Here is a 144,179-nt window from a genome sequence, read left to right as displayed (position 1 = left end):
GACTTGAATGCAGGCTCGTCTTGCATCTCCCAAGATGAAAGGATGTCTGAATCCCCTGTGGAGACCACAGAGAAAGACCTAGTTCCCCACCTCATCGCGACCGGAGGCCTCACATCCTTTGAAAACTCCAGAGGTACGCGGAGATCAGTGCCTCCAAAGGAGACGATGCCTGACTCCTCGTGAAACTTGATAGGAGTCCCAGGATTCCTGTGGAACGTGGAAAGGGACCCTTGGTCTCCCGCCTCAGCTGGAGAGGCGTCCCAATTGCCCTACCAAGCCTCGAGGAGAATCCCGAGCTGTCCCTCGCAACTAGGCAGGAGTCCTGACGTCGCTGAACAAACACGTGTGTGGAAGGGCCATCCCCGTCGTAACTCGAGAATATACCCCAGGTTCCCGCCGCAACTCGAGAAAAACCATGAGACTACCCCCTCGCCGCGAGATGAGGCCCGATTCCCCTGCACTGTGGGCAGAGGAATTCCGTGTTGCACATCACACATGAAAGGAGACTTGATTTCCTTAATGGCACTCCAGAGAAACCCCAAGAACACTGTTTCAAGGCTAGAGGGATCCTGAGGTCATTCTAGCAACAGGAAAGAGCTCCGTGGACCAAAAATCTACTCGAGATGAGAGGTTAGTCCCTGGCTTCGACTCCAGAGGAATACCACCTCACCACAAGCACCTCAAGAGCAGGCTTATCTCAGCTCTAGGTATGTGAGAGGGACCCTGAGTTTGCGGCCTCAAGTGGAATGAAGACCGCGATGCCCTGACTCGAAATAAGGCCTAATGTCCCTGCAGTAACTTGAATGCAGGCTCGTCTTGCATCTCTCAAGACGAAAGGATGTCTGAATCCTCTGTGGAGACCACAAGGAAACCTACTTCCACACCTCATCGCGACCGGAGTCCTCACATCCTTTGAAAACTCCAGAGGTACGCGGAGATCAGTGCCTCCAAAGGAGACGATGCCTGACTCCTCGTGAAACTTGATAGGAGTCCCAGGATTCCTGTGGCACATGGAAAGGGACCCTTGGTCTACCGCCTCAGCTGGAGAGGCGTCCCAATTGCCCTGCCAAGCCTCGAGGAGAATCCCGAGTTGTCCCTCGCAACTAGGCAGGAGTCCTGCCATCGCTGAACTAACATGTGGGTGGAAGGGCCATCCCCGTCGTAACTCGAGAATATAACCCAGGTTCCCACCGCAACTCGAGAAAAACCATGAGACTTCCCCCTCGCCGCCAGATGAGGCCCGATTCCCCTGCACTGCGTGCAGAGCAATTCCGTGTTGCACATCACACATGAAAGGAGCCTTGATTTCCTTGATGGCACTCCAGAGAAACCCCAAGAACACTGTTTCAAGGCTAGAGGGATCCTGAGGTCACTGTAGCAACACGAAAGAGCTCCGTGGACCAAAAATCAACTCGAGATGAGAGGTTAGTCCCTGGCTTCGACTCCAGAGGAATACCACCTTACCACAAGCACCTCAAGAGGAGGCTTCTCTCAGCTCTAGCTATGTGAGAGGGACCCTGAGTTTGCGGCCTCAACTGGAATGGACACCGCGATGCCCTGACTCGAAATAAGGCCGGATATCCCTGCAGTGACTTGAATGCAGGCTCGTCTTGCATCTCCCAAAATGAAAGGATGTCTGAATCCCCTGTGGAGACCACAGAGAAAGACGTAGTTCCCCACATCATCGCGACCGGAGGCCTCACATCCTTTGAAAACTCCAGAGGTACGCGGAGATCAGTGCTTCCAAAGGAGACGATGCCTGACTCCTCGTGAAACTTGATAGGAGTCCCAGGATTCCTGTGGCACGTGGAAAGGGACGCTTGGTCTCCCGCCTCAGCTGGAGAGGCGTCCCAATTGCCCTACCAAGCCTCGAGGAGAATCCCGAGTTGTCCCTCGCAACTAGGCAGGAGTCCTGACGTCGCTGAAGAAACACGTGTGTGGAAGGGCCATCCCCGTCGTAACTCGAGAATATACCCCAGGTTCCCGCCGCAACTCGAGAAAAACCATGAGACTTCCCCCTCGCCGCGAGATGAGGCCCGATTCCCCTGCACTGCGTGCAGAGCAATTCCGTGTTGCACATCACACATGAAAGGAGCCTTGATTTCCTTGATGGCACTCCAGAGAATCCCCTAGAACACTGTTTCAAGGTTAGAGGGATCCTGAGGTCACTGTAGCAACACGAAAGAGCTCCGTGGACCAAAAATCAACTCGAGATGAGAGGTTAGTCCCTGGCTTCGACTCCAGAGGAATACCACCTTACCACAAGCACCTCAAGAGGAGGCTTCTCTCAGCTCTAGCTATGTGAGAGGGACCCTGAGTTTGCGGCCTCAAGTGGAATGGACACTGCGATGCCCTGACTCGAAATAAGGCCGGATATCCCTGCAGTGACTTGAATGCAGGCTCGTCTTGCATCTCCCAAGACGAAAGGATGTCTGAATCCCCTGTGGAGACCACAGAGAATGACCTACTTCCCCACCTCATCGTGACCGGAGGCCTCACATCCTTTGAAAATTCCAGAGGTACGCGGAGATCAGTGCCTCCAAAGGAGACGATGCCTGACTCCTCGTGAAACTTGATAGGAGTCCCAGGATTCCTGTGGCACGTGGAAAGGGACCCTTGGTCTCCCGCCTCAGCTGGAGAGGCGACCCAATTGCCCTGCCAAGCCTCGAGGAGAATCCCGAGTTGTCCCTCGCAACTAGGCAGGAGTCCTGACGTCGCTTAAGAAACACGTGGGTGGAAGTGCCATCCCCGTCGTAACTCGAGAATACACCACAGATTCCCGCCGAAACTCGAGAAAAACCATGAGACTTCCCCCTCGCCGCGAGATGAGGCCCGATTCCCCTGCACTGCGTGCAGAGCATTTCCGTGTTGCACATCACACATGAAAGGAGCCTTGATTTCCTTGATGGCACTCCAGAGAAACCCCAAGAATACTGTTTCAAGGCTAGAGGGATCCCGAGGTCACTGTAGCAACACGAAAGAGCTCCGTGGACCAAAAATCAACTCGAGATGAGAGGTTAGTCCCTGGCTTCGACTCCAGAGGAATACCACCTTACCACAAGCACCTCAAGAGGAGGCTTCTCTCAGCTCTAGCTATGTGAGAGGGACCCTGAGTTTGCGGCCTCAACTGGAATGGACACCGCGATGCCCTGACTCGAAATAAGGCCGGATATCCCTGCAGTGACTTGAATGCAGGCTCGTCTTGCATCTCCCAAGATGAAAGGATGTCTGAATCCCCTGTGGAGACCACAGAGAAAGACCTAGTTCCCCACCTCATCGCGACCGGAGGCCTCACATCCTTTGAAAACTCCAGAGGTACGCGGAGATCAGTGCCTCCAAAGGAGACGATGCCTGACTCCTCGTGAAACTTGATAGGAGTCCCAGGATTCCTGTGGCACGTGGAAAGGGACCCTTGGTCTCCCGCCTCAGCTGGAGAGGCGTCCCAATTGCCCTACCAAGCCTCGAGGAGAATCCCGAGCTGTCCCTCGCAACTAGGCAGGAGTCCTGACGTCGCTGAACAAACACGTGTGTGGAAGGGCCATCCCCGTCGTAACTCGAGAATATACCCCAGGTTCCCGCCGCAACTCGAGAAAAACCATGAGACTTCCCCCTCGCCGCGAGATGCTGTCCGATTCCCCTGCACTGCGTGCAGAGCAATTCCGTGTTGCACATCAAACATGAAAGGAGCCTTGATTTCCTTAATGGCACTCCAGAGAAACCCCAAGAACACTGTTTCAAGGCTAGAGGGATCCTGAGGTCATTCTAGCAACAGGAAAGAGCTCCGTGGACCAAAAATCTACTCGAGATGAGAGGTTAGTCCCTGGCTTCGACTCCAGAGGAATACCACCTCACCACAAGCACCTCAAGAGCAGGCTTATCTCAGCTCTAGGTATGTGAGAGGGACCCTGAGTTTGCGGCCTCAAGTGGAATGAAGACCGCGATGCCCTGACTCGAAATAAGGCCTAATGTCCCTGCAGTAACTTGAATGCAGGCTCGTCTTGCATCTCCCAAGACGAAAGGATGTCTGAATCCTCTGTGGAGACCACAAGGAAACCTACTTCCCCACCTCATCGCGACCGGAGTCCTCACATCCTTTGAAAACTCCAGAGGTACGCGGAGATCAGTGCCTCCAAAGGAGACGATGCCTGACTCCTCGTGAAACTTGATAGGAGTCCCAGGATTCCTGTGGCACATGGAAAGGGACCCTTGGTCTACCGCCTCAGCTGGAGAGGCGTCCCAATTGCCCTGCCAAGCCTCGAGGAGAATCCCGAGTTGTCCCTCGCAACTAGGCAGGAGTCCTGACGTCGCTGAACAAACACGTGGGTGGAAGGGCCATCCCCGTCGTAACTCGAGAATACACCCCAGGTTCCCGCCGCAACTCGAGAAAAACCATGAGACTACCCCCTCGCCGCGAGATGAGGCCCGATTCCCCTGCACTGTGGGCAGAGGAATTCCGTGTTGCACATCACACATGAAAGGAGACTTGATTTCCTTGATGGCACTCCAGAGAAACCCCAAGAACACTGTTTCAAGGCTAGAGGGATCCCGAGGTCACTGTAGCAACACGAAAGAGCTCCGTGGACCAAAAATCAACTCGAGATGAGAGGTTAGTCCCTGGCTTCGACTCCAGAGGAATACCACCTTACCACAAGCACCTCAAGAGGAGGCTTCTCTCAGCTCTAGGTATGTGAGAGGGACCCTGATCTTGCGGCCTCAAGTGGAATGGACACCGCGATGCCCTGACTCGATATAAGGCCGGATATCCCTGCAGTGACTTGAATGCAGGCTCGTCTTGCATCTCCCAAGATGAAAGGATGACTGAATCCCCTGTGGAGACCACAGAGAAAGACCTAGTTCCCCACCTCATCGGGACCGGAGGCCTCACATCCTTTGAAAACTACAGAGGTACACGGAGATCAGTGCCTCCAAAGGAGACGATGCCTGACTCCTCGTGAAACTTGATAGGAGTCCCAGGATTCCTGTGGCACGTGGAAAGGGACACTTGGTCTCCCGCCTCAGATTGAGAGGAGTCCCAATTGCCCTGCCAAGCCTCGAGGAGAATCCCGAGTTGTCCCTCACAACTAGGCAGGAGTCCTGACGTGGCTGAACAAACACGTGGGTGGAAGGGCCATCCCCGTCGTAACTCGATAATATACCCCTGGTTCCCCCCGCAACTCGAGAAAAACCATGAGACTTCCCCTTCGCCGCGAGATGAGGCCCGATTTCCCTGCACTGCGTGCAGAGCAATTCCGTCTTGCACATCACACATCAAAGGAGCCTTGATTTCCTTGATGGCACTCCAGAGAAACCCCAAGAACACTGTTTCAAGGTAGAGGGATCCTGAGGTCACTGTAGCCACACAAAAGAGCTCCGTGGACCAAAAATCAACTCGAGATGAGAGGTTAGCCCCTGGCTTCGACTCCAGAGGAATACCACCTTACCACAAGCACCTCACGAGGAGGCTTCTCTCAGCTCTAGGTATGTGAGAGGGACCCTGAGTTTGCGGCCTCAAGTGGAATGGACACCGCGATGCCCTGACTCGAAATAAGGCCGAATATCCCTGCAGTGACTTGAATGCAGGCTCGTCTTGCATCTCCCAAGACGAAAGGATGTCTGAATCCCCTATGGAGACCACAGAGAAAGACATAGTTCCCCACCCCATCGCGACAGGGCCTCACATCCTTTGAAAACTCCAGAGGTACGCATAGATCAGTGCCTCCAAAGGAGACGATGCCTGACTCCTTGTGAAACTTGATAGGAGTCCCAGGATTCCTGTGGCACGTGGAAAGGGACCCTTGGTCTCCCGCCTCAGCTGGAGAGGCGTCCCAATTGCCCTGCCAAGCCTCGAGGAGAACCCCGAATTGTCCCTCGCAACATGCAGGAGTCCTGACGTCGCTGAACAAACACGTAGGTGTAAGCGCCATCCCCGTCGTAACTCGAGAATATACCCCAGGTTCCCGCCGCAACTCGAGAAAAACCATGAGACTTCCCCCTCGCCGCGAGATGAGGCCCGATTCCCCTACACTGGATGCAGAGCAATTCCGTGTTGCACATCACACATGAAAGGAACCTTGATTTCCTTGATGGCACTCCAGAGAAACCCCAAGAACACTGTTTCAAGGCTAGAGGGATCCTGAGGTCACTGTAGCAACAAGAAAGAGCTCCGTGGTCCAAAAATCAACTCGAGATGAGAGGTTAGTCCCTGGCTTCGACTCCAGAGGAATACCACCTTACCACAAGCACCTCAAGAGGAGGCTTCTCTCAGCTCTAGGTATGTGAGAGGGACCCTGAGTTTGCGGCCTCAAGTGGAATGGACACCGCGATGCCCTGACTCGAAAAAGGCCCGATATCCCTGCAGTGACTTAAATGCAGGCTCGCTTTGCATCTCCCAAGACGAAAGGATGTCTGAATCCCTGTGGAGACCACAGAGAAAGACCTAGTTCCCCACCTCATCGCGACCGGAGGCCTCACATAATTTGAAAACTCCAGAGGTACGCGGAGATCAGTGCCTCCAAAGGAGACGATGCCTGACTCCTCGTTAAACTTGATAGGAGTCCCAGGATTCCTGTGGCACGTGGAAAGGGAACCTTGGTCTCCCGCCTCAGCTGGAGAGGCGTCCCAATTGCCCTGCCAAGCCTCGAGGAGAATCCCGAGTTGTCCCTCGCAACTAGGCAGGAGTCCTGACGTCGCTGAACAAACACGTGGGTGGAAGGGCCATCCCCGTCGTAACTCGAGAATATACCCCAGGTTCACACAGCAACTCGAGAAAAACCATGAGACTTACCCCTCGCCGAATAATGAGGCCCGATACCGTGCACTTCGTGCAGAGCAATTCCCTGTTGCACATCACACATGAAAGGAGCCTTGATTTCCTTGATGGCACTCCAGAGAAACCCCAAGAACACTGTTTCAAGGCTAGAGGGAAACTGAGGTCACTGTAGCAACACAAAAGAGCTCCGTGGACCAAGAATCAACTCGAGATGAGAGGTTAGTCCCTGGCTTCGACTCCAGAGGAATACCACCTTACCACAAGCACCTCAAGAGGAGGCTTCTCTCAGCTCTAGGTATGTGAGAGGGACCATGATTTTGCGGCCTCAAGTGGAATGGACACCGCGATGCCCTGACTCGATATAAGGCCGGATATCCCTGCAGTGACTTGAATGCAGGCTCGTCTTGCATCTCCCAAGATGAAAGGATGACTGAATCCCCTGTGGAGACCACAGAGAAAGACCTAGTTCCCCACCTCATCGCGACCGGAGGCCTCACATCCTTTGAAAACTACAGAGGTACACGGAGATCAGTGCCTCCAAAGGAGACGATGCCTGACTCCTCGTGAAACTTGATAGGAGTCCCAGGATTCCTGTGGCACGTGGAAAGGGACCCTTGGTCTCCCGCCTCAGATTGAGAGGAGTCCCAATTGCCTTGCCAAGCCTCGAGGAGAATCCCGAGTTGTCTCTCACAACTAGGCAGGAGTCCTGACATGGCTGAACAAACACGTGGGTGGAAGGGCCATCCCCGTCGTAACTCGATATTATACCCCAGGTTCCCCCCGCAACTCGAGAAAAACCATGGGACTTCCCCCTCGCCGCGAGATGAGGCCCGATTCCCCTGCACTGCATGCAGAGCAATTCCGTCTTGCACATCACACAGCAAAGGAGCCTTGATTTCCTTGATGGCACTCCAGAGAAACCCCAAGAACACTGTTTCAAGGTAGAGGGATCCTGAGGTCACTGTAGCCACACAAAAGAGCTCCGTGGACCAAAAATCAACTCGAGTTGAGAGGTTAGTCCCTGGCTTCGACTCCAGAGGAATACCACCTTACCAAAAGCACCTCAAGAGGAGGCTTCTCTCATCTCTAGATATGTGAGAGGGACCCTGAGTTTCCGGCCTCAAGTGGAATGGACACCGTGATGCCCTGACTCGAAATAAGGCCGAATATCCCTGCAGTGAGTTGAATGCAGGCTCGTCTTGCATCTCCCAAGACGAAAGGATGTCTGAATCCCCTGTGGAGACCACAGAGAAAACCTACTTCCCCACCTCGTCGCGACCGGTGGCGTCACATCCTTTGAAAACTCCAGAGGTACGCGGAGATCAGTGCCTCCAAAGGAGACGATGCCTGACTCCTCGTTAAACTTGATAGGAGTCCCAGGATTCCTGAGGCACGTGGAAAGGGACCCTTGGTCTCCCGCCTCAGCTGGAGAGGCATCCCAATTGCCCTGCCAAGCCTCGAGGAGAATCCCGAGTTGTCCCTCGCAACTAGGCAGGAGTCCTGACGTCGCTGAACAAACACGTGGGTGGAAGGGCCATCCCCGTCGTAACTCGAGAATATACCCTCGGTTCACACAGCAACTCGAGAAAAACCATGAGACTTCCCCCTCGCCGAAAAATGAGGCCCGATACCGTGCACTTCGTGCAGAGCAATTCCCTGTTGCACATCACACATGAAAGGAGCCTTGATTTCCTTGATGGCACTCCAGAGAAACCCCAAGAACACTGTTTCAAGGCTAGAGGGAAACTGAGGTCACTGTAGCAACACGAAAGAGCTCCGTGGTCCAAGAATCAACTCGAGGTGAGAGGTTAGTCCCTGGCTTCGACTCCAGAGGAATACCACCTTACCACAAGCACCTCAAGAGGAGGCTTCTCTCAGCTCTAGGTATGTGAGAGGGACCCTGATTCTGCGGCCTCAAGTGGAATGGACACCACGATGCCCTGATTCGATATAAGGCCGGATATCCCTGCAGTGACTTGAATGCAGGCTCGTCTTGCATCTCCCAAGACGAAAGGATGTCTGAATCCCATGTGGAGACCACAGAGAAAGACCTAGTTCCCCACATCATCACGACCGGAGGCCTCACAAATTTGAAAACTCCAGAGGTATGCGGAGATCAGTGCCTCCAAAGGAGACGATGCCTGACTCCTCGTGAAACTTGATAGGAGTCCCAGGATTCCTGTGGCACGTGGAAAGGGACCCTTGGTCTCCCGCCTCAGCTGGAGAGGCGTCCTAAATGCCCTGCCAAGCCTCGAGGAGAATCACGAGTTGTCCCTCGCAACTAGGCAGGAGTCCTGACGTCGCTGAACAAACACGTGTGTGGAAGGGCCATCCCAGTCGTAACTCGAGAATATACCCCAGGTTTCCGCCGCAACTCGAGAAAAACCAGGAGACTTCCCCCTCGCCGCGAGATGCTGCCCGATTCCCCTGCACTGCGTGCAGAGCAATTCCGTTTTGCACATCACACATGAAAGGAGCCTTGATTTCCTTGATGGCACTCCAGAGAATCCCCAAGAACACTGTTTCAAGGCTAGAGGGATCCTGACGTCACTGTAGCAAAACGAAAGTGCTCCGTGGACCAAAAATCAACTCGAGATGAGAGGTTAGCCCCTGGCTTCGACTCCAGAGGAATACCACCTTACCACAAGCACCTCAAGAGGAGGCTTCTCTCAGCTCTAGGTATGTGAGAGGGACCCTGAGTTTGCGGCCTCAAGTGGAATGGAAACCGCGATGCCCTGACTCGAAATAAGGCCGAATATCCCTGCAGTGACTTGAATGCAGGCTCGCTTTGCATCTCACAAGACGAAAGGATGTCTGAATCCCTGTGGAGACCACAGAGAAAGACCTAGTTCCCCACCTCATCGCGACCGGAGGCCTCACATCCTTTGAAAACTCCAGAGGTATGCGGAGATCAGTGCCTCCAAAGGAGACGATGCCTGACTCCTCGTTAAACTTGATAGGAGTCCCAGGATTCCTGTGGCACGTGGAAAGGGACCCTTGGTCTCCTGTCTCAGCTGGAGAGGCATCCCAATTGCCCTGCCAAGCCTCGAGGAGAATCCCGAGTTGTCCCTCGCAACTAGGCAGGAGTCCTGACGTCGCTGAACAAACACGTGGGTGGAAGGGCCATCCCCGTCGTAACTCGAGAATATGCCCCAGGTTGACACAGCAACTCGAGAAAAACCATGAGACTTCCCCCTCGCCGAAAAATGAGGCCCGATACCGTGCACTTCGTGCAGAGCAATTCCCTGTTGCACATCACACATGAAAGGAGCCTTGATTTCCTTGATGGCACTCCAGAGAAACCCCAAGAACACTGTTTCAAGGCTAGAGGGAAACTGAGGTCACTGTAGCAACACGAAAGAGCTAAGTGGACCAAGAATCAACTCGAGATGAGAGGTTAGTCCCTGGCTTCGACTCCAGAGGAATACCACCTTACCACAAGCACCTCAAGAGGAGGCTTCTCTCAGCTCTAGGTATGTGAGAGGGACCCTGAGTTTGCGGCCTCAAGTGGAATGGAAACCGCGATGCCCTGACTCGATATAAGGCCGGATATCCCTGCAGTGACTTGAATGCAGGCTCGTCTTGCATCTCCCAAGATGAAAGGATGACTGAATCCCCTGTGGAGACCACAGAGAAAGACCTAGTTCCCCACCTCATCGCGACCGGAGGCCTCACATAATTTGAAAACTCCAGAGGTACACGGAGATCAGTGCCTCCAAAGGAGACGATGCCTGACTCCTCGTGAAACTTGATAGGAGTCCCAGGATTCCTGTGGCACGTAGAAAGGGACCCTTGGTCTCCCGCCTCAACTTGAGAGGAGTCCCAATTGCCCTGCCAAGCCTCGAGGAGAATCCCGAGTTGTCCCTCACAACTAGGCAGGAGTCCTGACGTGGCTGAACAAACACGTGGGTGGAAGGGCCATCCCCGTCGTAACTCGATAATATACCCCAGGTTCCCCCCGCAACTCGAGAAAAACCATGAGACTTCCCCCTCGCCGCGAGATGAGGCCCGATTTCCCTGCACTGCGTGCAGAGCAATTCCGTCTTGCACATCACACATCAAAGGAGCCTTGATTTACTTAATGGCACTCCAGAGAAACCCCAAGAACACTGTTTCAAGGTAGAGGGATCCTGAGGTCACTGTAGCAACACGAAAGAGCTCCGTGGACCAAAAATCAACTCGAGATGAGAGGTTAGCCCCTGGCTTCGACTCCAGAGGAATACCACCTTACCACAAGCACATCAAGAGGAGGCTTCTCTCAGCTCTAGATATATGAGAGGGACCCTGAGTTTGCGGCCTCAAGTGGAATGGACACCGTGATGCCCTGACTCGAAATAAGGCCGAATATCCCTGCAGTGACTTGAATGCAGGCTCGTCTTGCATCTCCCAAGACGAAAGGATGTCTGAATCCCCTGTGGAGACCACAGAGAAAACCTACTTCCCCACCTCATCGCGACCGGAGGCCTCACATCCTTTGACAACTCCAGAGGTACGCGGAGATCAGTGCCTCCAAAGGAGACGATGCCTGACTCCTCGTGAAACTTGATAGGATACCCAGGATTCCTGTGGCACGTGGAAAGGGACCCTTGGTCTCCCGTCTCAGCTGGAGAGGCATCCCAATTGCCCTGCCAAGCCTCGAGGAGAATCCCGAGTTGTCCCTCGCAACTAGGCAGGAGTCCTGACGTCGCTGAACAAACACGTGGGTGGAAGGGCCATCCCCGTCGTAACTCGAGAATATACCCCAGGTTGACACAGCAACTCGAGAAAAACCATGAGACTTCCCCCTCGCCGAAAAATGAGGCCCGATACCGTGCACTTCGTGCAGAGCAATTCCCTGTTGCACATCACACATGAAAGGAGCCTTGATTTCCTTGATGGCACTCCAGAGAAACCCCAAGAACACTGTTTCAAGGCTAGAGGGAAACTGAGGTCACTGTAGCAACACGAAAGAGCTCCGTGGTCCAAGAATCAACTCGAGATGAGAGGTTAGTCCCTGGCTTCGACTCCAGAGGAATACCACCGTACCACAAGCACCTCAAGAGGAGGCTTCTCTCAGCTCTAGGTATGTGAGAGGGACCCTGATTTTGCGGCCTCAAGTGGAATGGACACCACGATGCCCTGATTCGATATAAGGCCGGATATCCCTGCAGTGACTTGAATGCAGGCTCGTCTTGCATCTCCCAAGATGAAAGGATGACTGAATCCCCTGTGGAGACCACAGAGAAAGACCTAGTTCCCCACCTCATCGCGACCGGAGGCCTCACAACCTTTGAAAACTACAGAGGTACACGGAGATCAGTGCCTCCAAAGGAGACGATGCCTGACTCCTCGTGAAACTTGATAGGAGTCCCAGGATTCCTTTGGCACGTGGAAAGGGACCCTTGGTCTCCCGCCTCAGCTGGAGAGGCGTCCCAATTGCCCTGCCAAGCCTCGAGGAGAATCCCGAGTTGTCCCTCGCAACTAGGCAGGAGTCTTGACGTCGCTGATCAAACACGTGTGTGGAAGGGCCATCACCGTCGTAACTCGAGAATATACCCCAGATTCCCGCCACAACTCGAGAAAAAGCATGAGACTTCCCCCTCGCCGTGAGATGAGGCCCGATTCCCCTGCACTGCGGGCAGAGCAATTCCGTGTTGCACATCACACATGAAAGGAGCCTTGATTTCCTTGATGGCACTCCAGAAAAACTCCAAGAACACTGTTTCAAGGCTAGAGGGATCCTGAGGTCACTGTAGCCACACAAAAGAGCTCCGTGGACCAAAAGTCAACTCGAGATGAGAGGGCAGTCCCTGGCTTCGACTCCAGAAGAATATCACCTTACCAGAAGCACCTCAAGAGGTGGCTTCTCTCAGCTCTAGGTATGTGAGAGGGACCCTGATTTGCGGCCTCAAGTGGAATGGACACCGCGATGCCCTGACTCGAAATAAGGCTGGATATCCTTGCAGTGAATTGAATGCAGGCTCGTCTTGCATCTCCCAAGATGAAAGGATGTCTGAATCCCCTGTGGAGACCACAGAAAAAGAACTAGTTCCCCAACTCATCGCGACCGGAGGCCTCACATTCTTTGAAAACTCCAGAGGTACGCGGAGATCAGTGCCTCCAAAGGAGACGATGCCTGACTCCTCGTGAAACTTGATAGGAGTTCCAGGATTCCTGTGGCACGGGGAAAGGGACCCTTGGTCTCCCGCCTCAGCTGAAGAGGCGTCCCAATTGCCCTGCCAAGCCTCGAGGAGAATCCCGAGTTGTCCCTCGCAACTAGGCAGGAGTCCTGACCCGGCTGAACAAACACGTGTGTGTAAGGGCCATCCCCGTCGTAACTCGAGAATATACCCCAGGTTCCCGACGCAACTCGAGAAAAACCATGAGACTTCCCCCTCGCCGCGAGATGAGGCCCGATTCCCCTGCACTGCGTGCAGAGCAATTCCGTGTTGCACATCACACATGAAAGGAGCCTTGATTTCCTTGATGGCACTCCAGAAAAACTCCAAGAACACTGTTTCAAGGCTAGAGGGATCCTGAGGTCACTGTAGCAACACGAAAGAGCTCCGTGGACCAAGAATCAACTCGAGATGAGAGGTTAGTCCCTGGCTTCGACTCCAGAGGAATACCACGTTACCACAAGCACCTCAAGAGGAGGCTTCTCTCAGCTCTAGGTATGTGAGAGGGACCCTGATTTTGCGGCCTCAAGTGGAATGGACACCGCGATGCCCTGATTCAATATAAGGCCGGATATCCCTGCAGTGACTTGAATGTAGGCTCGTCTTGCATCTCCCAAGATGAAAGGATGTCTGAATCCCCTGTGGAGACCACAGAGAAAGACCTAGTTCCCCACCTCATCGCGACCGGAGGCCTCACATCCTTTGAAAACTACAGAGGTACACGGAGATCAGTGCCTCCAAAGGAGACCATGCCTGACTCCTCGTGAAACTTGATAGGAGTCCCAGGATTCCTGTGGCACGTGGAAAGGGACCCTTGGTCTCCCGCCTCAGATTGAGAGGAGTCCCAATTGCCCTGCCAAGCCTCGAGGAGAATCCCGAGTTGTCCCTCGCAACTAGGCAGGAGTCTTGACGTCGCTGAAGAAACACGTGTGTGGAAGGGCCATCCCCGTCGTAACTCGAGAATATACCCCAGGTTCCCGCCGCAACTCGAGAAAAACCATGAGACTTCCCCCTCGCCGCGAGATGAGGCCCGATTCCCGTGCACTGCGTGCAGAGCAATTCCGTGTTGCACATCACACATGAAAAGAGCCTTGATTTCCTTGATGGCACTCCAGAAAAACCCCAAGAACACTGTTTCAAGGCTAGAAGTATCCTGAGGTCACTGTAGCCACACGAAAGAGCTCCGAGGACCAAAAATCAACTCGAGATGAGAGGTTAGTCCCTGGCTTCGACTCCAGAAAAATATCAACTTACCACAAGCACCTCAAGAGGAGGCTTCTCTCAGCTCTAGGTATGTGAGAGGGACCCTGAGTTTGCGGCCTCAAGTGGAATGGACACCGCGATGCCCTGACTCGAAATAAGGCTGGATATCCCTGCAGTGACTTGAATGCAGGCTCGTCTTGCATCTCCCAAGACGAAAGGATGTCTGAATCCCCTGTAGAGACCACAGAGAAAGACATAGTTCCCCACCCCATCGCGACAGGGCCTCACATCCTTTGAAAACTCCAGAGGTACGCGGAGATCAGTGCCTCCAAAGGAGACGATGCCTGACTCCTTGTGAAACTTGATAGGAGTCCCAGGATTCCTGTGGCACGTGGAAAGGGACCCTTGGTCTCCCGCCTCAGCTGGAGAGGCGTTCCAATTGCCCTGCCAAGCCTCGAGGAGAACCCCGAATTGTCCCTCGCAACTAGGCAGGAGTCCTGACGTCGCTGAACAAAGACGTAGGTGGAAGCGCCATCCCCATCGTAACTCGAGAATATACCCCAGGTTCCCGCCGCAACTCGAGAAAAAGCATGAGACTTCCCCCTCGCCGTGAGATGAGGCCCGATTCCCCTGCACTGCGTGCAGAGCAATTCCGTGTTGCACATCACACATGAAAGGAGCCTTGATTTCCTTGATGGCACTCCAGAAAAACTCCAAGAACACTGTTTCAAGGCTAGAGGGATCCTGAGGTCACTGTAGCCACACGAAAGAGCTCCGTGGACCAAAAGTCAACTCGAGATGAGAGGGCAGTCCCTGGCTTCGACTCCAGAAGAATATCACCTTACCAGAAGCACCTCAAGAGGAGGCTTCTCTCAGCTCTAGGTATGTGAGAGGGACCCTGATTTGCGGCCTCAAGTGGAATGGACACCGCGATGCCCTGACTCGAAATAAGGCCGGATATCCCTGCAGTGAATTGAATGCAGGCTCGTCTTGCATCTCCCAAGACGAAAGGATGTCTGAATCCCCTGTGGAGACCACAGAAAAAGAACTAGTTCCCCAACTCATCACGACCGGAGGCCTCACATTCTTTGAAAACTCCAGAGGTACGCGGAGATCAGTGCCTCCAAAGGAGACGATGCCTGACTCCTCGTGAAACTTGATAGGAGTCCCAGGATTCCTGTGGCACGGGGAAAGGGACCCTTGGTCTCCCGCCTCAGCTGGAGAGGCGTCCCAATTGCCCTGCCAAGCCTCGAGGAGAATCCCGAGTTGTCCCTCGCAACTAGGCAGGAGTCCTGACCCGGCTGAAAAAACACGTGTGTGTAAGGGCCATCCCCGTCGTAACTCGAGAATATACCCCAGGTTCCCGACGCAACTCGAGAAAAACCATGAGACTTCCCCCTCGCCGCAAGATGAGGCCCGATTCCCCTGCACTGCGTGCAGAGCAATTCCGTGTTGCACATCACACATCAAAGGAGCCTTGATTTCCTTGATGGCACTCCAGAGAAACCCCAAGAACACTCTTTCAAGGTAGAGGGATTCTGAGGTCGCTGTAGCCACACAAAAGTACTCCGTGGACAAAAAATCAACTCGAATTGAGAGGTTAGTCCCTGGCTTAGACTCCAGAGGAATACCACCTTACCACAAGCACCTCAAGAGGAGGCTTCTCTCAGCTCTAGATATGTGAGAGGGACCCTGAGTTTACGGCCCCAAGTGGAATGGACACCGTGATGCCCTGACTCGAAAAAAGGTCGAATATCCCTGCAGTGACTTGAATGCAGGCTCGTCTTGCATCTCCCAAGACGAAAGGATGTCTGAATCCCCTGTGGAGACCACAGAGAAAGACCTACTTCCCCACCTCATCGCGACCGGAGGCCTCACATCCTTTGAAAACTCCAGAGGTACGCGGAGATGAGTGCCTCCAAAGGAGACGATGCCTGACTCCTCGTGAAACTTGATAGGAGTCCCAGAATTCCTGTGGCACGTGGAAAGGGACCCTTGGACTCCCGCCTCAGCTGGAGAGGCGTCCCAATTGCCCTGCCAAGCCTCGAGGAGAATCCCGAGTTGTCCCTCGCAACTAGGCAGGAGTCCTGCCGTCGCTGAACAAACACGTGTGTGGAAGGGCCATCCCCGTCGTAACTCGAGAATATACCCCAGGTTCCCGCCGCAACTCGAGAAAAACCATGAGACGTCCCCCTCGCCGCGAGATGAGGCCCGATTCCCCTGCACTGCGTGCAGAGCAATTCCGTGTTGCACATCACACATGAAAGGAGCCTTGATTTCCTTGATGGCACTCCAGAGAAACCCCAAGAACACTGTTTCAAGGCTAGAGGGATCCTGAGGTCACTGTAGCAACACGAAAGAGCTCCGTGGACCAAGAATCAACTCGAGATGAGAGGTTAGTCCCTGGCTTCGACTCCAGAGGAATACCACCTTACCACAAGCACCTCAAGAGTAGGCTTCTCTCAGCTCTATCTATGTGAGAGGGACCCTGAGTTTGCGGCCTCAAGTGGAATGGACACCGCGATGCCCTGACTCGAAATAAGGCCGGATATCCCTGCAGTGACTTGAATGCAGGCTCGTCTTGCATTTCACAAACGAAAGGATATCTGAAACCCCTGTGGAGACCACAGAGAAAGACCTAGTTCCCCACCTCATCGCGACCGGAGGCTTCACATCCTTTGAAAACTCCTGAGGTACTCAGAGATCAGTGCCTCCAAAGGAGACGATGCCTGACTCCTCGTTAAACTTGATACGAGTCCCAGGATTCCTGTGGCACGTGGAAAGGGACCCTTGGTCTCCCGTCTCAGCTGGAGAGGCATCCCAATTGCCCTGCCAAGCCTCGAGGAGAATCCCGAGTTGTCCCTCGCAACTAGGAAGGAGTCCTGACGTCGCTGAACAAACACGTGGGTGGAAGGGCCATCCCCGTTGTAACTCGAGAATATACCCCAGGTTCCCGCCGCAACTCGAGAAAAACCATGAGACTTCCCCCTCGCCGCGAGATGAGGCCCGATTCCCCTGCACTGCATGCTGAGCAATCCGTGTTGCACATCAAACATGAAAGGAGCCTTGATTTCCTTGATGGCACTCCAGAGAAACCCCAAGAACACTGTTTCAAGGCTAGAGGGATCCTGAATTCACTGTAGCAACACGAAACAGCTCCGTGGACCACGAATCAACTCGAGATGAGAGGTTAGTCCCTGGCTTCGACTCCAGAGGAATACCACCTTACCACAAGCACCTCAAGAGGAGGCTTCTCTCAGCTCTAGATATGTGAGAGGGATCCTGAGTTTGCGGCCTCAAGTGGAATGGACACCGTGATGCCCTGACTCGAAATAAGGCCGAATATCCCTGCAGTGACTTGAATGCAGGCTCGTCTTGCATCTCCCAAGATGAAAGGATGTCTGAATCCCCTGTGGAGACCACAGAGAAAGACCTACTTCCCCACCTCATCGCGACCCGAGGCCTCAGATCTTTTGAAAACTCAAGAGGTACGCGGAGATCAGTGCCTCCAAAGGAGACGATGCCTGACTCCTCGTGAAACTTGATAGGAGTCCCAGGATTCCTGTGGCACGTGGAAAGGGACCCTTGGTCTCCCGCCTCAGCTGGAGAGGCGTCCCAATTGCCCTGCCAAGCCTCGAGGAGAATCCCGCGTTGTCCCTCGCAACTAGGCAGGAGTCCTGACATGGCTGAACAAACACGTGGGTGGAAGGGCCATCCCCGTCGTAACTCGAGAATATACCCCAGGTTCCCGCCGCAACTCGAGTAAAACCATGAGACTTCCCCCTCGCCGCAAAATGAGGCCCGATTCCCCTGCACTGCATGCAGAGTAATTCCGTGTTGCACATCACACATGAAAGGAGCCTTATTTTCCTTGATGGCACTCCAGAGAAACCCCAAGAACACTGTTTCAAGGCTAGAGGGATCCTGAGGTCACTGTAGCCACACTAAAGAGCTCCGTGGACCAAAAATCAACTCGAGATGAGAGGTTAGTCCCTGGCTTCCACTCCAGAGGAATACCACCTTACCACAAGCACCTCAAGATGACGCTTCTCTCAGCTCTAGGTATCTGAGAGGGACCCTGAGTTTGCGGCCTCAAGTGGAATGGACACCGTGACGCCCTGACTCGAAATAAGGCCAGATATTCTTGCAGTGACTTGAATGCAGGCTCGTCTTGCATCTCCCAAGACGAAAGTATGTCTGAATCCCCTGTGGAGACCATAGAAAAAGACCTAGTTCCCCACCTCATCACGACCAGAGGCCTCACATCCTTTGAAAACTCCAGAGGTACACGAAGATCAGTGCCTCCAAAGGAGACGATGGCTGACTCCTCGTGAAACTTGATAGGAGTCCCAGGTTTCCTGTTGCACGTGGAAAGGGACCCTTGGTCTCCCGCCTCAGCTGGAGAGGCATCCCAATTGCCCTGGCAAGCCTGGAGGAGAATCACGAGTTGTCCCTCGCAACTAGGAAGGAGTCCTGACGGCGCTGAAGAAACACGTGTGTGGAAGGGCCATCCCCGTCGTAACTCGAGAATATACCCCAGGTTCCCGCCGCAACTCGAGAAAAACCATGAGACTTCCCCCTCGCCGTGAGATGAGGCCGGATTCCCCTGCACTGCGTGCAGAGCAATTCCGTGTTGCACATCACACATGAAAGGAGCCTTGATTTCCTTGATGGCACTCCAGAGAAACCCCAAGAACACTGTTTCAAGGCTAGAGGGATCCTGAGGTCACTGTAGCAACACGAATGAGCTCCGTGGACCAAAAATCAACTCGAGATGAGAGGTTAGTCCCTGGCTTCAACTCCAGAGGAATACCACCTTACCACAAGCACCTCAAGAGCAGGATTATCTCAGCTCTAGCTATGTGAGAGGGACCCTGAGTTTGCGGCCTCAAGTGGAATGGACACCGCGAAGCCCTGACTCGAAATAAGGCCGGATATCCCTGCAGTGACTTGAATGCAGGCTCGTCTTGCATCTCCCAAGACGAAATGATGTCTGAATCCACTGTGGAGACCACAGAGAAAACCTACTTCCCCACCTCATCGCAACCGGAGGCCTCAAATCCTTTGAAAACTCCAGAGGTACGCGGAGATCAGTGCCTCCAAAGGAGACGATGCCTGACTCCTCGTGAAACTTGATAGGAGTCCCAGGATTAATGTGGCACATGGAAAGGGACCCTTGTTCTACCGCCTCAGCTGGAGAGGCGTCCCAGTTGCCCTGCCAAGCCCCCAGGAGAATTACGTGTTGTCCCTCGCAACTAGGCAGGAGTCCTGACGTCGCTGAACAAACACGTGTGTGGAAGGGCCATCCCCGTCGTAACTCGAGAATATACCCCAGGTTCCCGCCGCAACTCGAGAAAAACCATGAGACTACCCCCTCGCCGCGAGATGAGACCCGATTCCCCTGCACTGCGGGCAGAGCAATTCCGTGTTGCACATCACACATGAAAGGAGCCTTGATTTCCTTGATGGCCCTCCAGAGAAACCCCAAGAAAACTCTTTCAAGGCTAGAGGGATCCTGAGGTCACTGTAGCAACAAGAAAGAGCTCCGTGGACCAAAAATCAACTCGAGATGAGAGGTTAGTCCCTGGATTCGAATCCAGAGGAATACCACCTTACCACAAGCACCTCAAGACTAGGCTTCTCTCAACTCTAGCTATGTGAGAGGGACCCTGAGTTTGCGGCCTCAAGTGGAATGGATACCACGATGCCCTGACTCGAATTACTGCCGGATATCCCTGCAGTGACTTGAATGCAGACTCGTCTTGCATCTCCCAAGACGAAAGGATGTCTGAATCCCCAGTGGAGACCACAGAGAAAGACCTAGTTCCACCCCTCATCGCGACCGGAGGCCTCACATTCTTTGAAAACTCCAGAGGTACGCGGAGTGCCTCCAAAGGAGACGATGCCTGACTCCTCGTGAAAATTGATAGGAGTCCCAGGATTCCTGTGGCACGTGGAAAGGGACCCTTGGTCTCCCGCCTCAGCTGGCGAGGCATCCCAATTGCCCTGCCAAGCCTCGAGGAGAATCCCGAGTTGTCCCTCGCAACTAGGCAGGAGTCCTGACGTCGCTGAAGAAACACGTGTGTGGAAGGGCCATCCCCGTCGTAACTCGAGAATATACCCCAGGTTCCCGCCGCAAATCGAGAAAAACCATGAGACTTCCCCCTCGCCGCCAGATGAGGCCCGATTCCCCTGCACTGCGTGCAGAGCAATTCCGTGTTGCACATCACACATGAAAGGAGCCTTGATTTCCTTGATGGCACTCCAGAGAAACCCCAAGAACACTTTTTCAAGGCTAGAGGGATCCTGAGGTCACTGTAGCAACACGAAAGAGCTCCGTGGACCAAAAATCAACTCGAAATGAGAGGTTAGTCCCTGGCTTCGACTCCAGAGGAATACCACCTTACCACAAGCACCTCAAGAGGAGGCTTCTCTCAGCTCTAGCTATGTGAGAGGGACCCTGAGTTTGCGGCCTCAAGTGGAATGGACACCGTGATGCCCTGACTCGAAATAAGGCCGGATATCCTTGCAGTGACTTGAATGCAGGCTCGTCTTGCATCTCACAAGACGAAAGTATGTCTGAATCCCCTGTGGAGACCATAGAAAAAGACCTAGTTCCCCACCTCATCACGACCAGAGGCCTCACATCCTTTGAAAACTCCAGAGGTACACGAAGATCAGTGCCTCCAAAGGAGACGATGGCTGACTCCTCGTGAAACTTGATAGGAGTCCCAGGTTTCCTGTTGCACGTGGAAAGGGACCCTTGGTCTCCCGCCTCAGCTGGAGAGGCATCCCAATTGCCCTGGCAAGCCTGGAGGAGAATCCCGAGTTGTCCCTCGCAACTAGGAAGGAGTCCTGACGTCGCTGAACAAACACGTGGGTGGAAGGGCCATCCCCGTTGTAACTCGAGAATATACCCCAGGTTCCCGCCGCAACTCGAGAAAAACCATGAGAATTCCCCCTCGCCGCGAGATGAGGCCCGATTCCCCTGCACTGCATGCTGAGCAATCCGAGTTGCACATCAAACATGAAAGGAGCCTTGATTTCCTTGATGGCACTCCAGAGAAACCCCAAGAACACTGTTTCAAGGCTAGAGGGATCCTGAGGTCACTGTAGCAACACGAAACAGCTCCGTGGACCAAAAATCAACTCGAGATGAGAGGTTAGTCCCTGGCTTCGACTCCAGAGGAATACCACCTTACCACAAGCACCTCAAGAGGAGGCTTCTCTCAGCTCTAGCTATGTGAGAGGGACCCTGAGTTTGCGGCCTCAAGTGGAATGGACACTGCGATGCCCTGACTCGAAATAAGGCCGGATATCCCTGCAGTGACTTGAATGTAGGCTCGTCTTGCATCTCCCAAGATGAAAGGATGTCTGAATCCCCTGTGGAGACCACAGAGAAAGACCTAGTTCCCCACCTCATCGCGACCGGAGGCCTCACATCCTTTGAAAACTACAGAGGTACACGGAGATCAGTGCCTCCAAAGGAGACCATGCCTGACTCCTCGTGAAACTTGATAGGAGTCCCAGGATTCCTGTGGCACGTGGAAAGGGACCCTTGGTCTCCCGCCTCAGATTGAGAGGAGTCCCAATTGCCCTGCCAAGCCTCGAGGAGAATCCCGAGTTGTCCCTCGCAACTAGGCAGGAGTCTTGACGTCGCTGAAGAAACACGTGTGTGGAAGGGCCATCCCCGTCGTAACTCGAGAATATACCCCAGGTTCCCGCCGCAACTCGAGAAAAACCATGAGACTTCCCCCTCGCCGCGAGATGAGGCCCGATTCCCGTGCACTGCGTGCAGAGCAATTCCGTGTTGCACATCACACATGAAAAGAGCCTTGATTTCCTTGATGGCACTCCAGAAAAACCCCAAGAACACTGTTTCAAGGCTAGAAGTATCCTGAGGTCACTGTAGCCACACGAAAGAGCTCCGAGGACCAAAAATCAACTCGAGATGAGAGGTTAGTCCCTGGCTTCGACTCCAGAAAAATATCAACTTACCACAAGCACCTCAAGAGGAGGCTTCTCTCAGCTCTAGGTATGTGAGAGGGACCCTGAGTTTGCGGCCTCAAGTGGAATGGACACCGCGATGCCCTGACTCGAAATAAGGCTGGATATCCCTGCAGTGACTTGAATGCAGGCTCGTCTTGCATCTCCCAAGACGAAAGGATGTCTGAATCCCCTGTAGAGACCACAGAGAAAGACATAGTTCCCCACCCCATCGCGACAGGGCCTCACATCCTTTGAAAACTCCAGAGGTACGCGGAGATCAGTGCCTCCAAAGGAGACGATGCCTGACTCCTTGTGAAACTTGATAGGAGTCCCAGGATTCCTGTGGCACGTGGAAAGGGACCCTTGGTCTCCCGCCTCAGCTGGAGAGGCGTTCCAATTGCCCTGCCAAGCCTCGAGGAGAACCCCGAATTGTCCCTCGCAACTAGGCAGGAGTCCTGACGTCGCTGAACAAAGACGTAGGTGGAAGCGCCATCCCCATCGTAACTCGAGAATATACCCCAGGTTCCCGCCGCAACTCGAGAAAAAGCATGAGACTTCCCCCTCGCCGTGAGATGAGGCCCGATTCCCCTGCACTGCGTGCAGAGCAATTCCGTGTTGCACATCACACATGAAAGGAGCCTTGATTTCCTTGATGGCACTCCAGAAAAACTCCAAGAACACTGTTTCAAGGCTAGAGGGATCCTGAGGTCACTGTAGCCACACGAAAGAGCTCCGTGGACCAAAAGTCAACTCGAGATGAGAGGGCAGTCCCTGGCTTCGACTCCAGAAGAATATCACCTTACCAGAAGCACCTCAAGAGGAGGCTTCTCTCAGCTCTAGGTATGTGAGAGGGACCCTGATTTGCGGCCTCAAGTGGAATGGACACCGCGATGCCCTGACTCGAAATAAGGCCGGATATCCCTGCAGTGAATTGAATGCAGGCTCGTCTTGCATCTCCCAAGACGAAAGGATGTCTGAATCCCCTGTGGAGACCACAGAAAAAGAACTAGTTCCCCAACTCATCACGACCGGAGGCCTCACATTCTTTGAAAACTCCAGAGGTACGCGGAGATCAGTGCCTCCAAAGGAGACGATGCCTGACTCCTCGTGAAACTTGATAGGAGTCCCAGGATTCCTGTGGCACGGGGAAAGGGACCCTTGGTCTCCCGCCTCAGCTGGAGAGGCGTCCCAATTGCCCTGCCAAGCCTCGAGGAGAATCCCGAGTTGTCCCTCGCAACTAGGCAGGAGTCCTGACCCGGCTGAAAAAACACGTGTGTGTAAGGGCCATCCCCGTCGTAACTCGAGAATATACCCCAGGTTCCCGACGCAACTCGAGAAAAACCATGAGACTTCCCCCTCGCCGCAAGATGAGGCCCGATTCCCCTGCACTGCGTGCAGAGCAATTCCGTGTTGCACATCACACATCAAAGGAGCCTTGATTTCCTTGATGGCACTCCAGAGAAACCCCAAGAACACTCTTTCAAGGTAGAGGGATTCTGAGGTCGCTGTAGCCACACAAAAGTACTCCGTGGACAAAAAATCAACTCGAATTGAGAGGTTAGTCCCTGGCTTAGACTCCAGAGGAATACCACCTTACCACAAGCACCTCAAGAGGAGGCTTCTCTCAGCTCTAGATATGTGAGAGGGACCCTGAGTTTACGGCCCCAAGTGGAATGGACACCGTGATGCCCTGACTCGAAAAAAGGTCGAATATCCCTGCAGTGACTTGAATGCAGGCTCGTCTTGCATCTCCCAAGACGAAAGGATGTCTGAATCCCCTGTGGAGACCACAGAGAAAGACCTACTTCCCCACCTCATCGCGACCGGAGGCCTCACATCCTTTGAAAACTCCAGAGGTACGCGGAGATGAGTGCCTCCAAAGGAGACGATGCCTGACTCCTCGTGAAACTTGATAGGAGTCCCAGAATTCCTGTGGCACGTGGAAAGGGACCCTTGGACTCCCGCCTCAGCTGGAGAGGCGTCCCAATTGCCCTGCCAAGCCTCGAGGAGAATCCCGAGTTGTCCCTCGCAACTAGGCAGGAGTCCTGCCGTCGCTGAACAAACACGTGTGTGGAAGGGCCATCCCCGTCGTAACTCGAGAATATACCCCAGGTTCCCGCCGCAACTCGAGAAAAACCATGAGACGTCCCCCTCGCCGCGAGATGAGGCCCGATTCCCCTGCACTGCGTGCAGAGCAATTCCGTGTTGCACATCACACATGAAAGGAGCCTTGATTTCCTTGATGGCACTCCAGAGAAACCCCAAGAACACTGTTTCAAGGCTAGAGGGATCCTGAGGTCACTGTAGCAACACGAAAGAGCTCCGTGGACCAAGAATCAACTCGAGATGAGAGGTTAGTCCCTGGCTTCGACTCCAGAGGAATACCACCTTACCACAAGCACCTCAAGAGTAGGCTTCTCTCAGCTCTATCTATGTGAGAGGGACCCTGAGTTTGCGGCCTCAAGTGGAATGGACACCGCGATGCCCTGACTCGAAATAAGGCCGGATATCCCTGCAGTGACTTGAATGCAGGCTCGTCTTGCATTTCACAAACGAAAGGATATCTGAAACCCCTGTGGAGACCACAGAGAAAGACCTAGTTCCCCACCTCATCGCGACCGGAGGCTTCACATCCTTTGAAAACTCCTGAGGTACTCAGAGATCAGTGCCTCCAAAGGAGACGATGCCTGACTCCTCGTTAAACTTGATACGAGTCCCAGGATTCCTGTGGCACGTGGAAAGGGACCCTTGGTCTCCCGTCTCAGCTGGAGAGGCATCCCAATTGCCCTGCCAAGCCTCGAGGAGAATCCCGAGTTGTCCCTCGCAACTAGGAAGGAGTCCTGACGTCGCTGAACAAACACGTGGGTGGAAGGGCCATCCCCGTTGTAACTCGAGAATATACCCCAGGTTCCCGCCGCAACTCGAGAAAAACCATGAGACTTCCCCCTCGCCGCGAGATGAGGCCCGATTCCCCTGCACTGCATGCTGAGCAATCCGTGTTGCACATCAAACATGAAAGGAGCCTTGATTTCCTTGATGGCACTCCAGAGAAACCCCAAGAACACTGTTTCAAGGCTAGAGGGATCCTGAATTCACTGTAGCAACACGAAACAGCTCCGTGGACCACGAATCAACTCGAGATGAGAGGTTAGTCCCTGGCTTCGACTCCAGAGGAATACCACCTTACCACAAGCACCTCAAGAGGAGGCTTCTCTCAGCTCTAGATATGTGAGAGGGATCCTGAGTTTGCGGCCTCAAGTGGAATGGACACCGTGATGCCCTGACTCGAAATAAGGCCGAATATCCCTGCAGTGACTTGAATGCAGGCTCGTCTTGCATCTCCCAAGATGAAAGGATGTCTGAATCCCCTGTGGAGACCACAGAGAAAGACCTACTTCCCCACCTCATCGCGACCCGAGGCCTCAGATCTTTTGAAAACTCAAGAGGTACGCGGAGATCAGTGCCTCCAAAGGAGACGATGCCTGACTCCTCGTGAAACTTGATAGGAGTCCCAGGATTCCTGTGGCACGTGGAAAGGGACCCTTGGTCTCCCGCCTCAGCTGGAGAGGCGTCCCAATTGCCCTGCCAAGCCTCGAGGAGAATCCCGCGTTGTCCCTCGCAACTAGGCAGGAGTCCTGACATGGCTGAACAAACACGTGGGTGGAAGGGCCATCCCCGTCGTAACTCGAGAATATACCCCAGGTTCCCGCCGCAACTCGAGTAAAACCATGAGACTTCCCCCTCGCCGCAAAATGAGGCCCGATTCCCCTGCACTGCATGCAGAGTAATTCCGTGTTGCACATCACACATGAAAGGAGCCTTATTTTCCTTGATGGCACTCCAGAGAAACCCCAAGAACACTGTTTCAAGGCTAGAGGGATCCTGAGGTCACTGTAGCCACACTAAAGAGCTCCGTGGACCAAAAATCAACTCGAGATGAGAGGTTAGTCCCTGGCTTCCACTCCAGAGGAATACCACCTTACCACAAGCACCTCAAGATGACGCTTCTCTCAGCTCTAGGTATCTGAGAGGGACCCTGAGTTTGCGGCCTCAAGTGGAATGGACACCGTGACGCCCTGACTCGAAATAAGGCCAGATATTCTTGCAGTGACTTGAATGCAGGCTCGTCTTGCATCTCCCAAGACGAAAGTATGTCTGAATCCCCTGTGGAGACCATAGAAAAAGACCTAGTTCCCCACCTCATCACGACCAGAGGCCTCACATCCTTTGAAAACTCCAGAGGTACACGAAGATCAGTGCCTCCAAAGGAGACGATGGCTGACTCCTCGTGAAACTTGATAGGAGTCCCAGGTTTCCTGTTGCACGTGGAAAGGGACCCTTGGTCTCCCGCCTCAGCTGGAGAGGCATCCCAATTGCCCTGGCAAGCCTGGAGGAGAATCACGAGTTGTCCCTCGCAACTAGGAAGGAGTCCTGACGGCGCTGAAGAAACACGTGTGTGGAAGGGCCATCCCCGTCGTAACTCGAGAATATACCCCAGGTTCCCGCCGCAACTCGAGAAAAACCATGAGACTTCCCCCTCGCCGTGAGATGAGGCCGGATTCCCCTGCACTGCGTGCAGAGCAATTCCGTGTTGCACATCACACATGAAAGGAGCCTTGATTTCCTTGATGGCACTCCAGAGAAACCCCAAGAACACTGTTTCAAGGCTAGAGGGATCCTGAGGTCACTGTAGCAACACGAATGAGCTCCGTGGACCAAAAATCAACTCGAGATGAGAGGTTAGTCCCTGGCTTCAACTCCAGAGGAATACCACCTTACCACAAGCACCTCAAGAGCAGGATTATCTCAGCTCTAGCTATGTGAGAGGGACCCTGAGTTTGCGGCCTCAAGTGGAATGGACACCGCGAAGCCCTGACTCGAAATAAGGCCGGATATCCCTGCAGTGACTTGAATGCAGGCTCGTCTTGCATCTCCCAAGACGAAATGATGTCTGAATCCACTGTGGAGACCACAGAGAAAACCTACTTCCCCACCTCATCGCAACCGGAGGCCTCAAATCCTTTGAAAACTCCAGAGGTACGCGGAGATCAGTGCCTCCAAAGGAGACGATGCCTGACTCCTCGTGAAACTTGATAGGAGTCCCAGGATTAATGTGGCACATGGAAAGGGACCCTTGTTCTACCGCCTCAGCTGGAGAGGCGTCCCAGTTGCCCTGCCAAGCCCCCAGGAGAATTACGTGTTGTCCCTCGCAACTAGGCAGGAGTCCTGACGTCGCTGAACAAACACGTGTGTGGAAGGGCCATCCCCGTCGTAACTCGAGAATATACCCCAGGTTCCCGCCGCAACTCGAGAAAAACCATGAGACTACCCCCTCGCCGCGAGATGAGACCCGATTCCCCTGCACTGCGGGCAGAGCAATTCCGTGTTGCACATCACACATGAAAGGAGCCTTGATTTCCTTGATGGCCCTCCAGAGAAACCCCAAGAAAACTCTTTCAAGGCTAGAGGGATCCTGAGGTCACTGTAGCAACAAGAAAGAGCTCCGTGGACCAAAAATCAACTCGAGATGAGAGGTTAGTCCCTGGATTCGAATCCAGAGGAATACCACCTTACCACAAGCACCTCAAGACTAGGCTTCTCTCAACTCTAGCTATGTGAGAGGGACCCTGAGTTTGCGGCCTCAAGTGGAATGGATACCACGATGCCCTGACTCGAATTACTGCCGGATATCCCTGCAGTGACTTGAATGCAGACTCGTCTTGCATCTCCCAAGACGAAAGGATGTCTGAATCCCCAGTGGAGACCACAGAGAAAGACCTAGTTCCACCCCTCATCGCGACCGGAGGCCTCACATTCTTTGAAAACTCCAGAGGTACGCGGAGTGCCTCCAAAGGAGACGATGCCTGACTCCTCGTGAAAATTGATAGGAGTCCCAGGATTCCTGTGGCACGTGGAAAGGGACCCTTGGTCTCCCGCCTCAGCTGGCGAGGCATCCCAATTGCCCTGCCAAGCCTCGAGGAGAATCCCGAGTTGTCCCTCGCAACTAGGCAGGAGTCCTGACGTCGCTGAAGAAACACGTGTGTGGAAGGGCCATCCCCGTCGTAACTCGAGAATATACCCCAGGTTCCCGCCGCAAATCGAGAAAAACCATGAGACTTCCCCCTCGCCGCCAGATGAGGCCCGATTCCCCTGCACTGCGTGCAGAGCAATTCCGTGTTGCACATCACACATGAAAGGAGCCTTGATTTCCTTGATGGCACTCCAGAGAAACCCCAAGAACACTTTTTCAAGGCTAGAGGGATCCTGAGGTCACTGTAGCAACACGAAAGAGCTCCGTGGACCAAAAATCAACTCGAAATGAGAGGTTAGTCCCTGGCTTCGACTCCAGAGGAATACCACCTTACCACAAGCACCTCAAGAGGAGGCTTCTCTCAGCTCTAGCTATGTGAGAGGGACCCTGAGTTTGCGGCCTCAAGTGGAATGGACACCGTGATGCCCTGACTCGAAATAAGGCCGGATATCCTTGCAGTGACTTGAATGCAGGCTCGTCTTGCATCTCACAAGACGAAAGTATGTCTGAATCCCCTGTGGAGACCATAGAAAAAGACCTAGTTCCCCACCTCATCACGACCAGAGGCCTCACATCCTTTGAAAACTCCAGAGGTACACGAAGATCAGTGCCTCCAAAGGAGACGATGGCTGACTCCTCGTGAAACTTGATAGGAGTCCCAGGTTTCCTGTTGCACGTGGAAAGGGACCCTTGGTCTCCCGCCTCAGCTGGAGAGGCATCCCAATTGCCCTGGCAAGCCTGGAGGAGAATCCCGAGTTGTCCCTCGCAACTAGGAAGGAGTCCTGACGTCGCTGAACAAACACGTGGGTGGAAGGGCCATCCCCGTTGTAACTCGAGAATATACCCCAGGTTCCCGCCGCAACTCGAGAAAAACCATGAGAATTCCCCCTCGCCGCGAGATGAGGCCCGATTCCCCTGCACTGCATGCTGAGCAATCCGAGTTGCACATCAAACATGAAAGGAGCCTTGATTTCCTTGATGGCACTCCAGAGAAACCCCAAGAACACTGTTTCAAGGCTAGAGGGATCCTGAGGTCACTGTAGCAACACGAAACAGCTCCGTGGACCAAAAATCAACTCGAGATGAGAGGTTAGTCCCTGGCTTCGACTCCAGAGGAATACCACCTTACCACAAGCACCTCAAGAGGAGGCTTCTCTCAGCTCTAGCTATGTGAGAGGGACCCTGAGTTTGCGGCCTCAAGTGGAATGGACACCGCGATGCCCTGACTCAAAATAAGGCCGGATATCCCTGCAGTGACTTGAATGCAGGCTCGTCTTGCATTCCACAAACGAAAGGATATCTGAAACCCCTGTGGAGACCACAGAGAAAGACCTAGTTCCCCACCTCATCGCGACCGGAGACTTCACATCCTTTGAAAACTCCTGAGGTACTCAGAGATCAGTGCCTCCAAAGGAGACGATGCCTGACTCCTCGTTAAACTTGATACGAGTCCCAGGATTCCTGTGGCACGTGGAAAGGGACCCTTGGTCTCCCGTCTCAGCTGGAGAGGCATCCCAATTGCCCTGCCAAGCCTCGAGGAGAATCCCGAGTTGTCCCTCGCAACTAGGCAGGAGTCCTGACGTCGCTGAAGAAACACGTGTGTGGAAGGGCCATCCCCGTCGTAACTCGAGAATATACCCCAGGTTCCCTCCGCAACTCGAGAAAAACCATGAGACTTCCCCCTCGCCGCGAGATGAGGCCCGATTCCCCTGCACTGCGGGCAGAGCAATTCCGTGTTGCACATCACACATGAAAGGAGCCTTGATTTCCTTGATGGCACTCCAGAGAAACCCCAAGAACACTGTTTCAAGGCTAGAGGGATCCTGAGGTCACTGTAGCAACAAGAAAGAGCTCCGTGGACCAAAAATCAACTCGAGATGAGAGGTTAGTCCCTGGCTTCGACTTCAGAGGAATACCACGTTACCACAAGCACCTCAAGAGCAGGATTATCTCAGCTCTAGCTATGTGAGAGGGACCCTGAGTTTGTGGCCTCAAGTGGAATGGACACCGCGAAGCCCTGACTCGAAATAAGGCCGGATATCCCTGCAGTGACTTGAATGCAGGCTCGTCTTGCATCTCCCAAGACGAAATGATTTCTGAATCCACTGTGGAGACCACAGAGAAAACCTACATCCCCACGTCATCGCAACCGGAGGCCTCAAATCCTTTGAAAACTCCAGAGGTACGCGGAGATCAGTGCCTCCAAAGGAGACGATGCCTGACTCCTCGTGAAACTTGATAGGAGTCCCAGGATTCCTGTGGCACATGGAAAGGGACCCTTGGTCTACCGCCTCAGCTGGAGAGGCGTCCCAATTGCCCTGCCAAGCACCCAGGAGAATCCCGAGTTGTCCCTCGCAACTAGGCAGGAGTCCTGACGTCGCTGAACAAACACGTGGGTGGAAGGGCCATCCCCGTCGTAACTCGAGAATATACCCCAGGTTCCCGCCGCAACTCGAGAAAAACCATGAGACTTCCCCCTCGCCGCGAGATGAGGCCCGATTCCCCTGCACTGCGGGCAGAGCAATTCCGTGTTGCACATCACACATGAAAGGAGCCTTGATTTCCTTGATGGCACTCCAGAGAAACCCCAAGAACACTGTTTCAAGGCTAGAGGGATCCTGAGGTCACTGTAGCAACACGAAAGAGCTCCGTGGACCAAAAATCAACTCGAGATGAAGGTTAGTCCCTGGATTCGACTCCAGAGGAATAGCACCTTACCACAAGCACCTCAAGAGGAGGCTTCATTCAGCTCTAGCTATGTGAGAGGGACCCTGAGTTTGTGGCCTCAAGTGGAATGGATACCACGATGCCCTGACTCGAAATAAGGCCGGATATCCCTGCAGTGACTTGAATGCAGGCTCGTCTTGCATCTCCCAAGACGAAAGTATGTCTGAATCCCCTGTGGAGACCATAGAAAAAGACCTAGTTCCCCACCTCATCACGACCAGAGGCCTCACATCCTTTGAAAACTCCAGAGGTACACGAAGATCAGTGCCTCCAAAGGAGACGATGGCTGACTCCTCGTGAAACTTGATAGGAGTCCCAGGTTTCCTGTTGCACGTGGAAAGGGACCCTTGGTCTCCCGCCTCAGCTGGAGAGGCATCCCAATTGTCCTGGCAAGCCTGGAGGAGAATCACGAGTTGTCCCTCGCAACTAGGAAGGAGTCCTGACGTCGCTGAACAAACACGTGGGTGGAAGGGCCATCCCCGTTGTAACTCGAGAATATACCCCAGGTTCCCGCCGCAACTCGAGAAAAACCATGAGATTTCCCCCTCGCCGCGAGATGAGGCCCGATTCCCCTGCACTGCATGCTGAGCAATCCGTGTTGCACATCACACATGAAAGGAGCCTTGATTTCCTTGATGGCACTCCAGAGAAACCCCAAGAACACTGTTTCAAGGCTAGAGGGATCCTGAATTCACTGTAGCAACACGAAACAGCTCCGTGGACCACGAATCAACTCGAGATGAGAGGTTAGTCCCTGGCTTCGACTCCAGAGGAATACCACCTTACCACAAGCACCTCAAGAGGAGGCTTCTCTCAGCTCTAGATATGTGAGAGGGACCCTGAGTTTGCGGCCTCAAGTGGAATGGACACCGTGATGCCCTGACTCGAAATAAGGCCGAATATCCCTGCAGTGACTTGAATGCAGGCTCGTCTTGCATCTCCCAAGATGAAAGGATGTCTGAATCCCCTGTGGAGACCACAGAGAAAGACCTACTTCCCCACCTCATCGCGACCCGAGGCCTCAGATCTTTTGAAAACTCAAGAGGTACGCGGAGATCAGTGCCTCCAAAGGAGACGATGCCTGACTCCTCGTGAAACTTGATAGGAGTCCCAGGATTCCTGTGGCACGTGGAAAGGGACCTTTGGTCTCCCGCCTCAGATGGAGAGGCGTCCCAATTGCCCTGCCAAGCCTCGAGGAGAATCCCGCGTTGTCCCTCGCAACTAGGCAGGAGTCCTGACATGGCTGAACAAACACGTGGGTGGAAGGGCCATCCCCGTCGTAACTCGAGAATATACCCCAGGTTCCCGCCGCAACTCGAGTAAAACCATGAGACTTCCCCCTCGCCGCAAAATGAGGCCCGATTCCCCTGCACTGCATGCAGAGTAATTCCGTCTTGCACATCACACATGAAAGGAGCCTTATTTTCCTTGATGGCACTCCAGAGAAACCCCAAGAACACTGTTTCAAGGCTAGAGGGATCCTGAGGTCACTGTAGCCACACTAAAGAGCTCCGTGGACCAAAAATCAACTCGAGATGAGAGGTTAGTCCCTGGCTTCCACTCCAGAGGAATACCACCTTACCACAAGCACCTTAAGATGACGCTTCTCTCAGCTCTAGGTATCTGAGAGGAACCCTGAGTTTGCGGCCTCAAGTGGAATGGACACCGTGATGCCCTGACTCGAAATAAGGCCAGATATTCTTGCAGTGACTTGAATGCAGGCTCGTCTTGCATCTCCCAAGACGAAAGTATGTCTGAATCCCCTGTGGAGACCATAGAAAAAGACCTAGTTCCCCACCTCATCACGACCAGAGGCCTCACATCCTTTGAAAACTCCAGAGGTACACGAAGATCAGTGCCTCCAAAGGAGACGATGGCTGACTCCTCGTGAAACTTGATAGCAGTCCCAGGTTTCCTGTTGCACGTGGAAAGGGACCCTTGGTCTCCCGCCTCAGCTGGAGAGGCATCCCAATTGCCCTGGCAAGCCTGGAGGAGAATCACGAGTTGTCCCTCGCAACTAGGAAGGAGTCCTGACGGCGCTGAAGAAACACGTGTGTGGAAGGGCCAGCCCCGTCGTAACTCGAGAATATACCCCAGGTTCCCGCCGCAACTCGAGAAAAACCATGAGACTTCCCCCTCGCCGTGAGATGAGGCCCGATTCCCCTGCACTGCGTGCAGAGCAATTCCGTGTTGCACATCACACATGAAAGGAGCCTTGATTTCTTGATGGCACTCCAGAGAAACCCCAAGAACACTGTTTCAAGGCTAGAGGGATCCTGAGGTCACTGTAGCAACACGAATGAGCTCCGTGGACCAAAAATCAACTCGAGATGAGAGGTTAGTCCCTGGCTTCAACTCCAGAGGAATACCACCTTACCACAAGCACCTCAAGAGCAGGATTATCTCAGCTCTAGCTATGTGAGAGGGACCCTGAGTTTGCAGCCTCAAGTGGAATGGACACCGCGAAGCCCTGACTCGAAATAAGGCCGGATATCCCTGCAGTGACTTGAATGCAGGCTCGTCTTGCATCTCCCAAGACGAAATGATGTCTGAATCCACTGTGGAGACCACAGAGAAAACCTACTTCCCCACCTCATCGCAACCGGAGGCCTCAAATCCTTTGAAAACTCCAGAGGTACGCGGAGATCAGTGCCTCCAAAGGAGACGATGCCTGACTCCTCGTGAAACTTGATAGGAGTCCCAGGATTAATGTGGCACATGGAAAGGGACCCTTGGTCTACCGCCTCAGCTGGAGAGGCGTCCCAGTTGCCCTGCCAAGCCCCCAGGAGAATTCCGTGTTGTCCCTCGCAACTAGGCAGGAGTCCTGACGTCGCTGAACAAACACGTGTGTGGAAGGGCCATCCCCGTCGTAACTCGAGAATATACCCCAGGTTCCCGCCGCAACTCGAGAAAAACCATGAGACTACCCCCTCGCCGCGAGATGAGACCCGATTCCCCTGCACTGCGGGCAGAGCAATTCCGTGTTGCACATCACACATGAAAGGAGCCTTGATTTCCTTGATGGCCCTCCAGAGAAACCCCAAGAAAACTCTTTCAAGGCTAGAGGGATCCTGAGGTCACTGTAGCAACAAGAAAGAGCTCCGTGGACCAAAAATCAACTCGAGATGAGAGGTTAGTCCCTGGATTCGAATCCAGAGGAATACCACCTTACCCCAAGCACCTCAAGACTAGGCTTCTCTCAACTCTGGCTATGTGAGAGGGACCCTGAGTTTGCGGCCTCAAGTGGAATGGATACCACGATGCCCTGACTCGAATTATTGCCGGATATCCCTGCAGTGACTTGAATGCAGACTCGTCTTGCATCTCCCAAGACGAAAGGATGTCTGAATCCCCTGTGGAGACCACAGAGAAAGACCTAGTTCCCCACCTCATCGCGACCGGAGGCCTCACATTCTTTGAAAACTCCAGAGGTACGCGGAGTGCCTCCAAAGGAGACGATGCCTGACTCCTCGTGAAAATTGATAGGAGTCCCAGGATTCCTGTGGCACGTGGAAAGGGACCCTTGGTCTCCCGCCTCAGCTGGCGAGGCATCCCAATTGCCCTGCCAAGCCTCGAGGAGAATCCCGAGTTGTCCCTCGCAACTAGGCAGGAGTCCTGACGTCGCTGAAGAAACACGTGTGTGGAAGGGCCATCCCCATCGTAACTCGAGAATATACCCCAGGTTCCCGCCGCAAATCGAGAAAAACCATGAGACTTCCCCCTCGCCGCGAGATGAGGCCCGATTCACCTGCACTGCGGGCAGAGCAATTCCGTGTTGCACATCACACATGAAAGGAGCCTTGATTTCCTTGATGGCACTCCAGAGAAACCCCAAGAACACTTTTTCAAGGCTAGAGGGATCCTGAGGTCACTGTAGCAACACGAAAGAGCTCCGTGGACCAAAAATCAACTCGAAATGAGAGGTTAGTCCCTGGCTTCGACTCCAGAGGAATACCACCTTACCACAAGCACCTCAAGAGGAGGCTTCTCTCAGCTCTAGCTATGTGAGAGGGACCCTGAGTTTGCGGCCTCAAGTGGAATGGACACCGCGATGCCCTGACTCGGAATAAGGCCGGATATCCCTGCAGTGACTTGAATGCAGGCTCGTCTTGCATCTCCCAAGATGAAAGGATGTCTGAATCCCCCGTGGAGACCACAGAGAAAGACCTACTTCCCCACCTCATCGCGACCCGAGGCCTCAGATCTTTTGAAAACTCAAGAGGTACGCGGAGATCAGTGCCTCCAAAGGAGACGATGCCTGACTCCTCGTGAAACTTGATAGGAGTCCCAGGATTCCTGTGGCACGTGGAAAGGGACCCTTGGTCTCCCGCCTCAGCTGGAGAGGCGTCACAATTGCCCTGCCAAGCCTCGAGGAGAATCCCGCGTTGTCCCTCGCAACTAGGCAGGAGTCCTGACATGGCTGAACAAACACGTGGGTGGAAGGGCCATCCCCGTCGTAACTCGAGAATATACCCCAGGTTCCCGCCGCAACTCGAGAAAAACCATGAGACTTCCCCCTCGCCGCAAAATGAGGCCCGATTCCCCTGCACTGCATGCAGAGTAATTCCGTGTTGCACATCACACATGAAAGGAGCCTTATTTTCCTTGATGGCACTCCAGAGAAACCCCAAGAACACTGTTTCAAGGCTAGAGGGATCCTGAGGTCACTGTAGCCACACTAAAGAGCTCCGTGGACCAAAAATCAACTCGAGATGAGAGGTTAGTCCCTGGCTTCCACTCCAGAGGAATACCACCTTACCACAAGCACCTCAAGATGACGCTTCTCTCAGCTCTAGCTATGTGAGAGGGACCCTGAGTTTGTGGCCTCAAGTGGAATGGACACCGCGAAGCCCTGACTCGAAATAAGGCCGGATATCCCTGCAGTGACTTGAATGCAGGCTCGTCTTGCATCTCCCAAGACGAAAGGATGTCTGAATCCACTATGGAGACAACAGAGAAAACCTACTTCCCCACCTCATCGCAACCGGAGGCCTCAAATCCTTTGAAAACTCCAGAGGTACGCGGAGATCAGTGCCTCCAAAGAGACGATGCCTGACTCCTCGTGAAACTTGATAGGAGTCCCAGGATTCTTGTGGCAATGGAAAGGGACCCTTGGTCTACCGCCTCAGCTGGAGAGGCGTCCCAATTGCCCTGCCAAGCCCCCAGGAGAATCCCGAGTTGTCCCTCGCAACTAGGCAGGAGTCCTGACGTCGCTGAATAAACACGTGTGTGGAAGGGCCTTCCCCGTCGTAACTCGAGAATATACCCCAGGTTCCCGCCGCACCTCGAGAAAAACCATGAGACTACCCCCTCGCCGCGAGATGAGGCCCGATTCCCCTGCACTGCGGGCAGAGCAATTCCGTGTTGCACATCACACATGAAAGGAGCCTTGATTTCCTTGATGGCACTCCAGAGAAACCCCAAGAACACTGTTTCAAGGCTAGAGGGAAACTGAGGTCACTGTAGCAACACGAAAGAGCTCTGTGGACCAAAAATCAACTCGAGATGAGAGGTTAGTCCCTGGCTTCGACTCCAGAGGAATACCACCTTACCACAAGCACCTCAAGAGGAGGATTCTCTCAGCTCTAGGTATGTGAGAGGGACCCTGATTTTGCGGCCTCAAGTGGAATGGACACCGCGATGCCCTGACTCGATAAAAGGCCGGATATCCCTGCAGTGACTTGAATGCAGGCTCGTCTTGCATCTCCCAAGATGAAAGGATGTCTGAATCCCCTGTGGAGACCACAGAGAAAGACCTACTTCCCCACCTCATCGCGACCGGAGGCCTCACATCCTTTGAAAACTCCAGAGGTACGCGGAGATCAGTGCCTCCAAAGGAGACGATGCCTGACTCCTCGTGAAACTTGATAGGATTCCCAGGATTCCTGTGGCACGTGGAAAGGGACCCTTGGTATCCCGCCTCAGATGGAGAGGCGTCACAATTGCCCTGCCAAGCCTCGAGGAGAATCCCGCGTTGTCCCTCGCAACTAGGCAGGAGTCCTGACATGGCTGAACAAACACGTGGGTGGAAGGGCCATCCCCGTCGTAACTCGAGAATATACCCCAGGTTCCCGACGCAACTCGAGAAAAACCATGAGACTTCCCCCTCGCCGCAAAATGAGGCCCGATTCCCCTGCACTGCATGCAGAGTAATTCCGTGTTGCACATCACACATGAAAGGAGCCTTATTTTCCTTGATGGCACTCCAGAGAAACCCCAAGAACACTGTTTCAAGGCTAGAGGGATCCTGAGGTCACTGTAGCCACACTAAAGAGCTCCGTGGACCAAAAATCAACTCGAGATGAGAGGTTAGTCCCTGGCTTCCACTCCAGAGGAATACCACCTTACCACAAGCACCTCAAGATGACGCTTCTCTCAGCTCTAGGTATCTGAGAGGGACCCTGAGTTTGCGGCCTCAAGTGGAATGGACACCGCTATGCCCTGACTCTATATAAGGCCGGATATCCCTGCAGTGACTTGAATGCAGGCTCGTCTTGCATCTCCCAAGACGAAAGTATGTCTGAATCCCCTGTGGAGACCAAAGAGAAAGACCTAGTTCCACACCTCATCGCGACCGGAGGCCTCACCTTCTTTGAAAACTCCAGAGGTATGCGGAGTGCCCCCAAAGGAGACGATGCCTGACTCCTCGTGAAAATTGATAGGAGTCCCAGGATTCCTGTGGCACGTGGAAAGGGACCCTTGGTCTCCCGCCTCAGCTGGAGAGGCATCCCAATTTCCCTGCCAAGCCTCGAGGAGAATCCCGAGTTGTCCCTCGCAACTAGGCAGGAGTCCTGACGTCGCTGAACAAACACGTGGGTGGAAGGGCCATCCCCGTCGTAACTCGAGAATATACCCCAGGTTCCCTCCGCAACTCGAGAAAAACCATGAGACTTCCCCCTCGCCGCGAGATGAGGCCCGATTCCCCTGCACTGCGTGCAGAGCAATTCCGTGTTGCACATCACACATGAAAGGAGCCTTGATTTCCTTGATGGCACTCCAGAGAAACCACAAGAACACTGTTTCAAGGCGAGAGGGATCCTGAGGTCACTGTAGCAACACGAAAGAGCTCCGTGGACCAAAAATCAACTCGAGATGAGAGGTAAGTCCCTGGCTTCGACTCCAGAGGAATACCACCTTACCACAAGCACCTCAAGAGCAGGATTATCTCAGCTCTAGCTATGTGAGAGGGACCCTGAGTTTGTGGCCTCAAGTGGAATGGACACCGCGAAGCCCTGACTCGAAATAAGGCCGGATATCCCTGCAGTGACTTGAATGCAGGCTCGTCTTGCATGTCCCAAAATGAAAGGATGTCTGAATCCCCTGTGGAGACCACAGAGAAAGACCTACTTTCCCACCTCATCGCGACCGGAGGCATCACATCCTTTGAAAACTCCAGAGGTACGCGCAGATCAGTGCCTCCAAAGGAGACGATGCCTGACTCCTCGTGAAACTTGATAGGAGTCCCAGGATTCCTGTGGCACGTGGAAAGGGACCCTTGGTCTCCCGCCTCAGCTGGAGAGGCGTCACAATTGCCCTGCCAAGCCTCGAGGAGAATCCCGCGTTGTCCCTCGCAACTAGGCAGGAGTCCTGACATGGCTGAACAAACACGTGGGTGGAAGGGCCATCCCCGTCGTAACTCGAGAATATTCCCCAGGTTCCCGCCGCAACTCGAGAAAAACCATGAGACTTCCCCCTCGCCGCGAGATGAGGCCCGATTCCCCTGCACTGCGTGCAGAGCAATTCCGTGTTGCACATCACACATGAAAGGAGCCTTGATTTCCTTGATGGCACTCCAGAGAAACCCCAAGAACACTGTTTCAAGGCGAGAGGGATCCTGAGGTCACTGTAGCAACAAGAAAGAGCTCCGTGGACCAAAAATCAACTCGAGATGAGAGGTTAGTCCCTGGCTTCGACTCCAGAGGAATACCACCTTACCACAAGCACCTCAAGAGCAGGATTATCTCAGCTCTAGCTATGTGAGAGGGACCCTGAGTTTGCGGCCTCAAGTGGAATGGACACCGCGAAGCCCTGACTCGAAATAAGGCCGGATATCCCTGCAGTGACTTGAATGCAGGCTCGTCTTGCATCTCCCAAGACGAAATGATGTCTGAATCCACTGTGGAGACCACAGAGAAAACCTACTTCCCCACCTCATCGCAACCGGAGGCCTCAAATTTTTTGAAAACTCCAGAGGTACGTGGAGATCCTTGCCTCCAAAGGAGACGATGCCTGACTCCTCGTGAAACTTGATAGGAGTCCCAGGATTCCTGTGGCACATGGAAAGGGACCCTTGGTCTACCGCCTCAGCTGGAGAGGCGTCGCAGTTGCCCTGCCAAGCCCACAGGAGAATCTCGAGTTGTCCCTCGCAACTAGGCAGGAGTCCTGACATCGCTGAACAAACACGTGGGTGGAAGGGCCATCCCCGTCGTAACTCGAGAATATACCCCAGGTTCCCGCCGCAACTCGAGAAAAACCATGAGACTTCCCCCTCGCCGCGAGATGAGGCCCGATTCCCCTGCACTGCGTGCAGAGCAATTCCGTGTTGCACATCACACATGAAAGGAGCCTTGATTTCCTTGATGGCACTCCAGAGAAACCCCAAGAACACTGTTTCAAGGCTAGAGGGATCCTGAGGTCACTGTAGCAACACGAAAGAGCTCCGTGGACCAAAAATCAACTCGAGTTGAGAGGTTAGTCCCTGGCTTCGACTCCAGAGGAATACCACCTTACCACAAGCACCTCAAGAGCAGGATTATCTCAGCTCTAGCTATGTGAGAGGGACCCTGAGTTTGCGGCCTCAAGTGGAATGGATACCACGATGCCCTGACTCTAAATACGGCCGGTATCCCTGCAGTGACTTGAATGCAGACTCGTCTTGCATCTCCCAAGACGAAAGGATGTCTGAATCCCCTGTGGAGACCACAGAGAAACACCTAGTTCCACACCTCATCGCGACCGGAGACCTCACATTCTTTGAAAACCCCAGAGGTACACGAAGATCAGTGCCTTCAAAGGAGACGATGCCTGACTCCTCGTGAAACTTGATACGAGTCCCAGGATTCCTGTGGCACATGGAAAGGGACACTTGGTCTCCCCCCTCAGCTGGAGAGGCGTCCCAATTGCCCTGCCAAGCCTCGAGGAGAATCCCGAGTTGTCCCTCGCAACTAGGCAGGAGTCCTGACGTCGCTGAACAAGCATATGTGTGGAAGGGCCATCCCTGTCGTAACTCAAGAATATACCCCAGGTTCCCGCCGCAACTCGAGAAAAACCATGAGACTTCCCCCTCGCCGAAAAATGAGGCCCCATACCGTGAACTGCGTGCAGAGCAATTCCGTGTTGCACATCACACATGAAAGGAGCCTTGATTTCCTTGATGACACTCCAGAGAAACCCCAAGAACACTGTTTCAAGGCTAGAAGTATCCTGAGGTCACTGTAGCCACACGAAAGAGCTCCGAGGACCAAAAATCAACTCGAGATGAGAGGTTAGTCCCTGGCTTCGACTCCAGAAGAATATCACCTTACCACAAGCACCTCAAGAGGAGGCTTCTCTCAGCTCTAGGTATGTGAGAGGGACCCTGATTTGCGGCCTCAAGTGGAATGGACACCGCGTTGCCCTGACTCGAAATAAGGCCGGATATCCCTGCAGTGACTTGAATGCTAGCTCGTCTTGCATCTCCCAAGACGAAAGGATGTCTGAATCCCCTGTGGAGACCACAGAAAAAGACCTAGTTCCCCACCTCATCGCGACCGGAGGCCCCACAACCTTTGAAAACTCCAGAGGTACGCGGAGATCAGTGCCTCCAAAGGAGACGATGCCTGACTCCTCGTGAAACTTGATAGGAGTCCCAGGATTCCTGTGGCACGGGGAAAGGGACCCTTGGTCTCCCGCCTCAGCTGGAGAGGTGTCCCAATTGCCCTGCCAAGCCTTGAGGAGAATCCCGAGTTGTCCCTCGCAACTAGGCAGGAGTCCTGACGTCGCTGAACAAGCACGTGTGTGTAAGGGCCATCCCCGTCGTAACTCGAGAATATACCCCAGGTTCCCGCCGCAACTCGAGAAAAACCATGAGACTTCCCCCTCGCCGCGAGATGAGGCCCGATTCCCCTGCACTGCGTGCAGAGCAATTCCGTGTTGCACATCACACATGAAAGGAGCCTTGATTTCCTGGATGGCACTCGAGAGAAACCCCAAGAACACTGTTTCAAGGTAGAGGGATCCTGAGGTCACTGTAGCCACACAAAAGAGCTCCGTGGACCAAAAATCAACTCGAGTTGAGAGGTTAGTCCCTGGCTTCGACTTCAGAGGAATACCACCTTACCACAAGCACCTCAAGAGGAGGCTTCTCTCAGCTCTAGATATGTGAGAGGGACCCTGAGTTTGCGGCCTCAAGTGGAATGGACACCGTGATGCCCTGACTCGAAATAAGGCCGAATATCCCTGCAGTGACTTGAATGCAGGCTCGTCTTGCATCTCCCAAGACGAAAGGATGTCTGAATCCCCTGTGGAGACCACAGAGAAAGACCTACTTTCCCACCTCATCGCGACCGGAGGCGTCACATCCTTTGAAAACTCCAGAGGTATGTGGAGATCAGTGCCTCCAAAGGAGACGATGCCTGACTCCTCGTGAAACTTGATAGGAGTCCCAGGATTCCTGTGGCACGTGGAAAGGGACCCTTGGTCTACCGCCTCAGCTGGAGAGGCGTCCCAATTGCCCTACCAAGCCTCGAGGAGAATCCCGAGTGGTCACTCCCAACTAGGCAGGAGTCCTGACGGCACTGAAGAAACACGTGTGTGGAAGGGCCATCCCCGTCGTAACTCGAGAATATACCCCAGGTTCCCGCCGCAACTCGAGAAAAACCATGAGACTTCCCCCTCGCCGCGAGATGAGGCCCGATTCCCCTGCACTGCGTGCAGAGCAATTCCGTGTTGCACATCACACATGAAAGGAGCCTTGATTTCCTTGATGGCACTCCAGAGAAACCCCAAGAACACTGTTTCAAGGCGAGAGGGATCCTGAGGTCACTGTAGCAACACGAAAGAGCTCCGTGGACCAAAAATCAACTCGAGATGAGAGGTTAGTCCCTGGCTTCGACTCCAGAGGAATACCACCTTACCACAAGCACCTCAAGAGCAGGATTATCTCAGCTCTAGCTATGTGAGAGGGACCCTGAGTTTGCGGCCTCAAGTGGAATGGACACCGCGAAGCCCTGACTCGAAATAAGGCCGGATATCCCTGCAGTGACTTGAATGCAGGCTCGTCTTGCATCTCCCAAGACGAAATGATGTCTGAATCCACTGTGGAGACCACAGAGAAAACCTACTTCCCCACCTCATCGCAACCGGAGGCCTCAAATCCTTTGAAAACTCCAGAGGTACGCGGAGATCCTTGCCTCCAAAGGAGACGATGCCTGACTCCTCGTGCAACTTGATAGGAGTCCCAGGATTCCTGTGGCACATGGAAAGGGACCCTTGGTCTACCGCCTCAGCTGGAGAGGCGTCCCAGTTGCCCTGCCAAGCCCGCAGGAGAATCCCGAGTTGTCCCTCGCAACTAGGCAGGAGTCCTGACATCGCTGAACAAACACGTGGGTGGAAGGGCCATCCCCGTTGTAACTCGAGAATATACCCCAGGTTCCCGCCGCAACTCGAGAAAAACCATGAGACTACCCCCTCGCCGCGAGATGAGACCCGATTCCCCTGCACTGCGGGCAGAGCAATTCCGTGTTGCACATCACACATGAAAGGAGCCTTGATTTCCATGATGGCACTCCAGAGAAACCCCAAGAACACTGTTTCAAGGCTAGAGGGATCCTGAGGTCACTGTAGCAACAAGAAAGAGCTCCGTGGACCAAAAATCAACTCGAGATGAGAGGTTAGTCCCTGGATTCGACTCCAGAGGAATACCACCTTACCACAAGCACCTCAAGAGGAGGCTTCTCTCAACTCTAGCTATGTGAGAGGGACCCTGAGTTTGCGGCCTCAAGTGGAATGGATACCACGATGACCTGACTCAAAATACGGCCGGTTATCCCTGCAGTGACTTGAATGCAGACTCGTCTTGCATCTCCCAAGACGAAAGGATGTCTGAATCCCCTGTGGAGACCACAGAGAAAGACCTAGTTCCACACCTCATCGCGACCGGAGGCCTCACCTTCTTTGAAAACTCCAGAGGTATGCGGAGTGCCCCCAAAGGAGACGATGCCTGACTCCTCGTGAAAATTGATAGGAGTCCCAGGATTCCTGTGGCACGTGGAAAGGGACCCTTGGTCTCCCGCCTCAGCTGGAGAGGCATCCCAATTTCCCTGTCAAGCCTCGAGGAGAATCCCGAGTTGTCCCTCGCAACTAGGCAGGAGTCCTGACGTCGCTGAACAAACACGTGGGTGGAAGGGCCATCCCCGTCGTAACTCGAGAATATACCCCAGGTTCCCTCCGCAACTCGAGAAAAACCATGAGACTTCCCCCTCGCCGCGTGATGAGGCCCGATTCCCCTGCACTGCGTGCAGAGCAATTCCGTGTTGCACATCACACATGAAAGGAGCCTTGATTTCGTTGATGGCACTCCAGAGAAACCCCAAGAACACTGTTTCAAGGCGAGAGGGATCCTGAGGTCACTGTAGCAACACGAAAGAGCTCCGTGGACCAAAAATCAACTCGAGATGAGAGGTAAGTCCCTGGCTTCGACTCCAGAGGAATACCACCTTACCACAAGCACCTCAAGAGCAGGATTATCTCAGCTCTAGCTATGTGAGAGGGACCCTGAGTTTGTGGCCTCAAGTGGAATGGACACCGCGAAGCCCTGACTCGAAATAAGGCCGGATATCCCTGCAGTGACTTGAATGCAGGCTCGTCTTGCATCTCCCAAGACGAAAGGATGTCTGAATCCCCTGTGGAGAACACAGAGAAAGACCTACTTTCCCACCTCATCGCGACCGGAGGCGTCACATCCTTTGAAAACTCCAGAGGTACGCGCAGATCAGTGCCTCCAAAGGAGACGATGCCTGACTCCTCGTGAAACTTGATAGGAGTCCCAGGATTCCTGTGGCACGTGGAAAGGGACCCTTGGTCTACCGCCTCAGCTGGAGAGGCGTCCCAATTGCCCTACCAAGCCTCGAGGAGAATCCCGAGTGTTCCCTCGCAACTAGGCAGGAGTCCTGACGGCGCTGAAGAAACACGTGTGTGGAAGGGCCATCCCCGTCGTAACTCGAGAATATACCCCAGGTTCCCGCCGCAACTCGAGAAAAACCATGAGACTTCCCCCTCGCCGCGAGATGAGGCCCGATTCCCCTGCACTGCGTGCAGAGCAATTCCGTGTTGCACATCACACATGAAAGGAGCCTTGATTTCCTTGATGGCACTCCAGAGAAACCCCAAGAACACTGTTTCAAGGCTAGAGGGATCCTGAGGTCACTGTAGCAACACGAAAGAGCTCCGTGGACCAAAAATCAACTCGAGATGAGAGGTTAGTCCCTGGCTTCGACTCCAGAGGAATACCACCTTACCACAAGCACCTCAAGAGCAGGATTATCTCAGCTCTAGCTATGTGAGAGGGACCCTGAGTTTGCGGCCTCAAGTGGAATGGACACCGGGAAGCCCTGACTCGAAATAAGGCCGGATATCCCTGCAGTGACTTGAATGCAGGCTCGTCTTGCATCTCCCAAGACGAAATGATGTCTGAATCCACTGTGGAGACCACAGAGAAAACCTACTTTCCCACCTCATCGCAACCGGAGGCCTCAAATCCTTTGAAAACTCCAGAGGTACGCGGAGATCCTTGCCTCCAAAGGAGACGATGCCTGACTCCTCGTGAAACTTGATAGGAGTCCCAGGATTCCTGTGGCACATGGAAAGGGACCCTTGGTCTACCGCCTCAGCTGGAGAGGCGTCCCAGTTGCCCTGCCAAGCCCGCAGGAGAATCCCGAGTTGTCCCTCGCAACTAGGCAGGAGTCCTGACATTGCTGAAAAAACACGTAGGTGGAAGGGCCATCCCCGTCGTAACTCGAGAATATACCCCAGGTTCCCGCCGCAACTCGAGAAAAACCATGAGACTACCCCCTCGCCGCGAGATGAGACCCGATTCCCCTGCACTGCGGGCAGAGCAATTCCGTGTTGCACATCACACATGAAAGGAGCCTTGATTTCCTTGATGGCACTCCAGAGAAACCCCAAGAACACTGTTTCAAGGCTAGAGGGATCCTGAGGTCACTGTAGCAACAAGAAAGAGCTCCGTGGACCAAAAATCAACTCGAGATGAGAGGTTAGTCCCTGGATTCGACTCCAGAGGAATACCACCTTACCACAAGCACCTCAAGAGGAGGCTTCTCTCAACACTAGCTATGTGAGAGGGACCCTGAGTTTGCGGCCTCAAGTGGAATGGATACCACGATGCTCTGACTCGAAATACGGCCGGTTATCCCTGCAGTGACTTGAATGCAGACTCGTCTTGCATCTCCCAAGACGAAAGGATGTCTGAATCCCCTGTGGAGACCACAGAGAAAGACCTAGTTCCACACCTCATCGCGACCGGAGTCCTCACATTCTTTGAAAACTCCAGAGGTACGCGGAGTGCCTCCAAAGGAGACGATACCTGACTCCTCGTGAAAATTGATAGGAGTCCCAGGATTCCTGTGGCACGTGGAAAGGGACCCTTGGTCTCCCGCCTCAGCTGGAGAGGCATCCCAATTTCCCTGCCAAGCCTCGAGGAGAATCCCGAGTTGTCCCTCGCAACTAGGCAGGAGTCCTGACGTCGCTGAACAAACACGTGGGTGGAAGGGCCATCCCCGTCGTAACTCGAGAATATACCCCAGGTTCCCTCCCCAACTCGAGAAAAACCATGAGACTTCCCCCTCGCCGTGAGATGAGGCCCGATTCCCCTTCAATGCGTGCAGAGCAATTCCGTGTTGCACATCACACATGAAAGGAGCCTTGATTTCGTTGATGGCACTCCAGAGAAACCCCAAGAACACTGTTTCAAGGCGAGAGGGATCCTGAGGTCACTGTAGCCACACGAAAGAGCTCCGTGGACCAAAAATCAACTCGAGATGAGAGGTAAGTCCCTGGCTTCGACTCCAGAGGAATACCACCTTACCACAAGCACCTCAAGAGGAGGCTTCTCTCAGCACTAGGTATGTGAGAGGGACCCTGATTTTGCGGCCTCAAGTGGAATGGACACCGCGAGGCCCTGACTCGATATAAGGCCGGATATCCCTGCAGTGACTTGAATGCAGGCTCGTCTTGCATCTCCCAAGATGAAAGGATGTCTGAATCCCCTGTGGAGACCACAGAGAAAGACCTACTTCCCCACCTCATCGCTACCCGAGGCCTCAGATCTTTTGAAAACTCAAGAGGTACGCGGAGATCAGTGCCTCCAAAGGAGACGATGCCTGACTCCTCGTGAAACTTGATAGGATTCCCAGGATTCCTGTGGCACGTGGAAAGGGACCATTGGTCTCCCGCCTCAGATGGAGAGGCGTCACAATTGCCCTGCCAAGCCTCGAGGAGAATCCCGCGTTGTCCCTCGCAACTAGGCAGGAGTCCTGACATGGCTGAACAAACACGTGGGTCGAAGGGCCATCCCCGTCGTAACTCGAGAATATACCCCAGGTTCCTGCCGCAACTCGAGAAAAACCATGAGACTTCCCCCTCGCCGCGAGATGAGGCCCGATTCCCCTGCACTGCGTGCAGAGCAATTCCGTGTTGCACATCACACATGAAAGGAGCCTTGATTTCGTTGATGGCACTCCAGAGAAACCCCAAGAACACTGTTTCAAGGCGAGAGGGATCCTGAGGTCACTGTAGCAACAAGAAAGAGCTCCGTGGACCAAAAATCAACTCGAGATGAGAGGTTAGTCCCTGGCTTCGACTCCAGAGGAATACCACCTTACCACAAGCACCTCAAGAGCAGGATTATCTCAGCTCTAGCTATGTGAGAGGGACCCTGAGTTTGCGGCCTCAAGTGGAATGGACACCGCGAAGCCCTGACTCGAAATAAGGCCGGATATCCCTGCAGTGACTTGAATGCAGGCTCGTCTTGCATCTCCCAAGACGAAATGATGTCTGAATCCACTGTGGAGACCACAGAGAAAACCTACTTCCCCACCTCATCGCAACCGGAGGCCTCAAATCCTTTGAAAACTCCAGAGGTACGCGGAGATCCTTGCCTCCAAAGGAGACGATGCCTGACTCCTCGTGAGACTTGATAGGAGTCCCAGGATTCCTGTGACACGTGGAAAGGGACCCTTGGTCTCCCGCCTCAGCTGGAGAGGCATCCCAAATTCCCTGCCAAGCCTCGAGGAGAATCCCGAGTTGTCCCTCGCAACTAGGCAGGAGTCCTGACGTCGCTGAACAAACACGTGGGTGGAAGGGCCATCCCCGTCGTAACTCGAGAATATACCCCAGGTTCCCGACGCAACTCGAGAAAAACCATGAGACTTCCCCCTCGCCGCGAGATGAGGCCCGATTCCCCTGCACTGCGTGCAGAGCAATTCCGTGTTGCACATCACACATGAAAGGAGCCTTGATTTCATTGATGGCACTCCAGAGAAACCCCAAGAACACTGTTTCAAGGCGAGAGGGATCCTGAGGTCACTGTAGCAACACGAAAGAGCTCCGTGGACCAAAAATCAACTCGAGATGAGAGGTAAGTCCCTGGCTTCGACTCCAGAGGAATACCACCTTACCACAAGCACCTCAAGAGCAGGATTATCTCAGCTCTAGCTATGTGAGAGGGACCCTGAGTTTGTGGCCTCAAGTGGAATGGACACCGCGAAGCCCTGACTCGAAATAAGGCCGGATATCCCTGCAGTGACTTGAATGCAGGCTCGTCTTGCATCTCCCAAGACGAAAGGATGTCTGAATCCCCTGCGGAGACCACAGAGAAAGACCTACTTTCCCACCTCATCGCGACCGGAGGCGTCACATCCTTTGAAAACTCCAGAGGTACGCGCAGATCAGTGCCTCCAAAGGAGACGATGCCTGACTCCTCGTGAAAATTGATAGGAGTCCCAGGATTCCTGTGGCACGTGGAAAGGGACCCTTGGTCTCCCGCCTCAGCTGGAGAGGCATCCCAATTTCCCTGCCAAGCCTCGTGGAGAATCCCGAGTTGTCCCTCGCAACTAGGCAGGAGTCCTGACGTCGCTGAACAAACACGTGGGTGGAAGGGCCATCCCCGTCGTAACTCGAGAATATACCCCAGGTTCCCTCCGCAACTCGAGAAAAACCATGAGACTTCCCCCTCGCCGCGAGATGAGGCCCGATTCCCCTGCACTGCGTGCAGAGCAATTCCGTGTTGCACATCACACATGAAAGGAGCCTTGATTTCGTTGATGGCACTCCAGAGAAACCCCAAGAACACTGTTTCAAGGCGAGAGGGATCCTGAGGTCACTGTAGCAACACGAAAGAGCTCCGTGGACCAAAAATCAACTCGAGATGAGAGGTAAGTCCCTGGCTTCGACTCCAGAGGAATACCACCTTACCACAAGCACCTCAAGAGCAGGATTATCTCAGCTCTAGCTATGTGAGAGGGACCTTGAGTTTGTGGCCTCAAGTGGAATGGACACCGCGAAGCCCTGACTCGAATAAGGCCGGATATCTCTGCAGTGACTTGAATGCAGGCTCGTCTTGCATCTCCCAAGATGAAAGGATGTCTGAATCCCCTGTGGAGACCACAGAGAAAGACATACTTCCCCACCTCATCGCTACCCGAGGCCTCAGATCTTTTGAAAACTCAAGAGGTACGCGGAGATCAGTGCCTCCAAAGGAGACGATGCCTGACTCCTCGTGAAACTTGATAGGATTCCCAGGATTCCTGTGGCACGTGGAAAGGGACCATTGGTCTCCCGCCTCAGATGGAGAGGCGTCACAATTGCCCTGCCAAGCCTCGAGGAGAATCCCGCGTTGTCCCTCGCAACTAGGCAGGAGTCCTGACATGGCTGAACAAACACGTGGGTGGAAGGGCCATCCCCGTCGTAACTCGAGAATATTCCCCAGGTTCCCGCCGCAACTCGAGAAAAACCATGAGACTTCCCCCTCGCCGCGAGATGAGGCCCGATTCCCCTGCACTGCGTGCAGAGCAATTCCGTGTTGCACATCACACATGAAAGGAGCCTTGATTTACTTGATGGCACTCCAGAGAAACCCCAAGAACACTGTTTCAAGGCGAGAGGGATCCTGAGGTCACTGTAGCAACAAGAAAGAGCTCCGTGGACCAAAAATCAACTCGAGATGAGAGGTTAGTCCCTGGCTTCGACTCCAGAGGAATACCACCTTACCACAAGCACCTCAAGAGCAGGATTATCTCAGCTCTAGCAATGTGAGAGGGACCCTGAGTTTGCGGCCTCAAGTGGAATGGACACCGCGAAGCCCTGACTCGAAATAAGGCCGGATATCCCTGCAGTGACTTGAATGCAGGCTCGTCTTGCATCTCCCAAGACGAAATGATGTCTGAATCCACTGTGGAGACCACAGAGAAAACCTACTTCCCCACCTCATCGCAACCGGAGGCCTCAAATCCTTTGAAAACTCCAGAGGTACGCGGAGATCCTTGCCTCCAAAGGAGACGATGCCTGACTCCTCGTGAAACTTGATAGGAGTCCCAGGATTCCTGTGGCACATGGAAAGGGACCCTTGGTCTACCGCCTCAGCTGGAGAGGCGTCCCAGTTGCCCTGCCAAGCCCGCAGGAGAATCCCGAGTTGTCCCTCGCAACTAGGCAGGAGTCCTGACATCGCTGAACAAACACGTGGGTGGAAGGGCCATCCCCGTCGTAACTCGAGAATATACCCCAGGTTCCCGCCGCAACTCGAGAAAAAACATGAGACTACCCCCTCGCCGCGAGATGAGACCCGATTCCCCTGCACTGCGGGCAGAGCAATTCCGTGTTGCACATCACACATGAAAGGAGCCTTGATTTCCTTGATGGCACTCCAGAGAAACCCCAAGAACACTGTTTCAAGGCTAGAGGGATCCTGAGGTCACTGTAGCAACAAGAAAGAGCTCCGTGGACCAAAAATCAACTCGAGATGAGAGGTTAGTCCCTGGATTCGACTCCAGAGGAATACCACCTTACCACAAGCACCTCAAGAGGAGGCTTCTCTCAACTCTAGCTATGTGAGAGGGACCTTGAGTTTGCGGCCTCAAATGGAATGGATACCACGATGCCCTGACTCGAAATACGGCCGGTTATCCCTGCAGTGACTTGAATGCAGACTCGTCTTGCATCTCCCAAGACGAAAGGATGTCTGAATCCCCTGTGGAGACCACAGAGAAAGACCTAGTTCCACACCTCATGGCGACCGGAGTCCTCACATTCTTTGAAAACTCCAGAGGTACGCGGAGTGCCGCCAAAGGAGACGATACCTGACTCCTCGTGAAAATTGATAGGAGTCCCAGGATTCCTGTGGCACGTGGAAAGGGACCCTTGGTCTCCCGCCTCAGCTGGAGAGGCATCCCAATTGCCCTGCCAAGCCTCGAGGAGAATCCCGAGTTGTCCCTCGCAACTAGGCAGGAGTCCTGACGTCGCTGAACAAACACGTGGGTGGAAGGGCCATCCCCGTCGTAACTCGAGAATATACCCCAGGTTCCCTCCCCAACTCGAGAAAAACCATGAGACTTCCCCCTCGCCGTGAGATGAGGCCCGATTCCCCTGCACTGCGTGCAGAGCAATTCCGTGTTGCACATCACACATGAAAGGAGCCTTGATTTCGTTGATGGCACTCCAGAGAAACCCCAAGAACACTGTTTCAAGGCGAGAGGGATCCTGAGGTCACTGTAGCAACACGAAAGAGCTCCGTGGACAAAAATCAACTCGAGATGAGAGGTAAGTCCCTGGCTTCGACTCCAGAGGAATACCACCTTACCACAAGCACCTCAAGAGGAGGCTTCTCTCAGCACTAGGTATGTGAGAGGGACCCTGATTTTGCGGCCTCAAGTGGAATGGACACCGCGAGGCCCTGACTCGATATAAGGCCGGATATCCCTGCAGTGACTTGAATGCAGGCTCGTCTTGCATCTCCCAAGATGAAAGGATGTCTGAATCCCCTGTGGAGACCACAGAGAAAGACCTACTTCCCCACCTCATCGCTACCCGAGGCCTCAGATCTTTTGAAAACTCAAGAGGTACGCGGAGATCAGTGCCTCCAAAGGAGACGATGCCTGACTCCTCGTGAAACTTGATAGGATTCCCAGGATTCCTGTGGCACGTGGAAAGGGACCATTGGTCTCCCGCCTCAGATGGAGAGGCGTCACAATTGCCCTGCCAAGCCTCGAGGAGAATCCCGCATTGTCCCTCGCAACTAGGCAGGAGTCCTGACATGGCTGAACAAACACGTGGGTGGAAGGGCCATCCCCGTCGTAACTCGAGAATATTCCCCAGGTTCCCGCCGCAACTCGAGAAAAACCATGAGACTTCCCCCTCGCCGCGAGATGAGGCCCGATTCCCCTGCACTGCGTGCAGAGCAATTCCGTGTTGCACATCACACATGAAAGGAGCCTTGATTTCCTTGATGGCACTCCAGAGAAACCCCAAGAACACTGTTTCAAGGCGAGAGGGATCCTGAGGTCACTGTAGCAACAAGAAAGAGCTCCGTGGACCAAAAATCAACTCGAGATGAGAGGTTAGTCCCTGGCTTCGACTCCAGAGGAATACCACCTTACCACAAGCACCTCAAGAGCAGGATTATCTCAGCTCTAGCTATGTGAGAGGGACCCTGAGTTTGCGGCCTCAAGTGGAATGGACACCGCGAAGCCCTGACTCGAAATAAGGCCGGATATCCCTGCAGTGACTTGAATGCAGGCTCGTCTTTAATCTCCCAAGACGAAATGATGTCTGAATCCACTGTGGAGACCACAGAGAAAACCTACTTCCCCACCTCATCGCAACCGGAGGCCTCAAATCCTTTGAAAACTCCAGAGGTACGCGGAGATCCTTGCCTCCAAAGGAGACGATGCCTGACTCCTCGTGAAAATTGATAGGAGTCCCAGGATTCGTGTGGCACGTGGAAAGGGACCCTTGGTCTCCCGCCTCAGCTTTAGAGGCATCCCAAATTCCCTGCCAAGCCTCGAGGAGAATCCCGAGTTGTCCCTCGCAACTAGGCAGGAGTCCTGACGTCGCTGAACAAACACGTGGGTGGAAGGGCCATCCCCGTCGTAACTCGAGAATATACCCCAGGTTCCCTCCGCAACTCGAGAAAAACCATGAGACTTCCCCCTCGCCGCGAGATGAGGCCCGATTCCCCTGCACTGCGTGCAGAGCAATTCCGTGTTGCACATCACACATGAAAGGAGCCTTGATTTCGTTGATGGCACTCCAGAGAAACACCAAGAACACTCTTTCAAGGCGAGAGGGATCCTGAGGTCACTGTAGCAACACGAAAGAGCTCCGTGGACCAAAAATCAACTCGAGATGAGAGGTAAGTCCCTGGCTTCGACTCCAGAGGAATACCACCTTACCACAAGCACCTCAAGAGCAGGATTATCTCAGCTCTAGCTATGTGAGAGGGACCCTGAGTTTGTGGCCTCAAGTGGAATGGACACCGCGAAGCCCTGACTCGAAATAAGGCCGGATATCCCTGCAGTGACTTGAATGCAGGCTCGTCTTGCATCTCCCAAGACGAAAGGATGTCTGAATCCCCTGTGGAGAACACAGAGAAAGACCTACTTTCCCACCTCATCGCGACCGGAGGCGTCACATCCTTTGAAAACTCCAGAGGTACGCGCAGATCAGTGCCTCCAAAGGAGACGATGCCTGACTCCTCGTGAAACTTGATAGGAGTCCCAGGATTCCTGTGGCACGTGGAAAGGGACCCTTGGTCTACCGCCTCAGCTGGAGAGGCGTCCCAATTGCCCTACCAAGCCTCGAGGAGAATCCCGAGTGTTCCCTCGCAACTAGGCAGGAGTCCTGACGGCGCTGAAGAAACACGTGTGTGGAAGGGCCATCCCCGTCGTAACTCGAGAATATACCCCAGGTTCCCGCAGCAACTCGAGAAAAACCATGAGACTTCCCCCTCGCCGCGAGATGAGGCCCGATTCCCCTGCACTGCGTGCAGAGCAATTCCGTGTTGCACATCACACATGAAAGGAGCCTTGATTTCCTTGATGGCACTCCAGAGAAACCCCAAGAACACTGTTTCAAGGCTAGAGGGATCCTGAGGTCACTGTAGCAACACGAAAGAGCTCCGTGGACCAAAAATCAACTCGAGATGAGAGGTTAGTCCCTGGCTTCGACTCCAGAGGAATACCACCTTACCACAAGCACCTCAAGAGCAGGATTATCTCAGCTCTAGCTATGTGAGAGGGACCCTGAGTTTGCGGCCTCAAGTGGAATGGACACCGCGAAGCCCTGACTCGAAATAAGGCCGGATATCCCTGCGGTGACTTGAATGCAGGCTCGTCTTGCATCTCCCAAGACGAAATGATGTCTGAATCCACTGTGGAGACCACAGAGAAAACCTACTTCCCCACGTCATCGCAACCGGAGGCCTCAAATCCTTTGAAAACTCCAGAGGTACGCGGAGATCCTTGCCTCCAAAGGAGACGATGCCTGACTCCTCGTGCAACTTGATAGGAGTCCCAGGATTCCTGTGGCACATGGAAAGGGACCCTTGGTCTACCGCCTCAGCTGGAGAGGCGTCCCAGTTGCCCTGCCAAGCCCGCAGGAGAATCCCGAGTTGTCCCTCGCAACTAGGCAGGAGTCCTGACATCGTGAACAAACACGTGGGTGGAAGGGCCATCCCCGTCGTAACTCGAGAATATACCCCAGGTTCCCTCCGCAACTCGAGAAAAACCATGAGACTTCCCCCTCGCCGCGTGATGAGGCCCGATTCCCCTGCACTGCGTGCAGAGCAATTCCGTGTTGCACATCACACATGAAAGGAGCCTTGATTTCGTTGATGGCACTCCAGAGAAACCCCAAGAACACTGTTTCAAGGCGAGAGGGATCCTGAGGTCACTGTAGCAACACGAAAGAGCTCCGTGGACCAAAAATCAACTCGAGATGAGAGGTAAGTCCCTGGCTTCGACTCCAGAGGAATACCACCTTACCACAAGCACCTCAAGAGCAGGATTATCTCAGCTCTAGCTATGTGAGAGGGACCCTGAGTTTGTGGCCTCAAGTGGAATGGACACCGCGAAGCCCTGACTCGAAATAAGGCCGGATATCCCTGCAGTGACTTGAATGCAGGCTCGTCTTGCATCTCCCAAGACGAAAGGATGTCTGAATCCCCTGTGGAGAACACAGAGAAAGACCTACTTTCCCACCTCATCGCGACCGGAGGCGTCACATCCTTTGAAAACTCCAGAGGTACGCGCAGATCAGTGCCTCCAAAGGAGACGATGCCTGACTCCTCGTGAAACTTGATAGGAGTCCCAGGATTCCTGTGGCACGTGGAAAGGGACCCTTGGTCTACCGCCTCAGCTGGAGAGGCGTCCCAATTGCCCTACCAAGCCTCGAGGAGAATCCCGAGTGTTCCCTCGCAACTAGGCAGGAGTCCTGACGGCGCTGAAGAAACACGTGTGTGGAAGGGCCATCCCCGTCGTAACTCGAGAATATACCCCAGGTTCCCGCCGCAACTCGAGAAAAACCATGAGACTTCCCCCTCGCCGCGAGATGAGGCCCGATTCCCCTGCACTGCGTGCAGAGCAATTCCGTGTTGCACATCACACATGAAAGGAGCCTTGATTTCCTTGATGGCACTCCAGAGAAACCCCAAGAACACTGTTTCAAGGCTAGAGGGATCCTGAGGTCACTGTAGCAACACGAAAGAGCTCCGTGGACCAAAAATCAACTCGAGATGAGAGGTTAGTCCCTGGCTTCGACTCCAGAGGAATACCACCTTACCACAAGCACCTCAAGAGCAGGATTATCTCAGCTCTAGCTATGTGAGAGGGACCCTGAGTTTGCGGCCTCAAGTGGAATGGACACCGGGAAGCCCTGACTCGAAATAAGGCCGGATATCCCTGCAGTGACTTGAATGCAGGCTCGTCTTGCATCTCCCAAGACGAAATGATGTCTGAATCCACTGTGGAGACCACAGAGAAAACCTACTTTCCCACCTCATCGCAACCGGAGGCCTCAAATCCTTTGAAAACTCCAGAGGTACGCGGAGATCCTTGCCTCCAAAGGAGACGATGCCTGACTCCTCGTGAAACTTGATAGGAGTCCCAGGATTCCTGTGGCACATGGAAAGGGACCCTTGGTCTACCGCCTCAGCTGGAGAGGCGTCCCAGTTGCCCTGCCAAGCCCGCAGGAGAATCCCGAGTTGTCCCTCGCAACTAGGCAGGAGTCCTGACATTGCTGAAAAAACACGTGGGTGGAAGGGCCATCCCCGTCGTAACTCGAGAATATACCCCAGGTTCCCGCCGCACCTCGAGAAAAACCATGAGACTACCCCCTCGCCGCGAGATGAGACCCGATTCCCCTGCACTGCGGGCAGAGCAATTCCGTGTTGCACATCACACATGAAAGGAGCCTTGATTTCCTTGATGGCACTCCAGAGAAACCCCAAGAACACTGTTTCAAGGCTAGAGGGATCCTGAGGTCACTGTAGCAACAAGAAAGAGCTCCGTGGACCAAAAATCAACTCGAGATGAGAGGTTAGTCCCTGGATTCGACTCCAGAGGAATACCACCTTACCACAAGCACCTCAAGAGGAGGCTTCTCTCAACACTAGCTATGTGAGAGGGACCCTGAGTTTGCGGCCTCAAGTGGAATGGATACCATGATGCTCTGACTCGAAATACGGCCGGTTATCCCTGCAGTGACTTGAATGCAGACTCGTCTTGCATCTCCCAAGACGAAAGGATGTCTGAATCCCCTGTGGAGACCACAGAGAAAGACCTAGTTCCACACCTCATCGCGACCGGAGTCCTCACATTCTTTGAAAACTCCAGAGGTACGCGGAGTGCCTCCAAAGGAGACGATACCTGACTCCTCGTGAAAATTGATAGGAGTCCCAGGATTCCTGTGGCACGTGGAAAGGGACCCTTGGTCTCCCGCCTCAGCTGGAGAGGCATCCCAATTGCCCTGCCAAGCCTCGAGGAGAATCCCGAGTTGTCCCTCGCAACTAGGCAGGAGTCCTGACGTCGCGGAACAAACACGTGGGTGGAAGAGCCATCCCCGTCGTAACTCGAGAATATACCCCAGGTTCCCTCCCCAACTCGAGAAAAACCATGAGACTTCCCCCTCGCCGTGAGATGAGGCCCGATTCCCCTTCAATGCGTGCAGAGCAATTCCGTGTTGCACATCACACATGAAAGGAGCCTTGATTTCGTTGATGGCACTCCAGAGAAACCCCAAGAACACTGTTTCAAGGCGAGAGGGATCCTGAGGTCACTGTAGCCACACGAAAGAGCTCCGTGGACCAAAAATCAACTCGAGATGAGAGGTAAGTCCCTGGCTTCGACTCCAGAGGAATACCACCTTACCACAAGCACCTCAAGAGGAGGCTTCTCTCAGCACTAGGTATGTGAGAGGGACCCTGATTTTGCGGCCTCAAGTGGAATGGACACCGCGAGGCCCTGACTCGATATAAGGCCGGATATCCCTGCAGTGACTTGAATGCAGGCTCGTCTTGCATCTCCCAAGATGAAAGGATGTCTGAATCCCCTGTGGAGACCACAGAGAAAGACCTACTTCCCCACCTCATCGCTACCCGAGGCCTCAGATCTTTTGAAAACTCAAGAGGTACGCGGAGATCAGTGCCTCCAAAGGAGACGATGCCTGACTCCTCGTGAAACTTGATAGGATTCCCAGGATTCCTGTGGCACGTGGAAAGGGACCATTGGTCTCCCGCCTCAGATGGAGAGGCGTCACAATTGCCCTGCCAAGCCTCGAGGAGAATCCCGCGTTGTCCCTCGCAACTAGGCAGGAGTCCTGACATGGCTGAACAAACACGTGGGTGGAAGGGCCATCCCCGTCGTAACTCGAGAATATACCCCAGGTTCCTGCCGCAACTCGAGAAAAACCATGAGACTTCCCCCTCGCCGCGAGATGAGGCCCGATTCCCCTGCACTGCGTGCAGAGCAATTCCGTGTTGCACATCACACATGAAAGGAGCCTTGATTTCGTTGATGGCACTCCAGAGAAACCCCAAGAACACTGTTTCAAGGCGAGAGGGATCCTGAGGTCACTGTAGCAACACGAAAGAGCTCCGTGGACCAAAAATCAACTCGAGATGAGAGGTTAGTCCCTGGCTTCGACTCCAGAGGAATACCACCTTACCACAAGCACCTCAAGAGCAGGATTATCTCAGCTCTAGCTATGTGAGAGGGACCCTGAGTTTGCGGCCTCAAGTGGAATGGACACCGCGAAGCCCTGACTCGAAATAAGGCCGGATATCCCTGCAGTGACTTGAATGCAGGCTCGTCTTGCATCTCCCAAGACGAAATGATGTCTGAATCCACTGTGGAGACCACAGAGAAAACCTACTTCCCCACCTCATCGCAACCGGAGGCCTCAAATCCTTTGAAAACTCCAGAGGTACGCGGAGATCCTTGCCTCCAAAGGAGACGATGCCTGACTCCTCGTGAGACTTGATAGGAGTCCCAGGATTCCTGTGACACGTGGAAAGGGACCCTTGGTCTCCCGCCTCAGCTGGAGAGGCATCCCAAATTCCCTGCCAAGCCTCGAGGAGAATCCCGAGTTGTCCCTCGCAACTAGGCAGGAGTCCTGACGTCGCTGAACAAACACGTGGGTGGAAGGGCCATCCCCGTCGTAACTCGAGAATATACCCCAGGTTCCCTCCGCAACTCGAGAAAAACCATGAGACTTCCCCCTCGCCGCGAGATGAGGCCCGATTCCCCTGCACTGCGTGCAGAGCAATTCCGTGTTGCACATCACACATGAAAGGAGCCTTGATTTCATTGATGGCACTCCAGAGAAACCCCAAGAACACTGTTTCAAGGCGAGAGGGATCCTGAGGTCACTGTAGCAACACGAAAGAGCTCCGTGGACCAAAAATCAACTCGAGATGAGAGGTAAGTCCCTGGCTTCGACTCCAGAGGAATACCACCTTACCACAAGCACCTCAAGAGCAGGATTATCTCAGCTCTAGCTATGTGAGAGGGACCCTGAGTTTGTGGCCTCAAGTGGAATGGACACCGCGAAGCCCTGACTCGAAATAAGGCCGGATATCCCTGCAGTGACTTGAATGCAGGCTCGTCTTGCATCTCCCAAGACGAAAGGATGTCTGAATCCCCTGCGGAGACCACAGAGAAAGACCTACTTTCCCACCTCATCGCGACCGGAGGCGTCACATCCTTTGAAAACTCCAGAGGTACGCGCAGATCAGTGCCTCCAAAGGAGACGATGCCTGACTCCTCGTGAAAATTGATAGGAGTCCCAGGATTCCTGTGGCACGTGGAAAGGGACCCTTGGTCTCCCGCCTCAGCTGGAGAGGCATCCCAATTTCCCTGCCAAGCCTCGTGGAGAATCCCGAGTTGTCCCTCGCAACTAGGCAGGAGTCCTGACGTCGCTGAACAAACACGTGGGTGGAAGGGCCATCCCCGTCGTAACTCGAGAATATACCCCAGGTTCCCTCCGCAACTCGAGAAAAACCATGAGACTTCCCCCTCGCCGCGAGATGAGGCCCGATTCCCCTGCACTGCGTGCAGAGCAATTCCGTGTTGCACATCACACATGAAAGGAGCCTTGATTTCGTTGATGGCACTCCAGAGAAACCCCAAGAACACTGTTTCAAGGCGAGAGGGATCCTGAGGTCACTGTAGCAACACGAAAGAGCTCCGTGGACCAAAAATCAACTCGAGATGAGAGGTAAGTCCCTGGCTTCGACTCCAGAGGAATACCACCTTACCACAAGCACCTCAAGAGCAGGATTATCTCAGCTCTAGCTATGTGAGAGGGACCTTGAGTTTGTGGCCTCAAGTGGAATGGACACCGCGAAGCCCTGACTCGAATAAGGCCGGATATCTCTGCAGTGACTTGAATGCAGGCTCGTCTTGCATCTCCCAAGATGAAAGGATGTCTGAATCCCCTGTGGAGACCACAGAGAAAGACCTACTTCCCCACCTCATCGCTACCCGAGGCCTCAGATCTTTTGAAAACTCAAGAGGTACGCGGAGATCAGTGCCTCCAAAGGAGACGATGCCTGACTCCTCGTGAAACTTGATAGGATTCCCAGGATTCCTGTGGCACGTGGAAAGGGACCATTGGTCTCCCGCCTCAGATGGAGAGGCGTCACAATTGCCCTGCCAAGCCTCGAGGAGAATCCCGCGTTGTCCCTCGCAACTAGGCAGGAGTCCTGACATGGCTGAACAAACACGTGGGTGGAAGGGCCATCCCCGTCGTAACTCGAGAATATTCCCCAGGTTCCCGCCGCAACTCGAGAAAAACCATGAGACTTCCCCCTCGCCGCGAGATGAGGCCCGATTCCCCTGCACTGCGTGCAGAGCAATTCCGTGTTGCACATCACACATGAAAGGAGCCTTGATTTACTTGATGGCACTCCAGAGAAACCCCAAGAACACTGTTTCAAGGCGAGAGGGATCCTGAGGTCACTGTAGCAACAAGAAAGAGCTCCGTGGACCAAAAATCAACTCGAGATGAGAGGTTAGTCCCTGGCTTCGACTCCAGAGGAATACCACCTTACCACAAGCACCTCAAGAGCAGGATTATCTCAGCTCTAGCAATGTGAGAGGGACCCTGAGTTTGCGGCGTCAAGTGGAATGGACACCGCGAAGCCCTGACTCGAAATAAGGCCGGATATCCCTGCAGTGACTTGAATGCAGGCTCGTCTTGCATCTCCCAAGACGAAATGATGTCTGAATCCACTGTGGAGACCACAGAGAAAACCTACTTCCCCACCTCATCGCAACCGGAGGCCTCAAATCCTTTGAAAACTCCAGAGGTACGCGGAGATCCTTGCCTCCAAAGGAGACGATGCCTGACTCCTCGTGAAACTTGATAGGAGTCCCAGGATTCCTGTGGCACATGGAAAGGGACCCTTGGTCTACCGCCTCAGCTGGAGAGGCGTCCCAGTTGCCCTGCCAAGCCCGCAGGAGAATCCCGAGTTGTCCCTCGCAACTAGGCAGGAGTCCTGACATCGTGAACAAACACGTGGGTGGAAGGGCCATCCCCGTCGTAACTCGAGAATATACCCCAGGTTCCCGCCGCAACTCGAGAAAAAACATGAGACTACCCCCTCGCCGCGAGATGAGACCCGATTCCCCTGCACTGCGGGCAGAGCAATTCCGTGTTGCACATCACACATGAAAGGAGCCTTGATTTCCTTGATGGCACTCCAGAGAAACCCCAAGAACACTGTTTCAAGGCTAGAGGGATCCTGAGGTCACTGTAGCAACAAGAAAGAGCTCCGTGGACCAAAAATCAACTCGAGATGAGAGGTTAGTCCCTGGATTCGACTCCAGAGGAATACCACCTTACCACAAGCACCTCAAGAGGAGGCTTCTCTCAACTCTAGCTATGTGAGAGGGACCTTGAGTTTGCGGCCTCAAGTGGAATGGATACCACGATGCCCTGACTCGAAATACGGCCGGTTATCCCTGCAGTGACTTGAATGCAGACTCGTCTTGCATCTCCCAAGACGAAAGGATGTCTGAATCCCCTGTGGAGACCACAGAGAAAGACCTAGTTCCACACCTCATGGCGACCGGAGTCCTCACATTCTTTGAAAACTCCAGAGGTACGCGGAGTGTCTCCAAAGGAGACGATACCTGACTCCTCGTGAAAATTGATAGGAGTCCCAGGATTCCTGTGGCACGTGGAAAGGGACCCTTGGTCTCCCGCCTCAGCTGGAGAGGCATCCCAATTGCCCTGCCAAGCCTCGAGGAGAATCCCGAGTTGTCCCTCGCAACTAGGCAGGAGTCCTGACGTCGCTGAACAAACACGTGGGTGGAAGGGCCATCCCCGTCGTAACTCGAGAATATACCCCAGGTTCCCTCCCCAACTCGAGAAAAACCATGAGACTTCCCCCTCGCCGTGAGATGAGGCCCGATTCCCCTGCACTGCGTGCAGAGCAATTCCGTGTTGCACATCACACATGAAAGGAGCCTTGATTTCGTTGATGGCACTCCAGAGAAACCCCAAGAACACTGTTTCAAGGCGAGAGGGATCCTGAGGTCACTGTAGCAACACGAAAGAGCTCCGTGGACAAAAATCAACTCGAGATGAGAGGTAAGTCCCTGGCTTCGACTCCAGAGGAATACCAACTTACCACAAGCACCTCAAGAGGAGGCTTCTCTCAGCACTAGGTATGTGAGAGGGACCCTGATTTTGCGGCCTCAAGTGGAATGGACACCGCGAGGCCCTGACTCGATATAAGGCCGGATATCCCTGCAGTGACTTGAATGCAGGCTCGTCTTGCATCTCCCAAGATGAAAGGATGTCTGAATCCCCTGTGGAGACCACAGAGAAAGACCTACTTCCCCACCTCATCGCTACCCGAGGCCTCAGATCTTTTGAAAACTCAAGAGGTACGCGGAGATCAGTGCCTCCAAAGGAGACGATGCCTGACTCCTCGTGAAACTTGATAGGATTCCCAGGATTCCTGTGGCACGTGGAAAGGGACCATTGGTCTCCCGCCTCAGATGGAGAGGCGTCACAATTGCCCTGCCAAGCCTCGAGGAGAATCCCGCGTTGTCCCTCGCAACTAGGCAGGAGTCCTGACATGGCTGAACAAACACGTGGGTGGAAGGGCCATCCCCGTCGTAACTCGAGAATATTCCCCAGGTTCCCGCCGCAACTCGAGAAAAACCATGAGACTTCCCCCTCGCCGCGAGATGAGGCCCGATTCCCCTGCACTGCGTGCAGAGCAATTCCGTGTTGCACATCACACATGAAAGGAGCCTTGATTTCCTTGATGGCACTCCAGAGAAACCCCAAGAACACTGTTTCAAGGCGAGAGGGATCCTGAGGTCACTGTAGCAACAAGAAAGAGCTCCGTGGACCAAAAATCAACTCGAGATGAGAGGTTAGTCCCTGGCTTCGACTCCAGAGGAATACCACCTTACCACAAGCACCTCAAGAGCAGGATTATCTCAGCTCTAGCTATGTGAGAGGGACCCTGAGTTTGCGGCCTCAAGTGGAATGGACACCGCGAAGCCCTGACTCGAAATAAGGCCGGATATCCCTGCAGTGACTTGAATGCAGGCTCGTCTTTAATCTCCCAAGACGAAATGATGTCTGAATCCACTGTGGAGACCACAGAGAAAACCTACTTCCCCACCTCATCGCAACCGGAGGCCTCAAATCCTTTGAAAACTCCAGAGGTACGCGGAGATCCTTGCCTCCAAAGGAGACGATGCCTGACTCCTCGTGAAAATTGATAGGAGTCCCAGGATTCGTGTGGCACGTGGAAAGGGACCCTTGGTCTCCCGCCTCAGCTTTAGAGGCATCCCAAATTCCCTGCCAAGCCTCGAGGAGAATCCCGAGTTGTCCCTCGCAACTAGGCAGGAGTCCTGACGTCGCTGAACAAACACGTGGGTGGAAGGGCCATCCCCGTCGTAACTCGAGAATATACCCCAGGTTCCCTCCGCAACTCGAGAAAAACCATGAGACTTCCCCCTCGCCGCGAGATGAGGCCCGATTCCCCTGCACTGCGTGCAGAGCAATTCCGTGTTGCACATCACACATGAAAGGAGCCTTGATTTCGTTGATGGCACTCCAGAGAAACACCAAGAACACTGTTTCAAGGCGAGAGGGATCCTGAGGTCACTGTAGCAACACGAAAGAGCTCCGTGGACCAAAAATCAACTCGAGATGAGAGGTAAGTCCCTGGCTTCGACTCCAGAGGAATACCACCTTACCACAAGCACCTCAAGAGCAGGATTATCTCAGCTCTAGCTATGTGAGAGGGACCCTGAGTTTGTGGCCTCAAGTGGAATGGACACCGCGAAGCCCTGACTCGAAATAAGGCCGGATATCCCTGCAGTGACTTGAATGCAGGCTCGTCTTGCATCTCCCAAGACGAAAGGATGTCTGAATCCCCTGTGGAGAACACAGAGAAAGACCTACTTTCCCACCTCATCGCGACCGGAGGCGTCACATCCTTTGAAAACTCCAGAGGTACGCGCAGATCAGTGCCTCCAAAGGAGACGATGCCTGACTCCTCGTGAAACTTGATAGGAGTCCCAGGATTCCTGTGGCACGTGGAAAGGGACCCTTGGTCTACCGCCTCAGCTGGAGAGGCGTCCCAATTGCCCTACCAAGCCTCGAGGAGAATCCCGAGTGGTCCCTCGCAACTAGGCAGGAGTCCTGACGGCGCTGAAGAAACACGTGTGTGGAAGGGCCATCCCCGTCGTAACTCGAGAATATACCCCAGGTTCCCGCCGCAACTCGAGAAAAACCATGAGACTTCCCCCTCGCCGCGAGATGAGGCCCGATTCCCCTGCACTGCGTGCAGAGCAATTCCGTGTTGCACATCACACATGAAAGGAGCCTTGATTTCCTTGATGGCACTCCAGAGAAACCCCAAGAACACTGTTTCAAGGCGAGAGGGATCCTGAGGTCACTGTAGCAACACGAAAGAGCTCCGTGGACCAAAAATCAACTCGAGATGAGAGGTTAGTCCCTGGCTTCGACTCCAGAGGAATACCACCTTACCACAAGCACCTCAAGAGCAGGATTATCTCAGCTCTAGCTATGTGAGAGGGACCCTGAGTTTGCGGCCTCAAGTGGAATGGACACCGCGAAGCCCTGACTCGAAATAAGGCCGGATATCCCTGCGGTGACTTGAATGCAGGCTCGTCTTGCATCTCCCAAGACGAAATGATGTCTGAATCCACTGTGGAGACCACAGAGAAAACCTACTTCCCCACGTCATCGCAACCGGAGGCCTCAAATCCTTTGAAAACTCCAGAGGTACGCGGAGATCCTTGCCTCCAAAGGAGACGATGCCTGACTCCTCGTGCAACTTGATAGGAGTCCCAGGATTCCTGTGGCACATGGAAAGGGACCCTTGGTCTACCGCCTCAGCTGGAGAGGCGTCCCAGTTGCCCTGCCAAGCCCGCAGGAGAATCCCGAGTTGTCCCTCGCAACTAGGCAGGAGTCCTGACATCGTGAACAAACACGTGGGTGGAAGGGCCATCCCCGTCGTAACTCGAGAATATACCCCAGTTTCCCGCCGCAACTCGAGAAAAACCATGAGACTACCCACTCGCCGCGAGATGAGACCCGATTCCCCTGCACTGCGGGCAGAGCAATTCCGTGTTGCACATCACACATGAAAGGAGCCTTGATTTCCTTGATGGCACTCCAGAGAAACCCCAAGAACACTGTTTCAAGGCTAGAGGGATCCTGAGGTCACTGTAGCAACAAGAAAGAGCTCCGTGGACCAAAAATCAACTCGAGATGAGAGGTTAGTCCCTGGATTCGACTCCAGAGGAATACCACCTTACCACAAGCACCTCAAGAGGAGGCTTCTCTCAACTCTAGCTATGTGAGAGGGACCCTGAGTTTGCGGCCTCAAGTGGAATGTATACCACGATGCCCTGACTCGAAATACGGCCGGTTATCCCTGCAGTGACTTGAATGCAGACTCGTCTTGCATCTCCCAAGACGAAAGGATGTCTGAATCCCCTGTGGAGACCACAGAGAAAGACCTAGTTCCACACCTCATCGCGACCGGAGTCCTCACATTCTTTGAAAACTCCAGAGGTACGCGGAGTGCCTCCAAAGGAGACGATACCTGACTCCTCGTGAAAATTGATAGGAGTCCCAGGATTCCTGTGGCACGTGGAAAGGGACCCTTGGTCTCCTGCCTCAGCTGGAGAGGCATCCCAATTGCCCTGCCAAGCCTCGAGGAGAATCCCGAGTTGTCCCTCGCAACTAGGCAGGAGTCCTGACGTCGCTGAACAAACACGTGGGTGGAAGGGCCATCCCCGTCGTAACTCGAGAATATACCCCAGGTTCCCTCCCCAACTCGAGAAAAACCATGAGACTTCCCCCTCGCCGTGAGATGAGGCCCGATTCCCCTGCACTGCGTGCAGAGCAATTCCGTGTTGCACATCACACATGAAAGGAGCCTTGATTTCGTTGATGGCACTCGAGAGAAACCCCAAGAACACTGTTTCAAGGCGAGAGGGATCCTGAGGTCACTGTAGCAACACGAAAGAGCTCCGTGGACCAAATATCAACTCGAGATGAGAGGTAAGTCCCTGGCTTCGACTCCAGAGGAATACCACCTTACCACAAGCACCTCAAGAGGAGGCTTCTCTCAGCTCTAGGTATGTGAGAGGGACCCTGATTTTGCGGCCTCAAGTGGAATGGACACCGCGAGGCCCTGACTCGATATAAGGCCGGATATCCCTGCAGTGACTTGAATGCAGGCTCGTCTTGCATCTCCCAAGATGAAAGGATGTCTGAATCCCCTGTGGAGACCACAGAGAAAGACCTACTTCCCCACCTCATCGCTACCCGAGGCCTCAGATCTTTTGAAAACTCAAGAGGTACGCGGAGATCAGTGCCTCCAAAGGAGACGATGCCTGACTCCTCGTGAAACTTGATAGGATTCCCAGGATTCCTGTGGCACGTGGAAAGGGACCATTGGTCTCCCGCCTCAGATGGAGAGGCGTCACAATTGCCCTGCCAAGCCTCGAGGAGAATCCTGCGTTGTCCTTCGCAACTAGGCAGGAGTCCTGACATGGCTGAACAAACACGTGGGTGGAAGGGCCATCCCCGTCGTAACTCGAGAATATACCCCATGTTCCCGCCGCAAATCGAGAAAAACCATGAGACTTCCCCCTCGCCGCGAGATGAGGCAGGATTCCGCTGCACTGCGTGCAGAGCAATTCCGTGTTGCACATCACACATGAAAGGAGCCTTGATTTCCTTGATGGCACTCCAGAGAAACCCCAAGGACACTGTTTCAAGGCTAGAGGGATCCTGAGGTCACTGTAGCAACACGAAAGAGCTCCGTGGACCAAAAATCAACTCGAGATGAGAGGTTAGTCCCTGGCTTCGACTCCAGAGGAATACCACTTTACCACAAGCACCTCAAGAGGAGGCTTCTCTCAGCTCTAGCTATGTGAGAGGGACCCTGAGTTTGCGGCCTCAAGTGTAATGGACACCGCGATGCCCTGACTCGAAATAATGCCGGATATCCCTGCAGTGACTTGAATGCAGGCTCGTCTTGCATCTCCCAAGACGAAAGGATGTCTGAATCCCCTGTGGAGACCACAGAGAAAGACCAAGTTCCCCACCTCATCGCGACCGGAGGCCTCACATCCTTTGAAAATTCCAGAGGTACGCAGAGATCAGTGCCTCCAAAGGAGACAATGCCTGACTCCTCGTGAAACTTGATATGAGTCCCAAGATTCCTGTGGCACGTGGAAAGGGACACTTGGTCTCCCCCCTCAGCTGGAGAGGCGTCCCAATTGCCCTGCCAAGCCTCGAGGAGAATCCCGAGTTGTCCCTCGCAACTAGGCAGGAGTCCTGACGTCGCTGAACAAGCATATTTGTGGAAGGGCCATCCCTGTCGTAACTCAAGAATATAACCCAGGTTCCCACCGCAACTCGAGAAAAAACATGAGACTTCCCCCTCGCCGAAAAATGAGGCCCCATACCGTGCACTGCGTGCAGAGCAATTCCGTGTTGCACATCACACATGAAAGGAGCCTTGATTTCGTTGATGGCACTCCAGAGAAACACCAAGAACACTGTTTCAAGGCGAGAGGGATCCTGAGGTCACTGTAGCAACACGAAAGAGCTCCGTGGACCAAAAATCAACTCGAGATGAGAGGTAAGTCCCTGGCTTCGACTCCAGAGGAATACCACCTTACCACAAGCACCTCAAGAGCAGGATTATCTCAGCTCTAGCTATGTGAGAGGGACCCTGAGTTTGTGGCCTCAAGTGGAATGGACACCGCGAAGCCCTGACTCGAAATAAGGCCGGATATCCCTGCAGTGACTTGAATGCAGGCTCGTCTTGCATCTCCCAAGACGAAAGGATGTCTGAATCCCCTGTGGAGAACACAGAGAAAGACCTACTTTCCCACCTCATCGCGACCGGAGGCGTCACATCCTTTGAAAACTCCAGAGGTACGCGCAGATCAGTGCCTCCAAAGGAGACGATGCCTGACTCCTCGTGAAACTTGATAGGAGTCCCAGGATTCCTGTGGCACGTGGAAAGGGACCCTTGGTCTACCGCCTCAGCTGGAGAGGCGTCCCAATTGCCCTACCAAGCCTCGAGGAGAATCCCGAGTGGTCCCTCGCAACTAGGCAGGAGTCCTGACGGCGCTGAAGAAACACGTGTGTGGAAGGGCCATCCCCGTCGTAACTCGAGAATATACCCCAGGTTCCCGCCGCAACTCGAGAAAAACCATGAGACTTCCCCCTCGCCGCGAGATGAGGCCCGATTCCCCTGCACTGCGTGCAGAGCAATTCCGTGTTGCACATCACACATGAAAGGAGCCTTGATTTCCTTGATGGCACTCCAGAGAAACCCCAAGAACACTGTTTCAAGGCTAGAGGGATCCTGAGGTCACTGTAGCAACACGAAAGAGCTCCGTGGACCAAAAATCAACTCGAGATGAGAGGTTAGTCCCTGGCTTCGACTCCAGAGGAATACCACCTTACCACAAGCACCTCAAGAGCAGGATTATCTCAGCTCTAGCTATGTGAGAGGGACCCTGAGTTTGCGGCCTCAAGTGGAATGGACACCGCGAAGCCCTGACTCGAAATAAGGCCGGATATCCCTGCGGTGACTTGAATGCAGGCTCGTCTTGCATCTCCCAAGACGAAATGATGTCTGAATCCACTGTGGAGACCACAGAGAAAACCTACTTCCCCACGTCATCGCAACCGGAGGCCTCAAATCCTTTGAAAACTCCAGAGGTACGCGGAGATCCTTGCCTCCAAAGGAGACGATGCCTGACTCCTCGTGCAACTTGATAGGAGTCCCAGGATTCCTGTGGCACATGGAAAGGGACCCTTGGTCTACCGCCTCAGCTGGAGAGGCGTCCCAGTTGCCCTGCCAAGCCCGCAGGAGAATCCCGAGTTGTCCCTCGCAACTAGGCAGGAGTCCTGACATCGTGAACAAACACGTGGGTGGAAGGGCCATCCCCGTCGTAACTCGAGAATATACCCCAGGTTCCCGCCGCAACTCGAGAAAAACCATGAGACTACCCACTCGCCGCGAGATGAGACCCGATTCCCCTGCACTGCGGGCAGAGCAATTCCGTGTTGCACATCACACATGAAAGGAGCCTTGATTTCCTTGATGGCACTCCAGAGAAACCCCAAGAACACTGTTTCAAGGCTAGAGGGATCCTGAGGTCACTGTAGCAACAAGAAAGAGCTCCGTGGACCAAAAATCAACTCGAGATGAGAGGTTAGTCCCTGGATTCGACTCCAGAGGAATACCACCTTACCACAAGCACCTCAAGAGGAGGCTTCTCTCAACTCTAGCTATGTGAGAGGGACCCTGAGTTTGCGGCCTCAAGTGGAATGTATACCACGATGCCCTGACTCGAAATACGGCCGGTTATCCCTGCAGTGACTTGAATGCAGACTCGTCTTGCATCTCCCAAGACGAAAGGATGTCTGAATCCCCTGTGGAGACCACAGAGAAAGACCTAGTTCCACACCTCATCGCGACCGGAGTCCTCACATTCTTTGAAAACTCCAGAGGTACGCGGAGTGCCTCCAAAGGAGACGATACCTGACTCCTCGTGAAAATTGATAGGAGTCCCAGGATTCCTGTGGCACGTGGAAAGGGACCCTTGGTCTCCTGCCTCAGCTGGAGAGGCATCCCAATTGCCCTGCCAAGCCTCGAGGAGAATCCCGAGTTGTCCCTCGCAACTAGGCAGGAGTCCTGACGTCGCTGAACAAACACGTGGGTGGAAGGGCCATCCCCGTCGTAACTCGAGAATATACCCCAGGTTCCCTCCCCAACTCGAGAAAAACCATGAGACTTCCCCCTCGCCGTGAGATGAGGCCCGATTCCCCTGCACTGCGTGCAGAGCAATTCCGTGTTGCACATCACACATGAAAGGAGCCTTGATTTCGTTGATGGCACTCGAGAGAAACCCCAAGAACACTGTTTCAAGGCGAGAGGGATCCTGAGGTCACTGTAGCAACACGAAAGAGCTCCGTGGACCAAATATCAACTCGAGATGAGAGGTAAGTCCCTGGCTTCGACTCCAGAGGAATACCACCTTACCACAAGCACCTCAAGAGGAGGCTTCTCTCAGCTCTAGGTATGTGAGAGGGACCCTGATTTTGCGGCCTCAAGTGGAATGGACACCGCGAGGCCCTGACTCGATATAAGGCCGGATATCCCTGCAGTGACTTGAATGCAGGCTCGTCTTGCATCTCCCAAGATGAAAGGATGTCTGAATCCCCTGTGGAGACCACAGAGAAAGACCTACTTCCCCACCTCATCGCTACCCGAGGCCTCAGATCTTTTGAAAACTCAAGAGGTACGCGGAGATCAGTGCCTCCAAAGGAGACGATGCCTGACTCCTCGTGAAACTTGATAGGATTCCCAGGATTCCTGTGGCACGTGGAAAGGGACCATTGGTCTCCCGCCTCAGATGGAGAGGCGTCACAATTGCCCTGCCAAGCCTCGAGGAGAATCCTGCGTTGTCCTTCGCAACTAGGCAGGAGTCCTGACATGGCTGAACAAACACGTGGGTGGAAGGGCCATCCCCGTCGTAACTCGAGAATATACCCCATGTTCCCGCCGCAAATCGAGAAAAACCATGAGACTTCCCCCTCGCCGCGAGATGAGGCAGGATTCCGCTGCACTGCGTGCAGAGCAATTCCGTGTTGCACATCACACATGAAAGGAGCCTTGATTTCCTTGATGGCACTCCAGAGAAACCCCAAGGACACTGTTTCAAGGCTAGAGGGATCCTGAGGTCACTGTAGCAACACGAAAGAGCTCCGTGGACCAAAAATCAACTCGAGATGAGAGGTTAGTCCCTGGCTTCGACTCCAGAGGAATACCACTTTACCACAAGCACCTCAAGAGGAGGCTTCTCTCAGCTCTAGCTATGTGAGAGGGACCCTGAGTTTGCGGCCTCAAGTGTAATGGACACCGCGATGCCCTGACTCGAAATAATGCCGGATATCCCTGCAGTGACTTGAATGCAGGCTCGTCTTGCATCTCCCAAGACGAAAGGATGTCTGAATCCCCTGTGGAGACCACAGAGAAAGACCAAGTTCCCCACCTCATCGCGACCGGAGGCCTCACATCCTTTGAAAATTCCAGAGGTACGCAGAGATCAGTGCCTCCAAAGGAGACAATGCCTGACTCCTCGTGAAACTTGATATGAGTCCCAAGATTCCTGTGGCACGTGGAAAGGGACACTTGGTCTCCCCCCTCAGCTGGAGAGGCGTCCCAATTGCCCTGCCAAGCCTCGAGGAGAATCCCGAGTTGTCCCTCGCAACTAGGCAGGAGTCCTGACGTCGCTGAACAAGCATATTTGTGGAAGGGCCATCCCTGTCGTAACTCAAGAATATAACCCAGGTTCCCACCGCAACTCGAGAAAAAACATGAGACTTCCCCCTCGCCGAAAAATGAGGCCCCATACCGTGCACTGCGTGCAGAGCAATTCCGTGTTGCACATCACACATGAAAGGAGCCTTGATTTCGTTGATGGCACTCCAGAGAAACACCAAGAACACTGTTTCAAGGCGAGAGGGATCCTGAGGTCACTGTAGCAACACGAAAGAGCTCCGTGGACCAAAAATCAACTCGAGATGAGAGGTAAGTCCCTGGCTTCGACTCCAGAGGAATACCACCTTACCACAAGCACCTCAAGAGCAGGATTATCTCAGCTCTAGCTATGTGAGAGGGACCCTGAGTTTGTGGCCTCAAGTGGAATGGACACCGCGAAGCCCTGACTCGAAATAAGGCCGGATATCCCTGCAGTGACTTGAATGCAGGCTCGTCTTGCATCTCCCAAGACGAAAGGATGTCTGAATCCCCTGTGGAGACCACAGAAAAAGAACTAGTTCCCCACCTCATCGCGACCGGAGGCCTCACATCCTTTGAAAACTCCAGAGGTACGCTGAGATCAGTGCCTCCAAAGGAGACGATGCCTGACTCCTCGTGAAACTTGATAGGAGTCCCAGGATTCCTGTGGCACGGGGAAAGGGACCCTTGGTCTCCCGCCTCAGCTGGAGAGGCGCCCCAATTGCCCTGCCAAGCCTCGAGGAGAATCCCGAGTTGTCCCTCGCAACTAGGCAGGAGTCCTGACGCGGCTGAACAAACCCGTGTGTGTAATGGCCATCCCCGTCGTAACTCGAGAATATACCCCAGGTTCCCGACGCAACTCGAGTAAAACCATGAGACTTCCCCCTCGCCGCGAGATGAGGCCCGATTCCCCTGCACTGCGTGCAGAGCAATTCCGTCTTGCACATCACATATCAAAGGAGCCTTGATTTCCTTGATGGCACTCGAGAGAAACCCCAAGAACACTGTTTCAAGGTAGAGGGATCCTGAGGTCACTGTAGCAACAAGAAAGAGCTCCGTGGACCAAAAATCAACTCGAGATGAGAGGTTAGTCGCTGGCTACGAAACCAGAGGAATACCACCTTACCACAAGCACCTCAAGAGCAGGATTATCTCAGCTCTAGCTATGTGAGAGGGACCCTGAGTTTGTGGCCTCAAGTGGAATGGACACCGCGAAGCCCTGACTCGAAATAAGGCCGGATATACCTCCAGTGACTTGAATGCAGGCTCGTCTTGCATCTCCCAAGACGAAATGATGTCTGAATCCACTGTGGAGACCACAGAGAAAACCTACTTCCCCACCTCATCGCAACCGGAGGCCTCAAATCCTTTGAAAACTCCAGAGGTACGCGGAGATCAGTGCCTCCAAAGGAGACGATGCCTGACTCCTCGTGAAACTTGATAGGAGACCCAGGATTCCTGTGGCACATGGAAAGGGACCCTTGGTCTACCGCCTCAGCTGGAGAGGCATCCCAGTTGCCCTGCCAAGCCTCGAGGAGAATCCCGAGTTGTCCCTCGCAACTAGGCAGGAGTCCTGACGTCGCTGAACAAGCACGTGGGTGGAAGGGCCATCCCCGTCGTAACTCGAGAATATACCCCAGGTTCCCTCCGCAACTCGAGAAAAACCATGAGACTTCCCCCTCGCCGCGAGATGAGGCCCGATTCCCCTGCACTGCGTGCAGAGCAATTCCGTGTTGCACATCACACATGAAAGGAGCCTTGATTTCCTTGATGGCACTCCAGAGAAACCCCAAGAACACTGTTTCAAGGCTAGAGGGATCCTGAGGTCACTGTAGCAACACGAAAGAGCTCCGTGGACCAAAAATCAACTCGAGATGAGAGGTTAGTCCCTGGCTTCGACTCCAGAGGAATACCACCTTACCACAAGCACATCAAGAGCAGGATTATCTCAGCTCTAGGTATGTGAGAGGGACCCTGAGTTTGCGGCCTCAAGTGGAATGGACACCGCGATGCCCTGACTCGATATAAGGCCGGATATTCCTGCAGTGACTTGAATGCAGGCTCGTCTTGCATCTCCCAAGATGAAAGGATGTCTGAATCCCCTGTGGAGACCACAGAGAAAGACCTACTTCCCCACCTCATCGCGACCCGAGGCCTCAGATCTTTTGAAAACTCAAGAGGTACGCGGAGATCAGTGCCTCCAAAGGAGATGATGCCTGACTCCTCGTGAAACTTGATAGGATTCCCAGGATTCTTGTGGCACGTGGAAAGGGACCCTTGGTCTCCCGCCTCAGATGGAGAGGCGTCACAATTGCCCTGCCAAGCCTCGAGGAGAATCCCGCGTTGTCCCTCGCAACTAGGCAGGAGTCCTGACATGGCTGAACAAACACGTGGGTGGAAGGGCCATCCCCGTCGTAACTCGAGAATATACCCCAGGTTCCCGCCGCAAATCGAGAAAAACCATGAGACTTCCCCCTCGCCGCGAGATGAGGCCCGATTCCCCTGCACTGCGTGCAGAGCAATGCCCTGTTGCACATCACACAGGGAAGGAGCCTTGATTTCCTTGATGGCACTCCAGAGAAACCCCAAGAACACTGTTTCAAGGCTAGAGGGATCCTGAGGTCACTGTAGCAACACGAAAGAGCTCCGTGGACCAAAAATCAACTCGAGATGAGAGGTTAGTCCCTGGCTTCGACTCCAGAGGAATACCACCTTACCACAAGCACCTCAAGAGCAGGATTATCTCAGCTCTAGCTATGTGAGAGGGACCCTGAGTTTGCGGCCTCAAGTGGAATGGACACCGCGAAGCCCTGACTCGAAATAAGGCCGGATATCCCTGCAGTGACTTGAATGCAGGCTCGTCTTGCATCTCCCAAGACGAAATGATGTCTGAATCCACTGTGGAGACCACAGAGAAAACCTACTTCCCCACCTCATCGCAACCGGAGGCCTCAAATCCTTTGAAAACTCCAGAGGTACGCGGAGATCCTTGCCTCCAAAGGAGACGATGCCTGACTCCTCGTGCAACTTGATAGGAGTCCCAGGATTCCTGTGGCACATGGAAAGGGAAACTTGGTCTACCGCCTCAGCTGGAGAGGCGTCCCAGTTGCCCTGCCAAGCCCGCAGGAGAATCCCGAGTTGTCCCTCGCAACTAGGCAGGAGTCCTGACATCGCTGAACAAACACGTGGGTGGAAGGGCCATCCCCGTCGTAACTCGAGAATATACCCCAGGTTCCCGCCGCAACTCGAGAAAAACCATGAGACTACCCACTCGCCGCGAGATGAGACCCGATTCCCCTGCACTGCGGGCAGAGCAATTCCGTGTTGCACATCACACATGAAAGGAGCCTTGATTTCCTTGATGGCACTCCAGAGAAACCCCAAGAACACTGTTTCAAGGCTAGAGGGATCCTGAGGTCACTGTAGCAACAAGAAAGAGCTCCGTGGACCAAAAATCAACTCGAGATGAGAGGTTAGTCCCTGGATTCGACTCCAGAGGAATACCACCTTACCACAAGCACCTCAAGAGGAGGCTTCTCTCAACTCTAGCTATGTGAGAGGGACCCTGAGTTTGCGGCCTCAAGTGGAATGGATACCATGATGCCCTGACTCGAAATACGGCCGGTTATCCCTGCAGTGACTTGAATGCAGACTCGTCTTGCATCTCCCAAGACGAAAGGATGTCTGAATCCCCTGTGGAGACCACAGAGAAAGACCTAGTTCCACACCTCATCGCGACCGGAGTCCTCACATTCTTTGAAAACTCCAGAGGTACGCGGAGTGCCTCCAAAGGTGACGATACCTGACTCCTCGTGAAAATTGATAGGAGTCCCAGGATTCCTGTGGCACGTGGAAAGGGACCCTTGGTCTCCTGCCTCAGCTGGAGAGGCATCCCAATTGCCCTGCCAAGCCTCGAGGAGAATCCCGAGTTGTCCCTCGCAACTAGGCAGGAGTCCTGACTTCGCTGAACAAACACATGGGTGGAAGGGCCATCCCCGTCGTAACTCGAGAATATACCCCAGGTTCCCTCCCCAACTCGAGAAAAACCATGAGACTTCCCCCTCGCCGTGAGATGAGGCCCGATTCCCCTGCACTGCGTGCAGAGCAATTCCGTGTTGCACATCACACATGAAAGGAGCCTTGATTTCGTTGATGGCACTCCAGAGAAACCCCAAGAACACTGTTTCAAGGCGAGAGGGATCCTGAGGTCACTGTAGCAACACGAAAGAGCTCCGTGGACCAAAAATCAACTCGAGATGAGAGGTAAGTCCCTGGCTTCGACTCCAGAGGAATACCACCTTACCACAAGCACCTCAAGAGGAGGCTTCTCTCAGCTCTAGGTATGTGAGAGGGACCCTGATTTTGCGGCCTCAAGTGGAATGGACACCGCGAGGCCCTGACTCGATATAAGGCCGGATATCCCTGCAGTGACTTGAATGCAGGCTCGTCTTACATCTCCCAAGATGAAAGGATGTCTGAATCCCCTGTGGAGACCACAGAGAAAGACCTACTTCCCCACCTCATCGCTACCCGAGGCCTCAGATCTTTTGAAAACTCAAGAGGTACGCGGAGATCAGTGCCTCCAAAGGAGACGATGCCTGACTCCTCGTGAAACTTGATAGGATTCCCAGGATTCCTGTGGCACGTGGAAAGGGACCACTGGTCTCCCGCCTCAGATGGAGAGGCGTCACAATTGCCCTGCCAAGCCTCGAGGAGAATCCTGCGTTGTCCTTCGCAACTAGGCAGGAGTCCTGACATGGCTGAACAAACACGTGGGTGGAAGGGCCATCCCCGTCGTAACTCGAGAATATACCCCATGTTCCCGCCGCAAATCGAGAAAAACCATGAGACTTCCCCCTCGCCGCGAGATGAGGCAGGATTCCGCTGCACTGCGTGCAGAGCAATTCCGTGTTGCACATCACACATGAAAGGAGCCTTGATTTCCTTGATAGCACTCCAGAGAAACCCCAAGGACACTGTTTCAAGGCTAGAGGGATCCTGAGGTCACTGTAGCAACACGAAAGAGCTCCGTGGACCAAAAATCAACTCGAGATGAGAGGTTAGTCGCTGGCTTCGACTCCAGAGGAATACCACTTTACCACAAGCACCTCAAGAGGAGGCTTCTCTCAGCTCTAGCTATGTGAGAGGGACCCTGAGTTTGCGGCCTCAGGTGTAATGGACACCGCGATGCCCTGACTCGAAATAATGCCGGATATCCCTGCAGTGACTTGAATGCAGGCTCGTCTTGCATCTCCCAAGACGAAAGGATGTCTGAATCCCCTGTGGAGACCACAGAGAAAGACCAAGTTCCCCACCTCATCGCGACCGGAGGCCTCACATCCTTTGAAAATTCCAGAGGTACGCAGAGATCAGTGCCTCCAAAGGAGACAATGCCTGACTCCTCGTGAAACTTGATATGAGTCCCAAGATTCCTGTGGCACGTGGAAAGGGACACTTGGTCTCCCCCCTCAGCTGGAGAGGCGTCCCAATTGCCCTGCCAAGCCTCGAGGAGAATCCCGAGTTGTCCCTCGCAACTAGGCAGGAGTCCTGACGTCGCTGAACAAGCATATTTGTGGAAGGGCCATCCCTGTCGTAACTCAAGAATATACCCCAGGTTCCCACCGCAACTCGAGAAAAACCATGAGACTTCCCCCTCGCCGAAAAATGAGGCCCCATACCGTGCACTGCGTGCAGAGCAATTCCGTGTTGCACATCACACATGAAAGGAGCCTTGATTTCCTTGATGGCACTCCAGAAAAACCCCAAGAACACTGTTTCAAGGCTAGAAGTATCCTGAGGTCAATGTAGCCACACGAAAGATCTCCGAGGACCAAAAATCAACTCGAGATGACAGGTTAGTCCCTGGCTTCGACTCCAGAAGAATATCACCTTACCACAAGCACCTCAAGAGGAGGCTTCTCTCAGCTCTAGGTATGTGAGAGGGACCCTGATTTGCGGCCTCAAGTGAAATGGACATCGCGATGCCCTGACTCGAAATAAGGCCGGATATCCCTGCAGTGACTTGAATGCAGGCTCGTCTTGCATCTCCCAAGACGAAAGGATGTCTGAATCCCCTGTGGAGACCACAGAAAAAGAACTAGTTCCCCACCTCATCGCGACCGGAGGCCTCACATCCTTTGAAAACTCCAGAGGTACGCTGAGATCAGTGCCTCCAAAGGAGACGATGCCTGACTCCTCGTGAAACTTGATAGGAGTCCCAGGATTCCTGTGGCACGGGGAAAGGGACCCTTGGTCTCCCGCCTCAGCTGGAGAGGCGCCCCAATTGCCCTGCCAAGCCTCGAGGAGAATCCCGAGTTGTCCCTCGCAACTAGGCAGGAGTCCTGACGCGGCTGAACAAACACGTGTGTGTAATGGCCATCCCCGTCGTAACTCGAGAATATACCCCAGGTTCCCGACGCAACTCGAGTAAAACCATGAGACTTCCCCCTCGCCGCGAGATGAGGCCCGATTCCCCTGCACTGCGTGCAGAGCAATTCCGTCTTGCACATCACATATCAAAGGAGCCTTGATTTCCTTGATGGCACTCGAGAGAAACCCCAAGAACACTGTTTCAAGGTAGAGGGATCCTGAGGTCACTGTAGCAACAAGAAAGAGCTCCGTGGACCAAAAATCAACTCGAGATGAGAGGTTAGTCGCTGGCTTCGACTCCAGAGGAATACCACCTTACCACAAGCACCTCAAGAGCAGGATTATCTCAGCTCTAGCTATGTGAGAGGGACCCTGAGTTTGTGGCCTCAAGTGGAATGGACACCGCGAAGCCCTGACTCGAAATAAGGCCGGATATACCTGCAGTGACTTGAATGCAGGCTCGTCTTGCATCTCCCAAGACGAAATGATGTCTGAATCCACTGTGGAGACCACAGAGAAAACCTACTTCCCCACCTCATCGCAACCGGAGGCCTCAAATCCTTTGAAAACTCCAGAGGTACGCGGAGATCAGTGCCTCCAAAGGAGACGATGCCTGACTCCTCGTGAAACTTGATAGGAGACCCAGGATTCCTGTGGCACATGGAAAGGGACCCTTGGTCTACCGCCTCAGCTGGAGAGGCATCCCAGTTGCCCTGCCAAGCCTCGAGGAGAATCCCGAGTTGTCCCTCGCAACTAGGCAGGAGTCCTGACGTCGCTGAAGAAACACGTGTGTGGAAGGGCCATCCCCGTCGTAACTCGAGAATATACCCCAGGTTCCCTCCGCAACTCGAGAAAAACCATGAGACTTCCCCCTCGCCGCGAGATGAGGCCCGATTCCCCTGCACTGCGTGCAGAGCAATTCCGTGTTGCACATCACACATGAAAGGAGCCTTGATTTCCTTGATGGCACTCCAGAGAAACCCCAAGAACACTGTTTCAAGGCTAGAGGGATCCTGAGGTCACTGTAGCAACACGAAAGAGCTCCGTGGACCAAAAATCAACTCGAGATGAGAGGTTAGTCCCTGGCTTCGACTCCAGAGGAATACCACCTTACCACAAGCACATCAAGAGCAGGATTATCACAGCTCTAGGTATGTGAGAGGGACCCTGAGTTTGCGGCCTCAAGTGGAATGGACACCGCGATGCCCTGACTCGATATAAGGCCGGATATTCCTGCAGTGACTTGAATGCAGGCTCGTCTTGCATCTCCCAAGATGAAACGATGTCTGAATCCCCTGTGGAGACCACAGAGAAAGACCTACTTCCCCACCTCATCGCGACCCGAGGCCTCAGATCTTTTGAAAACTCAAGAGGTACGCGGAGATCAGTGCCTCCAAAGGAGACGATGCCTGACTCCTCGTGAAACTTGATAGGATTCCCAGGATTCTTGTGGCACGTGGAAAGGGACCCTTGGTCTCCCGCCTCAGATGGAGAGGCGTCACAATTGCCCTGCCAAGCCTCGAGGAGAATCCCGCGTTGTCCCTCGCAACTAGGCAGGAGTCCTGACATGGCTGAACAAACACGTGGGTGGAAGGGCCATCCCCGTCGTAACTCGAGAATATACCCCAGGTTCCCGCCGCAAATCGAGAAAAACCATGAGACTTCCCCCTCGCCGCGAGATGAGGCCCGATTCCCCTGCACTGCGTGCAGAGCAATGCCCTGTTGCACATCACACAGGGAAGGAGCCTTGATTTCCTTGATGGCACTCCAGAGAAACCCCAAGAACACTGTTTTAAGGCTAGAGGGATCCTGAGGTCACTGTAGCAACACGAAAGAGCTCCGTGGACCAAAAATCAACTCGAGATGAGAGGTTAGTCCCTGGCTTCGACTCCAGAGGAATACCACCTTACCACAAGCACCTCAAGAGCAGGATTATCTCAGCTCTAGCTATGTGAGAGGGACCCTGAGTTTGCGGCCTCAAGTGGAATGGACACCGCGAAGCCCTGACTTGAAATAAGGCCGGATATCCCTGCAGTGACTTGAATGCAGGCTCGTCTTGCATCTCCCAAGACGAAATGATGTCTGAATCCACTGTGGAGACCACAGAGAAAACCTACTTCCCCACCTCATCGCAACCGGAGGCCTCAAATCCTTTGAAAACTCCAGAGGTACGCGGAGATCCTTGCCTCCAAAGGAGACGATGCCTGACTCCTCGTGCAACTTGATAGGAGTCCCAGGATTCCTGTGGCACATGGAAAGGGAAACTTGGTCTACCGCCTCAGCTGGAGAGGCGTCCCAGTTGCCCTGCCAAGCCCGCAGGAGAATCCCGAGTTGTCCCTCGCAACTAGGCAGGAGTCCTGACATCGCTGAACAAACACGTGGGTGGAAGGGCCATCCCCGTCGTAACTCGAGAATATACCCCAGGTTCCCGCCGCAACTCGAGAAAAACCATGAGACTACCCACTCGCCGCGAGATGAGACCCGATTCCCCTGCACTGCGGGCAGAGCAATTCCGTGTTGCACATCACACATGAAAGGAGCCTTGATTTCCTTGATGGCACTCCAGAGAAACCCCAAGAACACTGTTTCAAGGCTAGAGGGATCCTGAGGTCACTGTAGCAACAAGAAAGAGCTCCGTGGACCAAAAATCAACTCGAGATGAGAGGTTAGTCCCTGGATTCGACTCCAGAGGAATACCACCTTACCACAAGCACCTCAAGAGGAGGCTTCTCTCAACTCTAGCTATGTGAGAGGGACCCTGAGTTTGCGGCCTCAAGTGGAATGGATACCACGATGCCCTGACTCGAAATACGGCCGGTTATCCCTGCAGTGACTTGAATGCAGACTCGTCTTGCATCTCCCAAGACGAAAGGATGTCTGAATCCCCTGTGGAGACCACAGAGAAAGACCTAGTTCCACACCTCATCGCGACCGGAGTCCTCACATTCTTTGAAAACTCCAGAGGTACGCGGAGTGCCTCCAAAGGAGACGATACCTGACTCCTCGTGAAAATTGATAGGAGTCCCAGGATTCCTGTGGCACGTGGAAAGGGACCCTTGGTCTCCTGCCTCAGCTGGAGAGGCATCCCAATTGCCCTGCCAAGCCTCGAGGAGAACCCCGAGTTGTCCCTCGCAACTAGGCAGGAGTCCTGACGTCGCTGAACAAACACATGGGTGGAAGGGCCATCCCCGTCGTAACTCGAGAATATACCCCAGGTTCCCTCCCCAACTCGAGAAAAACCATGAGACTTCCCCCTCGCCGTGAGATGAGGCCCGATTCCCCTGCACTGCGTGCAGAGCAATTCCGTGTTGCACATCACACATGAAAGGAGCCTTGATTTCCTGATGGCACTCCAGAGAAACCCCAAGAACACTGTTTCAAGGCGAGAGGGATCCTGAGGTCACTGTAGCAACACGAAAGAGCTCCGTGGACCAAAAATCAACTCGAGATGAGAGGTAAGTCCCTGGCTTCGACTCCAGAGGAATACCACCTTACCACAAGCACCTCAAGAGGAGGCTTCTCTCAGCTCTAGGTATGTGAGAGGGACCCTAATTTTGCGGCCTCAAGTGGAATGGACACCGCGATGCCCTGACTCGATATAAGGCCGGATATCCCTGCAGTGACTTGAATGCAGGCTCGTCTTGCATCTCCCAAGATGAAAGGATGTCTGAATCCCCTGTGGAGACCACAGAGAAAGACCTACTTCCCCACCTCATCGCTACCCGAGGCCTCAGATCTTTTGAAAACTCAAGAGGTACGCGGAGATCAGTGCCTCCAAAGGAGACGATGCCTGACTCCTCGTGAAACTTGATAGGATTCCCAGGATTCCTGTGGCACGTGGAAAGGGACCATTGGTCTCCCGCCTCAGATGGAGAGGCGTCACAATTGCCCTGCCAAGCCTCGAAGAGAATCCCGCGTTGTCCTTCGCAACTAGGCAGGAGTCCTGACATGGCTGAACAAACACGTGGGTGGAAGGGCCATCCCCGTCGTAACTCGAGAATATACCCCATGTTCCCGCCGCAAATCGAGAAAAACCATGAGACTTCCCCCTCGCCCTGAGATGAGGCAGGATTCCGCTGCACTGCGTGCAGAGCAATTCCGTGTTGCACATCACACATGAAAGGAGCCTTGATTTCCTTGATGGCACTCCAGAGAAACCCCAAGGACACTGTTTCAAGGCTAGAGGGATCCTGAGGTCACTGTAGCAACACGAAAGAGCTCCGTGGACCAAAAATCAACTCGAGATGAGAGGTTAATCCCTGGCTTCGACTCCAGAGGAATACCACCTTACCACAAGCACCTCAAGAGGAGGCTTCTCTCAGCTCTAGCTATGTGAGAGGGACCCTGAGTTTGCGGCCTCAAGTGCAATGGACACCGCGATGCCCTGACTCGAAATAATGCCGGATATCCCTGCAGTGACTTGAATGCAGGCTCGTCTTGCATCTCCCAAGACGAAAGGATGTCTGAATCCCCTGTGGAGACCACAGAGAAAGACCAAGTTCCCCACCTCATCGCGACCGGAGGCCTCACATCCTTTGAAAATTCCAGAGGTACGCAGAGATCAGTGCCTCCAAAGGAGACAATGCCTGACTCCTCGTGAAACTTGATATGAGTCCCAAGATTCCTGTGGCACGTGGAAAGGGACACTTGGTCTCCCCCCTCAGCTGGAGAGGCGTCAAAATTGCCCTGCCAAGCCTCGAGGAGAATCCCGAGTTGTCCCTCGCAACTAGGCAGGAGTCCTGACGTCGCTGAACAAGCATATTTGTGGAAGGGCCATCCCTGTCGTAACTCAAGAATATACCCCAGGTTCCCGCCGCAACTCGAGAAAAACCATGAGACTTCCCCCTCGCCGAAAAATGAGGCCCCATACCGTGCACTGCGTGCAGAGCAATTCCGTGTTGCACATCACACATGAAAGGAGCCTTGATTTCCTTGATGGCACTCCAGAAAAACCCCAAGAACACTGTTTCAAGGCTAGAAGTATCCTGAGGTCAATGTAGCCACACGAAAGATCTCCGAGGACCAAAAATCAACTCGAGATGACAGGTTAGTCCCTGGCTTCGACTCCAGAAGAATATCACCTTACCACAAGCACCTCAAGAGGAGGCTTCTCTCAGCTCTAGGTATGTGAGAGGGACCCTGATTTGCGGCCTCAAGTGGAATGGACATCGCGATGCCCTGACTCGAAATAAGGCCGGATATCCCTGCAGTGACTTGAATGCTGGCTCGTCTTGCATCTCCCAAGACGAAAGGATGTCTGAATCCCCTGTGGAGACCACAGAAAAAGAACTAGTTCCCCACCTCATCGCGACCGGAGGCCTCACATCCTTTGAAAACTCCAGAGGTACGCTGAGATCAGTGCCTCCAAAGGAGACGATGCCTGACTCCTCGTGAAACTTGATAGGAGTCCCAGGATTCCTGTGGCACGGGGAAAGGGACCCTTGGTCTCCCGCCTCAGCTGGAGAGGCGCCCCAATTGCCCTGCCAAGCCTCGAGGAGAATCCCGAGTTGTCCCTCGCAACTAGGCAGGAGTCCTGACGCGGCTGAACAAACACGTGTGTGTAATGGCCATCCCCGTCGTAACTCGAGAATATACCCCAGGTTCCCGACGCAACTCGAGTAAAACCATGAGACTTCCCCCTCGCCGCGAGATGAGGCCCGATTCCCCTGCACTGCGTGCAGAGCAATTCCGTCTTGCACATCACATATCAAAGGAGCCTTGATTTCCTTGATGGCACTCGAGAGAAACCCCAAGAACACTGTTTCAAGGTAGAGGGATCCTGAGGTCACTGTAGCAACAAGAAAGAGCTCCGTGGACCAAAAATCAACTCGAGATGAGAGGTTAGTCGCTGGCTTCGACTCCAGAGGAATACCACCTTACCACAAGCACCTCAAGAGCAGGATTATCTCAGCTCTAGCTATGTGAGAGGGACCCTGAGTTTGTGGCCTCAAGTAGAATGGACACCGCGAAGCCCTGACTCGAAATAAGGCCGGATATCCCTGCAGTGACTTGAATGCAGGCTCGTCTTGCATCTCCCAAGACGAAATGATGTCTGAATCCACTGTGGAGACCACAGAGAAAACCTACTTCCCCACCTCATCACAACCGGAGGCCTCAAATCCTTTGAAAACTCCAGAGGTACGCGGAGATCAGTGCCTCCAAAGGAGACGATGCCTGACTCCTCGTGAAACTTGATAGGAGACCCAGGATTCCTGTGGCACATGGAAATTGACCCTTGGTCTACCGCCTCAGCTGGAGAGGCATCCCAGTTGCCCTGCCAAGCCTCGAGGAGAATCCCGAGTTGTCCCTCGCAACTAGGCAGGAGTCCTGACGTCGCTGAAGAAACACGTGTGTGGAAGGGCCATCCCCGTCGTAACTCGAGAATATACCCCAGGTTCCCTCCGCAACTCGAGAAAAACCATGAGACTTCCCCCTCGCCGCGAGATGAGGCCCGATTCCCCTGCACTGCGTGCAGAGCAATTCCGTGTTGCACATCACACATGAAAGGAGCCTTGATTTCCTTGATGGCACTCCAGAGAAACCCCAAGAACACTGTTTCAAGGCTAGAGGGATCCTGAGGTCACTGTAGCAACACGAAAGAGCTCCGTGGACCAAAAATCAACTCGAGATGAGAGGTTAGTCCCTGGCTTCGACTCCAGAGGAATACCACCTTACCACAAGCACATCAAGAGCAGGATTATCTCAGCTCTAGGTATGTGAGAGGGACCCTGAGTTTGCGGCCTCAAGTGGAATGGACACCGCGATGCCCTGACTCGATATAAGGCCGGATATTCCTGCAGTGACTTGAATGCAGGCTCGTCTTGCATCTCCCAAGATGAAAGGATGTCTGAATCCCCTGTGGAGACCACAGAGAAAGACCTACTTCCCCACCTCATCGCGACCCGAGGCCTCAGATCTTTTGAAAACTCAAGAGGTACGCGGAGATCAGTGCCTCCAAAGGAGACGATGCCTGACTCCTCGTGAAACTTGATAGGATTCCCAGGATTCTTGTGGCACGTGGAAAGGGACCCTTGGTCTCCCGCCTCAGATGGAGAGGCGTCACAATTGCCCTGCCAAGCCTCGAGGAGAATCCCGCGTTGTCCCTCGCAACTAGGCAGGAGTCCTGACATGGCTGAACAAACACGTGGGTGGAAGGGCCATCCCCGTCGTAACTCGAGAATATACCCCAGGTTCCCGCCGCAAATCGAGAAAAACCATGAGACTTCCCCCTCGCCGCGAGATGAGGCCCGATTCCCCTGCACTGCGTGCAGAGCAATGCCCTGTTGCACATCACACAGGGAAGGAGCCTTGATTTCCTTGATGGCACTCCAGAGAAACCCCAAGAACACTGTTTTAAGGCTAGAGGGATCCTGAGGTCACTGTAGCAACACGAAAGAGCTCCGTGGACCAAAAATCAACTCGAGATGAGAGGTTAGTCCCTGGCTTCGACTCCAGAGGAATACCACCTTACCACAAGCACCTCAAGAGCAGGATTATCTCAGCTCTAGCTATGTGAGAGGGACCCTGAGTTTGCGGCCTCAAGTGGAATGGACACCGCGAAGCCCTGACTTGAAATAAGGCCGGATATCCCTGCAGTGACTTGAATGCAGGCTCGTCTTGCATCTCCCAAGACGAAATGATGTCTGAATCCACTGTGGAGACCACAGAGAAAACCTACTTCCCCACCTCATCGCAACCGGAGGCCTCAAATCCTTTGAAAACTCCAGAGGTACGCGGAGATCCTTGCCTCAAAAGGAGACGATGCCTGACTCCTCGTGCAACTTGATAGGAGTCCCAGGATTCCTGTGGCACATGGAAAGGGAAACTTGGTCTACCGCCTCAGCTGGAGAGGCGTCCCAGTTGCCCTGCCAAGCCCGCAGGAGAATCCCGAGTTGTCCCTCGCAACTAGGCAGGAGTCCTGACATCGCTGAACAAACACGTGGGTGGAAGGGCCATCCCCGTCGTAACTCGAGAATATACCCCAGGTTCCCGCCGCAACTCGAGAAAAACCATGAGACTACCCACTCGCCGCGAGATGAGACCCGATTCCCCTGCACTGCGGGCAGAGCAATTCCGTGTTGCACATCACACATGAAAGGAGCCTTGATTTCCTTGATGGCACTCCAGAGAAACCCCAAGAACACTGTTTCAAGGCTAGAGGGATCCTGAGGTCACTGTAGCAACAAGAAAGAGCTCCGTGGACCAAAAATCAACTCGAGATGAGAGGTTAGTCCCTGGATTCGACTCCAGAGGAATACCACCTTACCACAAGCACCTCAAGAGGAGGCTTCTCTCAACTCTAGCTATGTGAGAGGGACCCTGAGTTTGCGGCCTCAAGTGGAATGGATACCACGATGCCCTGACTCGAAATACGGCCGGTTATCCCTGCAGTGACTTGAATGCAGACTCGTCTTGCATCTCCCAAGACGAAAGGATGTCTGAATCCCCTGTGGAGACCACAGAGAAAGACCTAGTTCCACACCTCATCGCGACCGGAGTCCTCACATTCTTTGAAAACTCCAGAGGTACGCGGAGTGCCTCCAAAGGAGACGATACCTGACTCCTCGTGAAAATTGATAGGAGTCCCAGGATTCCTGTGGCACGTGGAAAGGGACCCTTGGTCTCCTGCCTCAGCTGGAGAGGCATCCCAATTGCCCTGCCAAGCCTCGAGGAGAACCCCGAGTTGTCCCTCGCAACTAGGCAGGAGTCCTGACGTCGCTGAACAAACACATGGGTGGAAGGGCCATCCCCGTCGTAACTCGAGAATATACCCCAGGTTCCCTCCCCAACTCGAGAAAAACCATGAGACTTCCCCCTCGCCGTGAGATGAGGCCCGATTCCCCTGCACTGCGTGCAGAGCAATTCCGTGTTGCACATCACACATGAAAGGAGCCTTGATTTCCTGATGGCACTCCAGAGAAACCCCAAGAACACTGTTTCAAGGCGAGAGGGATCCTGAGGTCACTGTAGCAACACGAAAGAGCTCCGTGGACCAAAAATCAACTCGAGATGAGAGGTAAGTCCCTGGCTTCGACTCCAGAGGAATACCACCTTACCACAAGCACCTCAAGAGGAGGCTTCTCTCAGCTCTAGGTATGTGAAAGGGACCCTGATTTTGCGGCCTCAAGTGGAATGGACACCGCGAGGCCCTGACTCGATATAAGGCCGGATATCCCTGCAGTGACTTGAATGCAGGCTCGTCTTGCATCTCCCAAGATGAAAGGATGTCTGAATCCCCTGTGGAGACCACAGAGAAAGACCTACTTCCCCACCTCATCGCTACCCGAGGCCTCAGATCTTTTGAAAACTCAAGAGGTACGCGGAGATCAGTGCCTCCAAAGGAGACGATGCCTGACTCCTCGTGAAACTTGATAGGATTCCCAGGATTCCTGTGGCACGTGGAAAGGGACCATTGGTCTCCCGCCTCAGATGGAGAGGCGTCACAATTGCCCTGCCAAGCCTCGAGGAGAATCCCGCGTTGTCCTTCGCAACTAGGCAGGAGTCCTGACATGGCTGAACAAACACGTGGGTGGAAGGGCCATCCCCGTCGTAACTCGAGAATATACCCCATGTTCCCGCCGCAAATCGAGAAAAACCATGAGACTTACCCCTCGCCCTGAGATGAGGCAGGATTCCGCTGCACTGCGTGCAGAGCAATTCCGTGTTGCACATCACACATGAAAGGAGCCTTGATTTCCTTGATGGCACTCCAGAGAAACCCCAAGGACACTGTTTCAAGGCTAGAGGGATCCTGAGGTCACTGTAGCAACACGAAAGAGCTCCGTGGACCAAAAATCAACTCGAGATGAGAGGTTAATCCCTGGCTTCGACTCCAGAGGAATACCACCTTACCACAAGCACCTCAAGAGGAGGCTTCTCTCAGCTCTAGCTATGTGAGAGGGACCCTGAGTTTGCGGCCTCAAGTGCAATGGACACCGCGATGCCCTGACTCGAAATAATGCCGGATATCCCTGCAGTGACTTGAATGCAGGCTCGTCTTGCATCTCCCAAGACGAAAGGATGTCTGAATCCCCTGTGGAGACCACAGAGAAAGACCAAGTTCCCCACCTCATCGCGACCGGAGGCCTCACATCCTTTGAAAATTCCAGAGGTACGCAGAGATCAGTGCCTCCAAAGGAGACAATGCCTGACTCCTCGTGAAACTTGATATGAGTCCCAAGATTCCTGTGGCACGTGGAAAGGGACACTTGGTCTCCCCCCTCAGCTGGAGAGGCGTCAAAATTGCCCTGCCAAGCCTCGAGGAGAATCCCGAGTTGTCCCTCGCAACTAGGCAGGAGTCCTGACGTCGCTGAACAAGCATATTTGTGGAAGGGCCATCCCTGTCGTAACTCAAGAATATACCCCAGGTTCCCGCCGCAACTCGAGAAAAACCATGAGACTTCCCCCTCGCCGAAAAATGAGGCCCCATACCGTGCACTGCGTGCAGAGCAATTCCGTGTTGCACATCACACATGAAAGGAGCCTTGATTTCCTTGATGGCACTCCAGAAAAACCCCAAGAACACTGTTTCAAGGCTAGAAGTATCCTGAGGTCAATGTAGCCACACGAAAGATCTCCGAGGACCAAAAATCAACTCGAGATGACAGGTTAGTCCCTGGCTTCGACTCCAGAAGAATATCACCTTACCACAAGCACCTCAAGAGGAGGCTTCTCTCAGCTCTAGGTATGTGAGAGGGACCCTGATTTGCGGCCTCAAGTGGAATGGACATCGCGATGCCCTGACTCGAAATAAGGCCGGATATCCCTGCAGTGACTTGAATGCTGGCTCGTCTTGCATCTCCCAAGACGAAAGGATGTCTGAATCCCCTGTGGAGACCACAGAAAAAGAACTAGTTCCCCACCTCATCGCGACCGGAGGCCTCACATCCTTTGAAAACTCCAGAGGTACGCTGAGATCAGTGCCTCCAAAGGAGACGATGCCTGACTCCTCGTGAAACTTGATAGGAGTCCCAGGATTCCTGTGGCACGGGGAAAGGGACCCTTGGTCTCCCGCCTCAGCTGGAGAGGCGCCCCAATTGCCCTGCCAAGCCTCGAGGAGAATCCCGAGTTGTCCCTCGCAACTAGGCAGGAGTCCTGACGCGGCTGAACAAACACGTGTGTGTAATGGCCATCCCCGTCGTAACTCGAGAATATACCCCAGGTTCCCGACGCAACTCGAGTAAAACCATGAGACTTCCCCCTCGCCGCGAGATGAGGCCCGATTCCCCTGCACTGCGTGCAGAGCAATTCCGTCTTGCACATCACATATCAAAGGAGCCTTGATTTCCTTGATGGCACTCGAGAGAAACCCCAAGAACACTGTTTCAAGGTAGAGGGATCCTGAGGTCACTGTAGCAACAAGAAAGAGCTCCGTGGACCAAAAATCAACTCGAGATGAGAGGTTAGTCGCTGGCTTCGACTCCAGAGGAATACCACCTTACCACAAGCACCTCAAGAGCAGGATTATCTCAGCTCTAGCTATGTGAGAGGGACCCTGAGTTTGTGGCCTCAAGTAGAATGGACACCGCGAAGCCCTGACTCGAAATAAGGCCGGATATCCCTGCAGTGACTTGAATGCAGGCTCGTCTTGCATCTCCCAAGACGAAATGATGTCTGAATCCACTGTGGAGACCACAGAGAAAACCTACTTCCCCACCTCATCACAACCGGAGGCCTCAAATCCTTTGAAAACTCCAGAGGTACGCGGAGATCAGTGCCTCCAAAGGAGACGATGCCTGACTCCTCGTGAAACTTGATAGGAGACCCAGGATTCCTGTGGCACATGGAAATTGACCCTTGGTCTACCGCCTCAGCTGGAGAGGCATCCCAGTTGCCCTGCCAAGCCTCGAGGAGAATCCCGAGTTGTCCCTCGCAACTAGGCAGGAGTCCTGACGTCGCTGAAGAAACACGTGTGTGGAAGGGCCATCCCCGTCGTAACTCGAGAATATACCCCAGGTTCCCTCCGCAACTCGAGAAAAACCATGAGACTTCCCCCTCGCCGCGAGATGAGGCCCGATTCCCCTGCACTGCGTGCAGAGCAATTCCGTGTTGCACATCACACATGAAAGGAGCCTTGATTTCCTTGATGGCACTCCAGAGAAACCCCAAGAACACTGTTTCAAGGCTAGAGGGATCCTGAGGTCACTGTAGCAACACGAAAGAGCTCCGTGGACCAAAAATCAACTCGAGATGAGAGGTAAGTCCCTGGCTTCGACTCCAGAGGAATACCACCTTACCACAAGCACCTCAAGAGGAGGCTTCTCTCAGCTCTAGGTATGTGAGAGGGACCCTGATTTTGCGGCCTCAAGTGGAATGGACACCGCGATGCCCTGACTCGATATAAGGCCGGATATCCCTGCAGTGACTTGAATGCAGGCTCGTCTTGCATCTCCCAAGATGAAAGGATGTCTGAATCCCCTGTGGAGACCACAGAGAAAGACCTACTTCCCCACCTCATCGCTACCCGAGGCCTCAGATCTTTTGAAAACTCAAGAGGTACGCGGAGATCAGTGCCTCCAAAGGAGACGATGCCTGACTCCTCGTGAAACTTGATAGGATTCCCAGGATTCCTGTGGCACGTGGAAAGGGACCATTGGTCTCCCGCCTCAGATGGAGAGGCGTCACAATTGCCCTGCCAAGCCTCGAGGAGAATCCCGCGTTGTCCTTCGCAACTAGGCAGGAGTCCTGACATGGCTGAAAAAACACGTGGGTGGAAGGGCCATCCCCGTCGTAACTCGAGAATATACCCCATGTTCCCGCCGCAAATCGAGAAAAACCATGAGACTTCCCCCTCGCCCCGAGATGAGGCAGGATTCCGCTGCACTGCGTGCAGAGCAATTCCGTGTTGCACATCACACATGAAAGGAGCCTTGATTTCCTTGATGGCACTCCAGAGAAACCCCAAGGACACTGTTTCAAGGCTAGAGGGATCCTGAGGTCACTGTAGCAACACGAAAGAGCTCCGTGGACCAAAAATCAACTCGAGATGAGAGGTTAATCCCTGGCTTCGACTCCAGAGGAATACCACCTTACCACAAGCACCTCAAGAGGAGGCTTCTCTCAGCTCTAGCTATGTGAGAGGGACCCTGAGTTTGCGGCCTCAAGTGCAATGGACACCGCGATGCCCTGACTCGAAATAATGCCAGATATCCCTGCAGTGACTTGAATGCAGGCTCGTCTTGCATCTCCCAAGACGAAAGGATGTCTGAATCCCCTGTGGAGACCACAGAGAAAGACCAAGTTCCCCACCTCATCGCGACCGGAGGCCTCACATCCTTTGAAAATTCCAGAGGTACGCAGAGATCAGTGCCTCCAAAGGAGACAATGCCTGACTCCTCGTGAAACTTGATATGAGTCCCAAGATTCCTGTGGCACGTGGAAAGGGACACTTGGTCTCCCCCCTCAGCTGGAGAGGCGTCAAAATTGCCCTGCCAAGCCTCGAGGAGAATCCCGAGTTGTCCCTCGCAACTAGGCAGGAGTCCTGACGTCGCTGAACAAGCATATTTGTGGAAGGGCCATCCCTGTCGTAACTCAAGAATATACCCCAGGTTCCCGCCGCAACTCGAGAAAAACCATGAGACTTCCCCCTCGCCGAAAAATGAGGCCCCATACCGTGCACTGCGTGCAGAGCAATTCCGTGTTGCACATCACACATGAAAGGAGCCTTGATTTCCTTGATGGCACTCCAGAAAAACCCCAAGAACACTGTTTCAAGGCTAGAAGTATCCTGAGGTCAATGTAGCCACACGAAAGATCTCCGAGGACCAAAAATCAACTCGAGATGACAGGTTAGTCCCTGGCTTCGACTCCAGAAGAATATCACCTTACCACAAGCACCTCAAGAGGAGGCTTCTCTCAGCTCTAGGTATGTGAGAGGGACCCTGATTTGCGGCCTCAAGGGGAATGGACATCGCGATGCCCTGACTCGAAATAAGGCCGGATATCCCTGCAGTGACTTGAATGCTGGCTCGTCTTGCATCTCCCAAGACGAAAGGATGTCTGAATCCCCTGTGGAGACCACAGAAAAAGAACTAGTTCCCCACCTCATCGCGACCGGAGGCCTCACATCCTTTGAAAACTCCAGAGGTACGCTGAGATCAGTGCCTCCAAAGGAGACGATGCCTGACTCCTCGTGAAACTTGATAGGAGTCCCAGGATTCCTGTGGCACGGGGAAAGGGACCCTTGGTCTCCCGCCTCAGCTGGAGAGGCGCCCCAATTGCCCTGCCAAGCCTCGAGGAGAATCCCGAGTTGTCCCTCGCAACTAGGCAGGAGTCCTGACGCGGCTGAACAAACACGTGTGTGTAATGGCCATCCCCGTCGTAACTCGAGAATATACCCCAGGTTCCCGACGCAACTCGAGTAAAACCATGAGACTTCCCCCTCGCCGCGAGATGAGGCCCGATTCCCCTGCACTGCGTGCAGAGCAATTCCGTCTTGCACATCACATATCAAAGGAGCCTTGATTTCCTTGATGGCACTCGAGAGAAACCCCAAGAACACTGTTTCAAGGTAGAGGGATCCTGAGGTCACTGTAGCAACAAGAAAGAGCTCCGTGGACCAAAAATCAACTCGAGATGAGAGGTTAGTCGCTGGCTTCGACTCCAGAGGAATACCACCTTACCACAAGCACCTCAAGAGCAGGATTATCTCAGCTCTAGCTATGTGAGAGGGACCCTGAGTTTGTGGCCTCAAGTGGAATGGACACCGCGAAGCCCTGACTCGAAATAAGGCCGGATATCCCTGCAGTGACTTGAATGCAGGCTCGTCTTGCATCTCCCAAGACGAAATGATGTCTGAATCCACTGTGGAGACCACAGAGAAAACCTACTTCCCCACCTCATCACAACCGGAGGCCTCAAATCCTTTGAAAACTCCAGAGGTACGCGGAGATCAGTGCCTCCAAAGGAGACGATGCCTGACTCCTCGTGAAACTTGATAGGAGACCCAGGATTCCTGTGGCACATGGAAATTGACCCTTGGTCTACCGCCTCAGCTGGAGAGGCATCCCAGTTGCCCTGCCAAGCCTCGAGGAGAATCCCGAGTTGTCCCTCGCAACTAGGCAGGAGTCCTGACGTCGCTGAAGAAACACGTGTGTGGAAGGGCCATCCCCGTCGTAACTCGAGAATATACCCCAGGTTCCCTCCGCAACTCGAGAAAAACCATGAGACTTCCCCCTCGCCGCGAGATGAGGCCCGATTCCCCTGCACTGCGTGCAGAGCAATTCCGTGTTGCACATCACACATGAAAGGAGCCTTGATTTCCTTGATGGCACTCCAGAGAAACCCCAAGAACACTGTTTCAAGGCTAGAGGGATCCTGAGGTCACTGTAGCAACACGAAAGAGCTCCGTGGACCAAAAATCAACTCGAGATGAGAGGTTAGCCCCTGGCTTCGACTCCAGAGGAATACCACCTTACCACAAGCACATCAAGAGCAGGATTATCTCAGCTCTAGGTATGTGAGAGGGACCCTGAGTTTGCGGCCTCAAGTGGAATGGACACCGCGATGCCCTGACTCGATATAAGGCCGGATATCCCTGCAGTGACTTGAATGCAGGCTCATCTTGGATCTCCCAAGATGAAAGGATGTCTGAATCCCCTGTGGAGACCACAGAGAAAGACCTACTTCCCCACCTCATCGCGACCCGAGGCCTCAGATCTTTTGAAAACTCAAGAGGTACGCGGAGATCAGTGCCTCCAAAGGAGACGATGCCTGACTCCTCGTGAAAGTTGATAGGATTCCCAGGATTCCTGTGGCACGTGGAAAGGGACCCTTGGTCTCCCGCCTCAGATGGAGAGGCGTCACAATTGCCCTGCCAAGCCTCGAGGAGAATCCCGCGTTGTCCCTCGCAACTAGGCAGGAGTCCTGACGTCACTGAACAAACACGTGGGTGGAAGGGCCATCCCCGTCGGAACTCGAGAATATACCCCAGGTTCCCACCGCAAATCGAGAAAAACCATGAGACTTCCCCCTCGCCGCGAGATGAGGCCCGATTCCCCTGCACTGCGTGCAGAGCAATGCCCTGTTGCACATCACACAGGGAAGGAGCCTTGATTTCCTTGATGGCACTCCAGAGAAACCCCAAGAACACTGTTTCAAGGCTAGAGGGATCCTGAGGTCACTGTAGCAACACGAAAGAGCTCCGTGGACCAAAAATCAACTCGAGATGAGAGGTTAGTCCCTGGCTTCGACTCCAGAGGAATACCACCTTACCACAAGCACCTCAAGAGGAGGCTTCTCTCAGCTCTAGGTATGTGAGAGGGACCCTGAGTTTGCGGCCTCAAGTGGAATGGACACCGCGATGCCCTGACTCGGAATAAGGCCGGATATCCCTGCAGTGACTTAAATGCAGGCTCGTTTTGCATCTCCAAGACGAAAGGATGTCTGAATCCCCTGTGGAGACCACAGAGAAAGACGTAGTTCCCCACCTCATCGCGACCGGAGGCCTCACATCCTTTGAAAACTCCAGAGGTACGCGGAGATCAGTGCCTCCAAAGGAGACGATGCCTGACTCCTCGTGAAACTTGATAGGCGTCCCAGGATTCCTGTGGCACGTGGAAAGGGACCCTTGGTCTCTCGCCTCAGCTGGAGAGGCGTCCCAATTGCCCTGCCAAGACTCGAGGAGAATCCCGAGTTGTCCCTCGTAACTAGGCAGGAGTCCTGACATGGCTGAACAAACACGTGGGTGGAAGGGCCCTCCCCGTGGTAACTCGAGAATATACCCCAGGTTCCCGCCGCAACTCGAGAAAAACCATGAGACTTCTCCCTCGCCGCAAAATGAGGCCCGATTCCCCTGCACTGCATGCAGAGTAATTCCGTGTTGCACATCACACATGAAAGGAGCCTTGATTTCCTTGATGGCACTCCAGAGAAACCCCAAGAACACTGTTCCAAGGCTAGAGGGATCCTGAGGTCACTGTAGCCACACTAAAGAGCTCCGTGAACCAAAAATCAACTCGAGATGAGAGGTTAGGCCGTGGCTTCGACTCCAGAGGAATACCACCTTACCACAAGCACCTCAAGAGGAGGCTTCTCTCAGTTCTAGGTATGTGAGAGGTACCCTGAGTTTGTGGCCTGAAGTGGAATGGACACTGCGATGCCCTGACTCGAAATAAGGCCAGATATCTCTGCAGTGACTTGAATGCTGGCTCGTCTTGCATCTCCAAAGATGAAAGGATGTTTGAATCCCCTGTGGAGACCACAGAGAATGACCTAGTTCCCCATCTCATTGCGACCGGAGGCCTCAAATCCTTTGAAAACTCCAGAGGTACGCGGAGATCAGTGCCTCCAAAAGGGACGATGCCTGACTCCTCGTGAAACTTGATAGGAGTCCCAGGATTCCTGTGGCACGTGGAAAGGGACCCTTGGTCTCCCGCCTCAGCTGGAGAGGCTTCCCAGTTGCCCTGGCAAGCCTCAAGGAGAATCCCGAGTTGTCCCTCACAACTAGGCAGGAGTCCTGATGTCGCTGAACAAACACATGGGTGGAAGGGCCATCCCCGTCGTAACTCAAGAATATACCCCAGGTTCCCGCCGCAACTCGAGAAAAACCATGAGCCTTCCCCTTCGCCGCGAGATGAGGCCCGATTCCCCTGCACTGCGTGCAGAGTAATTTCGTGTTGCACATCACACATGAAAGGAGCCTTGATTTCCTTGATGGCACTCCAGAGAAACCCCAAGAACACTGTTTCAAGGCTAGAGGGATCCTGAGGTCACTGTAGCAACACGAAACAGCTCCGTGGACCAAAAATCAACTCGAGATGAGAGGTTAGTCCCTGGCTTCGACTCCAGAGGAATACCACCTTACCACAAGCACCTCAAGAGGAGGCTTCTCTCAGCTCTAGGTATGTGAGAGGGACCCTGATATTGCGGCCTCATGTGGAATGGACACCGCGATGCCCTGACGCGAAATAAGGCCGGATATCCCTGCAGTGACTTGAATGCAGGCTCGTCTTGCATCTCCCAAGACGAAAGGATGTCTGAATCCCCTGTGGAGACCACAGAGAAAGACGTAGTTCCCCACCTCATCGCGACCGAAGGCCTCACATTCTTTGAAAACTACAGAGGTACGCGGAGATCAGTGCCTCCAAAGGAGACGATGCCTGACTCCTCGTGAAAATTGATAGGAGTCCCAGGATTCCTGTGGCACGTGGAAAGGGACACTTGGTCTCCCGCCTCAGCTGGAGAGGCATCCCAATTGCCCTGCCAAGCCTCGAGGAGAATCCCGAGTTTTCCCTCGCAACTAGGCAGGAGTCCTGACGTCTCTGAAGAAACACGTGTGTGGAAGGGCCATCCCCGTCGTAACTCGGGAATATACCCCAGGTTCCCTCCGCAACTCGAGAAAAACAATGAGACTACCCCCTCGCCTCGAGATGAGGCCCGATTCCCCTGCACTGCGTGCAGAGCAATGCCCTGTTGCACATCACACAGGGAAGGAGCCTTGATTTCCTGGATGGCACTCCAGAGAAACCCCAAGAACACTTTTTCAAGGCTAGAGGGATCCTGAGGTCACTGTAGCAACACGAAAGAGCTCCGTGGACCAAAAATCAACTCGAGATGAGAGGTTAGTCCCTGGCTTCGACTCCAGAGGAATACCACCTTACCACAAGCACCTCAAGAGGAGGCTTCTCTCAGCTCTAGGTATGTGAGAGGGACCCTGAGTTTGCGGCCTCAAGTGGAATGGACACCGCGATGCCCTGACTCGGAATAAGGCCGGATATCCCTGCAGTGACTTAAATGCAGGCTCGTTTTGCATCTCCAAGACGAAAGGATGTCTGAATCCCCTGTGGAGACCACAGAGAAAGACCTAGTTCCCCACCTCATCGCGACCGGAAGCCTCACATCCTTTGAAAACTCCAGAGGTACGCGGAGATCAGTGCCTCCAAAGGAGACGATGCCTGACTCCTCGTGAAACTTGATAGGAGTCCCAGGATTCCTGTGGCACGTGGAAACTGAGCCTTGGTCTCCCGCCTCAGCTGGAGAGGCGTCCCAATTGCCCTGCCAAGCCTCGAGGAGAATCCCGAGTTGTCCCTCGCAACTAGGCAGGAGTCCTGACATGGCTGAACAAACACGTGGGTGGAAGGGCCATCCCCGTTGTAACTCGAGAATATACCCCAGGTTCCCGCCGCAACTCGAGAAAAACCATGAGACTTCCCCCTCGCCGCAAAATGAGGCCCGATTCCCCTGCACTGCATGCAGAGTAATTCCGTGTTGCACATCACACATGAAAGGAGCCTTATTTTCCTTGATGGCACTCCAGAAAAACCCCAAGAACACTGTTTCAAGGCTAGAGGGATCCTGAGGTCACTGTAGCAACACGAAAGAGCTCCGTGGACCAAAAATCAACTCGAGATGAGAGGTTAGTCCCTGGCTTCCACTCCAGAGGAATACCACCTTACCACAAGCACCTCAAGATGACGCTTCTCTCAGCTCTAGGTATGTGAGAGGGACCCTGAGTTTGCGGCCTCAAGTGGAATGGACAACGTGATGCCCTGACTCGAAATAAGGCCGGATATTCTTGCAGTGACTTGAATGCAGGCTCGTCTTGCATCTCCCAAGACGAAAGTATGTCTGAATCCCCTGTGGAGACCATAGAAAAAGACCTAGTTCCCCACCTCATCACGACCAGAGGCCTCACATCCTTTGAAAACTCCAGAGGTACACGAAGATCAGTGCCTCCAAAGGAGACGATGGCTGACTCCTCGTGAAACTTGATAGGAGTCCCAGGTTTCCTGTGGCACGTGGAAAGGGAACCTTGGTCTCCCGCCTCAGCTGGAGAGGCATCGCAATTGCCCTGGCTAGCCTGGAGGAGAATCACGAGTTGTCCCTCGCAACTAGGAAGGAGTCCTGACGTCGCTGAACAAACACGTGGGTGGAAGGGCCGTCCCCGTCGTAACTCGAGAATATACCCCAGGTTCCCGCCGCAACTCGAGAAAAACCATGAGACTTCCCCCTCGCCGCGAGATGAGGCCCGATTCCCCTGCACTGCATGCTGAGCAATCCGTGTTGCACATCTAACATGAAAGGAGCCTTGATTTCCTTCATGGCACTCCAGAGAAACACCAAGAACACTGTTTCAAGGCTAGAGGGATCCTGAGGACACTGTAGCAACACGAAACAGCTCCGTGGACCAAAAATGAACTCGAGATGAGAGGTTAGTCCCTGGCTTCGACTCCAGAGGAATACCACCTTACCACAAGCACCTCAAGAGGAGGCTTCTCTCAGCTCTAGCTATGTGAGAGGGACCCTGATATTGCGGCCTCAAGTGGAATGGACACCGCCATGCCCTGACGCTAAATAAGGCCGGATATCCCTGCAGTGTCTTGAATGCAGGCTCGTCTTGCATCTCTCAAGATGAAAGGATGTCTGAATCCCCTGTGGAGACCACAGAGAAAGACCTAGTTCCCCACCTCATCGCGACCGGAGTCCTCACATCCTTTGAAAACTCCAGAGGTACGCGGAGATCAGTGCCTCCAAAGGAGACGATGCCTGACTCTTCGTGAAACTTGATAGGAGTCCCAGGATTCCTGTGGCACGTGGAAAGGGACCCTTGGTCTCCCGCCTCAGCTGGAGAGGCGTCCCAATTGCCCTGCCAAGCCTCGAGGAGAATCCCGAGTCGTCCCTCGTAACTAGGCAGGAGTCCTGACATGGCTGAACAAACACGTGTGTGGAAGGGCCCTCCCCGTCGTAACTCGAGAATATACCCCAGGTTCCCATCGCAACTCGAGAAAAACCATGAGACTTCTCCCTCGCCGCAAAATGAGGCCCGATTCCCCTGCACTGCATGCAGAGTAATTCCGTGTTGCACATCACACATGAAAGGAGCCTTGATTTCCTTGATGGCACTCCAGAGAAACCCCAAGAACACTGTTCCAAGGCTAGAGGGATCCTGAGGTCACTGTAGCCACACGAAAGAGCTCCGTGGACCAAAAATCAACCCGAGATGAGAGGTTAGGCCCTGGCTTCGACTCCAGAGGAATACCACCTGACCACAAGCACCTCAAGAGGAGGCTTCTCTCAGCTCTAGGTATGTGAGAGGGACCCTGAGTTTGCAGCCTCAACTGGAATGGACACCGCGATGCCCTGACTCGAAATAAGGCAGGATATCCCTGCAGTGACTTGAATGCAGGCTCGTCTTGCATCTCCCAAGACGAAAGGATGTTTGAATCCCCTGTGAAGACCACAGAGAAAGACCTAGTTCCTAACCTCATGGCCACTGGAGGCCTCACATCCTTTGAAAACTCCAGAGGTATGCGGAGATCAGTGCCTCCAAAGCAGACAATGCCTGAGTCCTCGTGAAACTTGACAGAAGTCCCAGGATTCCTGTGGCACGTGGAAAGGGACTCTTGGTCTCCCGCCTCAGCTGGAGAGGCGTCCCAATTGCCCTGCCAAGCCTCGAGGAGAATCCCGAGTTGTCCCTCGCAACTAGGAAGGAGTACTTACTTGGATGAACAAACACGTGTGTGGAAGGGCCATCCCCGTCGTAACTCGAGAATATACTCCAGGTTCCCGCCGCAACTCGAGAAAAACCATGAGACTTCCCCCTCGCCGCGAGATGAGGCCCGATTCCCCTGCACTGCGTGCAGAGCAATTCCGTGTTGCACATCACACATCAAAGGAGCCTTGATTTCCTTGATGGCACTCCAGAGAAACCCCAAGAACACTGATTCAAGGCTAGAGGGATCCTGAGGTCATTTAGCAACATGAAAAAGCTCCGTGGACCAAGAATCAACTCGAGATGAGAGGTTAGTCCCTGGCTTCGACTCCAGAGGAATACCACCTTACCACAAGCACCTCAAGAGGAGGCTTCTCTCAGCTCTAGGTATGTGAGAGGTACCCTGAGTTTGCGGCCTAAAGTGGAATGGAAACCGCGATGCCCTGACTCGAAATAAGGCCGGATATCCCTGCAGTGACTTGAATGCAGGCTCGTCTTGCATTTCCCATGACGAAAGGATGTCTGAATACCCTGGGGAGACCACAGAGAAACACCTAGTTCCCCACCTCATCACGACCGGAGGACTCACATCCTTTGAAAACTCCAGAGGTACGCGGAGATCAGTGCCTCCAAAGAAGACGATATCTGACTCCTCGTGAAACTTGATAGGAGTCCCAGGATTCCTGTGGCACGTGGAAAGGGACCCTTGGTCTCCCGCTTCAGCTGGAGAGGCATCCCAATTGCCCTGCCAAGCCTCGAGGCGAATCCCGAGTTGTCCCTCGCAACTAGGCAGGAGTCCTGACATGGCTGAAGAAACACTTGGGTGGAAGGGCCATCCCCGTCGTAACTCGAGAATATACCCCAGTTTCCCACCACAACTCGAGAAAAACCATGAGACTTCCCCCTCGCCGCGAGATGTGCTCCGATTCCCCTGCACCGTGTGCAGAGCAATTCCGTGTTGCACATCACACAAGAAAGGAGCCTTGATTTCATTGATGGCACTCAAAAGAAACCCCAAGAAGACTGTTTTAAGGCCAGAGGGATTCTGATGTCACTGTAGCAACACGAAAGAGCTCCGTGAACCAAGAATCAACACGAGATGAGAGGTTAGTCCCTGGCTTCGACACCAGAGGAATACCACCTTACCACAAGCACCTCAAGAGAAGGCTTCTCTCAGCTCTAGGTATGTGAGAGGGACCCTGAGTTTGCGGCCTCAAGTGGAATGGACACCGCGATGCCCTGACTCGAAATAAGGCCGGATATCCCTGCAGTGACTTGAATGCAGGCTCGTCTTGCATCTCCCAAGATGAAAGGATGTCTGAATCCCCTGTGGAGACCACAGAGAAAGACCTAGTTTCCCACCTCATCGCGACTGGAGGCCTCACATCCTTTGAAAACTCCAGAGGTACGCGGAGATCAGTGCCTCCAAAGGAGACGATGCCTGAGTCCTCGTCAAACTTGATAGGAGTCCCAGGATTTCTGTGGCACGTGGAAAGGGACTCTTGGTCTCCCGCCTCAGCTGGAGAGGCGTCCCAATTTCCCTGCCAAGCCTCGAGGAGAATCCCGAGTTGTCCCTCGCAACTAGGCAGGAGTCCTGACGTCGCTGAAGAAACACGTGGGTGGAATGGCCATCCCCGTCGTAACTCGAGAATATACCCCAGGTTCCCACCGCAACTCGAGAAAATCCATGAGACTTCCCCCTCGCCGCGAGATGAGGCCCGATTCCCCTGCACTGCATGCAGAGCAATTCCGTGCTGCACATCACACATGAAAGGAGCCTTGATTTCCTTGATGGCACTCCAGAGAAACCCCAAGAACACTGTTTCAAGGCTAGAGGGATCCTGAGGTCACTGTAGCCACACGAAAGAGCTCCGTGGACCAAAAATCACCTCGACATGAGAGGTTAATCCCCGGCTTCGACTCCAGAGGAATACCACCTTACCACAAGCACCTCAAGAGAAGGCTTCTCTCAGCTCTAGGTATGTGAGAGGGACCCTGAGTTTGCGGCCTCAAGTGGAATGGACACCGCGATGCCCTGACTCGAAATAAGGCCGGATATCCCTGCAGTGGCTTGAATGCAGGCTCGTCTTGCATCTCCCAAGACGAAAGGATGTCTGAATCCCCTGTGAAGACCACAGAGAAAGACCTATTTCCCCACCTCATCGCGACCGGAGGCCTCACATCCTAATGAAAACTCCAGAGGTACACGGTGATTAGTGCCTCCAAAGGAGACGATGTCTGACTCCTCGTGAAACTTGATAGCAGTCCCAGGATTCCTGTGGCACGTGGAAAGGGACCCTTGGTCTCCCGCTTCAGCTGGAGAGGCATCCCAATTGCCCTGCCAAGCCTCGAGGCGAATCCCGAGTTGTCCCTCGCAACTAGGTAGAAGTCCTGACATGGCTGAAGAAACACGTGGGCGGAAGGGCCATCCCCGTCGTAACTCGAGAATATACCCCAGTTTCCCGCCACAACTCGAGAAAAACCATGAGACTTCCCCCTCGCCGCGAGATGAGGCCCGATTTCACTGCACTGCGTGTAGAGCAATTCCGTGTTGCACATCACACATGAAAGGAGCCTTGATTTCCTTGATGGCACTCCAGAGAAACCCCAAGAACACTGTTTCAGGGCTTGAGGGATCCTGAGGTCACTGTAGCAACACGAAAGATCTCCGTGGACCAAAAATCAACTCGAGATGAGAGGTTAGTCCCTGGCTTCGACTCCAGAGGAATTCCACCTTACCAAAAGCACCTCAATAGGAGGCTTCTCTCAGCTCTAGGTAAGTGAGAGGGACCCTGAGTTTGCGACCTCAAGTGGAATGGACACCGCGATGCCCTGACTCGAAGTAAGGCCGGATATCCCTACAGTGACTAGAATGCAGGTTCGTCTTGCGTCTCCCAAGACGAAAGGATGTCTGAATCCCCTGTGGAGACCACAGAGAAAGACCTAGTTCCCCACCTTATCGCGACCGGAGGCCTCACATCCTTTGAAAATTCCAGAGGTACGCGGAGATCAGTGTCTCCAAAGGAGACGATGCCTGACTCCTCCTGAAACTTGATAGGAGTCCCAGGATTCCTGTGGCACGTGGAAAGGGACGTTTGGTCTCCCGCCTCAGCTGGAGAGGCGTCCCAATTGCCCTGCCAAGCCTCGAGGAGAATCCCGAGTTGTCCCTTGCAACTAGGAAGGAGTCTGACGTCGCTGAAGAAACACGTGGGTGTAATGGCCATCCCCGTCGTAACTCGAGAATATACCCCAGGTTCCCACCGCAACTCGAGAAAATCCATGAGACTTCCCCCTCGCCGCGAGATGAGGCCCGATTCCCGTGCACTGCATGCAGAGCAATTCCGTGCTGCACATCACACATGAAAGGAGCCTTGATTTCCTTGATGGCACTCCAGAGAAACCCCAAGAACACTGTTTCAAGGCTAGAGGGATCCTGAGGTCACTGTAGCCACACGAAAGAGCTCCGTGGACCAAGAATCAACTCGAGATGAGAGGTTAGTCCCTGGCTTCGACTCCAGAGGAATACCACCTTACCACAAGCACCTCAAGAGGAGGCTTCTCTCAGCTCTAGGTATGTGAGAGGGACCCTGAGTTTGCGGCCTCAAGTGGAATGGACACCACGATGCCCTGACTCGAAATAAGGCTGGATATCCCTGCAGTGACTTGAATGCAGGCTCGTCTTGCATCTCCCAAGACGAAAGGATGTCTGAATCCCCTGTGAAGTCCACAGAGAAAGACCTATTTCCCCACCTCATCGCGACCGGAGGCCTCACATCCTATGAAAACTCCAGAGGTACACGGTGATTAGTGCCTCCAAAGGAGACGATGTCTGACTCCTCGTGAAACTTGATAGCAGTCCCAGGATTCCTGTGGCACGTGGAAAGGGACCCTTGGTCTCCCGCTTCAGCTGGAGAGGCATCCCAATTGCCCTGCCAAGCCTCGAGGCGAATCCCGAGTTGTCCCTCGCAACTAGGTAGAAGTCCTGACATGGCTGAAGAAACACGTGGGCGGAAGGGCCATCCCCGTCGTAACTCGAGAATATACCCCAGTTTCCCGCCACAACTCGAGAAAAACCATGAGACTTCCCCCTCGCCGCGAGATGAGGCCCGATTTCACTGCACTGCGTGTAGAGCAATTCCGTGTTGCACATCACACATGAAAGGAGCCTTGATTTCCTTGATGGCACTCCAGAGAAACCCCAAGAACACTGTTTCAGGGCTAGAGGGATCCTGAGGTCACTGTAGCAACACGAAAGATCTCCGTGGACCAAAAATCAACTCGAGATGAGAGGTTAGTCCCTGGCTTCGACTCCAGAGGAATTCCACCTTACCACAAGCACCTCAAGAGGAGGCTTCTCTCAGCTCTAGGTAAGTGAGAGGGACCCTGAGTTTGCGGCCTCAAGTGGAATGGACACAGCGATGCCCTGACTCGAAGTAAGGCCGGATATCCCTACAGTGACTAGAATGCAGGTTCTTCTTGCGTCTCCCAAGACGAAAGGATGTCTGAATCCCCTGTGGAGACCACAGAGAAAGACCTAGTTCCCCACCTCATCGCGACCGGAAGCCTGACATCCTTTGAAAACTCCAGACGTACACGGAAATCAGTGCCTCCAAAGGAGACGATGCCTGACTCCTCGTAAAACTTGATAGGAGTCCCAGGATTCCTGTGGCACGTGGAAAGGGACCCTTGGTCTCCCGCCTCAGCTGGAGAGGCGTCCCAATTGCCCTGCCAAGCCTCGAGGAGAATCCCGATTTGTCCCTCGCAACTAGGCAGGAGTCCTGACGTCACAGAACAAGCACGTGTATGAAAGGGCCATTCCCGTCGTATCTCGAGAATATACCCCAGGTTCCCGCCGCAACTCGAGAAAAACCATGAGACTTCCCCCTCGCCGCGAGATGAGCTCCGATTCCCCTGCACCGTGTGCAGAGCAATTCCTTGTTGCACATCACACAAGAAAGGAGCCTTGATTTCCTTGATGGCACTCCAGAGAATCCCCAAGAACACTGTATCAAGGCTAGAGGGATCCGGAGGTCACTGGAGCAACACGAAAGAGCTCCATGGACCAAAAATCAACTCGAGATGAGAGGTTAGTCCCTGGCTTCGACTCCAGAGGAATACCACCTTACCACAAGCACCTCAAAAGGAGGCTTCTCTCAGCTCTAGGTATGTGAGAGGGACCCTGAGTTTGCGGCCTGAAGTGGAATGGACACTGCGATGCTCTGACGCGAAATAAGGCTGGTTATCCCTGCAGTGACTTGAATGCAGGCTCGTCTTGCATCTCCCAAGATGAAAGGTTGTCTGAATACCCTGTGGAGACCACAGAGAAAGACCAAGTTCCCCACCTCATCGCGACCGGAGGCCTCACATCCTTTGAAAACTCCAGAGGTACGCGGAGATCAGTGCCTCCAAAGGAGACGATGCCTGACTCCTCATGAACCTTGATAGGAGTCCCAGGATTCCTGTGGCATGTGGAATAGGACCCTTGGTCTCCCGCCTCAGCTGGAGAGGCGTCCCAATTGCCCTGCCAAGCCTCGAGGAGAATCCCGAGTTGTCCCTCGCAACTAGGCAGGAGTCCTGACGTTGCTGAACAAACACGTGGGTGGAAGGGCCATCCCCGTCGTAACTCGAGCATATACCCCAGGTTCCCGCAGCAACTCGAGAAAAACCATGAGACTTCCCCCTCGCCGCGAGATGAGGCCCGATTCTCCGGCACTGCGTGCAGAGCAATTCCGTGTTGCACATCACACATGAAAGGAACCTTGATTTCCTTGATGGCACTCCAGAGAATCCCCAAGAACACTGTTTCAAGGCTAGAGGGATCCTGAGGTCACTGTAGCAACACGAAAGAGCTATGTGGACCAAAAATCAACTCGAGATGAGAGGTTAGTCCCTGGCTTCGACTCCAGAGGAATACCACCTTACCACAAGCACCTCAAGAGGAGGCTTCTCTCAGCTCTAGGTATGTGAGAGGGACCCTGAGTTTGCGGCCTCAAGTGGAATGGACACCGCGATGCCCTGACTCGAAATAAGGCCGGATATCCCTGCAGTGGCTTGAATGCAGGCTCGTCTTGCATCTCCCAAGACGAAAGGATGTCTGAATCCCCTGTGGAGACCACAGAGAAAGACCTATTTCCCCACCTCATCGCGACCGGAGGCCTCACATCCTATGAAAACTCCAGAGGTACGCGGAGATCAGTGCCTCCAAAGGAGACGATGCCTGACTCCTCGTGAAACTTGATAGGAGTCCCAGGATTCCTGTGGCACGTGGAAAGGGACCCTTGGTCTCCCGCCTCAGCTGGAGGGGCGTCCCAATTGCCCTGCCAAGCCTCAAGGAGAATCCCGAGTTGTCCCTCACAACTAGGCAGGAGTCCTGACGAGGCTGAACAAACACGTGTGTGGGAGGGCAATCCCCGTCGTAACTCGAGAATATATCCCAGGTTCCCGCCGCAACTCGAGAAAAACCATGAGACTTCCCCCTCGCGGCGAGATGAGGCCCGATTCCCCTGCACTATGTGCAGAGCAATTCCGTGTTGCACATCACAGATGAAAGGAGCCTTGATTTCCTTGATGGCACTCCAGAGAAACCCCAAGAACACTGTTTCAAGGCTAGAGGGATCCTGAGGTCACTGTAACAACACGAAAGAGCTCCGTGGACAAAAATCACCTCGACATGAGAGGTTAATCCCCGGCTTCGACTCCAGAGGAATACCACCTTACCACAAGCACCTCAAGAGGAGGCTTCTCTCAGCTCTAGGTATGTGAGAGGTACCCTGAGTTTGCGGCCTAAAGTGGAATGGACACCGCGATGCCCTGACTCGAAATAAGGCCGGATATCCCTGCAGTGGCTTGAATGCAGGCTCGTCTTGCATTTCCCATGACGAAAGGATGTCTGAATACCCTGGGGAGACCACAGAGAAACACCTAGTTCCCCACCTCATCACGACCGGAGGACTCACATCCTTTGAAAACTCCAGAGGTACGCGGAGATCAGTGCCTCCAAAGAAGACGATATCTGACTCCTTGTGAAACTTGATAGGAGTCCCAGGATTCCTGTGGCACGTGGAAAGGGACCCTTGGTCTCCCGCTTCAGCTGGAGAGGCATCCCAATTGCCCTGCCAAGCCTCGAGGCGAATCCCGAGTTGTCCCTCGCAACTAGGCAGGAGTCCTGACATGGCTGAAGAAACACGTGGGTGGAAGGGCCATCCCCGTCGTAACTCGAGAATATACCCCAGTTTCCCACCACAACTCGAGAAAAACCATGAGACTTCCCCCTCGCCGCGAGATGTGCTCCGATTCCCCTGCACCATGTGCAGAGCAATTCCGTGTTGCACATCACACAAGAAAGGAGCCTTGATTTCATTGATGGCACTCAAAAGAAACCCCAAGAAGACTGTTTTAAGGCCAGAGGGATTCTGATGTCACTGTAGCAACACGAAAGAGCTCCGTGAACCAAGAATCAACACGAGATGAGAGGTTAGTCCCTGGCTTCGACTCCAGAGGAATACCACCTTACCACAAGCACCTCAAGAGAAGGCTTCTCTCAGCTCTAGGTATGTGAGAGGGACCCTGAGTTTGCGGCCTCAAGTGGAATGGACACCGCGATGCCCTGACTCGAAATAAGGCCGGATATCCCTGCAGTGACTTGAATGCAGGCTCGTCTTGCATCTCCCAAGATGAAAGGATGTCTGAATCCCCTGTGGAGACCACAGAGAAAGACCTAGTTTCCCACCTCATCGCGACTGGAGGCCTCACATCCTTTGAAAACTCCAGAGGTACGCGGAGATCAGTGCCTCCAAAGGAGACGATGCCTGAGTCCTCGTCAAACTTGATAGGAGTCCCAGGATTTCTGTGGCACGTGGAAAGGGACTCTTGGTCTCCCGCCTCAGCTGGAGAGGCGTCCCAATTTCCCTGCCAAGCCTCGAGGAGAATCCCGAGTTGTCCCTCGCAACTAGGCAGGAGTCCTGACGTCGCTGAAGAAACACGTGGGTGGAATGGCCATCCCCGTCGTAACTCGAGAATATACCCCAGGTTCCCACCGCAACTCGAGAAAATCCATGAGACTTCCCCCTCGCCGCGAGATGAGGCCCGATTCCCCTGCACTGCATGCAGAGCAATTCCGTGCTGCACATCACACATGAAAGGAGCCTTGATTTCCTTGATGGCACTCCAGAGAAACCCCAAGAACACTGTTTCAAGGCTAGAGGGATCCTGAGGTCACTGTAGCCACACGAAAGAGCTCCGTGGACCAAAAATCACCTCGACATGAGAGGTTAATCCCCGGCTTCGACTCCAGAGGAATACCACCTTACCACAAGCACCTCAAGAGAAGGCTTCTCTCAGCTCTAGGTATGTGAGAGGGACCCTGAGTTTGCGGCCTCAAGTGGAATGGACACCGCGATGCCCTGACTCGAAATAAGGCCGGATATCCCTGCAGTGGCTTGAATGCAGGCTCGTCTTGCATCTCCCAAGATGAAAGGATGTCTGAATCCCCTGTGAAGACCACAGAGAAAGAACTATTTCCCCACCTCTTCGCGACCGGAGGCCTCACATCCTATGAAAACTCCAGAGGTACACGGTGATTAGTGCCTCCAAAGGAGACGATGTCTGACTCCTCGTGAAACTTGATAGCAGTCCCAGGATTCCTGTGGCACGTGGAAAGGGACCCTTGGTCTCCCGCTTCAGCTGGAGAGGCATCCCAATTGCCCTGCCAAGCCTCGAGGCGAATCCCGAGTTGTCCCTCGCAACTAGGTAGAAGTCCTGACATGGCTGAAGAAACACGTGGGCGGAAGGGCCATCCCCGTCGTAACTCGAGAATATACCCCAGTTTCCCGCCACAACTCGAGAAAAACCATGAGACTTCCCCCTCGCCGCGAGATGAGGCCCGATTTCACTGCACTGCGTGTAGAGCAATTCCGTGTTGCACATCACACATGAAAGGAGCCTTGATTTCCTTGATGGCACTCCAGAGAAACCCCAAGAACACTGTTTCAGGGCTTGAGGGATCCTGAGGTCACTGTAGCAACACGAAAGATCTCCGTGGACCAAAAATCAACTCGAGATGAGAGGTTAGTCCCTGGCTTCGACTCCAGAGGAATTCCACCTTACCAAAAGCACCTCAATAGGAGGCTTCTCTCAGCTCTAGGTAAGTGAGAGGGACCCTGAGTTTGCGACCTCAAGTGGAATGGACACCGCGATGCCCTGACTCGAAGTAAGGCCGGATATCCCTACAGTGACTAGAATGCAGGTTCGTCTTGCGTCTCCCAAGACGAAAGGATGTCTGAATCCCCTGTGGAGACCACAGAGAAAGACCTAGTTCCCCACCTTATCGCGACCGGAGGCCTCACATCCTTTGAAAATTCCAGAGGTACGCGGAGATCAGTGTCTCCAAAGGAGACGATGCCTGACTCCTCCTGAAACTTGATAGGAGTCCCAGGATTCCTGTGGCACGTGGAAAGGGACGTTTCGTCTCCCGCCTCAGCTGGAGAGGCGTCCCAATTGCCCTGCCAAGCCTCGAGGAGAATCCCGAGTTGTCCCTTGCAACTAGGAAGGAGTCTGACGTCGCTGAAGAAACACGTGGGTGTAATGGCCATCCCCGTCGTAACTCGAGAATATACCCCAGGTTCCCACCGCAACTCGAGAAAATCCATGAGACTTCCCCCTCGCCGCGAGATGAGGCCCGATTCCCCTGCACTGCATGCAGAGCAATTCCGTGCTGCACATCACACATGAAAGGAGCCTTGATTTCCTTGATGGCACTCCAGAGAAACCCCAAGAACACTGTTTCAAGGCTAGAGGGATCCTGAGGTCACTGTAGCCACACGAAAGAGCTCCGTGGACCAAAAATCAACTCGAGATGAGAGGTTAGTCCCTGGCTTCGACTCCAGAGGAATACCACCTTACCACAAGCACCACAAGAGGAGGCTTCTCTCAGCTCTAGGTATGTGAGAGGAACCCTGAGTTTGCGGCCTCAAGTGGAATGGACACCGTAATGCCCTGACTCGATATAAGGCCGAATATCCCTGCAGTGACTTGAATGCAGGCTCGTCTTGCATCTCCCAACATGAAAGGATGTCTGAATCCCCTGTGGAGACCACAGAGAAAGACCTAGTTCCCCACCTCATCGCGACCGGAGGCCTCACATCCTTTGAAAACTAAAGAGGTACGCGGAGATCAGTGCCTCCAAAGGAGACGATGCCTGACTCCTCGTGAAACTTGATAGGAGTCCCAGGATTCCTGTGGCACGTGGAAAGGGAGCCTTGGTCTCCCGCCTCAGCTGGAGAGGCGTCCCAATTGCCCTGCCAAACCTCGAGGAGAATCCCGAGTTGTCCCTCGCAACTAGGCAGGAGTCCTGACGTCGCTGAACAAACACGTGGGTGGAAGGGCCATCCCCGTCGTAACTCGAGAATATACCCCAGGTTCCCGCCGCAACTCGAGAAAAACCATGAGACTTCCCCCTCGCCGCGAGATGAGGCCCGATTCCCCGGCACTGCGTGCAGAGCAATTCCGTGTTGCACATCACACATGAAAGGTGCCTTGATTTCCTTAATGGCACTCCAGAGAAACCCCAAGAACACTGTTTCAAGGCTAGAGGGATCCTGAGGTCACTGTAGCCACACGAAAGAGCTCCGTGGACCAAGAATCAACTCGAGATGAGAGGTTAGTCCCTGGCTTCGACTCCAGAGGAATACCACCTTACCACAAGCACCTCAAGAGGAGGCTTCTCTCAGCTCTAGGTATGTGAGAGGGACCCTGAGTTTGCGGCCTCAAGTGGAATGGACACCACGATGCCCTGACTCGAAATAAGGCCGGATATCCCTGCAGTGACTTGAATGCAGGCTCGTCTTGCATCTCCCAAGACGAAAGGATGTCTGAATCCCCTGTGAAGTCCACAGAGAAAGACCTATTTCCCCACCTCATCGCGACCGGAGGCCTCACATCCTATGAAAACTCCAGAGGTACACGGTGATTAGTGCCTCCAAAGGAGACGATGTCTGACTCCTCGTGAAACTTGATAGCAGTCCCAGGATTCCTGTGGCACGTGGAAAGGGACCCTTGGTCTCCCGCTTCAGCTGGAGAGGCATCCCAATTGCCCTGCCAAGCCTCGAGGCGAATCCCGAGTTGTCCCTCGCAACTAGGTAGAAGTCCTGACATGGCTGAAGAAACACGTGGGCGGAAGGGCCATCCCCGTCGTAACTCGAGAATATACCCCAGTTTCCCGCCACAACTCGAGAAAAACCATGAGACTTCCCCCTCGCCGCGAGATGAGGCCCGATTTCACTGCACTGCGTGTAGAGCAATTCCTTGTTGCACATCACACATGAAAGGAGCCTTGATTTCCTTGATGGCACTCCAGAGAAACCCCAAGAACACTGTTTCAAGGCTAGAGGGATCCTGAGGTCACTGTAGCAACACGAAAGATCTCCGTGGAACAAAAATCAACTCGAGATGAGAGGTTAGTCCCTGGCTTCGACTCCAGAGGAATTCCACCTTACCACAAGCACCTCAAGAGGAGGCTTCTCTCAGCTCTAGGTAAGTGAGAGGGACCCTGAGTTTGCGGCCTCAAGTGGAATGGACACCGCGATGCCCTGACTCGAAGTAAGGCCGGATATCCCTACAGTGACTAGAATGCAGGTTCTTCTTGCGTCTCCCAAGACGAAAGGATGTCTGAATCCCCTGTGGAGACCACAGAGAAAGACCTAGTTCCCCACCTCATCGCGACCGGAAGCCTGACATCCTTTGAAAACTCCAGACGTACACGGAAATCAGTGCCTCCAAAGGAGACGATGCCTGACTCCTCGTAAAACTTGATAGGAGTCCCAGGATTCCTGTGGCACGTGGAAAGGGACCCTTGGTCTCCCGCCTCAGCTGGAGAGGCGTCCCAATTGCCCTGCCAAGCCTCGAGGAGAATCCCGAGTTGTCCCTCGCAACTAGGCAGGAGTCCTGACGTCACAGAACAAGCACGTGTGTGAAAGGGCCATTCCCGTCGTATCTCGAGAATATACCCCAGGTTCCTGCCGCAACTCGAGAAAAACCATGAGACTTCCCCCTCGCCGCGAGATGAGCTCCGATTCCCCTGCACCGTGTGCAGAGCAATTCCGTGTTGCACATCACACAAGAAAGGAGCCTTGATTTCCTTGATGGCACTCCAGAGAATCCCCAAGAACACTGTATCAAGGCTAGAGGGATCCGGAGGTCACTGGAGCAACACGAAAGAGCTCCATGGACCAAAAATCAACTCGAGATGAGAGGTTAGTCCCTGGCTTCGACTCCAGAGGAATACCACCTTACCACAAGCACCTCAAAAGGAGGCTTCTCTCAGCTCTAGGTATGTGAGAGGGACCCTGAGTTTGCGGCCTGAAGTGGAATGGACACTGCGATGCTCTGACGCGAAATAAGGCTGGTTATCCCTGCAGTGACTTGAATGCAGGCTCGTCTTGCATCTCCCAAGATGAAAGGTTGTCTGAATACCCTGTGGAGACCACAGAGAAAGACCAAGTTCCCCACCTCATCGCGACCGGAGGCCTCACATCCTTTGAAAACTCCAGAGGTACGCGGAGATCAGTGCCTCCAAAGGAGACGATGCCTGACTCCTCATGAACCTTGATAGGAGTCCCAGGATTCCTGTGGCACGTGGAATAGGACCCTTGGTCTCCCGCCTCAGCTGGAGAGGCGTCCCAATTGCCCTGCCAAGCCTCGAGGAGAATCCCGAGTTGTCCCTCGCAACTAGGCAGGAGTCCTGACGTTGCTGAACAAACACGTGGGTGGAAGGGCCATCCCCGTCGTAACTCGAGCATATACCCCAGGTTCCCGCAGCAACTCGAGAAAAACCATGAGACTTCCCCCTCGCCGCGAGATGAGGCCCGATTCTCCGGCACTGCGTGCAGAGCAATTCCGTGTTGCACATCACACATGAAAGGAACCTTGATTTCCTTGATGGCACTCCAGAGAAACCCCAAGAACACTGTTTCAAGGCTAGAGGGATCCTGAGGTCACTGTAGCAACACGAAAGAGCTATGTGGACCAAAAATCAACTCGAGATGAGAGGTTAGTCCCTGGCTTCGACTCCAGAGGAATACCACCTTACTACAAGCACCTCAAGAGGAGGATTCTCTCAGCTCTAGGTATATGAGAGGGACCCTGAGTTTGCGGCCTCAAGTGGAATGGACACCGCGATACCCTGACTTGAAATAAGGCTGGATATCCCTGCAGTGACTTGAATGCAGGCTCGTCTTGCATCTGCAAAGATGAAAGGATGTCTGAATCCCCTGTGGAGACCACAGAGAAAGACCTAGTTCCCCACCTTATCGCGACCGGAGGCCTCACATCCTTTGAAAACTCCAGAGGTACGCAGAGATCAGTGCCTCCAAAGGAGACGATGCCTGACTCCTCGTGAAACTTGATAGGAGTCCCAGGATTCCTGTGGCACGTGGAAAGGGACCCTTGGTCTCCCGCCTCAGCTGGAGAGGCGTCCCAATTGCCCTGCCAAGCCTCGAGGAGAATCCCGTGTTGTCCCTCGCAACTAGGAAGGAGTCTGACGTCGCTGAACAAACACGTGGGTGGAAGGGCTATCCCCGTCGTAACTCGAGAATATACCCCAGGTTCCCATCGCAACTCGAGAAAAACCATGAGACTTCCCCCTCGCCGCAAAATGAGGCCCGATTCCCCTGCACTGCATGCAGAGCAATTCCGTGTTGCACATCACACATGAAAGGAGCCTTGATTTCCTTGATGGCACTCCAGAGAAACCCCAAGAACGCTGTTTCAAGGCTAGAGGGATCCTGAGGTCACTGTAGCAACACGAAAGAGCTCCGTGGATCAAAAATCAACTCGAGATGAGAGGTTAGTCCCTGGCTTCGACTCCTGAGGAATACCACCTTACCACAAGCAACTCAAGAGGAGGCTTCTCACAGCTCTATGTATGTGAGAGGGACCCTGAATATGCGGCCTCAAGTTGAATGGACACTGCGATGCACTGACGCGAAATAAGGCCGGATATCCCTGCAGTGACTTGAATGCAGGCTCGTCTTGCATCTCCCAAGACGAAAGGATGTCTGAATCCCCTGTGGAGACCACAGAGAAAGACCTAGTTCCCCACCTCATCGCGACCGGAGGCCTCACATCCTTGGAAAACTACAGAGGTACGCGGAGATCAGTGCCTCCAAAGGAGACGATGCCTGACTCCTCGTGAAACTTGATAGGAGTCCCAGGATTCCTGTGGCACGTGGAAAGGGACCCTTGGTCTCCCGCCTCAGCTGGAGAGGCGTCCCAATTGCCCTGCCAAGCCTCGAGGAGAATCCCGAGTTGTCCCTCGCAACTAGGCAGGAGTCTGACGTTGCTGAACAAACACGTGGGTGGAAGGGCCATCCCCATCGTAACTCGAGAATATACCCCAGGTTCCCGCCGCAACTCGAGAAAAACCATGAGACTTCCCCCTCGCCGCGAGATCAGGCCCGATTCCCCTGCACTGCGTCCAGAGCAATTCCGTGTTGCACATCACACATGAAAGGAGCCTTGATTTCCTTAATGGCACTCCAGAGAAACCCCAAGAACACTGTTTCAAGACTAGAGGGATCCTGAGGTCACTGTAGCAACAAGAAAGAGCTCCGTGGACCAAAAATCAACTCGAGATGAGAGGTTAGCCCCTGGCTTCGATTCCAGAGGAATACCACCTTACCACAAGCACCTCAAGAGGAGGCTTCTCTCAGCTCTAGGTATGTGAGAGGGACCCTGAGTTTGCGGCCTCAAGTGGAATGGACACCGCGATGCAGTGACTCGAAATAAGGCTGGATATACCTGCAGTGACTTGAATGCAGGCTCGTCTTGCATCTCCCCAGACGAAAGGACGTTTGAATCCCCTGTGGAGACCACAGAGAAGACCTAGTTCCCCACCTCATCGCGACCGGAGGCCTCACATCCTTTGAAAAATCCAGAGGTACGCGTAGATCTGTGCCTCCAAAGGAGACGATGCCTGACTCCTCGTGAAACTTGATAGGAGTCCCAGGATTCCTGTGGCACGTGGAAAGGGACCCTTGGTCTCCCGCCTCAGCTGGAGAGGCGTTCCAATTGCCCTGCCAAGCCTCGAGGAGAATCCCGAGTTGTCCCTCTCAACTAGGCAGGAGTCCTGACGTCGCTGAACAAACACGTGTGTGGAAGGGCCATTCCCGTCGTAACTCGAGAATATACACCAGGTTCCCGCCGCAACTCGAGAAAAACCATGAGACTTCCCCCTCACCGCGAGATGAGGCCCGATTCCCCTGCACTGCGTGCAGAGCAATTCCGTGTTGCACATCACACATGAAAGGAGCCTTGATTTCCTTGATGGCACTCCAGAGAAACCCCAAGAACACTGTTTCAAGGCTAGAGGGATCCTGAGGTCACTGTAGCAACAGGAAAAAGCTCCGTGGACCAAAAATCAACTCGAGATGAGAGGTTAGTCCCTGGCTTCGACTCCAGAGGAATACCACCTTACCACAAGCACCTCAAGAGGAGGCTTCTCTCAGCTCTAGGTATGTGAGAGGGACCCTGAGTTTGCGGCCTCAAGTGGAATGGACACCGCGATGCCCTGACTCGAAATAAGGCCGGATATCCCTGCAGTGACTTGAATGCAGGATCGTCTTGCATTTCCGAAGACGAAAGGATGACTGAATCCCCGGTGGAGACCACAGAGAAAGACCTAGTTCCCCACCTCATCGGGACCGGAGGCCTCACATCCTTTGAAAACTCCAGAGGTATGCGGAGATCAGTGCCTCCAAAGGAGACGATGCCTGACTCCTCGTGAAACTTGATAGGAGTCCCAGGATTCCTGTTGCACGTGGAAAGGAACCCTTGGTCTCCCGCCTCAGCTGGAGAGGCGTTCCAATTGCCCTGCCAAGCCTCGAGGAGAATCCCGAGTTGTCCCTCACAACTAGGCAGGAGTCCTGACGTCGCTGAACAAAGAAGTGTGTGGAAGGGCCATCCCCATCGTAACTCGAGAGTACAGTCCAGGTTCCCGCCGCAACTCGAGAAAAACCATGAGACTTCCCCCTCGCCGCGAGATGAGGCCCGATTCCCCTGCACTGCATGCAGAGCAATTCCGTATTGCACATCAAACATGAAAGGAGCCTTGATTTCCTTGATAGCACTCCAGAGAAACCCCAAGCACACCGTTTCAAGGCTAGAGGGATCCTGAGGTCACTGTAGCAACACGAAAGAGCTCCGTGGACCATAAATCAACTCGAGATGAGAGGTTAGTCCCTGGCTTCGACTCCAGAGGAATACCACCTTACCACAAGCACCTCAAGAGGAGGCTTCTCTCAGCTCTAGGTATGTGAGTGGGTCCCTGAGTTTCTGGCCTCAAGTGGAATGGACACCGCGATGCCCTGACTCGAAATAAGGCCGGATATCCCTGCAGTGACATGAATGCAGGCTCGTCTTGCATCTCCAAAGACGAAAGGATGTCTGAATCCCCTGTGGAGACCACAGAGAAAGACCTAGTTCCCCACCTCATCGCGACCGGAGGCCTCACATACTTTGAAAATTCCAGAAGTAGGCGGAGATCAGTGCCTCCAAAGGAGACGATGCCTGACTCCTCGTGAAACTTGATAGGAGTCCCAGGATTCCTGTGGCACGTGGAAAGGGACCCTTGGTCTCCCGCCTCAGCTGGAGAGGCGTTCCAATTACCCTACCAAGCCTCGAGGAGAATCCCGAGTTGTCCCTCGAAACTAGGCAGGAGTCCTGACATCGCTGAACAAACACGTGTGTGGAAGGGCCATTCCCGTCGTAACTCGAGAATATACACCAGGTTCCCGCCGCAACTCGAGAAAAACCATGAGACTTCCCCCTCGCCGCAAAATGCGGCCCGATACCCTGCACTGCATGCAGAGCAATTCCGTGTTGCACATCACACATGAAAGGAGCCTTGATTTTCTTGGTGGCACTCCAGAGAAAACCCAAGAACACTGTATCAAGGCTACAGGGATCCTGAGGTCACTGTAGCAACACGAAAGAGCTCCGTGGACCAAAAATCAACTCGAGATGAGAGGTTAGTCCCTGGCTTCGACTCCAGAGGAATACCACCTTACCACAAGCACCTCAAGAGGAGGCTTCTCTCAGCTCTAGGTATGTGAGAGGGACCCTGAGTTTGCGGCCTCAAGTGGAATGGACACCGGGATGCAGTGACTCGAAATAAGGCTGGATATACCTGCAGTGACTTGAATGCTGGCTCGTCTTGCATCTCCCAAGACGAAAGGACGTTTGAATCCCCTGTGGAGACCACAGAGAAAGACCTAGTTCCCCACCTCATCGCGACCGGAGGCCTCACATCCTTTGAAAAATCCAGAGGTACGCGTAGATCTGTGCCTCCAAAGGAGACGATGCCTGACTCCTCGTGAAACTTGATAGGAGTCCCAGGATTCCTGTGGCACGTGGAAAGGGACCCTTGGTCTCCCGCCTCAGCTGGAGAGGCGTTCCAATTGCCCTGCCAAGCCTCGAGGAGAATCTCGAGTTGTCCCTCTCAACTAGGCAGGAGTCCTGACGTCGCTGAACAAACACGTGTGTGGAAGGGCCATTCCCGTCGTAACTCGAGAATATACACCAGGTTCCCGCCGCAACTCGAGAAAAACCATGAGACTCCCCCCTCACCGCGAGATGAGGCCCGATTCCCCTGCATTGCGTGCAGAGCAATTCCGTGTTGCACATCACACATGAAAGGAGCCTTGATTTCCTTGATGGCACTCCAGAGAAACCCCAAGAACACTGTTTCAAGGCTAGAGGGATCCTGAGGTCACTGTAGCAACACGAAAGAGCTCCGTGGACCAAAAATCAACTCGAGATGAGAGGTTAGTCCCTGGCTTCGACTCCAGAGGAATACCACCTTACCACAAGCACCTCAAGTGGAGGCTTCTCTCAGCTCTAGGTTTGTGAGAGGGACCCTGAGTTTGCGGCCTCAAGTGGAATGGACACCGCGATGCCCTGACTCGAAATAAGGCCGGATATCCCTGCAGTGACTTGAATGCAGGATCGTCTTGCATTTCCGAAGACGAAAGGATGTCTGAATCCCCGGTGGAGACCACAGAGAAAGACCTAGTTCCCCACCTCATCGCGACCGGAGGCCTCACATCCTTTGAAAACTCCAGAGGTACGCGGAGATCAGTGCCTCCAAAGGAGACGATGCCTGACTCCTCGTGAAACTTGATAGGAGTCCCAGGATTCCTGTGGCACGTGGAAAGGGACCCTTGGTCTCCCGCCTCAGCTGGAGAGGCGTCCCAATTGCCCTGCCAAGCCTCGAGGAGAATCCCGAGTTGTCCCTCACAACTAGGCAGGAGTCCTGACGTCGCTGAACAAACACGTGTGTGGAAGGGCCATCCCCATCGTAACTCGAGAGTACAGTCGAGGTTCCCGCCGCAACTCGAGAAAAACCATGAGACTTCCCCCTCGCCGCGAGATGAGGCCCGATTCCCCTGCACTGCGTGCAGAGCAATTCCGTGTTGCACATCACACATGAAAGGAGCCTTGATTTCCTTGATGGCACTCCAGAGTAACCCCAAGAACACTGTTTCAAGGCTAGAGGGTTCCAGAGGTCACTGTAGCCACACGAAAGAGCTCCGTGGACCATAAATCAACTCGAGATGAGAGGTTAGTCCCTGTCTTCGACTCCAGAGAAATACCACCTTACCACAAGCACATCAAGAGGAGGCTTCTCTCAGCTCTAAGTATGTGAGAGGGACCCTGAGTTTGCGGCCTCAAGTGGAATGGACACCGCGATGCCCTGACTCGAAATAAGGCCGGATATCCCTGCAGTGACTTGAATGCAGGCTCGTCTTGCATCTCCCAAGACGATAGGTTGTCTGAATCCCCTGTGGAGACCACAGAGAAAGACCTAGTTCCCCACCTCATCGCGACAGGAGGCGTCACATCCTTTGAAAACTCCAGAGGTACGCGGAGATCAGTGCCTCCAAAGGAGACGATGCCTGACTCCTCGTGAAACTTGATAGGAGTCCCAGGATTCCTGTGGCACGTGGAAAGGGACCCTTGGTCTCCGGCCTCAGCTGGAGAGGCGTTCCAATTGCCCTGCAAAGACTCGAGGAGAATCCCGAGCTGTCCCTCGCAAGTAGGAAGGAGGCCTGACGTCTCTGAATAAACACGTGGGTGGAAGGTCCTTCCCCGTCGTAACTCGAGAATATACCCCAGGTTCTCGCCGCAACTCGAGAAAACCCATGAGACTTCCCCCTCGCTGAAAAATGAGGCCCGATTCCCCTGCACTGCATGCAGAGCAATTCCGTATTGCAAATCAAACATGAAAGGAGCCTTGATTTCCTTGATGGCACTCCAGAGAAACCCCAAGAACACTGTTTCAAGGCTAGAGGGATCCTGAGGTCACTGTAGCAACACGAAAGAGCTCCGTGGACCATAAATCAACTCGAGATGAGAGGTTAGTCCCTGGCTTCGACTCCAGAGGAATACCACCTTACCACAAGCACCTCAAGAGGAGGCTTCTCTCAGCTCTAGGTATGTGAGTGGGTCCCTGAGTTTCCGGCCTCAAGTGGAATGGACACCGCGATGCCCTGACTCGAAATAAGGCCGGATATCCCTGCAGTGACTTGAATGCAGGCTCGTCTTGCATCTCCGAAGACGAAAGGATGTCTGAATCCCCTGTGGAGTCCACAGAGAAAGACCTTGTTCCCCACCTCATCGCGACCGGAGGCCTCACATCCTTTGAAAATTCCAGAAGTAGGCAGAGATCAGTGCCTCCAAAGGAGACGATGCCTGACTCCTCGTGAAACTTGATAGGAGTCCCAGGATTCCGGTGGCACGTGGAAAGGGACCCTTGGTCTCCCGCCTCAGCTGGAGAGGCGTTCCAATTGCCCTCCCAAGCCTCGAGGAGAATCCCAAGTTGTCCCTCGAATCTAGGCAGGATTCCTGACGTCGCTGAACAAACACGTGTGTGGAAGGGCCATTCCCGTCGTAACTCGAGAATATACACCAGGTTCCCATCGCAACTCGAGAAAAACCATGAGACTTCCCCCTCGCCGCAAAATGTGGCCCGATACCCTGCACTGCATGCAGAGCAATTCCGTGTTGCACATCACACATGAAAGGAGCCTTGATTTCCTTGATGGCACTCCAGAGAAACCCCAAGAACACTGTTTCAAGGCTAGAGGGATCCTGAGGTCACTGTAGCAACACGAAAGAGCTCCGTGGACCAAAAATCAACTCGAGATGAGAGGTTAGTCCCTGGCTTCTACTCCAGAGGAATACCACCTTACCACAAGCACCTCAAGAGGAGGCTTCTCTCAGCTCTAGGTATGTGAGAGGGACCTTTAGTTTGCGGCCTCAAGTGGAATGGACACCGCGATGCCCTGATTTGAAAAAAGGCCGGATATCCCTGCAGTGACTTGAATGCAGGCTCGTCTTGCATCTCCCAAGACGAAAGGATGTCTGAATCCCCTGTGGAGACCACAGAGAAAGACCTAGTTCCCCACCTCATCGCGACCAGAGGCATCACATCCTTTGAAAACTCCAGAGGTACGCGGAGATCAGTGCCTCCAAAGGAGACGATGCCTGACTCCTCGTGAAACTTGATAGGAGTCCCAGGATTCCTGTGGCACGTGGAAAGGGACACTTGGTCTCCCGCCTCAGCTGGAGAGGCGTTCCAATTGCCCTCCCAAGCCTCGAGGAGAATTCCAAGTTGTCCCTCGAAACTAGGCAGGATTCATGACGTCGCGGAATAAACACGTGTGTGGAAGGGCCATCCCCGTCGTAACTCGAGATGATACCCCAGGTTCTTGCCGCAATTCGAGAAAAACCATGAGACTTCCCACTCGCCGTGAGATGAGGCCCGATTTCCCTGCACTGCATGCAGAGCAATTCCGTGTTGCACATCAAACATGAAAGGAGCCTTGATTTCCTCGATGGCACTCCAGAGAAAACCCAAGAACACTGTTTCAAGGCTAGAGGGATACTGAGGTCACTGTAGCAACACGAAAGAGCTCCGTGGACCAAAAATCAACTCGAGATGAGAGGTTAGTCCCTGGCTTCGACTCCAGAGGAATACCACCTTACCACAAGCACCTCAAGAGGAGGCTTCTCTCAGCTCTAGGTATGTGAGAGGGACCCTGAGTTTGCGGCCTCAAGTGGAATGGACACTGCGATGCCCTGACTCGAAATAAGGCTGGCTATCCCTGCAGTGACTTGAATGCAGGCTAGTCTTGCATGTCCCAAGATGAAAGGATGTCTGAATCCCCTGTGGAGACCACAGAGAAAGTCCAATTCCCCACCTCATCACGACGGATGCCTCACATCCTTTGAAAACTCGAGAGGTACGCGGAGATCAGTGCCTCCAAAGGAGACGATGCCTGACTCCTCGTGAAACTTGATAGGAGTCCCAGGATTCCTGTGGCACGTGGAAAGGGACACTTGGTCTCCCGCCTCAGCTGGAGAGGCGTTCCAATTGCCCTGCCAAGCCTCGAGGAGAATCCCGAGTTGTCCCTCTCAACTAGGCAGGAGTCCTGACGTCGCTGAACAAACACGTGTGTGGAAGGGCCATTCCCGTCGTAACTCGAGAATATACCCCAGGTTCCCGCCGCAACTCGAGAAAAACCATGAGACTTCCCCCTCACCGCGAGATGAGGCCCGATGCCCCTGCACTGCATGCAGAGCAATTCCGTGTTGCACATCACACATGAAAGGAGCCTTGATTTCCTTGATGGCACTCCAGAGAAACCCCAAGAACACTGTTTCAAGGCTAGAGGGATCCTGAGGTCACTGAAGCAACACGAAAGAGCTCCGTGGACCAAAAATCAACTCGAGATGAGAGGTTAGTCCCTGGCTTCGACTCCAGAGGAATACCACCTTACCACAAGCACCTCAAGACGAGACTTCTCTCAGCTCTAGCTATGTGACAGTGACCCTGAGTTTGCAGCCTCAAGTGGAATAGACACCGCGATGCCCTGACTCGAAATAAGGCCGGATATCCCTGCAGTGACTTGAATGCAGGCTCGTCTTGCATCTCCCAAGACGAAAGGATGTCTGAATCCCCTGTGGAGACCACAGAGAAAGACCTAGTTCCCCACCTCATCGCGACCGGAGGCCTCACATCCTTTGAAACCTCGAGCGGTACGTGGAGATCAGTGCCTCCAAAGGAGACGATGCCTGACTCCTCGTGAAACTTGATAGGAGTCCCAGGATTCCTGTGGCACGTGGAAAGGGACCCTTGGTCTCCCGCCTCAGCTGGAGAGGCGTCCCAATTGCCCTGCTAAGCCTCGAAGAGAATCCCGAGCTGTCCCTCGCAACTAGGCAGGAGTCTGACGTCGCTGAACAAACACGTGGGTGGAAGGGCCATCCCCGTCGTAACTCGAGAATATACCCCATGTTCCCATCGCAACTCGAGAAAAACCATGAGACTTCCCCCTCGCCGCAAAATGAGGCCCGATACCCTGCACTGCATGCAGAGCAATTCCGTGTTGCACATCACACATGAAAGGAGCCTTGATTTCCTTGATGGCACTCCAGAGAAACCCCAAGAACACTGTTTCAAGGCTAGAGGGATCCTGAGGTCACTGTAACAACACGAAAGAGCTCCGTGGACAAAAATCACCTCGACATGAGAGGTTAATCCCCGGCTTCGACTCCAGAGGAATACCACCTTACCACAAGCACCTCAAGAGGAGGCTTCTCTCAGCTCTAGGTATGTGAGAGGTACCCTGAGTTTGCGGCCTAAAGTGGAATGGACACCGCGATGCCCTGACTCGAAATAAGGCCGGATATCCCTGCAGTGACTTGAATGCAGGCTCGTCTTGCATTTCCCATGACGAAAGGATGTCTGAATACCCTGGGGAGACCACAGAGAAACACCTAGTTCCCCACCTCATCACGACCGGAGGACTCACATCCTTTGAAAACTCCAGAGGTACGCGGAGATCAGTGCCTCCAAAGAAGACGATATCTGACTCCTCGTGAAACTTGATAGGAGTCCCAGGATTCCTGTGGCACGTGGAAAGGGACCCTTGGTCTCCCGCTTCAGCTGGAGAGGCATCCCAATTGCCCTGCCAAGCCTCGAGGCGAATCCCGAGTTGTCCCTCGCAACTAGGCAGGAGTCCTGACATGGCTGAAGAAACACGTGGGTGGAAGGGCCATCCCCGTCGTAACTCGAGAATATACCCCAGTTTCCCACCACAACTCGAGAAAAACCATGAGACTTCCCCCTCGCCGCGAGATGTGCTCCGATTCCCCTGCACCGTGTGCAGAGCAATTCCGTGTTGCACATCACACAAGAAAGGAGCCTTGATTTCATTGATGGCACTCAAAAGAAACCCCAAGAACACTGTTTTAAGGCCAGAGGGATTCTGATGTCACTGTAGCAACACGAAAGAGCTCCGTGAACCAAGAATCAACACGAGATGAGAGGTTAGTCCCTGGCTTCGACTCCAGAGGAATACCACCTTACCACAAGCACCTCAAGAGAAGGCTTCTCTCAGCTCTAGGTATGTGAGAGGGACCCTGAGTTTGCGGCCTCAAGTGGAATGGACACCGCGATGCCCTGACTCGAAATAAGGCCGGATATCCCTGCAGTGACTTGAATGCAGGCTCGTCTTGCATCTCCCAAGACGAAAGGATGTCTGAATCCCCTGTGGAGACCACAGAGAAAGACCTAGTTTCCCACCTCATCGCGACTGGAGGCCTCACATCCTTTGAAAACTCCAGAGGTACGCGGAGATCAGTGCCTCCAAAGGAGACGATGCCTGAGTCCTCGTCAAACTTGATAGGAGTCCCAGGATTTCTGTGGCACGTGGAAAGGGACTCTTGGTCTCCCGCCTCAGCTGGAGAGGCGTCCCAATTTCCCTGCCAAGCCTCGAGGAGAATCCCGAGTTGTCCCTCGCAACTAGGCAGGAGTCCTGACGTCGCTGAAGAAACACGTGGGTGGAATGGCCATCCCCGTCGTAACTCGAGAATATACCCCAGGTTCCCACCGCAACTCGAGAAAATCCATGAGACTTCCCCCTCGCCGCGAGATGAGGCCCGATTCCCCTGCACTGCATGCAGAGCAATTCCGTGCTGCACATCACACATGAAAGGAGCCTTGATTTCCTTGATGGCACTCCAGAGAAACCCCAAGAACACTGTTTCAAGGCTAGAGGGATCCTGAGGTCACTGTAGCCACACGAAAGAGCTCCGTGGACCAAAAATCACCTCGACATGAGAGGTTAATCCCCGGCTTCGACTCCAGAGGAATACCACCTTACCACAAGCACCTCAAGAGAAGGCTTCTCTCAGCTCTAGGTATGTGAGAGGGACCCTGAGTTTGCGGCCTCAAGTGGAATGGACACCGCGATGCCCTGACTCGAAATAAGGCCGGATATCCCTGCAGTGGCTTGAATGCAGGCTCGTCTTGCATCTCCCAAGACGAAAGGATGTCTGAATCCCCTGTGAAGACCACAGAGAAAGACCTATTTCCCCACCTCATCGCGACCGGAGGCCTCACATCCTATGAAAACTCCAGAGGTACACGGTGATTAGTGCCTCCAAAGGAGACGATGTCTGACTCCTCGTGAAACTTGATAGCAGTCCCAGGATTCCTGTGGCACGTGGAAAGGGACCCTTGGTCTCCCGCTTCAGCTGGAGAGGCATCCCAATTGCCCTGCCAAGCCTCGAGGCGAATCCCGAGTTGTCCCTCGCAACTAGGTAGAAGTCCTGACATGGCTGAAGAAACACGTGGGCGGAAGGGCCATCCCCGTCGTAACTCGAGAATATACCCCAGTTTCCCGCCACAACTCGAGAAAAACCATGAGACTTCCCCCTCGCCGCGAGATGAGGCCCGATTTCACTGCACTGCGTGTAGAGCAATTCCGTGTTGCACATCACACATGAAAGGAGCCTTGATTTCCTTGATGGCACTCCAGAGAAACCCCAAGAACACCGTTTCAGGGCTTGAGGGATCCTGAGGTCACTGTAGCAACACGAAAGATCTCCGTGGACCAAAAATCAACTCGAGATGAGAGGTTAGTCCCTGGCTTCGACTCCAGAGGAATTCCACCTTACCAAAAGCACCTCAATAGGAGGCTTCTCTCAGCTCTAGGTAAGTGAGAGGGACCCTGAGTTTGCGACCTCAAGTGGAATGGACACCGCGATGCCCTGACTCGAAGTAAGGCCGGATATCCCTACAGTGACTAGAATGCAGGTTCGTCTTGGGTCTCCCAAGACGAAAGGATGTCTGAATCCCCTGTGGAGACCACAGAGAAAGACCTAGTTCCCCACCTTATCGCGACCGGAGGCCTCACATCCTTTGAAAATTCCAGAGGTATGCGGAGATCAGTGTCTCCAAAGGAGACGATGCCTGACTCCTCCTGAAACTTGATAGGAGTCCCAGGATTCCTGTGGCACGTGGAAAGGGACCTTTGGTCTCCCGCCTCAGCTGGAGAGGCGTCCCAATTGCCCTGCCAAGCCTCGAGGAGAATCCCGAGTTGTCCCTTGCAACTAGGAAGGAGTCTGACGTTGCTGAACAAACACGTGTGTGGAAGGGCCATTCCCGTCGTAACTCGAGAATATACACCAGGTTCCCGCCGCAACTCGAGAAAAACCATGAGACTCCCCCCTCACCGCGAGATGAGGCCCGATTCCCCTGCATTGCGTGCAGAGCAATTCCGTGTTGCACATCACACATGAAAGGAGCCTTGATTTCCTTGATGGCACTCCAGAGAAACCCCAAGAGCACTGTTTCAAGGCTAGAGGGATCCTGAGGTCACTGTAGCAACACGAAAGAGCTCCGTGGACCAAAAATCAACTCGAGATGAGAGGTTAGTCCCTGGTTCGACTCCAGAGGAATACCACCTTACCACAAGCACCTCAAGAGGAGGCTTCTCTCAGCTCTAGGTTTGTGAGAGGGACCCTGAGTTTGCGGCCTCAAGTGGAATGGACACCGCGATGCCCTGACTCGAAATAAGGCCGGATATCCCTGCAGTGACTTGAATGCAGGATCGTCTTGCATTTCCGAAGACGAAAGGATGTCTGAATCCCCGGTGGAGACCACAGAGAAAGACCTAGTTCCCCACCTCATCGCGACCGGAGGCCTCACATCCTTTGAAAACTCCAGAGGTACGCGGAGATCAGTGCCTCCAAAGGAGACGATGCCTGACTCCTCGTGAAACTTGATAGGAGTCCCAGGATTCCTGTGGCACGTGGAAAGGGACCCTTGGTCTCCCGCCTCAGCTGGAGAGGCGTCCCAATTGCCCTGCCAAGCCTCGAGGAGAATCCCGAGTTGTCCCTCACAACTAGGCAGGAGTCCTGACGTCGCTGAACAAACACGTGTGTGGAAGGGCCATCCCCATCGTAACTCGAGAGTACAGTCGAGGTTCCCGCCGCAACTCGAGAAAAACCATGAGACTTCCCCCTCGCCGCGAGATGAGGCCCGATTCCCCTGCACTGCGTGCAGAGCAATTCCGTGTTGCACATCACACATGAAAGGAGCCTTGATTTCCTTGATGGCACTCCAGAGTAACCCCAAGAACACTGTTTCAAGGCTAGAGGGTTCCAGAGGTCACTGTAGCCACACGAAAGAGCTCCGTGGACCATAAATCAACTCGAGATGAGAGGTTAGTCCCTGTCTTCGACTCCAGAGAAATACCACCTTACCACAAGCACATCAAGAGGAGGCTTCTCTCAGCTCTAAGTATGTGAGAGGGACCCTGAGTTTGCGGCCTCAAGTGGAATGGACACCGCGATGCCCTGACTCGAAATAAGGCCGGATATCCCTGCAGTGACTTGAATGCAGGCTCGTCTTGCATCTCCCAAGACGATAGGTTGTCTGAATCCCCTGTGGAGACCACAGAGAAAGACCTAGTTCCCCACCTCATCGCGACCGGAGGCGTCACATCCTTTGAAAACTCCAGAGGTACGCGGAGATCAGTGCCTCCAAAGGAGAAGATGCCTGACTCCTCGTGAAACTTGATAGGAGTCCCAGGATTCCTGTGGCACGTGGAAAGGGACCCTTGGTCTCCGGCCTCAGCTGGAGAGGCGTTCCAATTGCCCTGCAAAGACTCGAGGAGAATCCCGAGCTGTCCCTCGCAAGTAGGCAGGAGGCCTGACGTCTCTGAATAAACACGTGGGTGGAAGGTCCTTCCCCGTCGTAACTCGAGAATATACCCCAGGTTCTCGCCGCAACTCGAGAAAACCCATGAGACTTCCCCCTCGCTGAAAAATGAGGCCCGATTCCCCTGCACTGCATGCAGAGCAATTCCGTATTGCACATCAAACATGAAAGGAGCCTTGATTTCCTTGATGGCACTCCAGAGAAACCCCAAGAACACTGTTTCAAGGCTAGAGGGATCCTGAGGTCACTGTAGCAACATGAAAGAGCTCCGTGGACCATAAATCAACTCGAGATGAGAGGTTAATCCCCGGCTTCGACTCCAGAGGAATACCACCTTACCACAAGCACCTCAAGAGGAGGCTTCTCTCAGCTCTAGGTATGTGATTGGGTCCCTGAGTTTCCGGCCTCAAGTGGAATGGACACCGCGATGCCCTGACTCGAAATAAGGCCGGATATCCCTGCAGTGACTTGAATGCAGGCTCGTCTTGCATTTCCCATGACGAAAGGATGTCTGAATACCCTGGGAAGACCACAGAGAAACACCTAGTTCCCCACCTCATCACGACCGGAGGACTCACATCCTTTGAAAACTCCAGAGGTACGCGGAGATCAGTGCCTCCAAAGAAGACGATATCTGACTCCTCGTGAAACTTGATAGGAGTCCCAGGATTCCTGTGGCACGTGGAAAGGGACCCTTGGTCTCCCGCTTCAGCTGGAGAGGCATCCCAATTGCCCTGCCAAGCCTCGAGGCGAATCCCGAGTTGTCCCTCGCAACTAGGCAGGAGTCCTGACATGGCTGAAGAAACACGTGGGTGGAAGGGCCATCCCCGTCGTAACTCGAGAATATACCCCAGTTTCCCACCACAACTCGAGAAAAACCATGAGACTTCCCCCTCGCCGCGAGATGTGCTCTGATTCCCCTGCACCGTGTGCAGAGCAATTCCGTGTTGCACATCACACAAGAAAGGAGCCTTGATTTCATTGATGGCACTCAAAAGAAACCCCAAGAACACTGTTTTAAGGCCAGAGGGATTCTGATGTCACTGTAGCAACACGAAAGAGCTCCGTGAACCAAGAATCAACACGAGATGAGAGGTTAGTCCCTGGCTTCGACTCCAGAGGAATACCACCTTACCACAAGCACCTCAAGAGAAGGCTACTCTCAGCTCTAGGTATGTGAGAGGGACCCTGAGTTTGCGGCCTCAAGTGGAATGGACACCGCGATGCCCTGACTCGAAATAAGGCCGGATATCCCTGCAGTGACTTGAATGCAGGCTCGTCTTGCATCTCCCAAGACGAAAGGATGTCTGAATCCCCTGTGGAGACCACAGAGAAAGACCTAGTTTCCCACCTCATCGCGACTGGAGGCCTCACATCCTTTGAAAACTCCAGAGGTACGCGGAGATCAGTGCCTCCAAAGGAGACGATGCCTGAGTCCTCGTCAAACTTGATAGGAGTCCCAGGATTTCTGTGGCACGTGGAAAGGGACTCTTGGTCTCCCGCCTCAGCTGGAGAGGCGTCCCAATTTCCCTGCCAAGCCTCGAGGAGAATCCCGAGTTGTCCCTCGCAACTAGGCAGGAGTCCTGACGTCGCTGAAGAAACACGTGGGTGGAATGGCCATCCCCGTCGTAATTCGAGAATATACCCCAGGTTCCCACCGCAACTCGAGAAAATCCATGAGACTTCCCCCTCGCCGCGAGATGAGGCCCGATTCCCCTGCACTGCATGCAGAGCAATTCCGTGCTGCACATCCCACATGAAAGGAGCCTTGATTTCCTTCATGGCACTCCAGAGAAACCCCAAGAACACTGTTTCAAGGCTAGAGGGATCCTGAGGTCACTGTAGCCACACGAAAGAGCTCCGTGGACCAAAAATCACCTCGACATGAGAGGTTAATCCCCGGCTTCGACTCCAGAGGAATACCACCTTACCACAAGCACCTCAAGAGAAGGCTTCTCTCAGCTCTAGGTATGTGAGAGGGACCCTGAGTTTGCGGCCTCAAGTGGAATGGACACCGCGATGCCCTGACTCGAAATAAGGCCGGATATCCCTGCAGTGGCTTGAATGCAGGCTCGTCTTGCATCTCCCAAGACGAAAGGATGTCTGAATCCCCTGTGAAGACCACAGAGAAAGACCTATTTCCCCACCTCATCGCGACCGGAGGCCTCACATCCTATGAAAACTCCAGAGGTACACGGTGATTAGTGCCTCCAAAGGAGACGATGTCTGACTCCTCGTGAAACTTGATAGCAGTCCCAGGATTCCTGTGGCACGTGGAAAGGGACCCTTGGTCTCCCGCTTCAGCTGGAGAGGCATCCCAATTGCCCTGCCAAGCCTCGAGGCGAATCCCGAGTTGTCCCTCGCAACTAGGTAGAAGTCCTGACATGGCTGAAGAAACACGTGGGCGGAAGGGCCATCCCCGTCGTAACTCGAGAATATACCCCAGTTTCCCGCCACAACTCGAGAAAAACCATGAGACTTCCCCCTCGCCGCGAGATGAGGCCCGATTTCACTGCACTGCGTGTAGAGCAATTCCGTGTTGCACATCACACATGAAAGGAGCCTTGATTTCCTTGATGGCACTCCAGAGAAACCCCAAGAACACTGTTTCAGGGCTTGAGGGATCCTGAGGTCACTGTAGCAACACGAAAGATCTCCGTGGACCAAAAATCAACTCGAGATGAGAGGTTAGTCCCTGGCTTCGACTCCAGAGGAATTCCACCTTACCAAAAGCACCTCAATAGGAGGCTTCTCTCAGCTCTAGGTAAGTGAGAGGGACCCTGAGTTTGCGACCTCAAGTGGAATGGACACCGCGATGACCTGACTCGAAGTAAGGCCGGATATCCCTACAGTGACTAGAATGCAGGTTCGTCTTGCGTCTCCCAAGACGAAAGGATGTCTGAATCCCCTGTGGAGACCACAGAGAAAGACCTAGTTCCCCACCTTATCGCGACCGGAGGCCTCACATCCTTTGAAAATTCCAGAGGTACGCGGAGATCAGTGTCTCCAAAGGAGACGATGCCTGACTCCTCCTGAAACTTGATAGGAGTCCCAGGATTCCTGTGGCACGTGGAAAGGGACCTTTGGTCTCCCGCCTCAGCTGGAGAGGCGTCCCAATTGCCCTGCCAAGCCTCGAGGAGAATCCCGAGTTGTCCCTTGCAACTAGGAAGGAGTCTGACGTTGCTGAACAAACACGTGGGTGGAAGGGCTATCCCCGTCGTAACTCGAGAATATACCCCAGGTTCCCATCGCAACTCGAGAAAAACCATGAGACTTCCCCCTCGCCGCAAAATGAGGCCCGATTCCCCTGCACTGCATGCACAGCAATTCCGTGTTGTACATCACACATGAAAGGAGCCTTGATTTCCTTGATGGCACTCCAGAGAAACCCCAAGAACGCTGTTTCAAGGCTAGAGGGATCCTGAGGTCATTGTAGCAACACGAAAGAGCTCCGTGGATCAAAAATCAACTCGAGATGAGAGGTTAGTCCCTGGCTTCGACTCCAGAGGAATACCACCTTACCACAAGCACCTCAAGAGGAGGCTTCTCTCAGCTCTATGTATGTGAGAGGGACCCTGAATATGCAGCCTCAAGTGGAATGGACACTGCGATGCACTGACGCGAAATAAGGCCGGATATCCCTGCAGTGACTTGAATGCAGGCTCGTCTTGCATCTCCCAAGACGAAAGGATGTCTGAATCCCCTGTGGAGACCACAGAGAAAGACCTAGTTCCCCACCTCATCGCGACCGGAGGCCTCACATCCTTTGAAAACTCCAGAGGTACGCGGAGATCAGTGCCTCCAAAGGAGACGATGCCTGAATCCTCGTGAAACTTGATAGGAGTCCCAGGATTCCTGTGGCACGTGGAAAGGGACCCTTGGTCTCCCGCCTCAGCTGGAGAGGCGTCCCAATTGCCCTGCCAAGCCTCGAGGAGAATCCCGAGTTGTCCCTCGCAACTAGGCAGGAGTCTGACGTTGCTGAACAAACACGTGGGTGGAAGGGCCATCCCCGTCGTAACTCGAGAATATACCCCAGGTTCCCGCCGCAACTCGAGAAAAACCATGAGACTTCCCCCTCGCCGCGAGATGAGGCCCGATTCCCCTGCACTGCGTCCAGAGCAATTCCGTGTTGCACATCACACATGAAAGGAGCCTTGATTTCCTTGATGGCACTCCAGAGAAACCCCAAGAACACTGTTTCAAGACTAGAGGGATCCTGAGGTCACTGTAGCAACACGAAAGAGCTACGTGGACCAAAAATCTACTCGAGATGAGAGGTTAGCCCCTGGCTTCGACTCCAGAGGAATACCACCTTACCACAAGCACCTCAAGAGGAGGCTTCTCTCAGCTCTAGGTAAGTGAGAGGGACCATGATTTTGCGGCCTCAAGTGGAATGGACACCGCGATGCCCTGACTCGAAGAAAGGCCGGATATCCCTACAGTGACTAGAATGCAGGTTCGTCTTGCGTCTCCCAAGACGAAAGGATGTCTGAATCCCCTGTGGAGACCACAGAGAAATACCTAATTCCCCACCTCTTCGCGACCGGAAGCCTCACTTCCTTTGAAAACTCCAGAGGTACGCGGAGATCAGTGCCTCCAAAGGAGACGATGCCTGACTCCTCGTAAAACTTGATAGGAGTCCCAGGATTTCTGTGGCACGTGGAAAGGGACCCTTGGTCTCCCGCCTCAGCTGGAGAGGCGTCCCAATTGCCCTGACAAGCCTCGAGGAGAATCCGGAGATGTCCCTCGCAACTAGGCAGGAGTCCTGACGTCGCAGAACAAGCACGTGTGTGAAAGGGCCATCCCCGTCGTATCTCGAGAATATACCCCAAGTTTCCGCCGCAACTCGAGAAAAACCATGAGACTTCCCCCTCGCCGCGAGATGTGCTCCGATTCCCCTGCACTGTGTGCAGAGCAATTCCGTGTTGCACATCACACAAGAAAGGAGCCTTGATTTCATTGATGGCACTCAAAAGAAACCCCAAGAACACTGCTTTAAGGCCAGAGGGATTCTGATGTCACTGTAGCAACACGAAAGAGCTCCGTGAACCAAGAATCAACTCGAGATGAGAGGTTAGTCCCTGGCTTCGACTCCAGAGGAATGCCACCTTACCACAAGCACCTCAAGAGGAGGCTTCTCTCAGCTCTAGGTATGTGAGAGGGACCCTGAGTTTGCGGCCTCAAGTGGAATGGACACCGCAATGCCCTGACTCGAAATAAGGCTGGATATCCCTGCAGTGACTTGAATGTAGGCTCGTCTTGCATCTCCCAAGACGAAAGGATGTCTGAATCCCCTGTGGAGACCACAGAGAAAGACCTAGTTTCCCACCTCATCGCGACTGGAGGCCTCACATCCTTTGAAAACTCCAGAGGTACGCGGAGATCAGTGCCTCCAAAGGAGACGATGCCTGACTCCTCGTCAAACTTGATAGGAGTCCCAGGATTCCTGTGGCACGTGGAAAGGGACTCTTGGTTTCCCGCCTCAGCTGGAGAGGCGTCCCAATTTCCCTGCCAAGCCTCGAGGAGAATCCCGAGTTTTCCCTCGCAACTAGGCAGGAGTCCTGACGTCGCTGAAGAAACACGTGGGTGTAATGGCCATCCCCGTCGTAACTCCAGAATATACCCCAGGTTCCCACCGCAACTCGAGAAAATCCATGAGACTTCCCCCTCGCCGCGAGATGAGGCCCGATTCCCCTGCACTGCATGCAGAGCAATTCCGTGCTGCACATCACACATGAAAGGAGCCTTGATTTCCTTGATGGCACTCCAGAGAAACCCCAAGAACACTGTTTCAAGGCTAGAGGGATCCTGAGGTCACTGTAGCCACACGAAAGAGCTCCGTGGACCAAAAATCAACTCGAGATGAGAGGTTAGTCCCTGGCTTCGACTCCAGAGGAATACCACCTTACCAGAAGCACCACAAGAGGAGGCTTCTCTCAGCTCTAGGTATGTGAGAGGAACCCTGAGTTTGCGGCCTCAAGTGGAATGGACACCGTAATGCCCTGACTCGATATAAGGCCGAATATCCCTGCAGTGACTTGAATGCAGGCTCGTCTTGCATCTCCCAACATGAAAGGATGTCTGAATCCCCTGTGGAGACCACAGAGAAAGACCTAGTTCCCCACCTCATCGCGACCGGAGGCCTCACATCCTTTGAAAACTAAAGAGGTACGCGGAGATCAGTGCCTCCAAAGGAGACGATGCCTGACTCCTCGTGAAACTTGATAGGAGTCCCAGGATTCCTGTGGCACGTGGAAAGGGAGCCTTGGTCTCCCGCCTCAGCTGGAGAGGCGTCCCAATTGCCCTGCCAAACCTCGAGGAGAATCCCGAGTTGTCCCTCGCAACTAGGCAGGAGTCCTGACGTCGCTGAACAAACACGTGGGTGGAAGGGCCATCCCCGTCGTAACTCGAGAATATACCCCAGGTTCCCATCGCAACTCGAGAAAAACCATGAGACTTCCCCCTCGCCGCGAGATGAGGCCCGATTCCCCGGCACTGCGTGCAGAGCAATTCCGTGTTGCACATCACACATGAAAGGAGCCTTGATTTCCTTAATGGCACTCCAGAGAAACCCCAAGAACACTGTTTCAAGGCTAGAGGGATCCTGAGGTCACTGTAGCCACACGAAAGAGCTCCGTGGACCAAGAATCAACTCGAGATGAGAGGTTAGTCCCTGGCTTCGACTCCAGAGGAATACCACCTTACCACAAGCACCTCAAGAGGAGGCTTCTCTCAGCTCTAGGTATGTGAGAGGGACCCTGAGTTTGCGGCCTCAAGTGGAATGGACACCACGATGCCCTGACTCGAAATAAGGCCGGATATCCCTGCAGTGACTTGAATGCAGGCTCGTCTTGCATCTCCCAAGACGAAAGGATGTCTGAATCCCCTGTGGAGACCACAGAGAAAGACCTATTTCCCCACCTCATCGCGACCGGAGGCCTCACATCCTATGAAAACTCCAGAGGTACACGGTGATTAGTGCCTCCAAAGGAGACGATGTCTGACTCCTCGTGAAACTTGATAGCAGTCCCAGGATTCCTGTGGCACGTGGAAAGGGACCCTTGGTCTCCCGCTTCAGCTGGAGAGGCATCCCAATTGCCCTGCCAAGCCTCGAGGCGAATCCCGAGTTGTCCCTCGCAACTAGGTAGAAGTCCTGACATGGCTGAAGAAACACGTGGGCGGAAGGGCCATCCCCGTCGTAACTCGAGAATATACCCCAGTTTCCCGCCACAACTCGAGAAAAACCATGAGACTTCCCCCTCGCCGCGAGATGAGGCCCGATTTCACTGCACTGCGTGTAGAGCAATTCCGTGTTGCACATCACACATGAAAGGAGCCTTGATTTCCTTGATGGCACTCCAGAGAAACCCCAAGAACACTGTTTCAGGGCTTGAGGGATCCTGAGGTCACTGTAGCAACACGAAAGATCTCCGTGGACCAAAAATCAACTCGAGATGAGAGGTTAGTCCCTGGCTTCGACTCCAGAGGAATTCCACCTTACCACAAGCACCTCAAGAGGAGGCTTCTCTCAGCTCTAGGTAAGTGAGAGGGACCCTGAGTTTGCGGCCTCAAGTGGAATGGACACCGCGATGCCCTGACTCGAAGTAAGGCCGGATATCCCTACAGTGACTAGAATGCAGGTTCTTCTTGCGTCTCCCAAGACGAAAGGATGTCTGAATCCCCTGTGGAGACCACAGAGAAAGACCTAGTTCCCCACCTCATCGCGACCGGAAGCCTGACATCCTTTGAAAACTCCAGACGTACACGGAAATCAGTGCCTCCAAAGGAGACGATGCCTGACTCCTCGTAAAACTTGATAGGAGTCCCAGGATTCCTGTGGCACGGGGAAAGGGACCCTTGGTCTCCTGCCTCAGCTGGAGAGGCGTCCCAATTGCCCTGCCAAGCCTCGAGGAGAATCCCGAGTTGTCCCTCGCAACTAGGCAGGAATCCTGACGTCACAGAACAAGCACGTGTGTGAAAGGGCCATTCCCGTCGTATCTCGAGAATATACCCCAGGTTCCCGCCGCAACTCGAGAAAAACCATGAGACTTCCCCCTCGCCGCGAGATGAGCTCCGATTCCCCTGCACCGTGTGCAGAGCAATTCCGTGTTGCACATCACACAAGAAAGGAGCCTTGATTTCCTTGATGGCACTCCAGAGAATCCCCAAGAACACTGTATCAAGGCTAGAGGGATCCGGAGGTCACTGGAGCAACACGAAAGAGCTCCATGGACCAAAAATCAACTCGAGATGACAGGTTAGTCCCTGGCTTCGACTCCAGAGGAATACCACCTTACCACAAGCACCTCAAAAGGAGGCTTCTCTCAGCTCTAGGTATGTGAGAGGGACCCTGAGTTTGCGGCCTGAAGTGGAATGGACACTGCGATGCTCTGACGCGAAATAAGGCTGGTTATCCCTGCAGTGACTTGAATGCAGGCTCGTCTTGCATCTCCCAAGATGAAAGGTTGTCTGAATACCCTGTGGAGACCACAGAGAAAGACCAAGTTCCCCACCTCATCGCGACCGGAGGCCTCACATCCTTTGAAAACTCCAGAGGTACGCGGAGATCAGTGCCTCCAAAGGAGACGATGCCTGACTCCTCATGAACCTTGATAGGAGTCCCAGGATTCCTGTGGCACGTGGAATAGGACCCTTGGTCTCCCGCCTCAGCTGGAGAGGCGTCCCAATTGCCCTGCCAAGCCTCGAGGAGAATCCCGAGTTGTCCCTCGCAACTAGGCAGGAGTCCTGACGTTGCTGAACAAACACGTGGGTGGAAGGGCCATCCCCGTCGTAACTCGAGCATATACCCCAGGTTCCCGCCGCAACTCGAGAAAAACCATGAGACTTCCCCCTCGCCGCGAGATGAGGCCCGATTCTCCGGCACTGCGTGCAGAGCAATTCCGTGTTGCACATCACACATGAAAGGAACCTTGATTTCCTTGATGGCACTCCAGAGAAACCCCAAGAACACTGTTTCAAGGCTAGAGGGATCCTGAGGTCACTGTAGCAACACGAAAGAGCTATGTGGACCAAAAATCAACTCGAGATGAGAGGTTAGTCCCTGGCTTCGACTCCAGAGGAATACCACCTTACTACAAGCACCTCAAGAGGAGGATTCTCTCAGCTCTAGGTTTATGAGAGGGACCCTGAGTTTGCGGTCTCAAGTGGAATGGACACCGCGATGCCCTGACTTGAAATAAGGCTGGATATCCCTGCAGTGACTTGAATGCAGGCTCGTCTTGCATCTGCAAAGATGAAAGGATGTCTGAATCCCCTGTGGAGACCACAGAGAAAGACCTAGTTCCCCACCTTATCGCGACCGGAGGCCTCACATCCTTTGAAAACTCCAGAGGTACGCGGAGATCAGTGCCTCCAAAGGAGACGATGCCTGACTCCTCGTGAAACTTGATAGGAGTCCCAGGATTCCTGTGGCACGTGGAAAGGGACCCTTGGTCTCCCGCCTCAGCTGGAGAGGCGTCCCAATTGCCCTGCCAAGCCTCGAGGAGAATCCCGTGTTGTCCCTCGCAACTAGGAAGGAGTCTGACGTCGCTGAACAAACACGTGGGTGGAAGGGCTATCCCCGTCGTAACTCGAGAATATACCCCAGGTTCCCATCGCAACTCGAGAAAAACCATGAGACTTCCCCCTCGCCGCAAAATGAGGCCCGATTCCCCTGCACTGCATGCACAGCAATTCCGTGTTGTACATCACACATGAAAGGAGCCTTGATTTCCTTGATGGCACTCCAGAGAAACCCCAAGAACGCTGTTTCAAGGCTAGAGGGATCCTGAGGTCACTGTAGCAACACGAAAGAGCTCCGTGGATCAAAAATCAACTCGAGATGAGAGGTTAGTCCCTGGCTTCGACTCCTGAGGAATACCACCTTAACACAAGCACCTCAAGAGGAGGCTTCTCACAGCTCTATGTATGTGAGAGGGACCCTGAATATGCGGCCTCAAGTTGAATGGACACTGCGATGCACTGACGCGAAATAAGGCCGGATATCCCTGCAGTGACTTGAATGCAGGCTCGTCTTACATCTCCCAAGACGAAAGGATGTCTGATCCCCTGTGGAGACCACAGAGAAAGACCTAGTTCCCCACCTCATCGCGACCGGAGGCCTCACATCCTTTGAAAACTACAGAGGTACGCGGAGATCAGTGCCTCCAAAGGAGACGATGCCTGACTCCTCGTGAAACTTGATAGGAGTCCCAGGATTCCTGTGGCACGTGGAAAGGGACCCTTGGTCTCCCGCCTCAGCTGGAGAGGCGTCCCAATTGCCCTGCCAAGCCTCGAGGAGAATCCCGAGTTGTCCCTCGCAACTAGGCAGGAGTCTGACGTTGCTGAACAAACACGTGGGTGGAAGGGCCATCCCCGTCGTAACTCGAGAATATACCCCAGGTTCCCGCCGCAACTCGAGAAAAACCATGAGACTTCCCCCTCGCCGCGAGATGAGGCCCGATTCCCCTGCACTGCGTCCAGAGCAATTCCGTGTTGCACATCACACATGAAAGGAGCCTTGATTTCCTTAATGGCACTCCAGAGAAACCCCAAGAACACTGTTTCAAGACTAGAGGGATCCTGAGGTCACTGTAGCAACACGAAAGAGCTCCGTGGACCAAAAATCAACTCGAGATGAGAGGTTAGCCCCTGGCTTCGACTCCAGAGGAATACCACCTTACCACAAGCACCTCAAGAGGAGGCTTCTCTCAGCTCTAGGTATGTGAGAGGGACCCTGAGTTTGCGGCCTCAAATGGAATGGACACTGCGATGCCCTGACGCTAAATAAGGCCGGATATCCCTGCAGTGACTTGAATGCAGGCTCGTCTTGCATCTCCCAAGACGAAAGGATGTCTGAATCCCCTGTGGAGACCACAGAGAAAGACCTATTTCCCCACCTCATCGCGACCGGAGGCCTCACATCCTTTGAAAACTCCAGAGGTACGCGGAGATCAGTGCCTCCAAAGGAGACGATGCCTGACTCCTCGTGAAACTTGATAGGAGTCCCAGGATTCCTGTGGCACGTGGAAAGGGACCCTTGGTCTCCCGCCTCAGCTGGAGAGGCGTCCCAATTGCCCTGCCAAGCCTCGAGGAGAATCCCGAGTTGTCCCTCACAACTAGGCAGGAGTCCTGACTTCGCTGAACAAACACGTGTGTGGAAGGGCCATCCCCATCGTAACTCGAGAGTACAGTCCAGGTTCCCGCCGCACTCGAGAAAAACCATGAGACTTCCCCCTCGCCGCGAGATGAGGCCCGATTCCCCTGCACTGCGTGCAGAGCAATTCCGTGTTGCACATCACACATGAAAGGAGCCTTGATTTCCTTGATGGCACTCCAGAGGAACCCCAAGAACACTGTTTCAAGGCTAGAGGGATCCAGAGGTCACTGTAGCCACACGAAAGAGCTCCGTGGACCAAAAATCAACTCGAGATGAGAGGTTAGTCCCTGTCTTCGACTCCAGAGAAATACCACCTTACCACAAGCACATCAAGAGGAGGCTTCTTTCAGCTCTAGGTATGTGAGAGGGACCCTGAGTTAGCGGCCTCAAGTGGAATGGACACCGCGATGCCCTGACTCGAAATAAGGCCGGATATCCCTGCAGTGACTTGAATGCAGGCTCGTCTTGCATCTCCCAAGACGATAGGTTGTCTGAATCCCCTGTGGAGACCACAGAGAAAGACCTAGTTCCCCACCTCATCGCGACCGGAGGCGTCACATCCTTTGAAAACTCCAGAGGTACGCGGAGATCAGTGCCTCCAAAGGAGACGATGCCTGACTCCTCGTGAAACTTGATAGGAGTCCCAGGATTCCTGTGGCACGTGGAAAGGGACCCTTGGTCTCCGGCCTCAGCTGGAGAGGCATTCCAATTGCCCTGCAAAGCCTCGAGGAGAATCCCGAGCTGTCCCTCGCAAGTAGGCAGGAGGCCTGACGTCTCTGAATAAACACGTGGGTGGAAGGGCCTTCCCCGTCGTAACTCGAGAATATACCCCAGGTTCTTGCCGCAACTCGAGAAAAACCATGAGACTTCCCCCTCGCTGAAAAATGAGGCCCGATTCCCCTGCACTGCATGCAGAGCAATTCCGTATTGCACATCAAACATGAAAGGAGCCTTGATTTCCTTGATGGCACTCCAGAGAAACCCCAAGAACACTGTTTCAAGGCTAGAGGGATCCTGAGGTCACTGTAGCAACATGAAAGAGCTCCGTGGACCATAAATCAACTCGAGATGAGAGGTTAGTCCCTGGCTTCGACTCCAGAGGAATACCACCTTACCACAAGCACCTCAAGAGGAGGCTTCTCTCAGCTCTAGGTATGTGAGTGGTCCCTGAGTTTCTGGCCTCAAGTGGAATGGACACCGCGATGCCCTGACTCGAAATAAGGCCGGATATCCCTGCAGTGACATGAATGCAGGCTCGTCTTGCATCTCCAAAGACGAAAGGATGTCTGAATCCCCTGTGGAGACCACAGAGAAAGACCTAGTTCCCCACCTCATCGCGACCGGAGGCCTCACATACTTTGAAAATTCCAGAAGTAGGCGGAGATCAGTGCCTCCAAAGGAGACGATGCCTGACTCCTCGTGAAACTTGATAGGAGTCCCAGGATTCCTGTGGCACGTGGAAAGGGACCCTTGGTCTCCCGCCTCAGCTGGAGAGGCGTTCCAATTACCCTACCAAGCCTCGAGGAGAATCCCGAGTTGTCCCTCGAAACAAGGCAGGAGTCCTGACATCGCTGAACAAACACGTGTGTGGAAGGGCCATCCCCGTCGTAACTCGAGAATATACCCCAGGTTCCCGCCGCAACTCGAGAAAAACCATGAGACTTCCCCCTCGCCGCAAAATGCGGCCCGATACCCTGCACTGCATGCAGAGCAATTCCGTGTTGCACATCACACATGAAAGGAGCCTTGATTTTCTTGGTGGCACTCCAGAGAAAACCCGAGAACACTGTATCAAGGCTACAGGGATCCTGAGGTCACTGTAGCAACACGAAAGAGCTTCGTGGACCAAAAATCAACTCGAGATGAGACTTTAGGCTCTGGCTTCGACTCCAGAGGAATACCACCTTACCACAAGCACCTCAAGAGGAGGCTTCTCTCAGCTCTAGGTATGTGAGAGGGACCCTGAGTTTGCGGCCTCAAGTGGAATGGACACCGGGATGCAGTGACTCGAAATAAGGCTGGATATACCTGCAGTGACTTGAATGCTGGCTCGTCTTGCATCTCCCAAGACGAAAGGACGTTTGAATCCCCTGTGGAGACCACAGAGAAAGACCTAGTTCCCCACCTCATCGCGACCGGAGGCCTCACATCCTTTGAAAAATCCAGAGGTACGCGTAGATCTGTGCCTCCAAAGGAGACGATGCCTGACTCCTCGTGAAACTTGATAGGAGTCCCAGAATTCCTGTGGCACGTGGAAAGGGACCCTTGGTCTCCCGCCTCAGCTGGAGAGGCGTTCCAATTGCCCTCCCAAGCCTCGAGGAGAATCCCAAGTTGTCCCTCGAAACTAGGCAGGATTCATGACGTCGCTGAATAAACACGTGTGTGGAAGGGCCATCCCCGTCGTAACTCGAGATGATACCCCAGGTTCTTGCCGCAACTCGAGAAAAACCATGAGACTTCCCACTAGTCGTGAGATGAGGCCCGATTTCCCTGCACTGCATGCAGAGCAATTCCGTGTTGCACATCAAACATGAAAGGAGCCTTGATTTCCTTGATGGCACTCCAGAGAAACCCCAAGAACACTGTTTCAAGGCTAGAGGGATCCTGAGGTCACTGTAGCAACACGAAAGAGCTCCGTGGACCAAAAATCAACTCGAGATGAGAGGTTAGTCCCTGGCTTCGACTCCAGAGGAATACCACCTTACCACAAGCACCTCAAGAGGAGGCTTCTCTCAGCTCTAGGTATGTGAGAGGGACCCTGAGTTTGCGGCCTCAAGTGGAATGGACACTGCGATGCCCTGACTCGAAATAAGGCTGGATATCCCTGCAGTGACTTGAATGCAGGCTAGTCTTGCATGTCCCAAGATGAAAGGATGTCTGAATCCCCTGTGGAGACCACAGAGAAAGTCCAATTCCCCACCTCATCGCGACGGATGCCTCACATCCTTTGAAAACTCGAGAGGTACGCGGAGATCAGTGCCTCCAAAGGAGACGATGCCTGACTCCTCGTGAAACTTGATAGGAGTCCCAGGATTCCTGTGGCACGTGGAAAGGGACCCTTGGTCTCCCGCCTCAGCTGGAGAGGCGTCCCAATTGCCCTGCTAAGCCTCGAAGAGAATCCCGAGCTGTCCCTCGCAACTAGGCAGGAGTCTGACGTCGCTGAACAAACACGTGGGTGGAAGGGCCATCCCCGTCGTAACTCGAGAATATACCCCATGTTCCCATCGCAACTCGAGAAAAACCATGAGACTTCCCCCTCGCCGCAAAATGAGGCCCGATACCCTGCACTGCATGCAGAGCAATTCCGTGTTGCACATCACACATGAAAGGAGCCTTGATTTCCTTGATGGCACTCCAGAGAATCCCCAAGAACACTGTTTCAAGGCTAGAGGGATCCTGAGGTCACTGTAGCAACACGAAAGAGCTCCGTGGACCAAAAATCAACTCGAGATGAGAGGTTAGTCCCTGGCTTCGACTCCAGAGGAATACCACCTTACCACAAGCACCTCAAGAGGAGGCTTCTCTCAGCTCTAGGTATGTGAGAGGGACCCTGAGTTTGCGGCCTCAAGTGGAATGGACACCGCGATGCCCTGACTCGAAATAAGGCCGGATATCCCTGCAGTGACTTGAATGCAGGCTCGTCTTGCATCTCCCAAGACGAAAGGATGTTTGAATCCCCTGTGGAGACCACAGAGAAAGACCTAGTTCCCCACCTCATCGCGACCGGAGGCCTCACATCCTTTGAAAACTCCAGAGGTACGCGGAGATCAGTGCCTCCAAAGGAGACGATGCCTGACTCCTCGTGAAACTTGATAGGAGTCCCAGGATTCCTGTGGCACGTGGAAAGGGACACTTGGTCTCCCCCCTCAGCTGGAGAGGCGTTCCAATTGCCCTGCCAAGCCTCGAGGAGAATCCCGAGTTGTCCCTCTCAACTAGGCAGGAGTCCTGACGTCGCTGAACAAACACGTGTGTGGAAGGGCCATTCCCATCGTAACTCGAGAATATACCCCAGGTTCCCGCCGCAACTCGAGAAAAACCATGAGACTTCCCCCTCACCGCGAGATGAGGCCCGATGCCCCTGCACTGCGTGCAGAGCAATTCCGTGTTGCACATCACACATGAAAGGAGCCTTGATTTCCTTGATGGCACTCCCGAGAAACCCCAAGAACACTGTTTCAAGGCTAGAGGGATCCTGAGGTCACTGTAGCCACACGAAAGAGCTCCGTGGACCAAAAATCAACTCGAGATGAGAGGTTAGTCCCTGGCTTCGACTCCAGAGGAATACCACCTTACCACAAGCACCTCAAGACGAGACTTCTCTCAGCTCTAGCTATGTGACAGTGACCCTGAGTTTGCGGCCTCAAGTGGAATGGACACCGCGATGCCCTGATTTGAAAAAAGGCCGGATATCCCTGCAGTGACTTGAATGCAGGCTCGTCTTGCATCTCCCAAGACGAAAGGATGTCTGAATCCCCTGTGGAGACCACAGAGAAAGACCTAGTTCCCCACCTCATCGCGACCAGAGGCATCACATCCTTTGAAAACTTCAGAGGTACGCGGAGATCAGTGCCTCCAAAGGAGACGATGCCTGACTCCTCGTGAAACTTGATAGGAGTCCCAGGATTCCTGTGGCACGTGGAAAGGGACACTTGGTCTCCCGCCTCAGCTGGAGAGGCGTTCCAATTGCCCTCCCAAGCCTCGAGGAGAATCCCAAGTTGTCCCTCGAAACTAGGCAGGATTCCTGACGTCGCTGAATAAACACGTGTGTGGAAGGGCCATCCCCGTCGTAACTCGAGATGATACTCCAGGTTCTTGCCGCAACTCGAGAAAAACCATGAGACTTCCCACTCGCCGTGAGATGAGGCCCGATTTCGCTGCACTGCGTGCAGAGCAATTCCGTGTTGCACATCAAACATGAAAGGAGCCTTGATTTCCTTGATGGCACTCCAGAGAAACCCCAAGAACACTGTTTCAAGGCTAGAGGGATCCTGAGGTCACTGTAGCAACACGAAAGAGCTCCGTGGACCAAAAATCAACTCGAGATGAGAGGTTAGTCCGTGGCTTCGACTCCAGAGGAATACCACCTTAGTACAAGCACCTCAAGAGGAGGCTTCTCTCAGCTCTAGGTATGTGAGAGGGACCCTGAGTTTGCGGCCTCAAGTGGAATGGACACTGCGATGCCCTGACTCGAAATAAGGCTGGATATCCCTGCAGTGACTTGAATGCAGGCTAGTCTTGCATGTCCCAAGATGAAAGGATGTCTGAATCCCCTGTGGAGACCACAGAGAAAGTCCAATTCCCCACCTCATCACGACGGATGCCTCACATCCTTTGAAAACTCGAGAGGTACGCGGAGATCAGTGCCTCCAAAGGAGACGATGCCTGACTCCTCGTGAAACTTGATAGGAGTCCCAGGATTCCTGTGGCACGTGGAAAGGGACACTTGGTCTCCCGCCTCAGCTGGAGAGGCGTTCCAATTGCCCTGCCAAGCCTCAAGGAGAATCCCGAGTTGTCCCTCTCAACTAGGCAGGAGTCCTGACGTCGCTGAACAAACACGTGTGTGGAAGGGCCATTCCCGTCGTAACTCGAGAATATACACCAGGTTCCCGCCGCAACTCGAGAAAAACCATGAGACTTCCCCTTCACCGCGAGATGAGGCCCGATGCCCCTGCACTGCATGCAGAGCAATTCCGTGTTGCACATCACACATGAAAGGAGCCTTGATTTCCTTGATGGCACTCCCGAGAAACCCCAAGAACACTGTTTCAAGGTTAGAGGGATCCTGAGGTCACTGTAGCAACACGAAAGAGCTCCGTGGACCAAAAATCAACTCGAGATGAGAGGTTAGTCCCTGGCTTCGACTCCAGAGGAATACCACCTTACCACAAGCACCTCAAGACGAGACTTCTCTCAGCTCTAGCTATGTGACAGTGACCCTGAGTTTGCAGCCTCAAGTGGAATAGACACCGCGATGCCCTGACTCGAAATAAGGCCGGATATCCCTGCAGTGACTTGAATGCAGGCTCGTCTTGCATCTCCCAAGACGAAAGGATGTCTGAATCCCCTGTGGAGACCACAGAGAAAGACCTAGTTCCCCACCTCATCGCGACCGGAGGCCTCACATCCTTTGAAACCTCGAGCGGTACGTGGAGATCAGTGCCTCCAAAGGAGACGATGCCTGACTCCTCGTGAAACTTGATAGGAGTCCCAGGATTCCTGTGGCACGTGGAAAGGGACCCTTGGTCTCCCGCCTCAGCTGGAGAGGCGTCCCAATTGCCCTGCTAAGCCTCGAAGAGAATCCCGAGCTGTCCCTCGCAACTAGGCAGGAGTCTGACGTCGCTGAACAAACACGTGGGTGGAAGGGCCATCCCCGTCGTAACTCGAGAATATACCCCATGTTCCCATCGCAACTCGAGAAAAACCATGAGACTTCCCCCTCGCCGCAAAATGAGGCCCGATACCCTGCACTGCATGCAGAGCAATTCCGTGTTGCACATCACACTTGAAAGGAGCCTTGATTTCCTTGATGGCACTCCAGAGAAACCCCAAGAACACTGTTTCAAGGCTAGAGGGATCCTGAGGTCACTGGAGCAACACGAAAGAGCTCCATGGACCAAAAATCAACTCGAGATGAGAGGTTAGTCCCTGGCTTCGACTCCAGAGGAATACCACCTTACCACAAGCACCTCAAGAGGAGGCTTCTCTCAGCTCTAGGTATGTGAGAGGGACCCTGAGTTTGCGGCCTCAAGTGGAATGGACACCGCGATGCCCTGACTCGAAATAAGGCTGGATATCCCTGCAGTGACTTGAATGCAGGCTCGTCTTGCATCTCCCAAGATGAAAGGATGTTTGAATCCCCTGTGGAGACCACAGAGAAAGACCTAGTTCCCCACCTCATCGCGACCGGAGGCCTCACATCCTTTGAAAACTCCAGAGGTACGCGGAGATCAGTGCCTCCAAAGGAGACGATGCCTGACTCCTCGTGAAACTTGATAGGAGTCCCAGGATTCCTGTGGCACGTGGAAAGGGACACTTGGTCTCCCCCCTCAGCTGGAGAGGCGTTCCAATTGCCCTGCCAAGCCTCGAGGAGAATCCCGAGTTGTCCCTCTCAACTAGGCAGGAGTCCTGACGTCGCTGAACAAACACGTGTGTGGAAGGGCCATTCCCGTCGTAACTCGAGAATATACCCCAGGTTCCCGCCGCAACTCGAGAAAAACCATGAGACTTCCCCCTCACCGCGAGATGAGGCCCGATGCCCCTGCACTGCGTGCAGAGCAATTCCGTCTTGCACATCACACATGAAAGGAGCCTTGATTTCCTTGATGGCACTCCCGAGAAACCCCAAGAACACTGTTTCAAGGCTAGAGGGATCCTGAGGTCACTGTAGCCACACGAAAGAGCTCCGTGGACCAAAAATCAACTCGAGATGAGAGGTTAGTCCCTGGCTTCGACTCCAGAGGAATACCACCTTACCCCAAGCACCTCAAGACGAGACTTCTCTCAGCTCTAGCTATGTGACAGTGACCCTGAGTTTGCGGCCTCAAGTGGAATAGACACCGCGATGCCCTGACTCGAAATAAGGCCGGATATCCCTGCAGTGACTTGAATGCAGGCTCGTCTTGCATCTCCCAAGACGAAAGGATGTCTGAATCCCCTGTGGAGACCACAGAGAAAGACTTAGTTCCCCACCTCATCGCGACCGGAGGCCTCACATACTTTGAAACCTCGAGAGGTACGTGGAGATCAGTGCCTCCAAAGGAGACGATGCCTGACTCCTCGTGAAACTTGATAGGAGTCCCAGGATTCCTGTGGCACGTGGAAAGGGACCCTTGGTCTCCCGCCTCAGCTGGAGAGGCGTCCCAATTGCCCTGCTAAGCCTCGAAGAGAATCCCGAGTTGTCCC

This window comes from Cervus elaphus, chromosome 18 (genome assembly GCF_910594005.1).
Source record: "Cervus elaphus chromosome 18, mCerEla1.1, whole genome shotgun sequence".
Lineage (NCBI taxonomy): Eukaryota > Metazoa > Chordata > Mammalia > Artiodactyla > Cervidae > Cervus > Cervus elaphus.
Note: the sequence above shows the minus strand (reverse complement) of the source record.